The sequence below is a fragment of the Odocoileus virginianus genome, chromosome 19 (assembly GCF_023699985.2).
Source record: "Odocoileus virginianus isolate 20LAN1187 ecotype Illinois chromosome 19, Ovbor_1.2, whole genome shotgun sequence".
In the NCBI taxonomy this organism is placed as follows: domain Eukaryota; kingdom Metazoa; phylum Chordata; class Mammalia; order Artiodactyla; family Cervidae; genus Odocoileus; species Odocoileus virginianus.
The window spans coordinates 11,620,724-11,742,619 of NC_069692.1; the positions used below are offsets into that span (position 1 = coordinate 11,620,724).

At 39.0% G+C, this 121,896-nt stretch overlaps 1 protein-coding gene across 9 annotated transcripts; it reads right to left on the bottom strand.

Moving 5' to 3' along the window:
* Positions 1-39,167: 39,167 nt before the first annotated feature.
* Positions 39,168-120,540, bottom strand: TRMT11 (tRNA methyltransferase 11 homolog). Of its 9 annotated transcripts, none has more exons than XM_020878863.2 (16): positions 120,031-120,540; positions 115,526-115,643; positions 112,048-112,117; positions 111,118-111,244; positions 89,198-89,263; positions 87,566-87,639; positions 82,841-82,922; positions 82,645-82,737; positions 82,216-82,350; positions 81,335-81,491; positions 72,428-72,508; positions 69,649-69,813; positions 67,552-67,624; positions 67,282-67,413; positions 60,080-60,185; positions 39,168-39,740 (listed from the first exon to the last, which is right to left on the bottom strand). In XM_020878863.2, exons 1-16 carry the CDS (start codon positions 120,229-120,231, stop codon positions 39,609-39,611), a joined length of 1,812 nt encoding a protein of 603 aa, XP_020734522.1. In that variant the 5' UTR covers positions 120,232-120,540; the 3' UTR covers positions 39,168-39,608. The 9 variants fall into 9 exon arrangements, with proteins under 9 accessions (XP_020734522.1, XP_020734521.1, XP_020734524.1 ...); XM_020878862.2 differs by having other exon boundaries at positions 60,065-60,185; positions 120,031-120,538; XM_020878865.2 differs by lacking the exon at positions 120,031-120,540 and adding an exon at positions 119,276-119,588 and having other exon boundaries at positions 60,065-60,185.
* Between the last annotated feature and the right edge of the window lie 1,356 nt (positions 120,541-121,896).

Genomic DNA, 121,896 nt, shown 5'->3' on the forward strand with positions numbered 1-121,896 from the left:
TCCAAGGTTGAAAACTACTGGTGTGACATAATGCCCTCTTTTAACACTGAAAACAAAAAAGAAACTCTTGTTATATACAGGGACCCTTGAAAATGGTCATTTTGATTTTGGTTTCCATTAATAATTTTGCAAGGGAAAAATAATGTCATGTCTTTTTTTTCTTTTTGTTTAATTCAATTTAATGGAAATCTTTACTAAGCGCTCACTATGTACACTGTACATTATGCTAATAACTGGCAGGAATATTTTTTTAAGTCAGTGATACTGTTCTTGGCAGAGGAAATAATCTGGTTAAGGAGACAACATTCACACACAAAAGCATAATTGGTGATAGCTACAAAACAATAATATGAATAATTGAATAGTCTAATTTTAGAGCTCTCATTAAGGTCAGGAGAAATGACCAAAGTGACTGAATTTCTAAGGAACATTTGAAAGACACTGGGGGAAACAGACAGATCTTTAAAAGATAAGATTTGTAAAAGCAGAGAGAAAAGAAAGAAGTTCAGCATTTCTTTTGGGGGATGTATGTGGGGAAGAATCCAGTTTTCAAGGCATCTTTCTAGATGGGCTTATTTATCATCATCTAGTTTAGAGGCATACCTAGTATGCCCTAGGCCTCCTATGAGGCTCTCCTTTCTTCATAAGTCGGTGACTGTTGTAAGACATGAACAAACACACACCATGATAAAATGACAGTCATGGCCTCTTTCTGAAAAGAAAAGGTCTCTGAATTCAGGTTATGGGGAAAAACAAAACTAAAAACAACAGGACAACCATGTAGATATAAAGACATTTTCAACACTCGAGTTTATTTCATTTTCACGCCAGAGTCGGTTTCCTAACACTTTAGTTTCTTGGCCAGTGTTCTTTGGTTTGCTATTTGTCTGCAGTCTACAGTCTTGGTCCCTGGATTTGCTTGTGTCTCTCTTTAAAATGCTGGCAGTATTTAAAGTAGGTTTTAATACTGGTTAAAGATTTTTCTTCTTTAATTTGCAATTTGTGGTTGGGAAATGATCTGTTTAATGTTTTCCAATATAATATTTCTTCTTGCACGCCAGTAGGTTCATTTGCAAAACATTTAATGTCATTTGTGTCTTTGAAGAACAGTATATTCACTTAGAACAAAAGCGAGTTCTTACACTGAGCTTGTGATGGTTTGCAATTGGAAAACTACTAACTTAACTAGGTTTGTGAACTAATAAAAGAATGGGGAACTTTTGGATGTACACTCTATTCCTTTTACTCATTGATTTATTTATTCAACAAATGTTTACTGAGACACCCTCTCCGCATCAGGCACCAGGCTCAGCACAAATAAGGCTTAGCTCCTGCCTCCAGATAAGTTGTGATTCTTTCAGAGAGAGAGGCTCAAATACAGTGGAAACAATGACATGACAAAGGCAAGCACAGGGAGCTATGGGAAACCCAGAGGGAAGGTAACCCCATCCCTAAAAACAAAGTGTCTCAGCTACACAAACAAGAGAGAAAAGTCACTTCAGGCAGAAGAAGCAGTTTGCACAAAGGCCTAAATGTCATAAGAGATCACGAAGCTCCAAGTATGGAAGAAATAACCTACGATAAAACTGAAGAGATGAACAAGAACCAAGTTCGGAACATGGTGCCACAAACCATGAACTTAACTCTATAGACAATGACAAGTCACGGAAGAACTTTTAAGTAGGGAGATGCACAGTCCAGCTTGATATGGCTCCAATTTGCAGGACAAGGAGAACAGATGGAGCAGATACAGTGATCTGAGTAAGAAATAAAGAAACTGTGAACCACAAGACTAGAAATTCATATGTATAAAAACGGATGAATTTGAGAGGCAGCTCGAACTGGCAGAGTACACAGAATGATTAGATGAGGATAGATATGGGAATGGAAAAAAGGCAGTCAGTGATGATGTCTAGGTTCTAGCTTGAGCAACTGCCTACAGTGATACCACTAACTAAACATTCCTCTCTCACATTCCCTGTGGCTTAAGTAAATTTTGCCCAGAACTAAAGTAAACACATGTGTTTGAGTAATAACGGAAATTTAAGTAATTCATTCACGAGTCAATGAATAAAATGGGAAAATTTTCATTTGTGGTTCTGTCTGGATGATACCTGTGTTGAGTATCTCTTACGGCTTCATGGGTCTGATGACATCCAGTTCAGGATGGGAAGTTCAAGCCACCTGTTCACTTGGTGACCTGTGGCTGAATATTTGGTCTTTACACAGCACAGTAGCAAATCAGAAGCTGTTTCAAAAGGATAATTACTTGCACAGGAAGGCACAGATCTGCTTCAAAAGGAGCGATCTCCTTGCCCGAAGCTCCATACTGCATCCCTGTTTGCTATGCGGGCATTGCCGCTGGATCACTAGGCCCAGGTGGTGGAGCAGCAGGCTCTGAAGCTGCAGTTGCTGCAGAACCTTCTCTTGCTCTGGTTTGTGTTCAGAACTGGCAGCATTATGGGGTATACCCTTCGCAGAGCTAGGAGCATATACAAGTGAGGTATAGGTGACCTCAAATTTTATTTTTTTTAATTTTAATTTTTTTTCAAATTTTTTTTAAAAACCACACACTGAGCATTGTACCTCTTTCTTCATGGCAGACGGTGCAAGATGCAGCAACTTATCTTTCACCTTTCTCCAGACTGCAGAACCCCCAGAAATCTCACCGAGGTGGTGGGCCACTGAATTTTTGTGGGATTTATGTCCCACTCTTGTTTACACAATTTTTTTTGTACCGAGGCATCTGATTTCCACTATCTGCTCCTTAGACACAATCAACATCATATTATGTAGATCACCAGTGTCATGTTTTTTTCAGTGTCATGACAATCAATGGCTCTGCAGACTACCTTATAGCAGAGAGCAGAATTAATATAACTCCTACTCAGGAGTGTGAAGGTCCACTGTTGACTGCGCCAGATAAAAGCAAACTGCCTCTGGTGGTTCTTGCAAAATAGTTTATAGAGGGAAAGGTATGATTCAGGTCAGTAGTTGTATTCCAAGCTCCAGGGCCAGTGTTTCTTTGTTTGAGTCATTATTTAGAGACTAGAGAGTAACTGGAGTTAGTACCTGTTTAAGTTTATGATTCACAGTCATTCTCCAAGATTCAGTCAATGTCTGCACAGGCTGAACAGGTGAGTTCAATGGGCATATGAACAGGCCCCCTGCACCTTTCAAGTCTTTGATAGTGGCACTAATCTCAGCAGTTTCCCCCAGGGATGTGGGTTTGCTTTTAATTTACTATAGTTGTAGGAATGGGAAATCCCAGGGGCTTCTACTTTGCCTGCCCCCCATTATAATGACCCTTTCTCCATGGGTCAAAGAGCCTAAGGAAGAATTCTGAGTGCTTCCAATTACATATCCCAATTACTACAATTATATATTCAGCAGAAATAATCATAAAATTGATCACTTGAAAAACTGAGCTCATCGTGAGTTAAACTTGGGCTCAGATTGCATCGGTCTCTTGACCACTGAAAACCCCCATTTTAACTGGTGGACTACAGTGGGTATTTAGGTCATAGAAATTAACATAATTAAGAGCCAGTATCTAGTAATTCCTGAAAGACCTGTGTATTTCCTTTTGCTTTTCCACAAGGCATGGTCATTCTATCAAATGGCTGCAGGTCCCTTTAGGAAAAGACTTGCAGGAAATCTATGGTATTCACTTGAAGCAATAATGAAGGGCCCTCCCTCCAGGGGGCCTGGCTTTCAATCAAGAAGCTCTGAATCTGTGAACTGGATTTGGTCAGAAAACTTGGTGAGTGACCTTTATTTTCCATGTGGCAACTCAAGTCAGGTTTTGGCCAGCCGAAACTTGTGGTTTTCTTTTATACAGATCAAGCAATACTTGATACAAGTAAACTGCTCATCTATTTCATTCCTAGGGATACCATGATCAATTAGCCATCACCAAAGATCTCTGCAGCCCAACGCATTCTGATGATTGTGATGTCCCCGATGTCTACAACTGCAGTAGAAAGAAACTCCCTATCATGGGTAGGAAGAAAAACAGCATCTTACCAATCTCATCCTGGGATTTTCACAGTAAAAATGATTCTTTGGCTACCTCATGTGGGTCTGAGGTTCTGATTTATTCTACATTTATGGTCCAGGAACTCCCCAGCTGAAAAACTAACAAGCAATAACCCCTTTCTTGAGTCATAGTTCACTCATCTGAAAGATGTAAATAATATTTACCTCCCACAAAGGGTAGTTCTAAAGGTTAGATGCAATAATGTATAAAAGTACACAGCATAACACAGAGTACATATAAAATTTTTGAAAAATATTAGCTGTTATCATTATTTTATAAGAGAAGACTATCACACATCGATTCTACACAAAATGTACACCTCAGCTACTACACACTGTCCAGAGTAGCAGGACAAGAAACTTCCCAGTGTCCCCAGGTCAGCTTTTGCCACTTGTCTTGTCTGAAGCAGCTGTTGTCCCTCAAGCTGACTGAAGTTGTATACCTCTGGCTCCTCTAGCGGGACTACGTGCATGCCCCTCGGCGCTGGCTGAGTTTGTCCTCAAAGCAGCGTGACTCGCTAACCTTAAGTAAACTCAGCGATTCAGGGCCTATGACAAATGCACTGTACAGACGACATTACAACAGAAGAGTTGCTTGATTTATTGTGTCTTATGAAATAAAAACCTCCTCACATCATGGGAATTAGTGATGGAATTTTTAAAAGAATAACAAAATGAAATCATGAACGGAAGAAAAAAATACCCTGATCCAACAAAAAAAAAACCTTTCTAATAAAAAATGCAAACCAGATGCAGTTAGAGATGACTGATAATTAAGGATGATAAATGACTAATGTTTTCTATTGAATTATCCAGTGCACACTATTGTTTCTACATAAGGGAATGATTTACATATGGCTGCTGGGCTATCTTTTTACCTAAATTTGATTTCACAGACAATTCTCCCAATCCCAAAGTGCCCACTCCATCACTGAGTTCTATACTTCCCTCAGGAAAGTGACTACCTTACCTTTCAAATATTCCTTTTATAAGAATAAGAAAGAATAAGATATATTATAGCTAAATATTTTCTCCAATGAATATAAAATGTATTTCAGCAAAGCCACAATAAATAGGATACAAATGCTGTTTCCTCAGCAATGGAAATGACGCATTAGCATGAGATTTCCCATATTCCCAAATGAGTCTATCTTGTGACAAAGGGTGTATATTTTTCAGGCACACATAGTGGGTGAGGTGCATGGTCTGTAATTAAACCTTTCTTAAATCCCTGGAACAATCCTCCACTCTCACTATCAATATATCATTGACAGGCCACAGCCTGTTTTTTGAGCTCCTGAAGTTTCAGTCTATAACACACCACATAGTTTTAGCTATATGCTGCCTTTTGCTAGGAACCACTTCCCAGGTGGCACTAGTGATAAAGAACCTGTCTGCCAATGCAGGAGATGCAAGAGGTATGGGCTTGATCCCTGGGTCAGGAAGATCCCCTGGAGGAGGAAATGGCAACCCACTCCAGGATTCTTGCCTGGAAAATCCTATGGACAGAGAAGCCTGGCAGGCTACAGTCCATGGGGTCACAAAGAGTCAGACACAACTGAGCAACTAACACTACATACTACTGCTTAATCTATGCTAGTTTTATCTCAGCAACTACATTATGAGCAGACTTGAGATACTGCCCCCATCTACTTAGTACCATGTGACCATGAAGAGGATCCTCAACAAATACTTGGAGGATGTGTTCTCCATCTCATACATCCATATACATGCTAATACTCAACTGAGACAATTAGCTTCAACCCAGACTTGGCTTATGTAACTTCAGGATTTTGTAGACATGAGCTGATTATGTTAACCACATAATAAGCAGACTCCTGAAGAACAAGCTAATAGTCTAGTGATCCACACTCTCTCTATCCCTAGAGAATCCTGTGCTGGTGGCCAAGCTGCTGTGGTGTCCAACTCTTTGTGACCTCATGGACTGTAGCCTGCCGGGCTCCTCTGCCCATGGGATTCTCTAGGCAAGAGTACTGGAGTGGGTTGCCGTGCCCTCCTTAGAGAGTCCTACTTAAAGCTTAGTATTAGCCTTTCCTAGTCAAAGAAGCCAGACATCAATTATTCTCATTTGAAATTGTCAATTGAATTGTTAAATCTCCACTCTCACATAGGGAAGGAAATAATGTTTAGTTTAGATATGTTGAGGGGCTTCCCAGGTGGCACAGTGGTAAAGAATCTGTCTGTCAGTGCAGGAGATGCAGGAGATCCACATTCCATTCCTGGGTCGGGAAGATCCCCTGGAGTAGGAAATGGCAACCCACTCTAGTACCATCTGGAAAATTCCATGGACATGGAAGCCTGGCATGCTACAGTCCATGAGGTCGCAAAGAGTAGGACATAACTGAGCACATGCACATACATGCTAAAGGAAAAACAGTCCTGATTTGGGAAAAAAGGAGAGGTCTTCTAACAGTGGTCCCCAACCTTTTTAGCACCAGGGACTGGTTTCATGAAAGGCAATCTTTCCACAGTCCAGGGTAGGAGGGATGGTTTCAGGGTGATCAAGTGCATTACATTTATTGTGCACTTTCTATTACCTCAGCTCCACCTCAGACCATCAGATCCCAGAGGCTGAAAATCCCTGCTCTAAAAGGAAACTTGATCCCTCCCCACCCCCCACCACGCTTCCAGAGCCAGTAACACTGTCTACCCAGTCGGTAAGAGGATTTTGGTTTAATTAACCTTAATACCTGAGGACAATCTATGGGGAGGGATTTAAGGGAATTTTCATGTGGATTGTTATTCAATTCATTTAACTATCTTGGACAACAGAACTTTCTCTACTTTTGCTGCCTGGCTTGTGAAAGAGGAGGAATTCTGTTTTCTAGGTAGGGGTTTCCAGCAAACCTTAACAGAATCAGATGAAAGAAACTACATAAGAAAGGAAAGTGGTCTGTCAGAGCCTCTTGTCTCATTTTGTATGTCCACATGTCTTGTCTGATTTCCTAGTCACACTCTTCAAAGCCCAGATGTCGCACATCTGGGGCAGAGCAGGTTGGACCCTGTGGTGATGACAATGTTAAAAGAAAGTCACTCTATGGTTACACGTCAGACAGCCAAATTGCTCTGTTAGTTTTAAATTTAAAAACTGGCTCCAGGTGCTTCAACTTCTTTTGGCTCCTGACTGAGAACACTAAATAAAGACAAATAATTAATCAGCCTATTGGAAAGAAAGTAAGCAAATGTCATGTGATTTAGAGACTGGGGTTACAATAGTTTGGGTCACCAGAAAATTAGAGCATATCTTCTTTCAGACTTTTCAGCAGAAGTGTTGGGTTAAATAGGACAACTGGGCCAAATTCCCTGACACATTCTGCAAAGCTTCGTTTCGGCTGTGAGATCTATAGTTCCGCATTGCCATGGCCAGAGAAAACCTCACTCAGATTTATTTCAGATATCTGCCAAACAGTCTCATTTTGGTAGAGGTGATGGGGATGGAGGAGATTGTCTCCCTTAATATTCTTGAAGCTGATTTAAATATTTGACTTGTCCAAGTGGAAATTATTAACTGGCAGAAGTGAATCCATTTTGACTCACATAGTAATCAGCCAGTTAGTAATTATAAAACTACTAGCAGTTAAACTAGGATTAGAAAAAAATCATATATAGGACAATTTGTTACTCTCCATTTATATGATATCTAAATTACAAAAGCAATTCTGTGATGTAAATATATGGGTTATAACTATTAGTTACTTTAGGCAACAGCTAGTTGTTTGGGTTTAAAGACAAAGAAGAACAAGGGTGCAATTTTGGAGTTTGCAGAGTGATAACTACTAGCTTTTTTTAGTTATGACTTACAGAAACCAAACTCATCCTAGCTCAAACTAAAGGAATACATGGCTTACATAGCTGGTAAAGTCAAGGCAAGAACTGGCGTCTTCCAGGGGTTCTATCAATATCATCCAAATTCTCTTTTCTCTTGCTCTACAGTCTCTTTGTTTGACCTCTTTTTGAGCAGATACATCCACTGATGGTATTGTGCTGGCACACCTACTGGCATTATAGACATAGTGAGCCCTAAAATCTAGGGAGACTGAAAGAAGGGCCCCTTCTGTCTCATACTGTCTGCTTGTCCAGCTCCAGACAGAAAGGTCAAGCCAGAACTATATGAATCAAAACTGGGAAAGAGCTGGTTCTCATTAGGAAACAGGAGTTCTACTACCAGAGGAGACAATAATATCTACAACCTATGTCCTCTTCTCCCCGTCCCCTACTCCTAACCCATCAATTCTCATAGTACATTTACCAGGCAGATAAGGGGATGAGTGAAATCCATCCCCTTATCTAAGGGGATGCTAAGGATATTATGGATGAAGCAGTTAATGTTTACCAAGCATCCACATCCTCACATGCATGTCTCAGCCTCCCCTGCAGTTATCCAGAGTACTGCCACTAGATCCTGCCAAACAGACTCTGAACCACGGTGACATGTGTCACTTTTAGGCCAGCACAACTAAGATTCACATGAGTGACCTTGGAGACTCTGTGGTCCAGGTAGGATGACTACTGGATGTAGAAGGATTCACCTACCCACATGGATTCCATGTGAGCAAAATGCAAACTTTATTATACTATTACTGAGGTTTGGAGATTTGTATGTTGCAGCAGCACCTAGCATTAATTATCTAACTAATATTTTTCGGCAATAGAGAAATGAGAGGCACCATTTAAATAAAACTTTACTTATAGACCTCGCATAGTCATGTACTCTGTGACTTCTTAAAAATGGAAATTTTAAAGTTTCCTTTATTTTAAAAAACTTTTAACTTTGTAGTGGGGTATAGTCAATTAACAATGTTGTGATAGTCTCAGATGAATAGTGAAGGGACTCAGCCATACATATACATGCATCCATTCTCTCCCAGATCCCCTCCCATCCAGGCTGCCACATAACACTGAGCAAAGTTTCATGTGCTATACAATGGTCCTTGCTGGTTATTCATTTTTAATATAGCAGTGTGTGCATGTCCATCCCGAACTCCCTAACTATCCCTTCCCCTCAAAATCAGATGGACACTTTTAATTACTCACTTTAAACGCATGACTGACAAAAGAAATACGAAAAAATGAAACAGAAAAATTCCACTTGAGACCATAAGTTTGTTCTTTAAGTCTGTGACTCTCTGAAAGTTTCCTTTAACAAGAGAGTGAAAAACGGTTGTTCTAAGGTATCCTGCATGTGTCTCCACTATTATTTTATTGACAGTATTTTCTTTATACAAAACATTTAATTGGAATTTATGAATTAACTTAGGAAACTTGATTCCCTAAATATCATGTTAGTTTACATTTAAATGATCTTTTGACTTTTTATTGAGAATCTTTCGAAAATGTATTATTCTCATTATCAGCCATTATTTTCAAAAACTAAGAAAATTTTGATGATGTAACATCACTATGAAAATTGATTATCTTTCTATACTGCAATAAATGATGAAATGGATTAAATGAGTGCTGACCTTCAGACTTTTTTCTGGCAGGGCATCCTGAAAATAAATTATTTAATTTCTTGCTCTTTGTATTGTATTTTTGCCTAAAGTCTGGTACAGGTAGGATCCAGTTAAATAGGGATTCTGGCTAATTAACTTCCTATTTATCTAGATTCACTGAAATAAGAAATTAAGAAGTTGTCATGTTGGATGCAGTGTAGAAAACAGTGTAGAAAAAAGACAATGTCCCAGGGATCCAACAGCAAAAAAAAAAAAAAGGAAAAAAAGACAATGTCCCAGGGATCCAACAGCAAAAAAAAGAAAAAAAGAAAAAAAAAAAGAGTGATTAATTCCTAGGCTCTAATGTCTTTTCTCTCCCTGAAGGTGGCAGATTGGTACCACACTGGTACCAATTGGTAATGGCGCTTTAGATCATTTATTTTAGCTATAGGTACTATTCAATTAATTTACCTTATGTATACTTATCCCTAATCCAAGAAATCCATTTTGCTGAGAAAAACCTTCATATCATTTATTCATTCAACAAGTAGTATGCTCCTATAATAAGAAGCCTGTGCCCTGGACTTAAAGAGCTCACAGTCCAATGGGGCACAGGATAAGGAGAAATTATGGTGCAAGAAATGCTAAATGCTGTGTAAGCCATATGCATACGAATACATGCAGCAAGAGTGTAGACAAGACTTCCTGGCAGAAGAGATCCCTCAGCTTGTCCTTAGGGATGAGCCTCGTTAAAATGCAAATTTAGGATATTTCAGGCAAAGAGCACAGGTGTAGAGGAAAAGCGAGTAAGAAGGACCAGCTTGCTTTACTTATTAATGTAATCAGCCTTGGAATATTCAGGAGTCCATTTGCAACCATGGGCATCTTTTCAAAAGACATAATTCTATGACCAAGTAAGTTGTGCCTTATCTCTTGGAAGGACAATTTACAGGGTGTTGTGTGAACTCTTGGTTTGAAAATGCATTGCCCACAAATTGATCCCAGGAAGCTGAGATATGGCAGTTACCCCTGCAAGGCCTGTCAGGAACCCCAAGAGAGTCAGCCAGAGGGCAAGCGGTGATCTGTAGGCTAAGCTGATTGGCTCCACAGGTTAGCATGCACCTAAGATGAACAAAACTGGGGCTCAACATGGTGTGGATCAATGAGCTTCCTACTGGTCCCCAACTGTGGGACCCCCAACTGTGGAGCGAAACTTTGTCCCAGCTGTGTTAAAACCTCAGTGTGGTACCAATCTGCCACCTTCATGAAAATACCACATATAGACTATGTTTTCTTGAGGACAGGTTGGCAATTTATTTTGATAAGAAGGGTGGCCTATTCTTATATGAAGGGTATATACTCTATTCATTTCTCCATCACAAACACCATTGCTGAGGGAAACTACAGGGGATTTCAATGTACTTTTCACCTTTCATGTGATCAGGATTATTCCTTATCAATCTCTATCTAGTCACCAGATACTAGTTTATTTTTTTAAGTGTGATTAATTCATATGTATCCTTTCTTATTCTGAAAGGATTCTAGGTAGTTTAAAAGAAATATAAACAAAGAAGGATAGCATACATTAAGAGTAAGTGATGAGAGACATGCTGTTTACAGGAAAAAAAAAAAGTGGCTTATAACACAGTTACATACTAATATGCCAATTTATTGAAACAGAAAGATGTACCTGTGCATAGAAAAAGACTATAAAATATTCTGGGCTTTTTGCTTTTGCTTTTCTGTTTTCCAGTTAGTCTAAAATAAACATGAACAATTTTATTATAGTCTTTTTTATAAAGTAGATAACAAAAGAATAGGAAACACACACACACACACACACACAAAGGCAAAAGCCCATATCCTATACATTAGCTAATTAGTCACAAATAGGGTCCAAGCTGTCTAACAGCTACTGTGAGCGTGAAAACTCAGTAACAATTTCACATTGTTTGAAAGAAACCAGCAGTTCAGGAAAAACACTGATATTTATATCCAAGAAAAAAAACTCCCTAAGACACTAAAAAAAGAATGGAATAATATACTCATAATAAAGTATTTGTTTATTACCTAACCAGTCAACTTTTGATGCTCATTTTCCTGTATACAGGAAAATAAAAGAGGAACTATTTCATATTCATGTCATGTGAATTTTTTGAGTACTAGGCAAGAAACTATTTCCAAAGTGGGTTTATGTTGTAACTTTGTCACTCACGTACCCATTTAAGAATGGATAACAAGAGTGGATTGTTGTGTTCAGTCACGTCTGATTCTTCGTGACCCGCGGACTGTAGCCCACCATACTCCTCTGTCCACGGCAGTTCCTCTGCAACAGCACTGGAATGGGTTGCCATTTCCTCCTCCAGGGGATCTTCCCAACCCAGGGATTGAACTACATCTCCTTGCATGGGCAAGCAAATTCTTTATCACTGAGCCACCTGGGAAGCCAACATCATTAGACAACTCGCTTATTAACTAGAGAAATGACCTTGCCCTGACAATTAAAAATAGAAAATGGAATTATCCACATGTGCCTAGTGTGATAAGTCCAGTGATCCAGACTGTATTTTATAAGTGGTTTCAGTAACCACTGGCTGAGTCTTCATGAGTAAAGACTCAGGAAGAGTGCTCATTCTTCTGAGTTCAGAGTGGGGAAATCTCCTTATGTGTGGAACTCAACTGGGGCTCACTGAATTTCTACTACAATATAAGTCTGTATTTTTATGTTCATAATCCAACCACCAGTGATGGCTACAAGGGAAAAGCCTCCCAAAGAGACATAGAGCCAGAAGGTTACTCCTAGAAATCCTGGCAAGGGTAACATGAATACTCCTCAAATAAGATCCTCTATGATCCGAGCCCCAAATGCTCAGTCATTACCTTCAACTTTTAAAAAACTGAGGAAAACAGATAATTTCTCGCAATTATGTATAAATTCTAATTCATATATGAAGGGTGCAAAATTTGTATTATTTCTATCTACTCAAAGACTATAATCTTACAGAACTGGCAACCAAGTTTAAATTTAAAATTCAATGTTTCAGCTCAACAAGCATCTATCGAACACCTACTAAACTTAAGACACTGTCTCAGGTGCTGTGACATACACGAAGACAAGAACCCAAGTATGTGCCTTTCAGAAATAACTGTTTTCTTTTCAGAATGTCAGTGCTGAAAGTAATTATCAGGCTTTATTCATTATGTTCAACATTTCTGCCTGAACTTATACTGAAGAACATCATTAGTTCATTCTCAGAAATCCCCAAGAACAGTGAGATAAATATTTTTATCAGCTGGGATCCCAGCAGGTGCTATTAGATATATCAAGTCATTCTTTTTTTTTCTTTAATGTGATTTTATTTTTAAATATTTTTTATGTGAACCATTTTTAAAATCTTTTATTTTAAAATTAATTTTTTTTTCTGAAGGATAATTGCTTTACAGAATTTTTTCTGTCAAACCTCAACATGAATCAGCCATGGGTATACATATATCCCCCCTCCCTTTTGAACCTCCCTCCCATCTCCCTCTCCATCCCACCCCTGTTTGAGTTTCCTGAGCCATACAGCAAATTCCCACTGGCTATCTATTTTATATATGACACAGTCATTCTTAAAGTGATTCCTAAACCTGCAGTGGACTAGAAGCAAGTGATTCAACAAAAAAGACACAGATCACCAAGAAGTGTTCAGATCACAAAGCTGGATGGCATGGAGCTGGGACCATAAATTAGACACTCGAAATTTGGTACCTGCCCCCACCAGCATCAGGATCAACTGAGAACAAGACAGCCATGCAAATCTCAGGCCCCATCAAAGACCTACTGAGTCAGAACTGGCCTGGATCCGGCAATCTGCACTGTAACAAACCCTCCAGATGATTCTGATACATGTTGCAGTTTGAGAACCACTGATATGCCAGGACACGAAGAAAACCTGAGCTGAGACTTGATTTTTCCAGCTGTGGCCATGATGTTCTGAGCTAGATCTGATGTTACATCTTTAACACTAAAAGCCAACTGTAGTGTGACTTCTAATCCCATCTTCCTTTCCCCAACTATTAGAACAGTTCATTTTAGCTTCTGAGAAAAAAGAAAAATCTCCCTCACTGATCACTATGCCAGGTTTTATTCTTAGAACCAGGCCTGCACTGAATTATCTGCAAAGATTTCAAAGATATTTAATATCCCACCAACATATGGGAAAATAAACCACTGACAATGTGTCAATGCTTTCTTTTGCTTTGCTTTTCTGTGATTGAGTTACTGAAGACAATGCAATTACTTTTGCAATCCTGAGCTCTGTGGACTTACAGAGGATCTACTAAAAATGTCATAAATTCAAAGCAATTTGGTAAAGGAAAACAAGAATTCAAGCTATCACACGAATGGCAATGGCTCAACTGGCTTATGATTAAAACATGACATCTACTTTTCATGATTTTTACAGCTAATTAGAAAGATTTATCAGTATCTTTGAGAAGCCCCCAAAGAGACAGAGTTGTATGCAGTGATTAATGATAACCAGTTTTTCTTTCAAGGGCAAACTACTACATTCCAAACACTCACGACTGGCAATGAGAATGACAATTGGTTCTGAAGGGAAAGAACTGATCAGAACTGATGGCATAATAAGGCCATAAATGACATTCACTTCCCCCACACATTCTTCACTAACTCATGCCCCATCAACTCCACAAAGATTGACTCACTGGCACTTTCTTTCTTTCTGTTTCTCACCAAATTAGCCAGTAAGGCACAGTGTAGGCTTCCCTGGTGGCTCAGCAGTAAAGAATTCGCCTGCAATGCAGGAGACATGGGTTCAGTCTCCGGGTCAGGAAGATCCCCTGGAGAAGGAAATGGCAACCCACTCCAGTATTCTTGCCTGGGAGATCCCATGGACAGATGGGCCTGGCGGGCTGTAGTCCATGGGGTTGCAAAAAGCATTGGATAGGACTTAGCTTCTTAAGAAGTTAGCTTCTTTCAAGAAAAAGAAACTATGCAGAAATTGGAGAAACCCAAATGATGTTTGCTTCAGGGATGTTTTCAGAATTCTCCCACAAACAGTAAAGGCGCAGTCACTAACAATTTGGCATTTTAGTGGTTGCTCACACTTTGTCTCTTTGACATCACAGACAACACATCTGCTCAAAGGAATCCCCTATCTCTGAAACAATCTACCAAACCACGGGTTTACCGCTGCTTTAGCTTGCTGCCTAACACTTGTAGCCTAGCTGCCTAGTCCTGCCATGTGTTCATTCAAGCACAACCTCACAGGTAGTTGGGTCAAATGAAGAGAACAGAGGAAAGGCAACTCATTTACCAAACATCGTCTGTGACTTGGCAGTGTTTTATGCTTATGGATCACTTTTTCAATTATCAAGGAATCAGAATGATTGGATTTCACCAGCTTTCAAGCCCATACCTTCAATACCTTAACTTACAGGGACTCCACGTTCTCCCTCTCCAAACCAGCAGACTATTCCTTTCCTGTGATCCCCTGCTCATGTGTCCAAGAATCCCCAGGTAGGCTGACTCATCTCCTAAGTGAGTCCTGTCTCTTTCCATTGGTCAGGAACTCCAGTGGCTCACGATTCTGGATAACTCCACAGCTTCTGGTCTGTAAGTTGGTTCCTACAGAAATCAGTGCTAGACCGCAGTCTCAACCAACATATTAACAGCTGTAGTGCCTGGAATATTGTCACTTACAAAGTGAGAGGAAACAATTTTTAGGGGATACACTTTGTAAAAATGGGGGGGGAATGAAGAAAGTCTTCCAGTCAAAATTCTAATACACACTTTAGTGGGATGTGACAAGATGATTTTTAAATTGATAAGAAAATACAAAAAGGCAAAAGCCACTACAATACTGTAAAGTAATTAGCCTCCAATTAAAATAAATATATTAATTTACCCCCCAAAAAGAGAAATAGTCAAAATGCTCCTTTGAATAAAATCAAAAAAGGAAAGAGACAATGATTTGGCTATTCTGGATATCAAACATCAAATCATATTCTAGACTTACAGAGATTAAAACAAGGAGGTATTGGCCCAAACATGTACAACCCTATCAATGGAGCATTTAATAGAAAAAACCCTAAACAGATCTGTGCATAAATGGATACTTGATTTATGTCAAATGTTGCTCTGCAGAGCAGTGGGGAATAGATGATGCTTTGAATAAACAGTGCTAGAAAACTGGCATTTTAACAGAATAAAAATAAAATTTTCTCCTTAACTCACATCATACACTAAAGTTATATCTGAGTGAATCATAGATTTAAAGGTGAAAGGCAAAACAGCAGGTTTTCTAGAAGATAATATAGAAGACTAAGTATGACTTAGGAAATTCAGCATTTCTTAAACAGAACACATAAAGTCGTCACCATAAACAAAAATTTGTTGGATTTATATGCAATAAAATTGAAAATATGTTTATGAGACAGCAATATTAAACAAGTAAAAAGCCACAAATTGAAGAAGGGTTTAGACACAGAATATTTTAAGAACTCCAGTGGAACAATTGAAAAAAAAAGGTGGGCAATCCCCTCAAATGAGGCAGAGACCTAGACCCATCACAGCTGAAATCCAAATGACCTATACACATGTGAAGAAGTGCTCATCTACAGTACTAGAAATCAGGAAAATAAAAATTACAAACAAGTGATGTTTACACAATTCTGTGAATATTCTAAAAAACCACTGGATTGTTCATTCAAGAAACGAGTAAATTATGTGCCATGTGAATTCTATCTCAGGAAAATTATTATGAAAAGTAATCCATAGCACAATTAGTACATACTTACCAAAATGACTAATATTAAAAGGATTGTACTGGTGAGGATGCAGAACAATTAAGCTGTCAATCACTTCTAGTGGGAAAGTGAATTTATATAACCACTTGGGAAAATAATCTGACATAATCTGTTAAAGTTGAAAACATGCATACAGTGTAACTAGCACATTAACTCCAAAGTACATGTGCATTCTAAGTCACTTCAGTCATGTCTGACTCTGTGCGACCATATGGACTATAGCCCGCCAGGCCTCTCTGTCCATGGAATTCTCCAGGCAAGAATACTGGTGTGAGTTGCTACGCCCTCCTCCAGGGGATCCTCCCAACCCAGGGATCAAACCCATGCTTCTTATATCTCCTGCATTTGCAGGAGGATTGGGAAGCCCAAGCTCCAAGGCAGCAGTTCAGTTCAGTCACTCAGTCATGTTCGACTTTTTGTGACCCCCATGGACTGCAGCACACCAGGCCTCCCTGTCCATCACCAACTCCTGGAGTTTACTCAAACTCATGTCCATTGAGTCAGCGACGCCATCCAGCCATCTCATCCTCTGTTGTCCCGTTCTCCTCTAGCCTTCAATCTTTCCCAGCATCATGATCATTTGAAGACTCAGTTCTTTCCATCAGGTGGCCAAAGTATTGGAGTTGCAGCTTCAGCATCAGTCCTTCCAATGAATATTCAGGACTGATTTCCTTTAGGATGGACTGGTTGGATCTCCTTGCAGTCTAAGGGACTCTAAAGAGCCTTCTCCAACACCACAGTTCAAAAGCATCAATTCTTTGGCACTCAGCTTTCTTTATAGTCCAACTCTCAAATCCATACTTGACTACTGGAAAAACCATAGCTTTGACTAGACAGAACTTTGTTGGCAAAGTAACACCTCTGCTTTTTAAAATGTTGTCTAGGTTGGTCATAACTTTTCTTCCAAGGACTAAGCATCTTTTAATTTCATGGCTGAAATCACCATCTGCAGTGATTTTGGAGCCCCCTAAAATAGTCTCTCACTGTTTCCCCATCTACTTGACATGAAGTGATGGGACCAGATGCCATGATCTTAGTTTCCTGAATGTTGAGCTTTAAGCCAATTTTTTCACTCTCCTCCTTCACTTTCATCAAGAGGCTCTTCAGTTCTTTGCTTTCTGCCATAAGGGTGGTGTTATCTGCGTATCTGAGGTTATTGATATTTCTCCCGGATATCTTGATTACAGTTTGTGCTTCCTCCAACCCAGCATTTCTCATGATGTACTCTGCATATAAGTTAAATGAGAAGGGTGACAATATACAGCCTTGACGTACTCCTGTACCAAATTGGAACCAGTCTGTTGTTCCATGTCCAGTTCTAACTGTTGCTTCTTGTCCTGCATACAGATTTCTCAAGAGGCAGGTCAGGTGGTCTGGTATTCCCATCTCTTTCAGAATTTTCCAGAGTTTGTTGTGGTCCACACAGTCAAAGGCTTTGGCATAGTCCATAAAGCAGAAGTAGATGTTTTTCTGGAACTCTCTTGCTTTTTTGATGATCCAGTGGATGTTGGAAATTTGATCTCTGGTTCCTCTGCCTTTTTTAAATTCAGCCTGAACATCTGGAAGTTCACAGTTCACATACTATTGAAGCCTGGCTTGGAGAATTTTGAGTATCACTTTACTAGCGTGTGAGATGAGTGCAAGTGTGTGGTAGTTTGAGCATTGTTTGGTATTGCCTTTCTTCAGGATTGGAATGAAAACTGATTTTTTCCAGTCCTGTGGCCACTGCTGAGTTTTCCAGATTTGCTGGCATATTGAGTGCAACACTTTCACAGCATCATCTTCTGGATTTGAAATAGCTCAACTGGAATCCCATCACCTCCACTAGCTTTGTTTATAGTGATGCTTCCTAAGGCCCACTTGACTTTGCATTCCAGGATATCTGGCTCTAAGTTGGTGATCATACCATTGTGATTATCTGGGTAGTGAAGATCTTTTTTGTATAGTTCTTCTCTGTATTCTTGCCACCTCTTCTTAATATCTTCTGCTTCTGTTAGGTCCATACCATTTCAACCAGATACATGTATGTGTTTACCAGGAGACATATAAATGTGTCTCCTGGTACACACACCATATTTTGGCAGCAGCATTATCCATGAATGCCAGAATCTGTAAATAACCCAAATGTCCGTTATTGCTAGAACTGATAAATACTGTAAACTATAATATATTCACACAGCAAAGAACAAACTTTGAACAAACTTCACGAACATGAATAAACTTCAGCTAGATATAACAATATATATTTTACACGAATCTTACAAAAGTGTCGAACAAAAAAAGCTACTAAACTATGATGTCTGAAGATGAACTCTTATGTGGTAAAACTCTAAGGTAAGCAATAAAGTGCTTATCTGAAAGTCAGGATTCCGTTTAGCAGACACCAGAGTGGCTGTGTTGAGAAAGTAACACACAGATGCCTTCCTGTTTGGGCAATATTCTCTTTCTTGATTTAAGTGATGGTTACATGAGTCACAAGTGTTAATGATAATTTACTGAGCAATATATTTATGTTTTACGTATCTTACTATATTTGATATATTTTACAAAACAGCATTTATTTTAAAAATTAAGTTTTTCTCCTGTTTTTCCTGTTTTAACATTTCTGGCCACACCCTGTGGCATGTGGGATCTTAGTTCCCCAACCAGGGATTGAACTCACACCCCCTGAATTAGAAGGCGGGGTCTTAACTACTGGACTGCCAAGAAAGTCTAAAAAATAAAACTTTGAATGGAGTTGCTCAGGCCTCTCAACATTCTACATCACCTCATCCTTCACTCCTACTCCTAGACCTCTGATCTCAGTTCCACTATGATGAAACCTTCCAGTCCCAGACCCAGAAGGCCCAGATCCTCCCAGCCTCCTGCTCTGGACTGCAAAAGCTTTTGCTCAGTGATTCTTTATTTTTCCTTGGCTTGGAGTGATTTCCAACATCATTAAGAATAACAACTTTGGGGAATTCCCTGGTGGTCCAGTGGTTAGGATCCCACATTTACATTGCCCAGGGCACAGGTTCAAGCCCTGGTCAGGGAACTAAGACCCCCACAAGCTGGATGGTGGGGCCAAAAAAAAAAAAAAAAAAAGAATGGCCTTTGGTCTAGAGAGTCATGCCACTTGAAGCACGGCCCACGCACAGACTGCCAACATTGGACTGCACCTGGACTCAAGATGGAAAATACAGAATCGCTGGCCTCACCACAGGCCATCTGCATTTTCACAAGATCCCCAGGGGATTCACATTAGCATTTGAGACGCTGCGGTCTAGAAAATAGAAATGTCTGTTCTAACACAAATTTATATCCTTTTTTTATCCTCAATAGCAGGATGTTGTTGCAAAATCTGAACAGTTGCAGAAATATTTTAAGCTCTACTGAATTTATTTAACTAAAAATAAAAGTAACCTAAGATTTTCCCCACATTCTCAGGGAAATTTAGTATTTTTATATAATTCCTATATAGTTCAAGGTTTAGTCTAGATATCTAATCCTTGTCATATTTCCCTATATTAATTTACACACAAAGTCCACTGAGTCTCTAATTTATTTTTAACTAAAAATAACCTTTCCAATGTTCATGCTATAAAAGCAAAACATGTCTGTGTAGAAAAATCTGAAAATACACCTAATTGAAGAAACATAAAAGAAATCAATAAAATAATAAAATAAAACTACTCAGAGATAACCACTGTAAGACACTCTTATGACAAATAATAGATTATATAAAATGCAATCACAAAGTATATACCCTTTTATCATTTCTCTATTATGAACACAAGTCCAATAAATATTAATCTAAAATATTTTTCAATGGCTGGAGTATAGATGATTTATTAAGGACATTAAATTAACAAATGTTTCACCAGGATCTGTTTCCATTTTTTCCTAAAGGCGTTCAAAAAATAGGTAACTGCATGTTAGTTATCCTCTAGACTTGAGTCAATTGATTTTTTTATAAACCAGTTTCATTTATTCAATTGATTCATCTATATCACCTTCAGTTCTCTGTATTCACTAATAAAATTTAGAAATATATTTGTACCCCCCCCAATGTTCACTGCAGCACTATTCACAATAGCCAAGACATGGAAGCAGTCTAAATGTCCACTGACAGAGGATAAACAAGATATGGTGTATATACACAATGAAATAATACTCTACAATTAAAAAGAATGAAATCGTGCCATTTGCAGCAACATGGATTGACCTAGAGATTGTCATGCTGAGTGAAGTCAGTCAGACAGAGAAATACCATATGATATCACTTACATACAGTATCTACAAAGAAACTGTATAAATGAAATTGCTTACAAAATAGAAATATTCACAGTCTTAGAAAACAAACATGGTTACTAGGGGAGGGGGGCGGGAGGGATAATTAGGGAGTTTGGGACTGACAGGTACACACTGCTATATTTAAAATGGATACCAAACAAGGACCTACTGTATAGCACAGGGAACTTTGCTCCATATTATCAAGTTCAGTTCAGTTTAGTCACTCAGTCGTGTTCAACTCCTCATGACCCCATGGACTGCAGCACGCCAGGCTTCCCTGTCCATCACCAACTCCCAGAGTCTGCTCAAACTCATGTCCATTGAGTCAGTGATGCCATCCAACCATCTCATCCTCTGTCGTCCCATTCTCCTCTCGCCTTCAATCTTTCCCAGCATCAGGGTCTTTTCAAATGAGTCAGTTTGCATCAAGTGGCCAAAGTATTGGAGTTTCAGCTTCAGCATCACTCCTTCCAAAGAATATTCAGGACTGATTTCATTTAAGATGGACTGGTTGGATCTCCTTGCAGTCCAAGGGACTCTAAAGAGCCTTCACCAACACCACAGTTCAAAAGCATCAATTCTTTGGCACTCAGTTTTCTTTACAGTCCAACTCTCATATCTATATAGGACTACTGGAAAAGCCACAGCTTTGACTAGATGGACCTTTGTTGGCAAAATAATGTCTCTGCTTTTTAAGATGGTGTCTAGGTTGGTCCTAACTTTTCTTCCAAAGAGTAAGCGTCTTCTAATTTCATGGCTGAAATCACCACCTGCAGTGATTTTGGAGCCCCCTAAAATAAAGTCTGCCTCTGTTTCCCCATCTATTTGACATGAAGTGATGAGGCCAGAGACTATGATCTTAGTTTTTTGAATGTTGAGCTTTAAGCCAACTTTTTCACTCTCCTCTTTCACTTTTATCAAGAGGCTCTTTATTTCTTCTTCACTTTCTGCCATAAGGGTGGTGTCATCTGCGTATCAGAGGTTATTGATATTTCCCCCGGACACTGAGTCCACCTTATGCTTCATCCAGCCCAGCATTTCTCATGATGTACTCTGCATATAAATTAAATGAGAAGGGTGACAATATACAGCCTTGACGTACTCCTGTACCAAATTGGAACCAGTCTGTTGTTCCATGTCCAGTTCTAACTGTTGCTTCTTGTCCTGCATACAGATTTCTCAAGACGCAGGTCAGGTGGTCTGGTATTCTCATCTCTTTCAGAATTTTCCAGTTTGTTGTGGTCCACACAGTCAAAGGCTTTGGCATAGTCCATAAAGCAGAAGTAGATGTTTGTCTGGAACTCTCTTGCTTTTTTGATGATCCAGTGGATGCTGGCAACTTGTTGTCTTGTTTCTCTGCCTTTTGTAAATCCAGCTTGAACATTTAGAATATCATGGTTCACATACTATTGAAACCTGGCTAGGAGAATCTTCAGCATTACTTTACTAGCGTGTGAGATGAGTGCAAGTGTGTGGTAGTTTGAGCATTGTTTGGTATTGCCTTTCTTAGGGATTGGAATGAAAACTGATTTTTTCCAGTCCTGTGGCCACTGCAGAGTTTTCCAGATTTGCTGGCATATTGAGTGCAATACTTTCACAGCATCATCTTTAAGGATTTGAAATAGCTCAACTGGAATCCCATCACCTCCACTAGCTTTGTTCATAGTGATGCTTCCTAAGGCCCACTTGACTTTGCATTCCAGGACGTCTGGCTCTCAATATTATGTAACAATTCAAATGGGAAAAGAATTTGAAGAACAGATGCATGTATATGTATAGCTGAACCCCTTTACATTATACCTGGAACTATCACAACATTGTTAGTCAATTTTATTCCTTTTTAAAAAAGGAATACATTTGTGGGGGAAATGTGTGAATTTTTATGCAGCTCTATGAATAGATAAAACCGAAATGTGTCCACTAATTTACATCCTTTGAATGGTCATTAAGTGGATGGGTCTGTACTAATATTAGTTTCTATACAATAGATTAATAAGTTAAACATGTGTTCTTTCTTTTCCTGGGGTTATTTTTAACTCACTTAGGATGTACTAAGGGCACCTGAAGACCAAAGATATAAGAGCTGGGAGGGAGGTTCAAAAGGGAGGGGATATATGTATACCTATGGCTGATTCATGCTGAGGTTTGAAATTCTGTAAAGCAATTATCCTTCAATAAAATATAAATTTTTTAAAAGTCTGAAAACTAAAAACCACATTGCACTTAAGGTTGAAGTCACCACAAATGTATCAAGTAGCTGTATCCTAGTGATTATTTATCAGTATTAGACTTTGCAAAGACATACTAGTATATAATAAACTACAACACAGCACAGGATAAAAGTTATAAATAACATTTTAACAACCTTAAAATCTTTTACATCTGGCTAGAGAACACAATCCAGTCAATGAAACAAAGTGGAAAGTTGTGATTCATAAGAGCCTTCCCTTCTTATTAAAAATGAAATTAAGTTTTTCACAATGTGAACCATATTTAGACGCCTTTGCTCAGCCAGTGTTATTTGACTTGAGTCAACAGAAAGGAACTCTGGTTATCCTGGGCAAATAAAAATGGACTGTATTGTAAGAGCATGAAATAGCAACAGGATAGAAAGTCAAACAGCCAGCCTCAGACAGGATGGTAATTCTGAAGTCCCAGAATGTAGACAGTAATGGTCCTTTCAGCTGTTAGAATAAATGAGCTTCAGCCTCACAATCAGAGGGTGTCTGATTGGTTCCTTCAGTCACCTGCCAACCCACTGGGCCGCTGGGGAGAGGGGAGGGGACCTTGTTTGACAGCCCCACCCACCTAGAGGCCTCTGATGAGAAGATGCTATTATGAAATTAAGGGAAAATGGGCACCTGGGCAGGCAAGACCAACAGCTGTTCATACAGTTGTTCACTGTAATCTTCTCACAGTATGATGGCTATACACTGGCTATTGGTGGCAAAGAAGGACACCAACAAATTCAAACATCACAGTGAACTGGTTACAAGCATCAGTGACTGAAAGAACTGACTGACCCTTGGTTCATTGTGAGGATTGTGAAGCATGTGGGTGGAAAAAAAAAAAAGGCGGCTGTGATTTACTGGTGTACAATGAATGGTTTTGGAGACAGTCAACCATTTTAGTTTAAAGAAACAAACAATTAACCTTCATAACAAAAGTTTAAGAACTATGTGAATGACTTTAGTCATTTTTCTTCTCTGCTTTTAGATGACAGTTGTAACTTATGTGATATTACTGGAACTTGTTTTGAGTTTAAAAAGTACTTATCCAACTTTACTGTCCATATAAATCACTTGGAGATATTGTTAAGATGCAGATTCTGGTTCGGCAAGTCTGACTTGGGGCCTGACTTTCTAACAAGCTCTGGCAGGATAACTGCAAAGTACCAGAGAGCTGAGCCTCTCCTGCGGCCATGATTCTCCTCTCACATCCCATAGTCCCTCATGCAGGGGCTGTATGATTCACCAGCACTTTCAGATCATAAGAGACTACTTACCTTCTGGCAACTTTTAAAAAGATATGGTGGGGAAGGAGACTGAAACTACCCATGAACATAAGACTTATGGATTTTATTTACACAAGTGCAATGGGCTGAATGTGTCCCTCCCAAATTCATTCATTGAAATCCTAGCCCCCCAAAGAGATAGTATTAGGAGGTGGGGCCTTTGGGAGGTGCTTAGGTCATGAGGATGGAGCCTCACAAATGGAATTAGCACCCTTACAAAAGAGAGACCCCAGAGAGTTCCCTTGCCCCTTCTGCCATGTGAGTTCACAGTGAGAATATCACAACTCAAGAACCAAGAAGCAGGCTCTCACCAGACACCGAATCTGCCAGAACTTTGATCTTGGACTCCCCATCCTCCTGAACTGTGAGAAATCAATTTCTGTTGTTTATAAGCTCCCTAGTTGATGGTATTCTGTTACAGAAACCCAAACAGACTAAGACACCAAATAACCCTCTTTATATGAGCACAGAAACTGCACAGGGCTTTTGTCCTCTGATCCAAAAGCAGATCACAAGTGGTTTATGTTGCATTCTCACAATGCTGCTCGACCCAGAAATCTAACATACTGACTTACCACCAGCCCTTAAAATGGGGGCATTGTCTGTCAACAGAGTTGGGGGATTCATTTCGCCATCAAAAGACAGAAAGGGCAACTTTGAAATGAATCTCTTGTGTGCCTACTGGACAGAGCCCAGGCCCTGTCCTCACCTCTGGCAGTGACTGGCCACATCCTGTGAGCAGGGCCAGCCCAGACCCTCTGGATGCAGTGAGGGGCTTTTATCTGCACCTTGTCACAGACCCACTGAGTGACAGAACAAGGACTGAATAGCCCATTCTCTCTGTCGAGACAGAGTCAACAGTGTTCTTGTAGCACACTTGGCCTTCCCTGCCTGAAGGAGACTGAGGGCCCCGCACACACCCCTTCTGGCAGCTCACTTCCCTCGGTGGACAGCCTGAGCTGGAGAGCCGGAGATAAGATAAAAGTAGAACAGAATGAGCAGATGTCAGGTTCAGAGGCGAGGCATTATTTTTAGAGCTTGTAGGTAACAGAGTGGAGACAATTCCTTAATTTTTAAATTTGAGTTCTTGACATAAGGTCCTGAATTTAAGAAATATAATAATTTTTAAAAAAAAATCATGCAACCCAGTCTAGGTTGGTTCTAAAGCATGAAGACAGGAAATTAAAAACAGAACCTGCTCACAAAGAGTAAAAGTGACAATATACTTAAATCCACAGAGTTTATATAATCTTTCTCTGGGTCTTGATGGTCTTTGTCCATTCATTTTACTAGAATGCTGGTGAGCAAAGGGCTTGTGAAAACATCATGGCCAACAGGAGCAGTTCTCACCCACATTTCCATTGACCATGACTTTTTTCCTTCCTTTCCTCCAGATGGATTTTCTGAATATCTTTCCAGAGATGTCTTTGGACATGGCAATGTGCAGTTTTGTCAATGAAGGCCTTACATTTCCTTGAGAAAAAGATACAATTCTGTATAACCACACTAGGATTAGGATTTCTGAATAGAAATCCAAGAGAAATGGGCCAGAGGCCCTATCCTGGAGAAACCTACGGTCTATAGGAGACGCGCTACTGGTAGACTGCAATGGTCAAAAGTACAGACCTCATCAGTCAGATGCAGGTTCAAATCCCATCTCTAACATCATTTACCATTAAACCACCCACTTCATTTAGTCTGTGAATTTCAGTTTCCTCATCCATAAAATAGATATAATTCCAACGGCACAGAATGACCATGAAGATGAAATATTCCATAAAAAGCACTTATCACAATGACCACCTATTTAATTTTTGGTATATACTTGTAATTAATCATCAGTACTGCAGCTCACTGAATTTCCTGATGCCGATCCTCTGCCTTCTACGCATTGTTTTTCCTACTACTCATGTTTTGGGTCTGTTTACAAGACCTCGTTTTAGCCACATGATCTTTGGTCCAAAATACATTGAGAGAATAGGGATGAACATCCTGAATGGTGTGATATACAATTAGCTTGGATTAATACCACCTCTGGGATCGTTCTGGATCCAGAATCTTAGAAGTGAAGAGAAACTTAGAAATCTAGTAACTAAGCCAACTTATAGAGGAGCTTTACCTGCCACGTCTTTGGCCATCAACAATGAGATACAGTGGGGCTGATAGAGACTGGAGGTACAAGGACCCAGTACCTCCAGAGGTACATGAAGGAATAATCTCAAGACCCAACATAGGCTTCTATATCCGTCTTAGGTGCCAATGACAAAAATCTATCCAGCTCGATCATCTGTATTGACCTTATCCTTTTGAAATACTATTGGGGAGATGGAGCTGCGCTGCTAAGCCTCTCAGTCCCCACCTGTCTTTTAGCAAAGATGCTCTAGTACAGACTTTGAAGACAACCAGAGCCACAAGGGGGTAATCTCTTAGGCCACTAGGGCTTGACCTATGTGTCTTGAGTTCCACTGCTGTCAAAAAGCTAAAATCATCTCAGATACAGATGGTGGGCTTGACTGACTGAAGACAATGGTGTAAATGACACATTGTCTGTGTTTTTCCTGAAGACCAATTGCTGCCTGGATAGAAGCATTTTAACTATTCTAATTATCATCAAACCCATTACAAAGCTCCTTTAAGCAACTTGCTTAACCAAGCCTATTTGTTTCTTTGGTGGCTATGACTTCTCCTAGAATTACAATGCTCAGAGTTCTGATTCAACACTGACCACCAAACCCTTCCAGTTAGTAGGGACTCTAAACTTCTCCAGGGATCCCCTAATAGAGTAGGAATAGAAAGGGTCTCCAGCCAGACATATAATTTACAGTAACTTCAAAGAAAACAATGTTTAAGACTTCAACTCCCAGCATCAGAAAATCAAGACACAGGCCATTGAGACCACCAGACAGTTGCCTGTGGAGTACCATTTATTTCCCACCACAGAGGAATGGAGAGGAGGAAGAAGGAGCGAGGAGGCAGTAAAGGCTTGCAACCTCAGACACCCTCCCAGGCAACCTTGGCTTTGTTTAGGCTGCTTCCTAATGGAAAATGAGTGTTCAAAACAAGTTTATCATCTATTGAGTCTGTAATAGTCTCTTAAAAAAAGAAGTAGTAGTCTAGGAAGGGCGTAAGATGAGGGTTCCTCTGATAATACTGCGCCAGAGTTCACTGACCAGAGGACATGGGTCTTGTGCGCTTAACCAAGGGCTCTCTCTTTGTCACCACACAAGACTCAGTGGACCGCCGACCAGAGCCGCTATCTGCCCTAGACACGGCCTTTCTGGGGTCAGGTGCAGGCATACACATGTCAAAGCTCACTTTATCTCCCTCCCCGCTTCCTATCTCCTGTCGATAAACAAGGGCTCCAGCCCTCAGTTATCAGGCCAGGTCCTCTTCACACATGCATATTCAACTGCACAGAGTCCTCATTCCTTCCCAAAGTACAACTTCCTCCCCAGTGCAGTACATGGCATGCTTTGCCTCAGGGAGGATGGTGATGTCCATCCTGAAGACACAGCCCTCCAGCAGTCTGTCTTATTTCCCAGACTCACATGGTTTTCCAGGTAACCTTGACTAGATCTTTTCTTTATTGGAAACCACATGACAAGTCAGAAAGGAATCAAGCAGCTCAGGAAATAAGACTCAGCTGACCCCAAAGGCGGCCAATCAGGCAGCTACAAATTCATGTTGATGTATGACAGAAATAAAACCAATATTGTAATGCAATCACCAATCAATTAAAAATAAATAAGTATAACTGTAAAAAAAAAAAGGAGTTGCATTCTTTGCTTAGTCACGCACCCATGATAGGACGCTGCCTCCATTAGGTCACAGGAGGACTCAAGAAAGGATCTGAAAATGGACAGGAAATAAATCCATCCTTTATCTTCCCCTACTGAGCCCAAAAACCCCTCTAAGTTCTTCATTGCAAGTTTTGAAATCACGTGAAAACTTTCTTGGACGATAGCCTGGAGGATTCGACCCTTTCTTGTGACAAACACGCCTGATGGGTTTAGCGTTAGGCTCTGGGTTTTCTCTTCCTTAGGAAACAACCTTTCAAAACGCATTCATACATATCATATCAATATACCTTCATTCCAAGGGAGATAGAGAAGTAAACGTTATTATTTTTAGGTTAACAGTGAGAGAAACAGACACAGATGAAGTCAGAGCTGTCCCGACAGGGCTGGGACAGACCAGATAACTTCGGGTCCTTTTGTTACCAGCAAAGCCCAATAAACATATAATCTGGGTAATAAAGCCTAACCTTTCGTTTTTCCTTTTCCTTTGTGCTTCGTCTAGTTTCACTTGGTCGCAAGATGCTGCAGGCAGAGGCCTTGCCCTGGTGTTCCTGGTGAAACTCTGCTGGGCCAACACGCCAGCTCTGAAGGAGGGCAGAATTCAAGATGGTGGCAGACTGGTGGAATTCAAGATGGCGGCGGGCTGCGTGCAGAGACCACGCCCATCCCACGCCCCGCCGGGATCTAGAGCCCCGGCAACCTGGCTGCACCTGCTCGCATGCCCACCGGTGAGAACTTTGCTCCCGCTCTCCCCTATGAAGACCCTAGAAAGCAGCTGGGAGCATAACCTGTCAGGGACCCACAGAGTGTGAACTCTCACCTCTCCATTCTCTGATCAAAGACTAAAACTGTCCTCGGTTTTAGGAAATCGATCTCATTATATAGGCCCAAACAACACCCAGCTGGTAGAGCCTTCCTGGAGCCTGAGCAGAAAGCGTCAGTCACACTGGGCCCTCGCCATTCATTGTTCCACCTGTGTGATGCAATGATGGCCTCACATTTAAACTCTCCTAGCTTGTCTGATGTTCTTGCCTGGAGAATCCCAGGGACGGGGGAGCCTGGTGGGCTGCCGACCATGGGCTTGCACAGAGTCGGACACTACTGAAGCGACGCAGCAGCAGCAGCAGCTTGTCTGAGGGCTTCCCTGGTGGCTCAGAGGGTAAAGCATCTGCCCGTGATGGGGGAGACCCAGGTTCGATCCTTGGGTCAGGAAGATCCCCTGGAGAAGGAAATGGCAATCTACTCCAGTTCTCTTGCCTGGAGAATCCCATGGACAGAGGAGCCTAGTGGGCTACATACGTGGGGGGTCGCAAAGAGTCGGACACGACTGAGCGACTTCACTTCACTAGCTTGTTTGACAGGGACTTCCCAGGTGGCGCTGGTGGTAAAGAACCCGGCTGCCAATGAAGGATACACAAGAGACATGGGTTCCACCCCTTGGTTGGGAGGATCCCATCAAAAAGGGTAGGGAACCCCCTCCAGTATTCTTCTTGCCTGAGGAATTCCAGGGACAGAGGAGCCTGGCAGGTAATATTTTTGCTTGTTTTTTTACATACCAGACTTTGAAACTCAGAATATGATTTTTAATAGTTTAACAAAAATCACCTGAACCAAAGACTATGTATATACTTCTTAGCCTGAGAAACACACTTTTTATCATCTTACCCCAAGGTGGTTGGTATACATTGTGTATGCAGTAAATGCAGAAGGACAAGCAAGAAGGAAATGATGGAGGGGACTGGAGAGGAAAGAAGGATGATAAACAAGGGCTATGAGGATTTCATCCTGCCTTCCTTCTCATCCTCATTATTTATGGGCTTTTAAAGAGTCATCAGAACATGATGACTGAAAAAAAACCAAACCAAAAAAACACAAAAAACTGGATGTTCTTGGTAGCCTACTTCAAGGAGAAGTGCTCAGGGTCCTGAGATGTAAGAACAATGAATCCCAAGGCAAATCTCTGAAACAAGCAACAGTGTTTGAATCACAAACTGTTTTTTATTTATGACAGCTTTCTTGAGGTTGATCAGTAAAATATCCTTTTGAAATCTATTTGCTAGGATTTCAAAATCATGACACTTCAACAGCTCATTTGTCTTGGAGTAGAGATGCAGCTCCTGGAGACAGGGTTTGTGTTTGTCCTTGGAAATAAGGACAAACACGAGCTGGCAACTCAGAGTCTTTATTTTCGTCAGCTTGCTCTTCTGCAAGCTTACACCGTCAGCACTGTGTGAAGAGTGAAACCAATAAAAATCGTCTCCCTCAACGCAGGAGGCCAACTCAAGACTGTTTCTTGGCTCTGGAGCAAGTATCTGTCAGCCAAGGTCAGGGAGGTTTCTGCTGCATTCAGCCAGAAAATCTCTCACACGGTGTGAGTGGGAGCCTGAGAAGGAGCCTAAACGGAAGAAACGGAGGCTCCCAGGTTATAATGCTTCGCTTCGGTGAGGCTTGCCCTGCTCAGAGGTCATTAACTGAGATCCAGAACCAAGAACAGAACAGGCCCTAGAGCAGTGGCAAAGTCACAAAACTCCATCACATGGGACGTTTGTCAAGAAGTCAAGAATCTCAGCCACAGGGAGCCATTTTGCAAGAAGCTACAACTTCCTGAAGAGCCTTGACAATGGCATTAAGGGAACGATCTTCATGGGGAGGGAGCTTCTCCCAGTTCAAGCCTCAAGCCTAGACTTTGTCGCAAGGCTTGGAAGTCCTTCATGATCTGGCCTTCATTTCCTCTCCAGCTTCATTTCTTCTATTCATCCAACACTTGTAGTGGCTCCAAGTATCCAAGCTACTTGAACTGCTATCCAAGTGTGCTTTTCCAGATGCCTGGAATCCCCCGCCTGCCCTCACACAACCTGACGTCAGCTGGCAAGTTCCACAGCTTCTTCTTCAGGAGTCTACTTAAATGTCAGTCTCTCTAAAAAGTCCTGCTGGACCCAAACCTCTCCCACTGTTTGTGTCTGAAAATGAAGATTTCCTGATTATTCAGGTTTGCTGAGACCAACAGGTCAGAATACCATTGCCAATGAAAAGATTGTTCCTCAAAGTTCCCAAAAGAGGGTGTAGGCCTTGCCAAGCCGGTGCACACAGATTAGTCAAGAGGCAAGAGGGGAGGTAGGGGGAAATGTGGGTAAGAGCCTTTATGGGGGTTCCCACAGGAACAAAGAGAGAAGCAGGGTGGAGGCTTGGGATTGGCTAGTCTGAGGTTTCCGTGGGCTCTGGCGTGTCAGGTCTGACCCTATTGTCTGTGCCTGGCCTTTAAGTCATCATGAGGTGGGAACAGGGGCCCAGAGTATGAGAGCCTGAGAGAGGAGGTAGGGGTTTACAGGCTCTGAGCTGCTCCATGTACATATGAGAGGCGAGTCCTTTACTGCCCCTCAGAATTGGCTGGCCCTGGAAGGAGCAGACTCTCCAAGGTGAGCAAGACCTCGCATGTCATGTCAAAGGATCAGAAACACATGATTAAGACTATACACTGTTCAAAGTGGTTAACTGCTCCTCTTATACTCACCATGGACTTACCCTCTGGAAAAACTGACTACTTAGCTCTTTATTTTCTACCCCTTGTAGCCCCTGGACTTGAAGCTCATTGAGGATGGGGGCTGTATATTTTTCAATGCCAAGAATGACAACAAAGTATACAGAGATCAACTTGATTGGCTTTGAGATCTAACCCTTGGTCTGGTGCTCTAGGTGACCAGTGCAGAATCGAATCTCATGGAGGGTTGATCCCCTGCTGCAGGATCGAATCTCATGGACCACTCACAGCTCATGGAAACATGTCATGTCTTCCACAGCACTATGTTGCCCTTTTCTCCTTAGGAACCCAGTTAGCATCATGCAAGACCTCTCTTTGGGTTCAGAAAGCCAAACTGAAGGCGAAAACAAAGTTCTGTTGTTTCCAGATTCTTGATCTGTTTTTCCAAAACGAAGAAAACAAGCTAACAAAGGCAAAAATCAAAAAATAAAATTTTACTCATCTATTTTGCTCCAAAAGATAAGACTGTTTGTAGAATTAAATGTCAAGGGATTTTATGACATTTCTTGGCAGAATTTCTGTGTGAAGCTTTCAAATCAGTCAGTTTAATCCAAATTAGTAGGAGCTTCAGAAAAGGCCTTTGGCCCATCACTAACTGGGAAGAGGTTTTGTCATGGACTCTGCCAAAGGCATAAGTATATATAAAAAAAAGAGATAGATGGGAAATTGGGATTTTGGCCCAATATTTTTTAATAATGAGCAAACAAAACCATCAACTTAATTAAAAATTTCCCCACATTCTGGCCTACCCTGTGATTTTTATGTTGCTACCCAAAAGCTATTAATCAGTTGCTTAAAAAAAAAGAAAGGGGAAGTATTTTTAAAGGATAAAGAGAAGAGGAAAAAATTCAAGGTTTCCTTTTTCTACATCCAGAGTTCAAACCATGGTGGCCTGTTTCTTTAGCAGGTTTGTTTTCGAGGCAACTAACAACAGCTTGTCAGTTTTTAAAGTGATATGATGAGGTTCATGAACATATACAATAAATGGGGTGCATGCATTCATCCAGTTTGGACAGGGGCTCATCACCCCAAAGCCAGGCATATTGCTCTCTGCAGTTTCTAACAGGGCAATGCAGCAATTTCATCTCACTAGATGAATTTCATCTTACTATATCTAACTATATTTGTAATTAAAATATAAATTTCTCATAATTTTGGAATTACCTCATTCAGTCTGACAGGTGTTGGGTCATGCCAATTCTCTTTGCTAAATATACACATCATGCAAGGGGACAATGCAACAGAATGAACCGGTATGGGGTATCTTCACTCAGTGGCTGTTTGTCTCAGGCAAGGATCTTCTGCTCCTCAAATTTGCAACCACCATCCAGATTTCTCTTGAATACTCAACAGTCTGTTGTGCAGTTTTCTGTGCCTGTTCCATAGGCTTCTCACATTCAGGATGTCTGTCCATCCAAACATTAACACATGGTCTTTTCTATTTTCTATTCCATTGGTGTCATGCCATCCACCCAGTCACCCAACTGGAACTCTGGACATCATCCATTACTCAGCTCTGTGTGCAATCAGCAGGACCTGCTCATTTCATCTTCTAAATATTCTCCATTCAATCTTTACTATTGCTGCTCTCTAGTTGAGATCCTCACATCTCTCAGCTGCATGGATGACTGCGGCAACCTTCTGACCAGCATTCCAGCTTCTAATCTATCTCCCTTCATTCCAAACCACTACCACCAGTGATGGTGATAGACCGAGCCTGACAATATCACCCACAAAAATCCCAAGGTAGCTTCCCTTCTGCTCCCAGGAGGTGAGGTAGAAAGCCCTCCTGCCATAATTTCTAGCCTTATTCTGTTGCTCCCTCCAGTGATTCCAAACCACATGCAGCTCCCCTACACACCTTGGTCTTTTTATGCCTTTTATCAACCAATCAGCAGCAAGCAAGCCTTAGAACATGTGTAACATGAAAAGCAGGGAGCTTCCCTGGTGATCTGATGGTTAAGAATCCACCTTGCAATGCGAGGGATACCGGTTTGATCCCTGGTCCAGAAAGATCCCACATTCTGCAGAGAAACTAAGCCTGTTCTCCACAACAAGAGAAGCCACCGCAAACAGAAGCCCACGTACCACAAAGCAGAGAAGCCCCACTCTCTGCAACTAGAGAGAGCCTGTATGCAGCAACGAGGATCCACCACAGCTGACGAATAAAATGAGTCCTTAAAATAAAAAAAGGACAAGTAGAGTAGCACACGTAACTGGTACATGGCAAAGCAGTTATTAAAATAGAAAAGAATGTTTTTATGTATTTTGGGCTCTAGAAGAAAATATAAAGAGAAGAAAATTAAAGATAATAAATCAGCTGAAATATTGATTTTCCAGCTTCAACATCAAAAATAAAGCATACCACGTAGAGGGCTCCTTTTGGACCAGATTGTCACAGCTCCCTCTCTGGGTCTGGTTCTGGAAACCTTCTCAGTCTGAGGCTCAAGCTGTTAATCAACAATTGTCTCTGAGCTGAAACCCAACAATTAAAAGACTTAGGTGTCTGACAAAGGACGAAACACTGTACTATTCAGAGCTAACTCTAGAGCAATGTATTACTAAGCCTTTCTGAGAAGGGTTGGTAAATGACTGCCAGAGAAAACATAGAACAATGCAGAGAAAATTTCCAAAGCTCAAAAACTGCAGATGCCTGTGGATGGTAGGGAGCATGGAAAGTCTATCAAATACCTTGACTATCAGCCCATGGTTGAGTGGCTTTTGCAATAAAAGGTATAATACCATTGTCATACCAATGGTTCAGAAAGCCAAACACGTGACACCACTTAGTTTCAAAGGCCAAAGTGATGTGGCTGGAGTCAACTGATCACACTGGAACAGCAACGCTGTAACCAAAGAAAGTGCCAATAGCAGGGACACACAACCAACAGCTCTGAGCGTGGGGGCAAAGATCCGAAACAATCAATCTGCCAGGAGCAGGCTGGACAACACTCCATGCAACGTGGCCTCCTTCACCGCAAGGCAATCAGGTCTGCTTTCCAGCAGGAGTCATAAGTCTGGCACCAAACAGTAGCTTTGTGTCAGAAACACAGTCCATTACTTGGTGTCCTGTCTACATATGGGCGGGTGTGTAGTCACATGTGGGACAACGATGGATCCAGGCCACTATGATGGCAATCTGGGTGGTGTTGGCCCAACCAACAGCTTTCTTTTAGCTGGCTTCATCAGAGAATGACCCAGATAGCTCTGCCAGCAGCCAGTCTGTTTCCACTGTTGGTAGCCCCCAAGGAAGGGTATCTTTAGTCAACCAATCTGTAGTTTTCCAAGTGATGGAACAAACCATAGGTCATCAGCAACAGCCTAAAAGTCAGTAAGAATATAACAAGTCTCAGCAAGGAGGGTACTGGCTGGAGCTATACCAGCTTTGAGATTTGCCCATGGACCAGGTCAACCACATCCATTTTCGGGTCTGAGTACCTGGCGCTGAAAGGGAGCGGCCATGGCAGCCCATTGAACTCCCGGGTTTCAGTCCGGCCAACCCATCAGTGAAAGAGGCAGAAGGCATTTAGAGGAATCTCCTAACTGTAACGTAAAAGTATTTTTAACCCCCCATAAATGTAACCTTTAAGAATCGAGGAGACCATTGAGCCACTCCCTTTTATTTCAGGCAATGTGGAATGGGGGATAAAATTTTCCCCAAACGGATAGCTGCCACCTTTTCATCTAAATCCAAGATGCAACTGGGGCTATGCCAGCTGCATTCTTGAGTATAGCAATTCCATCTGACAAATGAGGTTTGCTGGGCCCTTCTCATCTCGTTGAGTTTGTTTGATTCACTCCACATTGGAAGTAGCAGGTTGGCTGGCTCAGATATTCAGTTTTGACAAGAGCCCAGTAGTTTGCTGTTTTTTAGAAGGGGGAGCAGGCAGGATGAGACACTATATCTCTATCTTTCAAGGGTGCTCACATATCTACCAAAAGAGTCTAGAATGTAGGGAGTCATTGCCTCCTTACTAAGATATATAGAAATGCAAGACATCTATGAAGAATTGTCTCCCAACAGGTAAAAACTGTAGAAAAAATGCAAAAAAAAAAAAAAATAGTTTTGCTGTTTGTGCTGGAAGCACTCAGACTTGTGAGATACTCCAGTCCATGATTTATAAACAAACCAATATCAAAGTAGACTTCACTTACTCTAGGGATACAATCCTTCTAAGAGAAAAAGATTCTTACAAGTGTTTAAAGAGGTTTTACAGATTTTTAAAGGTTCACCAATACCAGCTCTGACCATCCTGATTCACTTCACAAATGTACAACATATTAGATACAATACTTAGGCAGACCATCGAAGCCCAACACAAGTACCATTTCACTTCCAATTTTAATTTTCTCCTCAGCCATTTTTAAAATTTGACTAACTTCACACATAAGCCCAGCTAATCTCCACTGCTGGATGTTAGACAAAATAGAGTTCTTCTGATAAGCCCTCAGGAGAGAGATGGGAAGGCTTGATTAAAGGAGAGATTTTAAAGTCATAGAGGTCAAAGCAGATTCCTTTTTGGGTGATTCAGTTTGGCATCACTGTGATATAATTATCTTAGAAAGAACATTCAAATGCTAGAACAAAAATATACTAAGAACATCCTAATATTCCAAGAAATAGGGCTAGCAGTTACATAAAGTGAAGTGGGCTTAACATTCATCTCTTAAGCCTATTTTGCTGTGACCCAGGCTTCTTAGGAAACTGCCATGAGAATTTAGCCTCCATCCCCCTAAAAGCCTGTCTACAATGGCTTATGAAGGAAGGGATAAGAGCCAAATTCCAGGTTGGCCTTGGTTATGCCTAAATGTCAACTTGCTTATCCCACACAGTGAAACATATGAACATCCTGAGGCAGACCTCTATTGAGGGAAGAGGGTCAGGTTCCTTAGTGAGCTTTGCTAGGAATGTGCTGTCTCTATGATTCTATGGCTAGATAGAATCACAGATGTTTATCATTCCATTACAATTCTTTACACTCTAGACCTTATGTTCTCAAACCACTCTGTTTTACAGACGCTCTCAATGTTTTAGTAAAGTACAAACATCATCAGTCTAGTATTATTGTGTCCATGTGTATGTTCTGGATTAAGGCACTTTTTTTTTGTTTGTTTGGATTATAAACCACATCACTTGATAAATATCTGAGAAAAATGGGAGTGAGCGAGTTGGAAATAAAAGTAGGTTTTGCTTATTCTATGAATACAATTCTTCTAAGAAAAAAAGATCCTTACATGTGTTTAGTTTTCTAAATAACTTCATAATGGAGAAAAACCATGCTCTTGTAAGAGGTTGTCAAAGTCCTTATTCTGGTATAATTTACTCCCTTTGGTCAAACAGAAAAATCAACAATAAGATCATCAAGGTTCTTAGCCACAATTACCTCCCATTTCTATCCCTATGCTCCATATTAATTAATTAATTTATGCCCTGCTTTATCTACAATGGATTTTCCCCCCTATTAGAACTATTAACATCACCTTAGTTCCATGGTGCTTTTACAAGGGAGATTAGAATGGGGTAGAAAGATCATCTTCCCCAAAACATGTCACCTTCACTCTTTAAAACATAAACATTATGCCTTACTACATATCTCCTGGGATTAGCAATACCTGATAATACTTCCAGCATGGGTTATTTCTTTTTATCCAAAATGACTAAGGCCTTTGATTCAAGTGTTAGATTTGCTTATACTGGTATCTAAATAACCACCTTAACATCTAATTTCCTGATGTTAAAAAAAGTCATCCCTGATTATAAGAGTATAATAAAACATATTACCTAAACAGTTGTTTCTGTCCCAAACTTTTAAAGCACCTCTTTCATTTGATAACATAAACACATTCACTATAATCCGTCCGTTTTAACTCATACTCTACCTTTCCCTACCAAATTTGAAATAAATTTCTTTAGTTGTAATCATCATTCTCCTTAAATGTGTAAGCAATATCAAATTTTAAGTGAATTTTCACCATAAGGAAATAGTTGTAACACTGACTTACCTTCCAGAGTTTAAACAGCTTGAAAATGTGTTATTGCTCTCTGTATTTAAAGAATTAGTCATAAAGAAGTTAGCGGTGAACAGGCCTAAACCTGGGTTACCCTGGGCAGGAGGCGGCTAGAAATTTATAGGAGATTTGAAACTTTTTTTTTTAATCTGCTGGCCACTTTGTCTAAATACCCCAAAGACCACCCACTCCACTATTCCCTCCCAGCTATCACAGAAAAAAAGAAAGAAAAAATCCACCAGAATGGATGGGAAAGAGGTTACTTATGATGAAACACCACCAAGGTAACCATCTGGCTTTTATAGATGTTTTAATATATGCCAGAAGCAAAATTATAGAGTCTGTCATATTATGAACATTAACTAGGCCAGTCCACAGACCACCTAAGGTTCACTCACAGATTATACTGTAAATTCATACTACAGGACTACCTAACATGCAGGCATTATGCTAGGTGATATTCTTGCTAGTAAAGTGCATGAGGAATATACATAAAACTCAAGCAATCCTGGAAATGATCTTCTCCAACTTATCAGGAAGTAGTTAAGATCCTGATGCCAGAAAATAAAGTTGTTCTTTCTAGAATATGAGGGCTTGTGACCTCGAAAATCGAAATCGGTTGAGAGTAATCAGCTTTCTTTTTCACTTTTGGGTACCAATCTTACAATCTCACAACAATGAACAATTAAAGAGTAGAAGACCTCCACCAGAGGTAATAAGAAATAATTTGAATTTTTTAAAAATGTAGCGTCATTTTTTTTTAGAACAAAGTGATTAAAATTAACATTGCAACTTTTCCAGATCTAATTTGGACTAATTTTTGTGAAAACCAAAAAACGGGGCAAGGCTAAAATTTTATATTCCAAATTTAGTCAGCTACAAACTTTCAAACTCACTCCCCATACAACCTCAAAAAATTTTAAATAAGACGGTTTACAACAGAAATACTGAAAATAAATCATCCTTGAATACTTTTAGATTTTCCCCAGTGTACCACAAATCACATCCAGAAACCCAAACAAAGTAATCACTGAACTGTTTGAGATCTGCTGAAATTCAGAGCTGCAGAAAAAGAGGGAAAATGCAGCAGACGGCCTGCTCCCTTTCTGCTTGGGCAGGACCAGTCTTCTGGAGGTCTTACGCTATGCACATTCAAATTGTGAGTGCATAAAAGCCAGCAGTAACACTAAAATAATAATAACAGCATAAATAAAAATAGGCTCTGGTTAGAGAGAAAGGATTCATTTACTGCCGCCCTGCTGAGGTACTTTGGCCACCGAAAGCAGGAAAGCTATTAGCATCCTGAATTAATGGGTATAGTGGTTTCCAAACAAGATATTTTCATGATGGACACAATGTGGACTCAGCAAAGTTTCTCCTTCAAGAAAAATATAGCTTCTATTTCAAAGGGCTCTGATTAGACTTAATACCATTAGGGAACCATCAAGGATTCGTGTTGTTGTTACTGCTTTAACTATCAGTTACTTTCTAAACCAAAAATTGTGGGTAGTTAACTTGACCGACAGTCAAGGTTTAGGAATGCAGGAGCAAATCCAAGGTACAGACGAACTTCAGATGGGAACAGGGCTCAAGGAGTTTGGAATCTTTTTAGGTTGTCAGGTCCTAGCCTTTCTCATTATCACCATGATCACTGTTACTACTTATTTGTCTGGGATTTATAAAGTTTGTAAAGTTCATTTTCATCATCACATCCCCCTCTGTATACTACATGATTTTAGAAATCCTCAGTAAGCTTTATTAGTGACAATGACAATGTAAAACAATTACAATCAAAAACAAAATAAACAAGTCTACCTAATGAATAAATTCTCAACCACTATTAATTGCCTATAACATATCCAGCAGATTATCTGTTTAAAAAGTCAACATGATTAGTTCCCTTTATAAATTAATTACCAAAAATATAACTGTTTTCAATTTCCATAATACTTGAAAGTACAAATATAAATTAAAGTTCAAAAGACCACATACAACAAAATAAGTCTATAAAACAAAACTAAAGTTAAAAGAATTGTACTGACTTTGTACCATTTATTTTATTATATAAAGCTATTTAAAACAGTCCATTTTCTGTATTATACATGAAAATTCATATCCAGATGTCTTTTCTATCAAATCCTTATTCTTTCTCCGTTGTCAAAAATCTTAACTTTTCATTCCTGGCCAGACTTTTCTTCCTTGGCAATTCTTTTTGTTACCCCACTGAAATATTTCTCACGGAAGGAATTATGACCTTGGTACAGCAGAAAGTGATCGCTCAGCAGATGTGAATACTGGTCCCGGTTCTGGTTGGTTAGAAAATACAAAAAATAAAGATGTTTGAGTTACTTCTTTTGTTAGCCTGCAAGCAAAGCAGTTACTTTAAACAAAATCTCACTCTCGGGTACACAGTTGTTTTCCTTTATTACATCTGAATTGGAAATATACCACCATTTTATATCTGGGTCATGCTTGTGTATCCAAAGGACTTTCACCTACTTCACCTCACCCGATCCACACAACGGTCCTCTGCACAAAGAGGACAAATACTCTTACTGGGGAAGTAGGGAAAGCAGGGAGAACCATCTCCCGCAACTCTAGTCTGGACGGCCACCAGCGTCTTCCAATTCCTCGCTCAGCACAAACTGAAGCTGTCTTTGACCGTGAGAATTATAGAGGAACAAGCTTCTATTCCAACAAATTACTTCATCTGTATGATGTCATACAGGTCTGTAAAACTGTCTGGGGATACGTCCACGTTCGGTTAATGACATCAACTACTCCTGGCAACTTTAACCTCAGGAGATGAAGATACAGGCTAAACATGTGGTCTTCACACTCTGAGACTTCAAAGACAGGTGAGGACTAGTGCTCAGACAGATCTTTAGGAAACTAGAAATACGAAACTGGGATAGACTGTCATGCTTCAGTTTAGAAAACCAAGGGATAAGAAGGCTGCCAGAGAACACTGAAACATCAGCTTCTTGGTCAATTCCACTAGTCACCTCAAAATGGGAAAAAAACTGAATTAGAAATAAAACCTCATATCCCATGCCCTTCTGCAAGTTCATATTCAACTGCACAAGGATTAATGTGATTTGGAGAACAGACATGGAGACACAATTAGAAAATATGAAGCCTAATTTATTACCCTGGTTTCAGTATCAAAACAATATCTACAAATATATCTAGAATATAACAATCCTCAAAATATTCTTGTATTTTTCCTCATTCCTGTATGAGATGAACATCTTCATTCTTTCCTTCATCTCTAATATTAATAATAGACCAGGTTTAGCCAAAATAAAGTTATTTTGGCTGATTTGTTTATTCAAAACTATTTTGCCCCAGAATGCTTTTTTTAAAATCACACACAAAAACAAATTATTAAACATGCTGAGATTTCTGATTCATTTTATTAAAAAAAAAAAGTGGCTACTTAAATTCTATGGCACTAGGAATACTATACTTCTAAATTCTTGCAAGCACATGAAAACATGATGGTGGTTACTAACTTCAGGCTATATAAATGTCAAAAGTTTTTAAAAATAAATTTTACCTATCTACAGTTAAAAAATTAAAGAATACCAAATGAAAGATAGTATTTATGTAGTATTTATTATGGGCCAAAAAGACAACCCACTCCAGTATTCTTGCCTGGGAAATCCCATGGAGAGAGGAGCCTGGTGGGCTACAGACCAAGAAGTCGCACAGTCAGACACACATAAACACACACACCACCCTAAATGCTTCATAGAAGTGGAAATATTAGTTGCTTAGTCACGTCCAACTCTTTGCAACCCCATGGACTGTAGCCCCGCCAGGCTCCTCTGTCCACTGGATTCTCCAGGCAAGAATACTGGAGTGGGTTGCCATGCCCTCCTCAGGGGATCTTCTCAACGCAGGGATGGAACCTGGGTGCCTTGCATTGCAGGTGGATTCTTTACCATTTGAGCCACCACAGAAGCTCAAATGCTTCATGAGCACTATCTAATATAAACTCATCAGCTCTAAGATAAGTACACTACTATCACATCTAGAGATGAATTACTTAAGAGTACAGGCCCAAGACAATACAGCTAGTAAGTGACACAGGATTTGAACACAGGTCTATCAGACCCAGGGACTACACTCTTTAAATGTAAAATAATAAGGCTTTTTTTTTGGTCCTCTAAAGAGCTAACTTTTTCCTCAACTTGAGAAGCAGGAGTATCTCCAGGAACAAAGCATGTGATGAACAAAGGCATCCCAGAAAGGAAGAGAACTGGATCAGAAATGCTATTAACTTAGTTCTAGTACCTAAAAGAATTACTTCAATGACACAGAATTTCCCTACTAGGAGATGTAAGGAGCCACAGATGCCCTAACCCTAGGAGGACAGTTGACTTGAAGGGAGGACTCAAGATGCACATCTCAGAACTGGACGAGGGAGAGCACAGTCCAGAACGATGGTCCAGCATTGAGCCTCTGCGCGTGCCAACTCTGATCAAACGTCTGCCTGAGGAGTCACAAGAAAGGACAGGACATGCCTTCATCTAGTCCTCCAGGTGTTCTGCATTCTGTCCATACATCAAATAGGATCATTAGGAAACTTGTCTACTTGCTGAACTGCATGAGCTTAATCCTGGCAGAAATACCTTTACTTGGTTACAAATAAAGCTATGTCCAGAAGTGACATCTCTCCTGCTATTACTTCTCACAACTCTTTGTGTCATTCTTCACCTAGTCATCAAAATCAGAAACTTGGATCAAACTGCTCTCTCTTTCTTTCTCATGTTAAGTCAGTCCTAAAACCTTAGGTTCTGCATCCTAAATATTTCGCATCCACAATATTTCGCATCCACTCCTCCTCTTCATCTATAACTCCAGTACTACAATTTAAGCCTTCCTCATCCCTCCTTACTTTTTTCCTGAAAAGCCAGTTGCCCTGGCTTTGTGGTCCCTCTCTAGTCTATTTTCTACAGTGGGATCAAATACAACTTACTAAAATGAAAATCTACTACGCCAGCATTCTGGTTGAATCCAAAGAAGTCCAAACTCTCCCCAATGCTGAGGCTTTTCCTTTAATGTTTGGGAGTGACATTCAATTTCACATCGGTTTGCTGAATGTCCTCTCACTTTCCCCTTCTGCACAAGAGGGATCAGAACACGGTCAGGCAGTGAGATCCTTCAGGTCTGCCTTCTGTCCATTCTTCTCCCTGTGACTCCTCTAAGCCATGCAAGATCACCTCTACACCAAAATGCACTGCAGACTAGTTCAGCAAATGTTCCAGGGCTGCAGGGGTATACAGGACAGACAAGTGTGATCCGAGTGTGCAAGCTTAAAAGGCAGAGGTGTGGTAAGACAGCTGAAGACCAGGATAGGCCAGGAACTAACTGAGGCTCAGCTGCTCATGCGTCTAACCTACCTTAACTGCCAACTACACAGCTCACAAGGGGAAGCAGGAGAGAAAGTCAGAGCACAGTGGAAGACAGGTGCCCTCAGAAGACAAACTGAGAGCTTAGCAAGACAGCTTGCCTTTGATTTCAAGGATATACACAGGGCAAACTGATGATAATAAAAAGACTATAAAGATCAGAGGCAGAGACTAGGAATAAACAGCAGAAGCCTGGAAAACTCAAAGTAGTGATTATAACCTATACCAATGAATGATTACCAAGAAAACATGTACTAGCTATGGCATTCTTTATCTTACTAGTTTAGACCTCAAGATTACTCAAAATACAGTAAAAGCAAAATAAGCCTCTTAACAGATCGTACGCTCAGTGCTATAGCGACCCAGTAACAGAGGAATACATGGTGCTAGAAAAGTGGGGAAAGACTACTATTAGAAATGCAACCTCTTCAGGGGGGGAGAGGGGAGAGGCGGCAGTGAAGTGAGTCACTCAGTTGTGTCCAACTCTTTGTGACCCAATGGAATAGTCCATGGAATTCTCCAGGCCAGAATACTGGAGTGGGTAGCCGTTCCCTTCTCCAGGGGATCTTCCCAACCCAGGGATTGAACCCAGGTCTCCCACATTGCAGGCGGATTCTTTACCAGCTGAGCCACCAGGGAAGCCTTGGGTGGAGAGGGGTCCTATTCATCTCCCAGGGAGTAGAGAAGAATTAATGTGAGTCCTATACTGGAATGCCTCCTTCTACAAGGACTGATTGCCCCCTGACTGAAAATTCAGACATTCATAACAAAAACTCCTGGAGAACCCAAAAGCTCCAAATCCCCTGTTTCAGGGACCTGGCAAGCGCTGTTCCATTACTAGCAGCTTAAGTCAGCTTCAGGGAAAGCCAGATACTCCAGGACTTTGACTACCACTTTCCCCTAAGTGGAAAAGACACGGTTCACAAAATGTTTCACATAAAAGATTCAGTACGTTTATGGTCCACATATATATGTAAATATCACACCTATGAATACTACACTCTGGTCCTTATGAAAAATACCATTTGCAGCATTCAGAACTTATGTTCCCTTGACGCTGAATAAAATAGCAAAGTCTATGTTTTTCTTCTCATTTCTCTCTCTCTTTCAACCTATCTTTAGTTCAGTTTACCAGGGATCACACTTGAGATGATGATATTCAACTCCTCATATTTTTCATCACCTTTTGATAACTCTTCTCTATTCACATTCCCTGCCCATCTCAACCAAGAATATCTGCAGATTTTTTTTTTTCAACTCAGTATCTCAAAGGCCAAGAGTTTACTTAAAAGGGAGAAGAGTATCCTCAAGCAACACAACCCTTGAAGTCCTTCACTAACTCCAGCTTGCCCCAGTGTTTGATTTCTGGTTTCTCTGACACTTCCAAATCTGTCTATCACTATCAGTCATGATATCATCTACGTATCATAAAACCTGAGTTTGCCAATTTTTAGTAAGCAAGATATACTTCATGGAAAATAAACATACACAAAGAATCAGGAAATGCCAAGAAAAAAAACTATGGCAATGTAAGATTACAGACCACCTTTCCCAAATATCAGGACTACTGGTTAAATTTTGGCACATGTAAGACTGTTGATTATACGATCTACTGTTTATCATTTTTATAACCAGAAATCAAGAATTTCTGTAGGAAAATTCTGGCTACATAATGGAAATACACAGCTTTTAGATCTATCACTTAACTTTGTAAGACAAACAGCAAATATGACAAGAAACATACAAATTCTGATTTAAGAAAGCAACTGATACATATTTATAGCTATGTGTTTGACAGAAGTGAATTATTTAATTTTCTGCATCTTTTCACAGCAGATTATTATCTAAATTTTCCACATACAGAGACTTCAAGAGTTTAAATAATCTGCACAAGTCACACAGCTAGTATGTAATGCCCGAACTGTAGACTAGATCAGGCTTTAAAGCTCATACTTTTTCTGTCACACATTTTTTTTTTTCAGTAGACATTACATCAAAACAAAGGTTAAAGAGTTAACTTCCTGCATGGTAGATTAGTGGGTTGTTCAAAATGGAGTGTGACATTTAGAGGCCGTTTTTCACCGAACAGCAACATCATGGTAGCACATATTTCGGCTCTAAACTTTTAGACAGAACCCCTTTAACCACTGTCCCACCCAGCCAATTTCCGGTCCTATCACAACTACTAATTCTACATAAACTCCTCGAGGAATTTTAACACAGTTGCCAATGGAACAAAAAAAAAAATCAAAGGGAGCTTTACAATTGGCCGTGTACTTTTATGTGTACAGTGCCCCCTGCTGGCTGGAGCAGATAAATTCTTCTTTACAGTATTTCCTGATGTGGGTAAAGAGCATCTGAAGCCCAGCTGACCACGATGCATCGGACAGTCAGGAGCACTCCACTTCCCTCACTGTCTGAGTCCTGACTGCTGTAAACATCTAGAGGCATAGAGCAGCAACAGGACAGTCGTTTTCCTTCAGAGAGCACTGGCATTTATTCACATCATTTCATTTTTAGAAGAATGATGTGGAAATATACCAATACGTATTTACCTTAGTGATTCTAAAGTGTCTTATCACTGTCATTTATGTCCAATCTAGAATTGCAAATTATTCTCTAGAGAAATAAATAAAAAGTACACAAACCAGGCCTTATTCAAGTTAACCTTTATTTTTACAACTAACTCTACATCAGCCCTGGGTGTTCACTGGAAGGACTGATGCTGAAGCTCAAACTCCAGTACTTTGGCCACCTCATGCGAAGAGCTGACTCATTGGAGAAAGCCCTGATGCTGGGAGGGATTGGGAGCAGGAGGAGAAGGGGACGACAGAGGATGAGATGGTTGGATGGCATCACCAACTCGATGGACATGGGTTTAAGTTAACTCCGGGAGTTCGTGATGGACAGGGAGGCCTGGCGTGCTGCGATTCATGGGGTCTCAGAGTCGGACACGACTGAACTGAACTGAACTACATTAAAAGTTGTTCAGTTGTTCAGTTGTGTCCAACTCCTTTGCAACCCCACGGACTTCAGCCTGCCAGGCTCCTCTGTCCGTGAGATTTCCCAGGCAAGAATACTGGAGTGGGTTGCCATTTCCTCCTCCAGGGGATCTTCCCTACCCAGGGACTGAACCTGCGACTTCTGCATTGGCAGGCAGATTCTTTACCACTGAGCCATCTGGGAAAAACGTAGAGCATCAAAAAGAACAAAAGGGACTTTCTTTGGCTACTTATAATTTAATAAATGTTAACTTTTTAAAGGGGAACAAATTCTCAAGAAAATAAACAAACTATGTTTTATAGTAACATCTGAAGCTGCCACTTTAAGTGGAACTAATGACACTCTGGATTAATCTGGGACAATACATATATGCAAGAATGTCCTCAAACTGAATGTCATAAAACTGCTCACTTTAAAGAAAATAAAGCTGAGAACTGCACTTACGTAAAACTATCCTTCTAACCACTGTCTTCTCCCAGAGATCTGCCATTCTTTGTTATTTCCGCCTTAATTAGAAAGGTGTTCTGATTTCCACAGTATAGCGATCCACCTGTTTTTTTGTTTTCTTCTCGTAAGAATAAGGCCTAGGATCATAGGATTAAACTATTTCTAAATCACTGACTTTTCAGGAGTGACAATAGGGTAATGACAAAATTCAGTGTATTTTCAAACAGAAAATAGCTCTAACTAACTGTTCTTACTCTTCCTTCAAATGAATGATTTAAACAGTTGAATTTGATTGTTTTTATTCTAGAGGGGCCCCAAACAATCACCGAACAGTTACTATTTATTTCATAAATATTTGCTGAGTAGTGAGCAGAACAGTCAAACTCCATTAATTCACAGAGTTACAGACATTAAACAATATACACCCTAACATATACTTACAAACTGTGATGAAATACTGGGAAGAAAAGGGTACCATAAAAATATAAGGAGATACCTAGTTAGATGGGAGAGAAGAAAATGAACAAGAAAGGCTTCCCAAAGGAAGTGACATTTACCTGAGACCCAAAAGGTGAATCAAATTTACTTGTAAAAAGAGACAGGAAGAAAGCATTCTAGGAGCACAATGAGGGAGGAAACACAATGTGAAAAGATTCAGACTAGAAAGAGCTAAGCACATCCTGGGGACTGAGCGCAGGCCAGTGTGGCTCAGGCTTGAAGAACGAAAGGAAAGGTGGCTGAAAATCAAAGGGGAGAGAACGGCTGGAAGTAGTCCAGGCTGGCCCTGAAGGTTACGTGAAGGCTTCTGAATTTTAGTCTACATTTCACAGCAAGCTACTGATGAATTTTAAGCAGGGGAGTTTCTTCCATTCTGAAAGATACCCCGGCTACTGCACACGCTATGTGACGGGAGGAGAAGCTTCAGGAGCACGAGAGCCAGCAGGATACTGCAGCAGCCCAGGGGGGCAGCACTGCGACCTGTCCTCTCGGACGGGGGGCGAGGGTAACAACGCCTGCACCTACTCAGTCGCCCCAAGCCAGATTTCCAAGTTAGCCTTCAACTTGTCTCCCTTCCCCAATTATTCAATCAGTCTTCAGGTCCCGCCACATCCACCTACCCAGAAACTCTCGATGTCACTGTCTCCCACAATCTCTATGTTCTTCTTTCTTAGCTGACAGCCTCACTGTCTTCACAAGATCATGCCAGAAGCCTCCAGGCTGGTGTCACAAACATCTTTCCACAACAAAAACTTGCCTGCATATTAAGGTCTAGGTGACCTTCCTAAACAAGAACCTCTGTTACTCTCCTAACTCACATCCCTCAGGATTCGCCATCACCAATAGGATAAACTTGAAACTCTTCGGTAGGTCAAGACCTTCAACACTTGGCAGGTCTCTGGTTTTCCACTTTATCTCCAACCACCTCTCCCCAAACACTCAGTATCTCAGTCATGCTTCAAAGTCTAGAATTTCCTGAATGCACCCTCTCAGTCTCTGTACCTTTGCTGAGAATGTGGGCCTCTTGACTAGCACCATCTCCTCGGGTAGGCGCCTGCCGGTACTCACACAGCAACATGCACAGACCACTACAGAACCAAAGCCTCTCTCACATCAACAAGGACTATGTTTCATTAGTCTGTTCTATCTCAGCATATGCCAGAAGTGGTTCTATAAACACAAGCTGCGTGAAGAAAGCCATGGCTTTCCCCTCAGGGAGCACACAATCAAGTCAGAAAAGAAAACACAACAAAAATACCTGAATGTAAAAATCTGTAAAAGACAGTTTTCTTTCTCATTTCGCACAGTACTTTTTCCATTCGCTCTCAACAAAAACTTACATCCGTCTTTATGGAGAAAAAAGAGGAGTCAGCAGGTTTGAATTTCCTCAACTTCCTTGCCTGCAGCCCACCCTCTACTACAAATTGGATCCCCTTGCGTAATTCTACAGTCTCATCTCTCACACCACTTCCTACCCACATTCTAACTGAAGCCAAAATTCTCTCACAGCAACCCTTTTCTGCCAAAAGTGACTCTTAAAGAATCCCCCAATAATATATCTAAGGATAATCATCAATTTATAATTAATTTACTGTTTTAAAACAAGAGCTTTCCCCTAGAAAGGTATCACTTTGGGGATGAAGTTGAAAACCATTTATAAGAAAACCAAATGCCTTCTATTTTAATTATAGGTCAGGTTTAAGTTGTCCTTTTACTTACTTAACTGACAATTCCTGATAATAAGATAACGATTTTTTCTACCTCACTAGTATTAACCTAAAGTCATTTATATTCTCAAAGTGGCAGCAGTTTATATAACATAGCAGTTTCACTGCAAACACTTGAATACAAATGGCTTATGAAACTTATTCTATGATAAGTGGAAACCAATGATGCTGTCATGGTAATAAAAGCCAAACTGGTGATGCTCACCTAATTTTGTCAAGACCAACTTCTGGATTCGGGCAACAGATTAAAGGTATAATATACATTCTTTAATAAGGTGACAGGAAGAAGGCAAAGAGATGGAAGAGGAAAAGAGTCAATAGATTTTCCTTCTTATAATTAGCAGAGAGTGAAATGAAAAAGTAAATGATAGTGCTGGATATAATGGAACTCAGTTCAGCTTCAGGGTAATTACCCATGTCCGGCTTTTGTTTAAAAATCCTTGCTCCCCTTATCAAAGCTTCCCACTGTTCTACATCTGGTACTGGACAGTAGCTATAGAAACCACTTGTGCTAAAGTTATACAACTATAAACAGCACTAGGCCATTTCCAAACCAAGGACAAGCAGGTCAAAAGTCTGGCATCCAATACTATTAAGGGAAACTCTTAGCATTACTCTTAATGGGAATAAGGTAAGGGTTGGAAATCTTCCTCCCTAAATTAGGTATTCACATACAATCTATACTTGTAAAAAAAATTACTCTGTAAGGCATTAAGTTACCTAAAATCTAGTAAAATATTTTAATATATTAAAAAATCTTTATAGCTAGTGTTCTGAAAATGAGTGACATTCAGTGACTGAACTTTGACATCTGGCACTCAACACATAATGTCTAACTGTAAAAAACAAACAAACAAAAAAAACAAAAAAACCCATCATGGATATCTGTGCTATCATGATGATATAAAACTATCAGTATATTCCACATGCTCACCACTAAAATCTATAACTTCATAAAATTCAAAACTTAACCCTAAACATTAAAATACAGGCCAACACACAGCTTAAAAATGTAATGACAACTTATTAGTTACCCTATCTAATAGTTAATTACAGTTAAGAAGGATCTTTACGTACCCTAAGCAGCAAAGGATGAGTCATAGACCAAAGCATGCACAGACAGGCACATACAAACTCTCCTGTTTTAATGTGGAGACACTTCATCTCCTAGGTGACTTTTTAAAACCATCACAACCCATTAAAAGGAAAATTAATAAAAATACACATGCATTTATATATATATAAATATCAAAAACAAAGAATTATTTTGCTTAGCAATGAACTTGCTAGTGATAATATTACAAAGGAAAGCAAGGAAGTGATTACCACAAGAGTCAGATTAGTGCTTATACCTGCAGGAGAAGGAGTTTATAATCAAAAAGAGCCACAGAAGTGGGGTGCTCCAATACTCCATAATTTTGACCTTGGTGGTCACTACAGAAATGTTTACTTTATAATTATTCATTAAACTGTACCCTTAGGATTTGGGCAAAAAAATACATATTAAATTTCAGGGTTGGGTTCTAGGTGGGTCATACGGTAAGAAGACAAGTTTGTGTTTCAATTTGAAAAATACTAAAAAGACAATTCTAAATTAAATAACCATATGATAAACAAAAATACAAAAAATAGAAAATGTGTCATTTGAGAATTATAATAACCATACAATAAATAAAAATACAAAAAATAGAAAACGTGTCATTTGAGATTTATTAAAAAAAAAAAAGCTCCAGAGGATTATGCTGACTCTGAACATATACTTCTCATTTCCCTAAATCATTCATGCCTTGGACTCCCAGATCACACTTTATATTTTGCAAATGACCTCTGCCTAAGATTCTGTAAGAGCAATACATTAAAGACTGTTTTACTGTCATGGTTTGAAAATATGAACATTAGAACTGGAACATTAAGATGAATGCTCCCTCTGCCGTCAGAGAACTGCTTTTTCCTACAAATAAGAGAGTTATATCCAAGCAGCATCATAAATAGAAAGACCCAAGTATCTTAAATGATTCCTTCTTGGAGCTAGTAGGGGACAGAGTTTTGTTTTTACCTGGTTTACCAGAAACAGTAGCTTCAAAATATTGTGATAGCATTAATTTAACAAAAAATCCAGTCTGGCGAAGTCATTTAGTTGCAGAAATATAAAAGAAAAAGTCAAATGATGACTCTCTAAAATTTAAATTCAAGGGAAAGTACCATTAATAGCAAAAGTAATTCACTTGGTAAATAGATGGCATGATCCTTAAAACTTGAATTAATACAATATGATATATAGCATCATCAGGCTTCTATCTGTGGTTATAAGCCTTTTATAAACACCTCAAGTTGAAATATAATTGAAAAATAATGCAAATAGCTTCCTTTTGATTTCTAATGCAAAATAATTTAGAAGATTCTCTCTCCATCTCTGTTCCTTGACGTCTCTCTCTCTCACACACACACACACATTTTGATGTTAATGAATACTGTACTGTACTAAGACACAGACTGAGTTCATATCCAACTATCACGTTCTTAGTGTCACTTTGTCTTATTTTTGTCACTGATAAATGAACTAGCATCTATTGGCTAAAGATCGAAATACTTCATACCTAATTTTTAATCTTTCCTCTCTGATTGAAAGGAAAATACCCATTCACCCTGGCAAGGGATAGGCATAAAACAAAGTATTTCAGAAAGAAAGGTCAACAGGAAGAGACAACCTTTAATTCAAATGGCTGCCAAAGGAAAAACAGCTAACAACGCTGATCCTGGGAAAGGGTAATGCATAATGGAAGTAGGCACAAGCATGAAGTCAGCAGAACACCAGCGTTTATGATCAGCAACACTACTATCATTCTCATATGTCAACTACTCAGATGAAGTCAAATTTCCTCCACTTCAAGCCATCCATCCATAAGACATTTTCTCAAACAAGTGACCTCAAGTTTCTCTTCTCTCTCTTCCTCATTTGAAACACTGTTGTTGCTAGTGGTATGTTAATGGCTCTTTTCTCCCTCCACAACTTTAAAATCTTTCAGTCCTTTAGTCAAGTCTTTCGGTCTTGGCCACCTTCCATTATGATTAATGAAGCATTCATAGGCTTCATGTTACGGGACTCTTTCATTTGGTCCAAAATAAAAAATTACATTAACTTTCATCACCTGCCACTATGACCTCCCAATATTCTCTGTTTTAAGTCATGTGAACTATACTGCCTAGCTACTAAAAAAAATAATGACAAAGGACTCATACTATAACTTTAGTCTAAATTAATGTCCTTGATACCTAAAATTAATTTACCCACACTTCGGTACTTCTCGAATCACCAGCAGAGTAACTAGGCAGGAGTCAAGTAAATAAGCCACAAAGAAATAGGGCACATGATGGCCTATTTAGTGCAATGGCAATTTAAGATAAGTTTTCTTATATTTAACCAAGTACTTTTATAGCATATAAAAGTTGTATGAATGTTTTAAAAAAAAATTTCAAGGAGATCTTGAAAATGGCTGCCTTGGGTATACATTCCTCTGTCCAAGTATACTGGTATAGAACACAGAGTATTATTTTGGGTAATTTTCACTGAAGACAAACTACTGCACTCGTATTCTTCTGGATAACTCTAGAGATCAGCATTTTTCTCCTATGAATTTTATATGAGAAAAATGTTTTATATGAGTAAGCACTGTGACCACAACTACATATGGCAGCATTGACTACACATTATATTAGCAGGAAAAATAAGTTCTAGTACAACAAATCCCATTCTACCATGGCTTCGTGAGGCACAAGAAAAGACCATCTTAAAAAGAAACTTGGGGAGGGGGGACCGGGATGGGGAATACATGTAAATCCATGGCTAATTCATTTCAATGTACGACAAAAACTACTGTAATGATGTAAAGTAATTAGCCTCCAACTAATAAAAATAAATGGAAAAAAAAAAAAGTAAACTCCCTAGAGTTAAAAAAAAAAAAAATTACAATAACTATAATTTAAAATGGCCATACTAAAAATAATCACAACTTAGAATCACCAGCATATAATTACTCTTAGCTAAAATTCAGTTGTCCATGTATACAATTAAAAAAAAATACTGTCACAGTTTTGTGTGTTTTACCTAGACATGTGATACATAATGCAAAATTCAAAAATTCTAAATCTAACTTTTGGTGATATATTGCTAGAAAATTTTAAATTCATTAATAAATTCCAGGTAAATAGTAGATTGTCAGCACATACTATTAACTTTAACATAATCTAATACACCAGAAAAAAAAAGAAAGAAACTTGTAACATGCCACTCAAGAATGTCTGCCTTTTAATCTCGGCATATTCTAAAGGATTGTGTTTTGGTAAAGAGGCAACACGATGTTGAAAAAAGGATATAGAATTTCAGGTACAAAGAGGAGTTTTGGTCTCAAACTGGCCACTTCCTACTTAAGCGGGCTGGGCTAGCCCTTGGGCACTTCCTCATCTCTAAACATATGCACAATAATAAGGTCAAACTGATGTAAAACTTCTGCAAAAAATAAAGCCTTATAAAGGGCTATTTGTCATTCATTTAGCTTTCAGATTATATCAACAGGGAATAAGGACAAAAAACTGGCTTTTCTTAGCGTGCATTTTCACATTTTAACACAGTCAGCAAAAATTTTCTTCCTTACTACCAGTGTTCAGTAAGTCTAAAAACCATAGCCAATAAAGATACAAAATTTTATGAACTATCCATACACTTTAGATATTTTTTACATTTATAACTTATGTTTACATTTTAAAAGGGGGGAGAGGGAGAACACTTTATAACAACGTATCAGCTGGGCCAAAAGTTATACTGAAGTTAATCCTAACAAGTGACAAATCAAAAATGAAGAGACACAGTATACAAAAGTGTAAAAATCTAAAATTAATAGTCTTCCACTGCCAACGTCAACAACACTGAACAAGGTCAAGAATAATTTGTTAGATGTACATGAGAACTGTTTGACAATTTTATGTCATCACTTTCATTATAAAGGACTGGGATCTTGCTGCAATTATATACACTCCTCTCCATACAAACAGAAGGTAGAAATGAAGCAATTAATTAAAAGCCAAACATGACTAATTCAACATGACAAAGTAATTTCAGTTATAATAAACTCCATGCAAATTAAAACTCACTGAGTAAATTTGATCTTATAAAGCAAAGGCCATTTCAAAAAATTACTCGAGCAACAGCATTTCCTTACTTTATAAGTTAATTTGAGAGGACAAAAGTAAAATATTCAATATTAAGCATATCTTAGAGGAGAGTGCCTTTATTTTTAGATAGCAGAAATATTCTCGGAAGCATCCTTAGATCATCCTCTATTTCCTCTTCTGTGTATTAAATTTGCTTGGGAAAATATAAATCTATCAAAAAAATACCAGACTTTCTTAAACAAATCAAACTCGGAGGAGAGCAAACGTTAAATGGTCCACAATGGGTCTTAATTCTGTCATTAAAACAGAAATGACTGGTTAATCATGGGGATCCAGTAATTATTAAAGCCTTTTCTCTAGACTGTTATCCTTCCAATTCTTTAGAATAGTGCTTCAAGCCTTCATAAACACCATATGGTGCACTTTTTATGGGGGCCACAAAGTAACAACTGCTGATGTCATTCACTGTACTTTCTAATATCAAGACTTAAAACTGAAAAATCTGTTGGTAATATTAATTTTTCAAATGTATTAAAATAAGCATTAAATAAACAACCTAACTTTATACCTCAACAAACTAGAAAAAGAAGAACAAAGCCCAGAGTAGAAGGAAATATAGGTCAGAGCAGAAATAAATGAAATAGAGACTTAAAAGATAATAGAAAAGATAAATGACACTAAGAGCTGGTTCCTTGAAAAGATAAAACTGGTAAGCCTTTAGCCAGACTCATTAAGTATAAAAAAGGCTCAAATAAGTAAAATCAGAATTGAAAGAAGAGACTTTGACACTACAGGGGAAAAAGAAAGGACAAGAGACCACTGTTAACATTTACATGCCAACAAATTATACAATCTAGAAGAAATGGGATAAATTCCTAGAAAGACTTCTAAAGAATTCTAATAAATTCCTAGAAATTCCTTCTAAGACTGAGTCATGAGGACACAAAAAATCTGAACAGACCAATTACTAACAGAGCCTGAAAAAGTGACAGTGAAAGTGTTCACCGCTCAGTCCTGCCTGACTCTGCAACCCCATGAACTGCAGACACCAGGCTCCTCCGTCTATGGAACTCTCCAGGTGAGAATGCTGGACCGGGGAGCCATTCCCTGGGCTCCCCTGGTGGTTCAGACAGTGAAGAGTCCACCTGCAATGTGAGAGACCTGGGTTCGATCACTGGGTTGCGATGTTCCCCTGGAGGAGGGCACTGCACCCCCACTCCAATATTCTTGCCTGGAGAATCCCCATGGACAGAGGAGCCTGGTGGGCTATAAACCATGGGGTTGCAAAGAGTCAGACACAACTGAGCGACTAACCATAGAACAGCACAGCCATCCCCTTCTCCAGGGGATCTTCCTTACCCAGGGATGAAACCCCGGTCTTCTGTACTACAGGAGGATTCTTTACCATCTGAGCCAGCAGGGAAATCAGTAGAGGCTGCATTAGTAATCAGAAGCTTCTAACCATACAAAAGCAGAGGACCAGAGAGCTTCATTCAGTGATTTCTACCAAGCATTCGAAGAAGAATTAATACCAACTTTTTCAAACAATTCAAAATATAGAAGACAAGGGAACAATTCCAAACTCGTTCTATAAGCCCAGCTGTACCCAAAACCAGACAAGGATACCACAACAAAAGAAATTACAGGCTAATATCCTTGATGAATACAGATATACAACTCCTAAACAAATTATTACTGAACCAAACTCAACAATACATTAAAAGAATTATAAACCATGATCAAGTGGGATTGATGCAACAGTTCCAGGGAGGCAACAGTTTAATACTCACAGATCAATCAACATGATAAACCACATTAACAAAAGGAAGAATAAAAATCATATGATCATCTCAATAGATACAGAAAAAGCACCTGACAAAATTCAACATCCATTTATGATTAAAAAAAAAAAACCTGTCAACAAAGCAGGTATATAAGGAATGTACCTCAACATAATAAAGGCCACATATGGTAAGTCTATAGATAACATACTCAACAGTGAAAAAGCTTAAAACTTTTCTTCTAAGATCAAGACAAGATGCCCACTCTTGACAATTTTATTCAATACAGCATTGAAAGTGCTAACCAAAGCAATTAGGCAAGAACAAGAAATAAAACGCATCCAAGATGGACAGGAAAAGGTAAAACTGTCACTATTTGCAGATGATGTGATAATATATATATAGAAAACCCTAAAGACTTCACTAAAAACTGTTAGAAATAATAAACTGTGAAGTTTCAGATGCAGTAAAGCTGCAGAATACAAAAATCAATATACAGAAATAAGTTGTATTTCTATAAACTAACAAATTATCAGAAACAGAAATTAAGAAAACAATCCCATTTATAATTACATCAAAAAGAAGAAAACACCTAGGAATAAATTTAACCAAGGAGGTAAAAGATCTGAAAACTATGACACTGATGAAAGAAACTAAAGACAACACAAATAAATAGAAAGGTATTCCATACTCAGGGACTGGAAAATTTAATATTGTTATAATGTCCATACTACAGGTTTGATGCAATCCGTATCAAAATTCCAATGGTATTTTTCAAAGAAATGGAACAATTCTAAAATTTGTATGGAATTGCCAAAAAACAGAAACAAAAACCCAAACAGCTGAAAGACACACACAGACAATGCATACCTGAAAAGATGAGCAACATGACTAATCAGGGAAATGTAAACCAAAGCCACAATCAGTTAACACCTCACACCTGTTAGAACAGCCATTCTCCAAAGGAAATAACAAGTGTTGGTGAGGATACAAACGGAAAGGAACCTCTGTGCTTTGTTGGAAGGAAGGTAAATCTGTGCAGCCACAATGGAAAACAGTATGCTGCTGCTGCTGCTAAGTCGTTTCAGTCGTGTCCGACTCTGTGCAACCCCATAGACGGCAGCCCACCAGGCTCCTCTGTCCCTGGGATTCTCTAGGCAAGAATACTGGAGTGGGTTGCCAGTTCCTTCTCCAATGCATGCATGCATGCTAAGTCACTTCAGTCATGTCTGACTCTGTGCAACCCCATGGACAGCAGCCCACTAGGCTCCTCTGTCCACTGGATTCTGTAGGCAAGAGTTCTGGAGTGGGTTGCCATTTCCTTCTCCAATGGAAAACAGTATGAAGATCCTGCAAATTAAAAACAGAACAACCATGTGAACCAGCAATTCCACTTCTGGGAATTAATCTTAAGAAAATGAAAACACTAATCTGAAACACTATATACAACCCCACATTCAAGGCAGTATTATTTACAATAGCCAACATATAGAAGTAACCTATCACTGATGGATGAATAGATAAAGATGTAATACATACATGCAAAGATGGGGTCAATAAAGCACAGAAATGGCAAAGACCTAACAGAAACAGAAGATACTAAGAAGTGGCAAGAATTCACAGAATTATACAAAAAAAAGATCTTCATGAAACAGATAATCACATTGGTGTGATCACTAACCTAGAGCCAGACATCATGGAATGTGAAGTCAAATGGGCCTTAGGAAGCATCACTACAAAGTTAGTGGAGGTGATGGAATTCCAGTTGAGCTATTTCAAATCCTGAAAGATGACTGTGAAAGTGCTGCACTCAATATGTCAGCAAATTTGGAAAACTCAGCAGTGACCATAGGACTGGAAAAGGTCCGTTTTCATTCCAATCCCAAAGAAAAGCAATGCCAAAGAATGTTCAAACTACCACACAATTGCACTCATCTCACACGCTCGTAAAGTAATGCTTAAAATTCTCCCAAGTCAGGCTTCAGCAGTATGTGAACCTGTGAACTTCCAGATGTTCAAGCTGGATTTAGAGAAGGCAGAGGAACCAGAGATCAAATTGCCAACATCTGCTGTATCATCGAAAAAGCAAGAGAGTTCCAGAAAAACATCTACTTCTGCTTTATTGACTATGCCAAAGCCTTTGACTGTGTGGACCACAACAAACTCTGGAAAATTCTGAAAGAGATGGGAATACCAGACCACCTGACCTGCCTCTTGAGAAACCTGTATGCAGGTCAGGAAGCAACAGTTAGAACTGGACATGGAACAGACTGCTTCCAAATCGGGAAAGGAGTAAGTCAAGGCTGTATATTGTCACCCTTCTCATTTAACTTATATGCAGAGTACATCATGAGAAATGCTGGGCTGGAAGAAGCACAAGCTGGAATCAAGTTTGCCGGGAGAAATACCAATAACCTCAGAAATGCAGATGACACCACCCTTATGACAGAAAGCAAAGAAGAAATGAAAAGCCTCTTGATGAAAGTGAAAGAGGACAGGAAAAAAGTTGGCTTAAAGCTCAACATTCTGAAAACTAAGATCATGGCCTCTGGTGCCATCACTTCATGGCAAATTGATGGGGAGACAGTGGAAACAGTGACAGACTTTATTTCTGGGGGCTCCAAAATTACTGCAGATGGTGACTGCAGCCATGAAATAAAAAGATGCTTGTTCCTTGGAAGAAAAGTTATGACCAACCTAGACAGCATATTAAAAAGCAGAGATGTTACTTTGCCAACAAAAGTCCGTCTAGTCAAAGCTATGGTTTTTCCAGTGGTCATGTATGGATGTGAGAGTTGGACTATAAAGAAAGCTGAGCACCGAAGAATTGATGCTTTTGAACTGTGGTGTTAGAGTAGACTCTTGAGAGTCCCTTGGACTTCAAGTAGATCCAACCAGTCCATCCTAAAGGAAATCAATCCTGCATATTCATTGGAAGAACTGATGCTGAAGGCTGACACTCCAATCCTTTGGCCACCTGATGCGAAGAGCTGACTCATTTGAAAAGACTCTCATGCTGGAAAAGATTGAAGGCGGGAAGAGAAGGGGATGACAGAGGATGAGATGGTTAGATAGCATCACTGACTCAATGGACATGAGTTTGAGCAAACTCCAGGAGCTGGTGATGGACAGGGAGGCCTGGCATGCTGCAGTCCATGGGGTCACAAGGAGTTGGACACGATTGAGCAAGTGAACTGAACTGAACTGATACACATATATATATGTGTGTATATACACACATCTTAGCTTTCAGAAATGCCCTGCTACTAAAGCCCAATTATTGAGAAACATGTCATACTGAAGATTCTGAACCTTACTCTGTAATAAAAATGAGTCACTAAAATTCTTGCATAAAGAATTGACCTAACCAACGCAGTGTATTAGGAAGATTTATTTAACATATAGGGCTTCACAGGTGGCACTGGTGGTAAAGAAGCTGCCTATCAATGCAGGAGATTTAAGAGACGCAGGTTCAATACCTAGGTTGGGAAGACTCCCCTGGAGGAGGGCATGGCAACCCACTCCAGTATTCTTGCCTGGAGAATCCCATGGACAGAAGAGGCCTGGCAGGCCACAGTCCATGGGGTCGCAGAGTCGGACACAACTGAAGAGTCTTAGCACGCACGGACATTTAACATATAAGAACTAGAGGTATGAAAAGTAGGAGGAGAGGTTAATTTAGGAGCTTATCAGCATAAACCAGGTATATGCTAACAAGGGCCTGTATTAGCGACAGATAGGAAAAAGAAATTAAAAGGAAAAAAAACAAGAACTATGTAGAATAACATATGCAAAAGGCACTGTACAAATATTAGTCTTTTTTACTGTGAAAGAATCCATAAGCTGTGAAGCACATGAAAAGAATGAAATGCAGAGTTAAGGACGAGTAAGACAAAATCCTCAGGCAGTAACACTCTATTCTTCTCTGCTTGCCCTCCAGATTCAAAGCACTCATGGGGCTTACCCAAGTGAATATGGAAGTGCTTTGGTTGTTAATCAAGATCTGTACAGACCAAGATGAATTCTGCAGATTTAATTAAACTCCATGAGGAGGCATTATTCATATCAATTCTGATCTTGGTATGAAATAACACGTTTTGTTCTTTCTTTTCAACCTGAAATGAATTGTGTGTGGGAGAGAAAGCACGAAAGAGGGGTAACACATGTTGGACCCTAACAGATGGGTCCTTCTCCTTTATATAAAGTGACATTTTCTCTTCAGTAAAGTCTGCAGTCAAGCAGGTTCTGCTTTTGAAGAAAAAGGGTAACTAGTACATTGCTAATTACACCTTGGTTGTTTAATTAACAGTGCTCTGTTCTATAACTAAGTAAGCCCAAGGATAACAAACACAGCCCAAAAAATAAAGGTCAACCATTCTTTGTATTCTTCAGTTTCTATGTTCTATTCCTACCCCACCAAATGCCACAAACCTGTTCAACTTTTGCCTCCTTCTGAATTCATTAAAAACTTAAAAAAACCTAGGACTAACATTAACCAAACTTCATTAGAGGAAATTAGAAAAATCTATGTCTAATTCTTCTGGAATTTATCTGAAAAAAAAAACAAAAAAAAACTTGGATAATTCACCTCAAACTCCTTCACCTTTTCCATTGTTATCAAGCGCCTTGATGTGTGACTGGAAAGCTTCTGCTCACAGTTGCTGATGAGCCTCAAGCAGGGGTGCCAGGGTACCATCTCCTCAGTGTATCTGCAGAGAGAAGAGCTGGCAGTTACAAAGCCTCACAGGTGTATCCCGCACAAGGCCATCAAGGGGGTTGATCCAGTGTGGAATGGGACCGCCTCCCCCTACAGGCTGCACCATTTCATTTCACATATGCTAACTGTCCACATAATCCATAAACCATCTGCATTTTTAAAAAGCAGCAGTTTAATTTTTTACCTGTATAATATGAGAATACCGATACGATTTTATTGAAGAATGCCAAGCATTTAAACCACAAAAATACAAGATGACAATTCGACCCTAAAGGATCCTGCAAGAACACAAATACAGTACACAACAACTCTCTGACATTCCTGACAGACTGATTCAGCTAGGGATTTTTATAAATTCCCCAAATATAAAGTCCACTACACCATATGTTTTCCCCTTTAAAATGAAATGTCCATGCAAAATTTTAATGACATCTTGAGACCTCTAATAACTTTTTTATGTAAAGATAATTGAGACAAACTACCGCCAGAACACGACAGAGGACATCAATCCTCTGCCACAAAATAGAACCCGTCACGATGAAGAGCGGTGGTCCCCGCTGCCGTGCCGCACATGTACTGTACTTGGTGAGTGAAGAGGACACCAAAAAGCACAGCAGTCCGGCTGCAGGAGTTCACAACCTGACGTCGAACAGGCTTTTGGCATCAATCTAGGTAGAAGCAGCAGGTAACAAATGTGGGGGGAATAGTTATGGAGCAGAATTCAGAAGAACAGTAGGAAAGAGGGCTCCCTAGGTATGCGCACCTTTAAGAACACCGGGATTGCCAGTTTTTGTTTTCTTTTTAAATCTTCATACCTTTCTAGATACACAGTTTCTGCAAACATTTCTTATATGGGAAATTTTAAAGCTTTGATCCCCTTTATCCCCCTCTGATCCCTTAAAGACTGTCTCCCCCACCCCTCTAACTGATTTGTATAGGTCCCCGTGACCTTCAACAAGCTCTCCCTCACCACCTTGACCACTTGCTCAGAACCTTCACCACCCACTTACCAAACGACATTCATAATGCACCTCACTTCATTATCAGTGGAAAGAATTCTCTTGAAGTCATTCTCTGCCTCCTTCCCCAGGGCTTTCCAACAAGTAATGACCATTTTGGATTTCATCTCACCCCACAATCCTCTAATGCTAACTACACAATCAGAAATGTGCTCTTATAACATCAGCTGAGTCAAATTTGGAGACTTCATACAAGGCATTTATGATATGAAAGAATACATTCTATATCATAGTTGACAGACTAAAATAATGATAACAGAAAGAAAATATAGTTCTGATCTTAGGCTTGCAAGCAGCAGGGCTTCTAGATGTCTGGAACTGTCAAATTTAGTAATGCACCCTTTTTAAAGGAAAGAATCTTATTTTCTGGCAAAGTGACAAGGTATTATTGTTAAAATGCTATTTAAATGTATACAAATATAAATTCCTCATGCTTATATAATCTGTATAATTATAAAACCCAAGATAAATCTATAAATCAAAGGACAAAACCCACACATTTATGACATGAATAAAATATGCTGGGAGGGATTGGGGGCAGGTGGAGAAGGGGGTGACAGAAGATGAGATGCCTGGATGGCATCACCAACTCAATGGACATGAGTTTGAGTAAACTCCGGGAGTTGGTGATGGACAGGGAGGCCTGGAGTGCTGTGATTCATGGGGTCGCAAAGAGTCAGACATGACTGAGCGACTGAACTGAACTGAACTGAATATTAAACTGGTAAAACTAAGTGACTGGCATTTGGCTTAACAGCAGAAAAACATATTTACATATTCTAGATTACTTTTTTACTTGATCTTTGAGTTTGAGCAGGAAAGGACATCATTTAGGTTATCATTATCATTAACAAACTTGTTTTTAACTTACTAGTCTTGAATGAGCCAATAAATTTAATCACGTACTTCCAAAATGTACTAAAAAAGTTTAAAAACAGCATTTAAAATCATCTACTATATATTTATTAATATACTTCATACCAATGGATTGTTTGCAATCTGTTAAGTAGGAGCTATAAATCTGTACTATGCCCAGATTATGATGATGGAATGGTAACTTATCTTAATTCTGTTTTTACTACTATCCCCCTATGATATAAGCAACTATTTAAAAATCCACATAGTTAATAGTCAGCTAGAATAGGTAAATCCACAGAGACAGATAAATGGTTGGAAAGGAAATCAGCAGGAGAGACTGTTTGTGTGAATGGAGTTTCTTTAGGGGATGATAAAAACATTGTGGCATTAGATAGCAGCTATGGTTAAATAACCTTGTGGCTATGCTAAAAACTGTGGGGTTCCACACTTAAAACCTGTGATTTTTCTGGGCTGACAAGGCAGTCCAATAGTTAAGACTTTGCTTCCCAATGTTAGGGGTGTGGGTTCGATCCCTGGTTGGGGGAGCTATGATTCCACATGCCTCGTGGCCAAAAAAACCAAAATATGAAGAACAATATTATAACAAATTCAACCTTATTTAAAAATAAAATAAAATTGTGATTTTCATGGATACAAATTAAATATCAACTTTTTTTAAAAAAGAAAAAAAAAACCCTATATTTATACACAGCTTTTCTCCATCAATCAGTTCTGACAGTCATTTATCTTCCTGTGAATCTTCACGCCTCAGACTATTTCCAAATGTCATTAGAGTTGCACTTCCCATTTGAGACACAGATTTTGTGATTGGAGCACTTACTGAAAACAACTTAAAGAATCATTTTTTTCTGTTTCCCAGATGAAAAATGAAAAATATGTCTGTTCACTGCTCTGAGCCACCACAAAATTCATTTCTATCATAATTAAAATTTGCCCCCAAATCCTACTCTGGAGTCCTTTATCAGACTTCTTCACTTTGTCATCATTTTTATCACAAGCTTAGCAGTTGGATTTCTATGAAAGGACATCTTTCACAAAGAAACACAGTTCCTAATCATTTCATACAGTTATGTGGAACCTGGACAAGAAGCTACAGTCACTCAACAGGTGAGCAACTTCTATAACATCAAACACACAAGTTGAATGTATGCCCTGACCAAATGAATGTTACACAGATCTTCAGGGTCATTTGTAAACAGTTGAAATTGTGAATAAACTCACAAATACCAAGAGTCAACAGTAACTTTATATGATAAGTTTCTATGAGTAATAGGAGTAAACTACTAGAAGAACACAGATGCTAGACTGATGTATTCTGCTGGGAAGCGTTGGGAAAGTGTCAGAGGTCATAACAATTAAGCCTGGTCTTAAAAGATTACCAGAATTTTACAGCTGAGGAAAGAAGAAAGAGTATATCAAGCAAAAGGGACAAAATAAAAAAGGTGAAAGGATATAAAGAGTACAGAGTGTCTTGATGCAGGCCCCAAATCCAATATACTAGAGCAGGAAGAATCTGGTCTGGACGAAGCAGAATTTGTTGAGCAGCAGTTTCTTCACCACAATTTAAATTGTCAAACAGTGAAAAAATCCTTTTTCAATCATCAGTTTTGATAATTCTTCACAAATAACTAAGCTGTGATGTTTTTATTATGCCTTACAACTTTCAAAATGTCCCAGGTTTAAAAAACATAAAAGTGTTCTGGGTTTAATGAATAATACCTTAACTTGATTATAATGTGCAATTCTTATTTTTAAACTTCAATCATATTAACAGGATTTGGTTGAGTAAATGAATTCAACAGTAGGACTAAAAGCCAACAGCACTATACCAAAAATATAAAAGTTTTCCAATTAAGCTGTGCCAAGGCACAGTTTTAAAATGAATTCTTTATTCCCAGTCTAATAAAAAACATAACCAAACTAATTCTACATTGTTTAACTCAAAAGCAAGAATAATATTTCAAACTTTCGCAGATGACTTTAGTTTTAAGTTCATCTAACAGAAACAGTAAAGATTTTGGGTTATGTTTGCTGCAAAGGTGAAAACAGTTCATTCACTAATATAAACTCATGACAAATTAAGTTCATTAATAAGATCACTTCAGGTTAAGACACAGTGGAAGGAGGAGGAGAAGGCACAATGGAAGTCTAGTAACGAACATTGGAAGATCTGGAAATAACTCTCTCAGACAAGTCAGTCAGGGAAGTAAATGCCACAGAAGTCTTCCTATTTGTCTCCTAGCCTGGATGAAATTTGCCCTTTGAAAAAACATCTAAAGCTTAAAAAAAAAAAGAAGTGATAAAAACCTGCCTCCTTTTTACTTCTAAAAAATCCCTTTGGTGATATGAACTTGGAAATTTCCCCTTGTCAAAAACTATTAAAAGAGAAGTCCCTGAAGAAATACCCTAGCCATTTTTTAAGATCTTCAGAAATAGTAAAATAGTTTTAAGTGCCTCCAATTTGACTTTTCATAACAACATAAAAAGAATTATAAAACATACTCATAACCATACTTAATTTCAATTATAATTAAATAATAAACTACAAAACAGTGGAAAGTCAAAAAATGCCAGAAAATAAGAAACACGAAAACTAATGAGGATATTTCAAAAGGACAGAGCAGCCACCTCAAAGGGACTCCCATAGTTTCAAATCTAGGACGATTTGAGTAACAAAATCATGATAGAATTAAATTATAACCCAATGAATAATACTGGAATCTCTGACTCCATACCAATATAAATCAACAAATTAATGGGAAGGAAGGGGAAATTAATCCTTATAGAATGCCAACTTACAAATGCAGAAGGAATGATGGAATAGCAAACCCATCATTATGGTGCTTGTCAACAATAAAACAAGATATTGGTGTATCCTGGGTTACCATCCCCTGGAACATACTAGTTGAAAAGAAAATGGTAAATCACTTTCTTTATCAGAGTTCTGATATTTCTTTATCAGAAATGATTAAGTTTCTCCACTTGATGGAACAACATGACCAGATAATTAAGATCTCCAGGAGGGGCTGCCTCTGTGTGACCCATAATGCAATGCACTAAGAACACGGTTATCATTTTTGTGGTATTCCTCCCAAGAGCATTACCAGAGTCTGGTCACGGAAGGAACATCGGATGGACCTGGTTAAAGGTCAACCTTCAAAAAATAAGCCATGTACTGTACAACTCTTAAGGACACAAAAGATAAGGAAAAGACTGAGAAAGTATTCCAGACTGGAGGAGAATGACATGATGGATCAATGCAGTACATTTTCCTGGAGAGACTATAATCAGTAAAATCTGAAGGGGTCCAAGATGGGACAGAAGCACTATCAATGCTGTTTCCAGACTTTGGGGCTTGATGGTGATTTCACAAGAATGCTCTTGCTACTGAGAAATGCAATGAAATACGTAGGGGTGATGGGAAATCATATCTGCAACTTCTCAAACAGTTCCAAAAAAGATTAATGACAATGGGCATTAATGTAACATGTGAGAAAACAAGGGTAGAGGAGGTTATGTGAACAGTTGGAAAATGTAGATGAGGGGAGGAATTAGAGCTTTTTGTGCTGTATTTGAAACTTTTCTATAAATTTTAAGTTTATTTCAAAATAAATTATTAAAAAATTCAGTCCTGAAACTTGAATTAAAACAAAAAGACAAGGAAGCTTGCTGCTGGAATTTAGCTTGTCTAAGGCAGAAGACCCTGATGCTGGGAGGGATTGGGGGCAGGAGGAGAAGGGGACGACAGAGGATGAGATGGCTGGACGGCATCACCGACTCAATGGACATGAGTTTGAGTAAACTCCAGGAGTTGGTGATAGACAGGGAGACCTGGCATGCTGTGATTCATGGGGTGGCACAGAGTTGGACACGACTGAGTGACTGAACTGAACTGAAGGCAGAAACCACTTTTGCATAGAAATAAGCAAACATGCTCTTTTCTGAAAATATTAATAAAACCTCATCTATCATTTCACATACCAAGATCTCAGGTACCCGAGATCTTGGCAGGATGTTGAATTAAGTGAACACAGCACAAGGAATAATGAAACCAATGAACTAGTCAGCTTTTAACTTTAGACAAGTCATTTCACTCCTTAGAATTAACTTCTCACATTTCTAAAATTAAGAAACGATTAATTTCTTAACAGAACATAAGCCCAGTGTTAAGGGGTTCAGATATAAATGTGCACAGTCTTATTAGCCAATAAACAAAATACAAGACTAAAGTTAGCGCATGTAGCTCCCAATGTGACAATTATAAAAAAACAAAAAAGCATAGCTTCCAACTGCTGAAAGACCATCCACCATTACAAAAACACAAACAAGATAAAACTGTTCTAAAATGCTCTTTGAATAATTATATATAGGAAATATAGACATTAAAATAATTTTTAAGAAAGGGTTTCTATAGCAGATTGAATAGCCAAATCTTGAGCTTGATACTGCTTTTCAACTCTAAAGATTCTATTTTGTTCAACACATCTTGTCTTTCATTGTTGGTGTACATAACTCTGTTTGAAATTAATAATTACTGAATAATAAAACCCAAACCACTAATGTTGAACATAATCAGGGCTTTAAATATATGCAAAGCTCTTATTTTGGTCTTAGTTTTTTAAGATGATCACAAGAGCCAACATATATTAAAGCTAACAGGCAGTAAATAGATTAATTACTCAGCTAAGTTGTTAAAAATTACCCAGGTTTGTGGCCTGGCAAAAGAGCTAATGAACAGCTGACACATAGACCCTGAACTAAGAGTGATAAACAACAAGGGCAAACTTTTGCACTTACAGTAGGTCAGACAGTAAATATTTTAGCCTTATAGACCACGTGTGCTTCTTACACATATTCTTTTTCATTGCCTTTTTCCCCTTTAACAGCCCTTGAAAAAGGTAAAAACCAGTCTTAACTCAACTGCCTTACAAAAACAGGCTAAAGATCATATCACGCTCACAGGCTATAATTTGCCAACCCCTGATGTAAAATAAAAAGTTCAAAGCAATTCAATCAATAAGAGGAAGGGGCCTGTTTTATACAACGTGTTGTTAAATAAAGACTATTGTACACATTAAACACAAAGATATTCACTCTGAATATGATTAGAGACAGGGAAAAAAAGCATGTTATATACACAAACACCATAATAAAAATGAAATTAAAAGTAAAATTATTATTATTACATACTCTGGTGTGTATACTGGTAACCAATAGACCAGTCTTCCACCTAATACGAGGGTCTCTGCTGAGAAGTTTAACAGGTCAAAAAACATATCACTCAGATGATAATTCAAGGAAACAGGAACATGGCTTTCTGGACTAGACAAAACAAAATTTCAGAATCAGTGAAAAACTTAAAAACCAGTGAAAAACTAACACTATTAAACTCAGTTAATTGAAAAGAAGCAATATGCTTCTTCCCAAGGTGGTAATATATCATATTTAATATTCACTTACCATTTTTCTATTCCCTTTGGTATTTCCTTCTGGGAACCTGTTCTTCTTGTAGATTCTCTAATACCATATGGAGCTAGAGAGAAAGTGCAAGAAACACGGACAGTCAAAAGTCACCCCATCACCACTGCCAAGCAGGTGGACACCACGTGCCTCCAGACGTGACATCCAGGAAGAACACAGCACCTGTGCAACATTCCAGCGGAGAACGCAAATGAGAGGGACGCTCTCGCTGACACTGGGAGGGCAGGCAGGCAGGTGACTGTGTTCTTCAAAATGTCAACGTCATGAAAGACAGAGGAAGGCTGTGGAAATGCTACAAATTAAAGGAGGCCTTAAAGATATGACTACTAAAAGCAATGCCTGATATTAGAGTGGATGCTGTACTTCAGGGAAAAACACGCTATAAAGGAGTATTACTGGGTCAACTGACAAAACTGGATGAGAAACTACAGGTTAAAGCACTGCACTGACTCACTGGAATTGATAACTGTACTCTAGCTATCTAGGGCTTTCCAGGCTCAGTGGTAGAATCCGCCTGCCAATGCAGGAACACAGGTTCGATCTGTGGGTTGAGAAGGTCCCCTAGAGGAGGAAATGGTGACCTGCGCCAGTTATTCTCACTAGGATAATCCCGTGGACAGAGAAGTATGGCGGGCTGCAGTCCATGGGATTGCAAAGAGTTGGACAGGACTGAGCATGCATGCTCTCTGGCTATCTGAGAGCCTACCCCTATTCTTAGGAAATACACACTGGAGTGTAGGAAGGTAAAGGGCCAGGATGGACACAACTTACTCTCAACTGATCAGGAACAAAACTACATATTTTTATAAATACATGTAGAGTGACAGCAAGTAATACCGTAGGTTATAAATAAAAAGCCACCCAATTTCCGGGACTTCCCTGGTGGTCTAGTGGCTAAGACTCTGCACTCCCAGTGTGGGGGGCCCGGGTTCAATCCCCGGTCAGGGAACTAGATCCCATATGCTACAACTAAGAGTTCCCACAACTAAGACCTGCATAGCCAAAAAAAAAAAAAAAAAGCCACCCAATTTCCCTAAGTATATTCATAGTGACTTTACAACGTGCCCAACTCTTTGAGAACTCATGGACTGTATGTAGTCCATAGAATTTTCCAGGCCAGAATACTAGAGGGGATAGATTTTCCCTTCTCTAGGGGATCTTCCCAATCCAGGGATCAAACCCAGATCTCCTGCATTGTGGGCAGATTCTTTACCAGCTGAGCCACAAGGGAAGCCCAAGAATGCTGGAGTTGGTAGCCTATCCCTTCTCCAGTGGATCTTCCCGACCCAGAAATCAAACCAGGGTCTCCTGCATTGCAAGCGGATTCTTTACCAACTGAGCTATCATTGTAATGCCTTGATAATTTTCCTTTTGGTGGATCTGAAACCACCTAAGTTACCAAAGAACTGAAGAGGTCTGAGATGGAAGGGGTGAGATACAGCTTGCCACTATGTACAGATTTACAGTCAGAGACTACAGAAAAGGCAGATCTATTCTTAGACAGGATGCCTGAAAAGCCCAACAACTCAGAAGGCAAGAGAAAACAAGTTCCCGTGCACACTCCTGCAGCTCAGTGGGTTCACAATCCCAGTGGTTCACAGAACTCCAGATTTCTTATAGCTCTAGGAAGAAGATGCCAGTTACAATGGGCATAACAACAACAACAAACACAAAAAGTCAGACACAGAAAGTCTGAGATACCTGAAACTTTCTTCTCCAAAATCTGATCCCATAATTGCAAATGATATTTTGGCTCTAGTTGGTATAGTAACAACCAACTACAGTTAAACATAAAACAAATATAAAAACAAATTTATGTCTTGAAAATAAGTTGAAGAGAAAAAAGGGGTGACAAGTTAATATACATAGTTTAGAAAAACAAAACCATGTAGTTAAATTGGTGTCCTGCCCTACATTTATCATTTTTTCCTTCTCACAATGTGAAGAAGTCAGGAGTAGGGGGAATGCTAGTACAAGTTGGCTCTTTTTTTGTTGTACTTATACATTTTGTACATTAAATGTAAAAGACCTTAGGAACGCAATGCTACTCTTACTTTGGTATAAAAACATACTTACGATCAGTGATGATTGCATCAAAATATGTGCCCTTCCTCCATGAAGGTTTAGATGCATCTGAAACCAGGACATCAAGGTAATACTTCTCTAAACCATACTGACGAAGATTTGCCCTAATGTTTTCATCCGGTCCTCTCCATTTCTGGTTTTTCCTACTTGCCTTTCCTAAAGGGAAAGAAAAAGGAAAACAGAACAAACAAACAACATTCTTAACTCTTGTCACTTAGCTAAAAGCAATGCTTAGCTCATCCAAACCTACATTAACTCAAACAGAACCTGCTTTTGTTTAAAATTTTAACTTTATTTATAAAAATGAACAATTATTTTTATTTTAACTTATTATAAAAAATATTCTGAACAGTAAATTGTAGTGTTGTCTAATTATCCTTTCATGTAAAACGGTCTTGAAACACTCACTCAATAATTAATGCATTCAAAGCACACTAATAAAGATACAGGGCTGGTTTGGCAGAAACCAACACAATACTGTAACGCAACTATCCTTCAATTAAAAATAAATAAATGAAAAAAACAGACATAGGGCTGAATAGAACATGGTCCTTTTCCTCTAGCAATGAAGAAATACTGATGAACCAGGTAAATGGAGCAGAAATGAAGAGAGCTAACTTCGGAAATGCAGTAGCAGTGACCATGGAGAGAGGAAGTAAAAGGGAGACACGAGATATGAAAGGTTAAAGTGGGGGCTCAAGGGAAGTTCAAAAGTTTTAGTTTAGGAGACAAGAGGCGATGATGACATCATCAATTAAGATCTGAGAAAACAAGAAGAAAAACAAGCCTAGGAAAAAAGATGAAATTCATTTGAGATACATCAATCTCGATATACCGTGAGGTACTATAGAAGATTCAGAAAGAGATATTCAGCAGGGAGCTAGAGGCCAGAATATATATACACGCTGGGAGGTATCAGTAAATAAACTTAAGCCAAACGTATAAGAATGAATGATATTTTTTATTAATGTAAGTGGCAGTTATATATTTGTTCTATAATTTCTCTATTTTTATAAGCTCTTCTGTATTACGATCTACTTCACAATAAAAACAAAACCTAAAAATTAAAAGAAGATGAACGGCATGACTCTGCACAGTATGTAATGTGATAGAAGGGGCCAACAAAGATGCCTGGAGAAAAGCAACATGTAAATAGACACTGAAGAAAACCACAGGGCCTTCAGGAAACTGAGAAAGAAACAGACAAAGAAATCAAAGTACCACCCAATGAAGTCACTGTCTAGGAAACCAAGGGAGGCATTGTGAAGGTCAACACTGCCAAATACTGTAGACCTGTGGCCTGAGTTTTCAGTAAGCACGGAAGCTGGAAAAGAACAGGCAGAAGACAGTTAGGAGATGAAAAAGAGGAAATAACAAGTAAATACTAGTCTTTTTAAGAAGCACTTTGGCAAACAGAAGAGGAAAACAAAGTAGTAGCTAGGAGGAGGGCCTCTATAGGGCTGATAGAAAAAGTTTTGCATTTTTAAAATAGAAGAAATTTGGAAGAAATTTTGAGAGTATAGTAAGAGATGAGAAGCACAGGAAACAGGGCAAATCTAACAGCACCTTGGATAAGCTCTGAGGAAATTCTACCTCAATCAGAATTCTACCCAAGCAGACTGAGAGGTTATCACATAACTTTTAAATATAACTCATTAGAGCTATAAAAATAAAATTTAAAATGAAGCACAGAGGACAATATTCTTAAAGCAAACATACTGTTTGTACTAAGAGCAAACAGAACAATTCTTGGCACTCTATGCTAAAATACTACAAACAGAGACTATCTTTTTCTAGTTAGTCCATTTAGGTGAACTTTATAAAATGTTATTCATTCTCATTATAGTACTAAATTCCTTACAGTCAAGGTAGGAAAAAAGGCAGTTCATCAAATACAATATATCAAATTACTTCAAGAAAAGGAAATTCTCACCTACAGAGTAATTTACACTGGGTGAGAAAAATAAAAAGCATGTTTTACAGGCTGATTTTAGCTACAACGATGAAACAATAACATAAATATAATTTCAAAATCAAAGAAACTTTACATTTTTAACACTATTCAGGTATAAAGAAATATTTTTAGATTGATTCAATTTCATGCAATCACACTTCATTAGCGTAGCTTCCAGATTTTAAAAATATTTTCCAAAATTGCCTCAAAAGCAAGCCGATGCGTATTTCACGTTACTCTCAGTCTAATGCAGACCTTTAAAGTTATCGTCACCTTAACTGCTTTGAAGATGTTTTGGTCAATTATGAAATCAAAAACATATACGGTACTCAAGGACTAGAGTACTTAATCAAGTATACACGTAATAGACTGCTAAACAAAAGAACGGTGATAATTTTCAAGTAGAAACTATGTTTTACTAAGGTGAATACACTAATTACAAAAGGCTTAGTTAGTCCCTCTCCTACTTCTTTCCCAGCCCTAAAGTTTTACAACCTTATTGATTGCCTACTTTTTAAAAATCTAAGACCAAAAATAGCTCTGAGAGAAGGACTTTTTGTTATTAATCTTTGGTTCCCCTGGGAGGTCATTTTGCTCACTGGATAACTTCATGAAAAGCAGATACCCAATGAAATGTCTTACTGTTGTAAAAATAAAATTATATCGCAACTCTATATTTTAACATTAAAAACAGATGTATAACGCCATACATAATTATTTAAGTATTTTAAAGGCACATTTGGTACAAGAGCAAAGACTCATTTGCTCATTTGTTATAGAGGAAAGACTATAACACTGTCTAGAACCACTACTCACCCAAGCCATGAACAGTATTGTAGTCTATATCTGTCCCATATACGTATGCACCAAAATGAGCAGAAGCTATCAGAAGGCCACCTGAAAAAAATCACACAATTGTGATTTGTTAACCAGAAAGTCCCAGATTCTTATTTCTTCCTCTATTTAATCTGATCCAGATTCTTACAAACTAGCTGTAGGCAGAGTACCCTGGAATGACCTTGGTTCAGGATGAAAAAACAAACTCCTAACCTGTGCTCATCACCCTGGTTAGAAAGCAAGGAATTAATATATGTCCTGGCATTACTACTTGAAAATTCCCAGCACTACTTTGGGGAAATTATTCATTTTTTTGGTGAAAATAAGGTGTTTAGACATTTTCCTTTTATTTTTGAGAAGTCTATATAAAAGCATCTTGCTCCCTTCTTACAAATAAACTTATAAGGCTGCTACACAAAGAGCTGGCAATAAGTAAGTTCTGACAATTGAGCTTAATTCTCACTGAAGTCAGAGTTTCAGATAAAACTTAAAGAGGGCATAATTAATATATAAGAGATTAACTGTTACAAAAATTAAAATATGAGGACAAGTAACAGTTACTCCTATAATCAGTGAGGGAATTATCTCATTTTAAACTGTAAATACAAATTTCTGAATAACTATTATCAGACATAAATAAAAATAGTTAATACAACAAATCTTTTTACCTAGTGCTATAAACAAAGAAAAAACAAATGGCCTAATCCAATCTAAGAAGACTAAGTAACTTGGTAGGTATGACCAGTTTATACGGAAAAAAATCCTAATAGAAATTAAAAATTAATGAAACCCTTAATGAAAAATGAAAGGTAATAATATTTTTAAATTGTTTAAGAACAAAAATTCACAAAGTTAATACCTGTTCTTTTCAGTGAACTTCACTTTTTAAATTACCCGAACTAAAAATGTTCTTAGTGGTTGGGTAAATCCTAATAGCTTTACTGCAGAAAGATCTGCCAGTCAATATGAAATCAGAAATAAACAGAAACATATACTTAGATGATGGACGAACTTGGATATGAGGAAATAACTAGGGCTCTTCCCATTCTATCCTTTTGAAATGCAATCTCTAAAATTAAGATGGGTAGTGCCTCCAGAAGGTCAAGATCTATAAATCTTGTTTTAAGATTTATGGATAGATATAGACCTATGTATCTATATAGATATAGATCTATAAATCGTGATCCTTCCATAGTCATTTAAAACATAATTTGGTAACATGTACTTAAAAATACTTTGCTCAATGAAAAATAACTGACTACTTCCTAGTGGAGCCGTGAGCAAGAGAGATGGAAGACTAACAGCACAGCAGAAATCAAAACCTAGGTTCCCCCATACGAACTACAAGAAGCATTTGTTTGAGGAGGTAAAGTAAGACCCCCTAATCCTTAGCCTATATATGGAACAGTCAGAATTTAGGAAAGATACTATACGTAATGACTTGAAATACTGATTAAAAAAAAAAATCACTTCATCCAAATTATGAGGCATTACTACAATTCTGCCAATTAAGGCAGATACTCACCTAGAAGAACTAGTTGTCAAGGGGAACAGAAAAGCTTTCCTGTGCTTCCTTAAACAGAACCTTATCCATTTGGTTAGAGTGAGCTTTGAGAAGACCCAATTTAGAGTACACTGCTGAAAGGAGATGAATAATCTGTTAGACTACATCTGTTAGTTAACTTTGTACTCTTTAAATTTTTTCAAGTTTTAAAAAAAATCACTATAAGTTAGCTTCTCTGGTCACTGGGTAATCATTGTTAATCATCTCATTTTATTTCAATTAAATTGAAGCATTTTTGCATTTAGCTATACCTCAGATGGAGTTTCCTTGGAAGCTTTTTGGTGGAAGAAGGGGTAATAAAAAAGGAGGGGTGAAGTGTTGAGGGGGCAGATAATGCAATTCACCCAATTTCTCATTATGGTATCAAGTGTAAAAATACCACAGTGTGATCCAGACTAGTAAACCAGTGTTTTAATTTCTTATTACTTAAACAGTAACCAGTTTAAGGTTCGGGCAGTATCTTACAGGCAAACGGACACATAACTGAACTTTATCATGGAGAAACTAATTTATGATTTTCACCCGTAGAGATTTAAGTGGAAAGCTATACAAAATGTGAAAATCAGAACTGGGCTTTGGTTTTGCTGAAAGAAAAGGAGGAAAAATTGTGATACTACTTCACCTATGTTACCCTAAAAGAAGAAAACAAAATACATAGAACTCTAATAAACTGGCAGCTTGTGCAAAAGGATAATGCCAGAAAACAGAAATTCTACCAAAAATGGGACTACAGAGTGGTCAATCAAATGGGAAGCAGAAACTATTGAAAGACCTACAGAGATCCATTGTCTCTGTCCTAACTTCCTCTTCTCTACACAGAGCTAGGACAGTGGGTATCTCAACACCTTACTCTCACATCTATCATTGTGCAATGATAGAATTTTAAAATTTTACTCTTTTCCTGACACCTATGGGCCACCTGAAGGCAGAAGCAGCCAAGGAATACACAACCAGCCTCTGCACTACAGGAGCTGATTCATTTGAGAAAGGAGAAAGGGAAAGGAGTCTGAGCTATGTCTGCACAGCGATGTCACTGCACCTGCAGACACGGGCAGACACCTAGCCAATTATTTTCATCATAAACAAGGAAACAGAAGTTTACAACTTTAACCCTCAATTACGTTTTTTGCTGCCATAATTTGCTAATAGTTGCAAATTATGAATATCTTGGAAATCAGTCAAAGAAGGAACTAGGAAATGAACTCATAGCCAAATTATTCATTGTAACAATTCAATATTGGCTGTATCTAACATCTTTCACCAAAAAGGATCTCAGTGCTTAACAAAATAATTAAAAAATGATAAACAGTACAGTTCACTGTCTACCATGCATCACACAATTTCCTAAGAAGTTCATATACATATATTACCTCATTTACCCTCACAATATATTACTTACTACAGTTTTACAAATGATGAAATTGAGGCCCAGACCAGTTAAGAATTTTACTCAAAGTCACATAGTAACTGATAAGAGTAAGGACTTAAAGCTCACTCTCTCTGCTGTTACGGTGGTCTATAAGCAGACCACCTCCTCTAGGATCAGCAGCAACTGAAGTAAATATTTATTAGGCTGCTACTTAGATACACGAAAGTAAAAATTTGTTATTAAATTAGATTAAGTAAGGCTACACACTCAGTTAAGAGTTATATACCATTCACAAGTCTTATATCACCTCACAGGTCAGCCTGTGACATTATAGGTATTCAACTGATGCATCCTCATCATTCCTTTAGTGATGTTCATATTAGAATAGCAGTACTTTCTAATTACTGAGAGCTGATCCAAGATATGTATCTTCTCCCTTGGAAAAATGGAGATGCAAAACTTAAAAAAAAAAAAAAAAAAACCCTTACTACAATGAGAATCTATATATTTGCTAAAATAGAAATGAACAGTGTGCTTCTGCAGCTTATAATGTCATGCTAGACAAGACAGCAGACTGTCTAAATGAAAAAGGAAAAGGTATTTAGGTAGGAAAAGATTACATCTCTCCTTTCAACTTCCCAGAAGTTCTCTAATCTACTCTACAACTTTGAAAATATCCCAAGTCATAAGTAGTCTGTGGGGAGAGCATTTAGGAAACTAATAAATATCAATTTTATATCTTTAAAACAGAAAAGGGATTGCACACACTTAAATTTAAAGACAAACAAAAACTAAAAAGGAAAAAGGACAAAAATAGCCAACAGTGTGTGAAAAACTATGACCATGGAGGAAAGCACCGGGCTGCTTATTTCTCCAATCCTTCAGAAGGTACTACCCATCAAAGAGAGAAAAGGCCCAGGAAAGAGGACAAACTGCTTAAATACTCTTGCCTGTCCACAATTACTGGCCATTATCCGTTTTAAAGGTGGAGCCAGTGGTAAAAAAAAGATCCACTTGCCAAAGCAGGAGATGTGAGTTTGACCCCTGGGTGAGGAAGATTCCCTGGAGAAGGAAATGGCAACCCACTCCAGTATTCTTGCCTGGAAAATTCCATGGACAGAGGAGCCTGGTGGGCTACAGTTCATGGGGTTGCAAATAGTAGGATTAACTGAGCACCAGTTTTAAAACAAAAGCACTAAAAGCTAAAGTCTTAAAGCAACACTCAAACAAAAACCACAAATTATGAAATGTATTTTAGCAACATCTTTGCAAAGATACTCCTGCAATTTTTCATTAACTGTCCTGCATAGTGCAATTAATTCCCCATTAATTGTCCTTATGTTGTCATTGTTCAGTTGCCACATCGTGCTCGACTCTTCGAGACCCCACAGACTGCAGCACACCAGGCTTCCCTGTCCCCTGTCCCTCACCATTTCCCAGAGTTTGCGCAAGTTCATGTCCATTGAATCGGTGATGCCATCCAACCATCTTATCCTCTGTAACTGTCCTGTACAAACACTCAAGTGACCAAGATATGCCCCTCACTCTAAAGAGCTGCCCTAAAGCAAATTAGGGACAGATCTCTCACCCCTTACCACACTAAAGGTAGTCAACATCTTGACTGCTATGGAAGTTAGCATTTCATAATATGCCCAGCCTCATCCATGTCAAGGGAAGAAAATTTTACCCATACTAGTACTCTTTTTAAACTTTATGGTAGTGCCTATGTATGTGTGTGCACATGCATATTAAACACATACATGTATGTATCTCAAAAAAAAAAAAAATTTTAAAAACCACTCCCCGGAAAAAGGTTTTAGAAATCCAAGAACAAGATAATTGAGGGTTAGTATTTGGAAAAAGACAAATTAGATTTATTCTTCACAGCAAACAAGAAAATAAACTCCAAATGCATCAGAAATCTAAAAGGAAAAAAATCAAAACTACTGAAGAAAACATAGCTGAATTCCTCTATAACTTGGATGTAGGGAAAGCTATTGCCTGGTTTAAAAAAAATTTTTTTTAAAAGACAGTTATATGCAAAGTCAAAAGGAAAATGGCAAACTGAGATAAAATATTTTATATTATTTATATACATTAAAACAGGAAAATAAAGAGGGGGACTAAAATACAAAGTATTTTTAAAAATAAGGGGGGAAACCACAATATCTACAGAATAGGGAAATGACTTTAAGAAAATTCAAAAAAAGTTTCACAGCTAGTCCTTAAAATAGAAAGTTATTAGACTTCACTCATAACAAGAAAAATATAAATTAAGATTACACTGAGATAACATTTTCACCCCATGGACTGGCAAATTTCAAAAGCCTGATAATACACTCTGCTGGTGAGGCTGTGGGGGAACAGGGACTCCTATACATTGCTGGCAAGCAAGCAAAATGCCATAATAGAGAGTAACCTCACCATGTGTGTGTAACAAAATTACACACACATACACTCTTCAACTTGATTTCCTAATTCTAGGAATTTACCCTAGAGCTATATTTCCAACACTATAAAAGTAAATATATAAAGATTATTCATTGTAAGCATTATTTATAACTGTGGATATGGGAAACTACCTATTTCCAAACTTAGGAGATTGTCTGAATAAATTACAGTATGTAAGAATCTGCCTGCAATGCAGGAGACTGGGTTCAATCCCTAGGTTGGGAAGATCCCCTGGAGAAGGGAACGCCTACCCAGTATTCTGGCCTGGAGAATTCCATGGACTGTATAGTCCATGGGGTCACAAAGAATCAGGCACAACTAAGCGACTTTAATTTCATTTCAAACCCATGGAGTACACTATAAAACACATGAAAACAATCTCTATGAACTAAAGGAAGTGATTTCTAGGAAATATTGTTAAGTGAAAAAAGAAACCTATAAGGTTAGAGTAGAATTTGTAGTATCTGTGAGAACTCACAAGTTCTAAACTATGCATATATGTTTAGTTATGTATACATACAATATGTATGCATGAATATGCTATTTGCATACGCATTTATATACATATTATATATATATATATATATATGTATATATATATATCAGAGAAGGCAATGGCACCCCACTCCAGTACTCTTGCCTGGAGAATCCCATGGATGGAGGAGCCTGGTAGGCTGCAGTCCATGGGGTCGCGAAGAGTCGGACATGACTGAGAGACTTCACTTTCACTTCTATGCATTGGAGAAGGAAAAGGCAACCCACTCCAGTGTTCTTGCCTGGAGAATCCCAGGGATGGGGTCGCACAGAGTCGGACACAACTGAGGTGACTTAGCAGTAGCAGTATATATATACACACATGCATTTCCAAGTTGTCTGCTGAAAGGGTGTAGAAGCAAAAATACCTAGTACCTAGATCTTGGTTTCTAATACCATTCCCCACTAAAAGAAATAAAAATTTCTAAGAGAAATGACTGATTCCAGGGCCTGGGGAGGTAGGAAATGAGCCAGAAAGAAGAAGGAGGTGCTAAAAAAAAAAAAAGACTACAGGAACATATCACAAAGACAGATCCAATATGAAAGGGCTCGCACATGGCAAATCTGGGACAATTTGAGCAATAAAATAGTTAAGAAAAAAATGAAAAAGACCACTTAGGGAAAGGAGGGGAAATCCACTAATTCTTATTAACAATAGATAAATGAATACAAAGAAAAAGAAAGAGCTTTTGCTTATAATAAGATAGATGTCCACTGGAGGGAGTGCTGAAGATAGAAAATCATCCCTTTCTAGCCAAAGTCAAGACTGGTGTGGGCGAGAACTGTCAATCAGTGCTAAACCTGACAACCAGAGGGGTGGGGGTGATTCAGATGTGTAGAATAGAACCTTTACAAGATCTTGGTGTGTCTCCATAGAGACTGCCTATTAACTGCAAGGAAGAAAAACAGTAACCAGTGTGTGTGTGTGTGTGTGTGTGTGTTGGGGGGGCGGGGGGGGGGCTGAATCAAACACCATCTTAACCAGTTGATCAGAATTATCATTACCAATGGGGAGAGACGGGTACTGTGTGGATGCCCCGAAATGGACACAAAACCACTAATGCAGTGGTCGAGCCAGTAAAGTGTGACCCCTCAATCTAACCATACGGAAACATCAAATTACCCAAAATAAGGAATATTCTGGATAAAAAATAAAGAGAGGAGGGATAATATTCCAAGTTTCATAAAGGAAAAAACTTTGGATATATTCCATATCAAGGGATCAAAGAAACGCTGACAACAAAATACAGTACCTGATGCTAGAATGAAAAAGAAAAAAAGATGGTATAAAGGACATTCATGAGTCAACCAACAAAATGGAACACTAAATACCAACACTAAAGTGCTATATGAAAAGTATGTTTAGTAACAGTAAAAACTATACTGTGATTATGTAAGAGAATATACTTATCATCAAGAAACATATATTAAAGTGTTTGAGAGATAAAGGAGTATAATGGATGCAACTTACTTTTAAATGGTACAGAAAGAAAAATACTGTGTATATAAAACATATTAAGAAAGTAAGTGATAAAGCAAATAATGCCAAATTTTAACAGCAGTCCACTCTGGGTCAAGGATATGTAGGTTTTCTTTCTCTTATTTTTATTCTTGTAACATTTCCATAAGTTTGGCATTATTTCCTGTCAAGTTCAAAGAGTTGGGGAGGCACTTAGGATGATTAGGGTAGCAAAGAAAGGAATGGGTACTGTGTTGGGGGTAGGATATAGACAGACAACGGAGGAGTGGAGCAGAGAGGCACCAAGACTGATCTAACAACTCAGGAAATTATTCCACCATTCAGAAACCTCTTGACCATGATTCTATTTGCTCCTCATGTGCTGTATTCCTCACGTTAGTTTATAGTACAGTAGCTGGCTGGCAGACCCTAATGCTGAGAGAGTCAGTGCTATGACAGAAAGGGCACTGAGCTCTGGAGTCAGTCTGCTTGAGTTTGAAACCCATGAGATTTGTACAACGCACAACTCTGGGCAAGTCATTTACTCTCTCTCTGTGCCATAATCTCAGGAAGGTTTTGTAGAGTATCTCAATTTCAGCAGCCGTGAAGAGTTAAATCAGACAGTAACCTTAGAGTGCACAGCTAGTACCTGACATGCTTCCTAGTCAACAAATGGGAGCTCCTGCATCATCACAGCTTACAGTTTCTGATGAGTTTCTGACAGGGAAAGACCACTACAGTGAGAAAGTCCAACCACACATAATTTATTCCTACAGAATCTGAACACAGTGAATTTAGTCAGGTGAACCTAACTGTGAGTATTCCATAAACATAGGCAAGATGGAAGAAAAATGGGTTGAAGCAGGAAAATGTCCTCAGACTGAGATGAAACAACCTTGGACTTCCACACAAAGTTAACTACAAAGACACCCAATCAAGTGCGTACAAAACCCAGGTAATGGCCTCAGCAGTCATGGTCTAGGCCACTGACACGCAGTCACTTTTCTTATTTTCAAACTCCAGACGTGAACCTCCACAAGCCAAAGATAAGGCACATTAACCACTTTTTATGTAAGTATATGATTGCCAATTTTAAAAGATGAATATTTTTTAAAATCATGTTACTCAAGTCTTTCTTCCTCAAGTTTTCCTGATTTTTTAATCAAGTACAATAAGAAATTTCCTATATAAAGAACCTGTAAAGCTTTACAACATTTCTATAATGAATGGTATGCTCCTCTTAGTGGTTTACTTAGGGAGAAAAACCCCACAAAATTCTAAAAAATTTAATAAAAATAAAAACAGAGCCCAAAGAATTCTTTCAGCATTATCTTTGGAAGTAGCAAAAATGTCAAATACTAGCTATTATACAAATATGTAGTTGTCTCTTATTTAGTGATAAATAAAAAATTATTGTATTTAATCTTTTAGCAAAAATAATACTATGCCCTTGACTAATATAAACAAGTAACATTACTACATTAGTTAAAAACAATTAAACAAAAATACCTGTTCCAACAAATGGATCAAATACAATATCATTTTTTTTCACTTTTCCATGGTTGGCCATGATGAATGATAAACCAGCATCCATGCTTGTATTTCCAATAAAGTGCCTCTTTTTGACACTGTATGACTCAATAAGCTCTCTCTGCCCATCTGCAATCTAGATCAGAGATATTTTTCAATAAGAATAAATCTACAAGACAGATTTAAAATAATTATTCACATTAAACCCACAGTATCTTGATGACAATAACTTCTTTCCACTTAATCACTGCTTCATGTAAAAATGTGACTGAGGCAGTTACAGACATACACTTTTTCTTTCTTAGTGTGTTCCCATTTACTTCTGCTTTTCAAAGTAAATTTGAATTGAATTTGAATGCAATTATTCCTGGAGCTGGTAGGGAGCTCTAGCCACCTCTGTTATTCTCCTAAATAGCAATATCTTGTGGCATAAACCACAGATTCCATTTGCCCACTCAGTGCCTTAGGGAAGTGAGCAGAACTGTTCTGCAGTAATTTCATTTAAGAATGGAAACCTCAATCACAGAGCTCCACAAGTGAGGAGCCTGCTGTCACAGCACTCTGCCTTTTCTCTGCTTTTATTTAAAAGTAGTTCACGCTTTCTGACAAGTTTTGGGTTAAGGTTTCCAGGTACGTAACCTCCTACCTAGGCCCCACATCTTATAATAATCCTCTTGCATTTCATCAGAATCTCTGGAAAAAACAAAACACACAACCACATATTTTCCACTGATTTTAATTCACACAGTAGTTCTGACTCTTCAGCCCCTTTCAAGTTTTACACATAAAGAGTCCAATTCAAAGGACTAACATTTAAGTTTTAAAGAAAAATAAAACAGGTAAAAAGAACACTTGCTTACCCATCTACCAAAATAAATATTATGTGGATTTTCAGGGATGTGGTTTGGGTCCAAACCATAATCCTCCAAAATAGAAAATACATGTTGTGGCTTCTTTAAATTTACTTTCCCTTCAAATGGCAGAAATTCAAGTGCCTAAAAAATAAAAGTAACTCTAAATAATATAAATATCTAAAAGGAAAAATAGTGCTTGTATAATAATTCCTATCTTGTAAGTCTGGTATCAGCATTAAATAAGACAAAACATGAAAAGTGCTTAGCATATAATGTGGTACAAAAGTACTTAGTAGACATTGGGGATTCTTACACATCAACAGTGGCTATTTTACATTAATCTCATTGGTCCTTTCAGCTTTGCTTTTGGGTGTGTGCTCAGCCGTGCCCAGCTCTTTGCAACCACAGGTTTTGGTTTTTGCTAAATTCACTTACATCTATCCGTTTGACTTTTTCTTCTTGTGTCAATGTTTTATTAAATGTGTGAATCTTTATTTTATATGTAGAACCTGAATGCAGAAATGGAACCTAAAATAAGAGCAGATAAATTCTTTAAGTTTTGTACATAGTACACATGCAGATAGTACAGTATCTACAGATAAGCTTACATAAAACCACATCTGCTACGCACCATTTTCTCTACAGGGTAGTTTTTAAGAGAACTGTACAGCTCCTCCGGACACTTTCCATGACCCCACAGTTCAAATATAGACCTAGGAAATAAATGATTGGCACTAACTTCAGTAAAAAAAATTAGTTCATACAGTAATATGTAATAATTATTTCATTGGTTCTTCACGCTCGCTCCACCAAAACAATTACTGCCTATGTTTCTAAGCTATTAAATGAGAAATACGTATCCTAAAAACAAATATAGCTCGAGTCTACATTACAAACACAAGTTGAACTTTACACAGAAGAATTTATAAAAGTGCAAGAAATTCAATCTTTCCCAATGTCTTCTACATAAAAGGAAAAATGACAGGATAAAAATGTTACCATTGATATCTAGCCATATTTGATAACACTTTGTTACTTTTAAGTACGAAATTCTTACTATGAAAAACATCTCAAGCTTATATCTATTTTAAGGAATAAAAAAAATTAAGCAAAATTTTATTGCAATCAACAAAACCATTTTTAGAATCAGTTGTAATGAAACGATCTATATATTACAGTTTTGTGCATCTAAAATCAACTACTTTATGATTAGAAAAAAATGCTGCTCTCAGGACTGCAAATATTATCCTTTGAAAAGTAATTCCTCCTTTCCCTTGTACTGAATTTATAGAAATAGGGCCTCTACAATTACACTGCTCTTACTTAGCTAAGTTAGAGCTAACACTTAATATAACTCAAAGTACCAGGGAGTCTTTTAAGGCCATTTAATATTAATTCAGGCATTCCTCATAGGAATCCTGAGGTAGCTGCCAGTATCATCATCCACTTAACCAGTGAGGAAACTGAGGCACAAAAAGATTACATGACTCTCTCAAGTTATACAACAATTTGCAAGGCAGGATTCAAACCCCAATCCATCTGACTCCAGAATCCATACACCACTTCTCTATGCAAAAAGATAAGAACTCCAGGCCATTCAGGAAAGGCAGAGACAATGCCACAATTCATAATTATCCCTAATGAACTATTAAACAGTAATAATAAAGGAACTACTGCCTGGAGTGATAACCCAAATTCAGTAAAAATAATACTCCATATCCTCTTTCAGAAAGAATTTATATAAAATAAATTTATATGTAAATGGAAAAATAAAAATATTCAATATGTAACATCATAAGCTTCCATTATAACTGGCACACTGGAGTAACACCTTTTATGATTTAGATTTTCAGAGTAAACTGTTTCCATATATATGAATGCACTATCATGATTCCTATTTTAGAGATTAGAAAACTTACATGGATTGCTACATTTCCCATGGGTGCTATATAAATAAGTATGGGTGTCAACTTATTAATATCAGTATGATCAAAAATATTTCACTGATTATAGCAATAATAATGAAACCTTTCTGACAAATAATGCTTTAAGAAACTATCCTTCAAAGGAAGGAGGGTTAGAACTGGGAAATGTACACAGGCAGCACCAATCATTTCTGTAACGGTTTTTTTTTTAATTGTGGCAAATTACCCCAAAATGTTGAGATTTAACAAGGTAGGTACCTAGGTATTTGTTATATTTTTCACTCTGTAAAATGCTAAAAAAATGGTGCATGTTAAAAATAAGTCAAACAAAACCAACTTTCAATCCCTATTCTACCACAAAAAAATCTGAATTTGTTAGTTTTGAATACACACTCCTAATGTCCATTATTCAAGAATATAATTAATGCTACAATTAGAATTGTGAATTTTATCCTCTGAAAATGAATTCCCCTTTATCTATTACTTATATAGAGAAGGCCTCCACAGTGATACTACTTTTACTGAGTTATCACTGAAGATATAACCTCAGCTATGCAAAATATACACAGACTAAAAAAAGCAAAATCAAGTGGGCCTTAGGAAGCATCACTATGATGAACAAAGCTAGTGGAGGTGATAGAATTCCAGCTGAGCTATTTCAAATTCTAAAAGATAATGCTGTGAAAGTGCTGCACTCACTATACCAGCAAATTTGGAAAACTCAACACTGACCAAAGGACTGAAAAAGGTCAGTTTTCATTTCAATCCCAAAGAAAGGCAATGCCAAAGAATGTTCAAAGTACCACACAATTGCACTCATCTCACACGCTAGCAAAGTAATGCTCAAAATTCTCCAAGCTAGGCTTCAACAGTATGTGAACTGAGAACTTCCAGATATTCAAGCTGGATTTAGAAAAGGCAGAGGAACCAAAGATCAAACTGCCAACATTCACTGGAGCAACAAAATAGCAAGAGAATTCCAGAAAAACATCTACTTCTGCTTCATTGACTATGCTAAAGCCTTTGACTGTGTGGATCACAACCGTGGAAAATTCTTCAAGAGATAGGAATTCCAGACCACCTTACCTGCCTCCTGAGAAATCTGTATGCAGGTGAAGAAGGAACAGTTAGAACCAGACATGTAACAATACTGGTTCAAAATTGGGAAAGGAGTATGTCAAGGCTGTATACTGTCACCTTGCTTACTTAACTTATACGCAGAGTACATCATGAGAAATACCAGGCTGGATGAAGCAGAGCTGGAATCAAGACTGCTGGGAGAAATATCAGTAACCTCAGATATGGTGACGACACCACCCTTATGGCAGAAAGAGAAGAGGAACTGAAAAGCCCCTTGATGAAAGTGAAAGAGGAGAGTGAAAAAGCTGGCTTAAAACTCAAAAAACTAAGATCATGGTATCTAGTCCCATCACTTCATGGCAAATAGATGAGAAACAATGGAAACAGTGAGAGTCTTTCTTTTCTTGGCTTCATTATCACTGTAGATGGTGACTGCAGCCATGAAATTAAAAGATGCTTACTCCTTGGAAGAAAAGCTATGACCAGCCTAGACAGCATACTGAAAAGCAAAGACATTACTTTGCCAACAAAGGTCCATATAGTCAAAGCTACAGTTTTTACAGTAGTCAAGTATGGATGTGAGAGTTGGACCATAAAGAAAGCTAAGCACCAAAGTATTGATGCTTTTGAACTGTGGTGTTGGAGAAGACTCTTGAGAGTCCCTTGGACTGCAAGGAGATCCAACCAGTCCATCCTGAAGGAAATCAGTCCTGAATATTCATTGGAAGGACTGATGCTAAAGCTGAAGCTCCAATATTTTGGCCACCTGATGCGAAGAACTGACTCTCTAGAAAAGACCCTGATGCTGGGAAAGACTGAAGGCAGGAGGAGAAGGGGATGACAGAGGATGAGATGGTTGGATGGCATCACTGACTCAGTGCACATGAGTCTGAGTAACCTCCGAGAGTTGGTGATGGACAGGGAAGGCTGGCAAGCTGCAGTCCATGGGGTCACAGTCAGACACGACTGAGCAACTGAACTGAACTGAAAAAGTGGCCAGGGATATTATTTCATAATGTTACACAAGTATTACACAACTATTTATTACCATTACTCAAATGCATTCATCAAAGATATGAGCTTTGAAGGAAGCATATAAATCTGGTTCTCAATAAGCTACTTTAAGCCTATAAGATTTATCTTTCGAATTCAAACATCTCTCAGAGCCATAAACTTTAATATGCTAACATACAGTGATAATTATTCAAATGACATGTTTTTTAGTTTTGTTTCCATTTTCTGGTCATTTTTGTTGACTAAGTAAAACTCATTAACAAGCTTTAATTTATGAGATTAGATTTAGCAATGCAGCTAGTTTTCAACTGTTGTTGTTAAGTCACCAAGTTGTGTCCTACTCTTGGGAACCGATGGACTGCAGCACGCCAGGCTTTCCTGTCCATCTCTGGGAGTTTGCTCAAACTCATGTCCATTGACTTGGTGATGCCATCCAACCAGCTCATCCTCTGTTGCCCCCTTCTCCTCCTGCCCTCAATTATATGGAGGTTATAATCTACTCCATAATAAAGCATTGCTAACCATATTAACAAAACTAGATATATGTAAAATTTTACTTGCACTGCCACATTAAATATAATTTCCAAGCAAAAAGAAGGAAGTTCTCAGAAATCTGTCAAAATGTTCGGGGGGCTGGAGGGGAGTGTTAAAAAAAAATAAAGCAAGGATAGCATAAGTTTTTCAATTTTAAAATGCTAGTTGAAATGCAGTTTAATTTCCAAACCCAAAGACAGATTTTTCCAACAATGAAAAAAGAAGAAAGGAAAAAAGAATAAATACTAATGATGAAAACCAGAAAACACTCATGCAGGATAAACAAGAATGACATCATTATATTAATTCACATCAAGATATTATAATCAGAATTATACTAGCAAATAAAACAGTAAAACATATTTTATGGAAGGCTTCATTTTTTGTCATCTTACATTTCACCAATCTGTTCATCTAATTAAAAACCATCTATAAGTAAAACTAAAAAAATTTTAGGCTTTCAATACTTTCGTTATAATTAAATGTGGCATTTTTCCTATGTAGTAACACAGCATTTACATCTTAAACCATATGCTTGCTTAATATAGAAGTTTAAAAAAATTATTCTAAAGCACGTGTTTCTGCATTTCATCGTTGAGATTCTCTCACCCACAGTTTGAGTAGGTAACTCTCCTCTGTTCTCTCGTCACCATCCAGTGGCAAATACACGTAACTACAAGCTAAACTGAGCTCCCTGCAACAATCAACCCCTTCTACTTTCTGCCAATGCAGCAAAAAGAAGGACAGAGTGGTTATGAGGCCAGCTTACACTCATGCAGGAGAACATAGTAAGTTGTTCTTACTTGGCACACACTGTCCGTTTCATTAAGTTTCTGGCAATATCCTCAGAGGGAATGCTAAGAATCCAAAAAGGAGACTGAAAGAAAATAATAATATACAACTTACTTTTAAGTGGTTTTATGACCTTATTTAAGAAATCAATAGAAGAAATTCCTATTTGCTACTTTAATCTGAGAATATATAATCTGACACTAACCAAAATAAAAAACTACTCCAATAGTGGAAAAAAATTAATTAACAGATAACCTGTTAGGATAATACAGTACAAAATCAGAATACTTTTAAAAATGACCATATTAATGAAAACATTTTGTACTGCAAACTTAAGGTTATTTAAACTTAAGGTTAACTTCATGTATTACGACCAAGAATTAATGCACATTTTACCCTTAAGTATAATCTCAAAATTTTTTATTTTTGCTAATATTTTCTTATAATACAGCTATTTTGTTTTGAATTACTAAGTAATATATGTCTGAATCATCCCCTTTTTTTTTTCTAGCTAGCTTTGGCCACCTAAGAGGGTGGGGTCTCTGCAATAACTATGATGAAAAATTATATGGAGTATATTATTCAATTATCATTTATTATTTTATCCAAAGAAAAAAGTTCAAGTGCATCCCGGGGGTTTTAATACCCAAGATTATAGGCATCTTTGTGCTCCACCCAGATAACCTCTCGCCAGCATGCAGCAATGTGTAGTAGGACCCCAACCTCAGTTCACTGTCCTCAGCCAATTATATCCACATGCTCTCTCTTTTCCTCCTCCGTCAACAACTGAAGTTCCCTCAGGAGTAAAAGTCCAACACCAGGGGACTTTCAATTTAATTAGTTCTCTCGCTTTTTATGAGAAGTCCTCCCTGCCAGACCCAGTCTTGATTCCAATTTTTATACTATCCTACAAAAAAATTCAAAATAACCCAAATAGGGGAAAAGACAGTAACCTTAGTATTATTTTTATTAGGAAAAATTTAAAAGCCTGCTGAATGAAGTGAAATCATTAGATAAATTATGATTGAGTTAATTGATGGAAAATATACAGCCCTGTTAGTAGCGAATGCTAAGCAGAGGTATGTGACTGTATTAACTCTATCAAATGAAAAAGAGATACAGAAGTTCACTGCTAGTATTACAACTAAGGGGGAAAAACATATAACAAAAGACCAGAAGGCAGTATTGCCAAATTATAAGTCACGTCAAAGAAGAATTGTGAATGCTTTTTTTTCTATTTTTTAAACTTCCCCAATACACTGATAAAACTGTCAAACACAAAATACATGGCTCATAAACTCACAATTTCACACATGCATAATTAATTTCAAATTATAAAATGAGTATCAAAAGTAAGTCTGAAATCCAGCCAAATTCTAATTATACCTCATCAACAGAAGACAGACCTCTTTTCAATAAAGGGACAGATACAAATTATGGTAAACTACTGAAGTAAAATTTAAAAACTAATAAAGTGAATGTTGGAGATAAATCTAACTTTCCAAAACAAAAAAATTCCCAAAATATCCTTTTTATTCAACTGCCCTTAAAAACAGACACAAGTAGCTATAAAGATATAAATTTAAGATTTCTAAGGATACTATATATATATAGGTCTAATAAAAAATATAAATTCAACTTACCTTTCCATAAGTTTCCTGACTACTGGTGAACTGACCTCCAAAAAGTGAAAGCAAAGACTTTATCTCCTATATTGAAAATATTAGAGAATACATTTTTAACACATGGAACTTAGAAGTATAATAAAATACAGTTATTAACATAATTTAAAAAAAAAGAGAGAGGGGGTTTATTATCTACCTAAGGGCTTAAATGTCAATACCAGACAAATTATAACTCTGGGTTCTGAAAATATTTAACAGTCACAACCATGGGAAGCAATTTCTGAGAAATTCTAGAAAAAAAAAAAAGTTGTCAAAAGATTTTGAGAAAATGCCCTGATTTCTGAAAAGGAAAAAGCAGACTGCAAAAATGATATCTGACAATGGATCAATAAAAATAAAACCATTAGATGATTTGAGGATGTTCAGAAAGGAAATAACATGTTTGTAATAAGGTTTAGGGCTCTTACTTCTTCCCTTTAAATATTAATTTCATAAACATTTTTCTCCTTGGCTTAGGATTACAAATTTTCAGTAGGAAACAATATACTTTATGTTGAACACCTAGGTGGTTTAAAATTTTATCAGTTTAAAACAAGGCTAAATATTCATTTTCATAAATATCTGGCTTTTTCCAAATTTTAGATTGTTTCTTTAAGATAGAGATACAATAAACAATGATATTATACCCAGAGATGTGGAAAATTGTATGGCTTCTTAAAGTACATATGGTCAAAATACTTTCTTAAAGAATTGTTCTAAGTTATAAGGTGAGAGTATCAATTTGCCTTCACTACTGTTCAACTGGATGCTGTACTGTTTTTAATTAATTAAATATATGAAAAATAGCACTTCTGTTGTTTTAATTTTTTGATTACTTGGGTAGAAAATTATTTTAATGTATATTTTAAAGCTGTATTTTGAACCATTCTTTCTCTAGAAAATAAAATCATTAGTTATATATTAACTTATGATTAACGAAGACCAATAATAGAATTTTACTAAATGTCAGAAGAGAATCCTTTACAGATTAAGTTTGCTGTCTTGTCCAGTTAATTAGATGAATAAATATGTGCTGAATTAAAAAAAGAAAAGTGATTGGGGAGCATAACTATGGATTAATTGAATAAGTACAAGTTATGGTAAGTTAACCTCCTTTCTGGATAAAATTACAGAACTAGAAAGAAAATACAACAGCTACTTTAAAAATACCAAGTATGCAAAGTTGAAATCCGTCAGACAGTTCACACAGCCTATGAAGCAAATACTCTGTACTGGTAAACGCGAGATGAGGATACAAACCTTGTAATTTATACTGCTAACAAATTTTATCTCCTCAAATAACGTAAAGCAGGTAGACTCCCACTCTGCTGGGTGGGTCTTACACAGGATGAAACCTACTGAGAGGGTGCCTACGATCCCCTTTCCCCTCAGGCAGGAGAAGGAACAATTAACATCAAGCCCACCGCCAGCCCTGGTCACCAAGGGAGAAAGTCCACCCAGACTATGAAAGCCCTCCACCTCAAAACCAAGGAGAACGGCAGGTTTGTGCAACTAGCGCCTTATCTGTTTTTCCTTTTGTCTGTGCGACAAATCTTTTTTTTAATCCCAGGTACTAGAAGGTGCTGCATTCACTTGAATCATATGGACAGACCAAGAACTAGCAGAGACTATCAGGAAATCACTGAAGGTAGTCCAACAGCTGAAGGCGATGGCAACCCACTCCGGTACTCTTGCCTGGAAAATCCCATGGACGGAGGAGCCTGGTAGGCTGCAGTCCATGGGGTCGTGAAGAGTCGGGCACGACTGAGCGACTTCACTTTCACTTTTCACTTTTATGCATTGGAGAAGGAAATGGCAACCCACTCCAGTGTTCTTGCCTGGAGAATGCCAGGGACGGGGCAGCCTGATGGGCTGCCGTCTACGGGGTCGCACAGAGCCGGACTCGAGGGAAGTGACTTGCAGCAGCAGTCCAATATTTATTTTGCAACACAGGTGACACAGATTTAAACAGGAGGTGGCATTCAACCTTGGAGGCAGGCCACAATTTGGTGGCCAGTTCTTCCAAACAGCAGCTGTGTGATTGTATGCAAGAATCTTAACTCCCTCAACTCCCAGTTTCCTCATCAATAAAACAGGACTCAGCTACCTCAAAAGGTTAAGGAGATCTATAACAAAAAGAGCACAGAACCTAGGCTGTAACTGAAGGAATCAGATAGTGATCACCACAACACTGTCCCTGAAGTTCAGTGAGTCAAGAGAGCAAATAAGACAATTATACTTCTTAAAAGAAAAAATGAAGTTATAGATTAAGTTTCTTGGCCAAGAATGATTATTGTTCACTCCTTATTAAAGCATATTATGAATTCATAACATGAATTTATACATTCATATTTTCAAAATAAGAAAGTTTGCTGCTCTTGGAATACAGTTAGGAATGAGCAACAGGTTAAAGCATAAAGGTTCCAAGCATTAAAAAAAAAAAAAGTGAGGATTATTCGAAATTTTATGGCATAGGATTAGCACTATTACCCAAAATCTAAGAAATGACTCAAAAGTCAAGAGTAAATGTGATAATCCATGTTTCAAACTGAAAAGCAAAACATGTATTAAAACCACCACATCAACCTACTTGGAAAAAGCAAAGCAAAAATTTTATTCATCACATGGCAAATTTACTTTTCAGTTGAGAATCTTTTTACATCAGGAACAAAGAATTTAGACACTGGATACAAAAATATGGCATGATCTGGTACATACCTGATGCATTAATTCACACGAGCTTTGCAGTTCTTTTAGCCACTCACTTTTTCATCCATTTAGTTCACTTCAGAACCAGCAGTAAAATCCAGGTGTCTGAACTTTACTTTTAGTACAATAAGGCGGCTGCCAACTAAAACTGGCCCTGATTAACTGCACAGAGGTAAAACCAAAACCATATTTGCACTCTTAATCTTTCACTTTAAATCACATAGGCAGCTACTCATTACAGCTTTCCTGTCTGGCAGTTCTAATAACGTGTGTGTGTGTGTGCACGCGTGTGCGCACACACGCACGCATGCACACTCAGTCAAATCCAACTCTTTGCCACCCCATGGACTGTAGCCTGCCAGGCTCCTCTGTCCATAGAATTCTTCAGGCAAGAATACTTGAATGGGTAGCCACTGCCTTCTCCAGGGGATCTTTGCCATCCAGGGATCAAACTCTTATCTCCTGTGCCTCCTGCATTGGTAGGCAGGTTCTTTACCAAGGTGCCATCTGGGAAGCCCTCTAACATACTAGATGGGTCCAACAGCGTCCTTTTGATTGCCTTCCCCAAACAGATCCTATTTCACTCAATTCAATATTTATTAAATGACTAATATATGCAAGGCATTGATCTGTGTAATGATACAGTTACCCTGAGGGAGCTAGGGTCTAGTAGAACTAACATTTACCCTAGTAACTGAAATGTGAGGTGTACACAGTGAATGCCCTTTAAGAAGCAAATAATAATAATAATAATAATATACTAGAGTACAAAGGAAGAAAAGATTGCTTCAGTCTTAGAAAAGTTTCAATGGAAACTCACTTTAAGCCCTGAAACACAGGGAGAATCTATACCGAAAGAGAACTTTCACTTTCAGTGATGGCAATTCAATTCAAATCTAATTCAGGTAATTCAGGTTAAGCCTCCTGTTGAGAAGAATTAAAAAAAAAAAAAATGACCTCTACTTGAAGGCATGAGAGATGACAAGAATTACCAAATCAAGATCCAGGACAGGGCAGAAATCTCAAGGTAAAGTCACTCTCTCCCTGGGAAATACGTCGAATCCAAGAGTAGCGGTGAGGGTGGACAGCTTAATGGAGCCAGAAGAACAAAAAAGAGCACAGGGCCAACAATGCGAAGGAAAGAAAGTTTGATAAAACCACTCAGTTTAGACTGGAATCCCCCAAAACTATGCACATTATCAAGTGTGTTCAAATCAGAGCAGAAATAGACTCAAGGCCTAAAAACAGGTTCGAGCGATCCTGGAGTCTTAATGCTCCTATTGTCAAGAGCATTCACATCATCCCAGCCTTCATGTATTTTTAAAAATAAATTTAAATAAAACTATATTAAACTTTATTAAATAAACTTAAATAAAACTATATCTGGCATATATTTTAAAAACACCCAGCACACATATGAAAAAGAAGAGAAACAATACATGAAAGAAACTGACCCACAGGACCCCTTTTATCAATTATATGCTTTAACATAACAGTGCTTTCTGTATTGAAGAGGATAAAAGACAAAATTAAAAATCTGGGCAGAGGACTGAAAAAAAAAAAAAAGAAATTGTGTATCTGAAAAAGAAACCAAGGAAAAAAATCATAAACCTAAAATAAACAAGTGTGTGAGCAAATCTAAATGAACACTGACTATACAAAGTCAATAGACTGGACAGTGGCAGAGGAAAGACCCAAACATGACGGTGAGAATGACAGGGAAGGGTATCTGGCTGCACCGTTTGTGGCGGGAGGTCTGGGAGGGCGCAGAGGAGAAAATCATGCAATGGCAGGCTTTAGATGCCAGACTCGAGTTTCAGCCTAAGGACAATGGAGACAGAAGGGAGGACCGAGTTCTGGGGAGATGAAACTGGCACGAGGGAAATACACTAAGAAGAATTTAAGAAAGAAGAAACGGGTAAAAAAGCAGCAAATACTAGGGATGCTATTTTCAAGACCGCAGCCTAACCACTCCATTCTCCCTGCACTACCTGACTACAGGCGCTACCCTCCTTGGCTTCTCTCTAGTTCCACCCTGGTGGATTAGAATCCTAGAGGATTCTCAGTGGTATCCCTTCTCTGGTACTCCAGAATTATCTTTTTAACACGCAAATGATTGCGAGTCACTTCATGATTTAAAAAGGAAAAATGTTTGCTACCTCTTGGCTTAAAAAGGGAGGAGGGGGGAAGCCAGTGGTTCTCCATAAACTAAAATACAATCCAAATTACTTCCAACAGTTTCAAAATGCTCCAGAATCTGGATCCTAGCCACCTCTCCAGCCTCACTATCTGTTACTTCATCCTCCTTCCCCAAACAACCCACACCCAAACCACCATAAACAACCACCCCTCTGGGCCTCTACACTTGGTTTTCTCTCTCAGTGAAGTGGGCTCTCGAGTCCTCTTCATCCCCAGAGTACCTTCCTTATCAATTAAGATCTAACTAAAATGTTACTTCCTCCATGAGACTCTATGCCCGTGCACCTCCTCAGCAACACATTAGTCTTGAATCAATGCAGCAGTCTTCCTCGGAAACTCGTAAGGCCGGTGAACTGAACACAACTGAAGAGAATCACACAATCTTGGCACAATTACAAATACGTGCTCTTCACCCCAGCTGAGTTTTCAGCATCACTCTAACACCTGAGTTCTTCTCTACTCAATTGCTTAGCTCATCAGCTCCCCCTTTGCTCTCAATGACTATTTCAAATTTTTCTCAATTTCTCCATTCAACTGCTTGGTCCTCTATCTTTCAAGTAAGTACCTTGACTCGTTCATTACCTAGAAAATAGCCCTTCAGGCAACTACCCACACCCGCCCTAAGTCCCCTCTGCCCAAGCTCCCATCTATGGAAAGGCCAACACCTCCCACTGTGTCCTTATACCCACTTTCCCCTTCCCTCCAGCCTACAAACACACCAATTTCTCCAACAGGGAAAGGGATTCTCCCTCGACTCTAGGTCTCCCGCAAACTGTTAACCAATCTCTTATTTTCCCTTCTTTTGTTAAGAGCAGTCTCTCTCTGCTTTCTCATTTTCTAGTGATCACTAAACCAAATAATCTCTTTCCCCCCTAAAACTATACAACCACTCTAGAAAAATCCTAAAGCTTTACCCACTTGATTTCTTTGGTCTCATATTAAAAAACAGAGACATCAATTCGCCGACAAAGGCCCATACAGACAAAGCTGTGGTTTTTCCAGTAGTCATTTATGGAGGTGAGAGTTGGACCACCAAGTCTAAGCACTGAAGAACTGATGCCTTCGAACTGTGGTGCTGGAGAAGACCCTTGAGAGTCCCTTGGACAGCAAGGAGAGCAAACCAGTCAATCCTAAAGGAGATCCGTCCTGAATATTCACTGGAAGGACTGATGCTGAAGCTCCAATACTTTGGCCACCTGATACGAAGAGTCAACTCAATGGAAAAGACCCTGATGCCGCAAAAATTGAAGGAACGAAGAGAAAAGAGGTGACAAGAGGATGAGATGGTTAGAGGGCATCGCTGGCTCAATGGATATGAGTCTGAGCAAATTCCGGGAAATAGTGACGGACAGAGAAGCCTAGTGTGCTGCAGTTAATGGGGTCGCAAAGAGTCGGACACAACTTGGCAACTGAACAACAACAAGAACAACTCTCTTCCTGTTCTGACGTTTGCCTATCTTCCTCCTGACCTTCTTTTCCCACTTCCCCTTAATATCAATGCTTCCAATGCTGTATTTGGCCCACTACTCTTTTTGATGCTATGCTTTCTCTGAATAATTTTGTTCTCTCTCCTAGAGTTCATATACAAAAGACTTCTAAATATTAGTTACCAGCCCAGGCAGCTCTATTAAGATCTGTGCATACTCATATTCACTGCCTCCTCGTCATCTCTGTTTGATGTGACACAAGCATATCAAATTCAGCATAACCAAAATTTAAATCTTACTTCTGCCTGTGCTATTTTAAACAGAAACACCTTGATAACCACCCCAGGAGTCATCCTTGATTGATCCCTCTCCCCCCACCTTCAACCAATCATCTAACCTTCAATCCCCATCATCAAGCCCTGAAGATTTTACCACCGAAACATTGTCCCAATGTATATAGCCATCCTATTCCTTGCCCTAATTCAGGCTTTCTTAATTTATTAACAAGACTATTCCAACAGACTCAACTCCTAGCTCCTGATTACCCTCAAATCCACCCTCTGTACTGCTTCCAAAGTGATTTTTTAAAAATCTGATTTTGTCACTTCTTTACTTAAAATTCTTCAATAAAATCTCATTCTAAGTTCCAGAGTACTTAAGGCTTTGCATTTTACGAACCCTACCCTTCTCTCCAATATTTTGGCCGCCTGATGTGAAGAACTGACTCATTGGAAAAGACCCTGATACTGGTAACGACTGAAGGCAGGAGAAGGGGATGACAGAGGATGAGATGATTGGAGGCATCACTGATGCAATGGACAGGAGTTTGAGCAAGCTCCAGGAGTTTGTGATGGAGAGGGAAGTCTGGTGTGCTGCAGTCCATAGGGTAGCAAAGAGTTGGACAGTACTGAGTGACTGAACTGAACTGACCCTTCTCTCCCAGGCTTCGCTGGTGGCTCAGTGGTAAAGAATTCGCCTGCCAATGCAGGAGACACGGGTTCAATCCCTGGGTTGGGAAGATTCCATGGAGAAGGAAATGGCTACCCACTCCAATATTCTTGCCTGGGAAATCCCATGGACAGAGAAGCCTGGTGGGCTATAGTCCGTGGGGTTGCTAAAGAGTTGGACACAACTTAAGACACTACAACAACAGTCCTTGTCTCCCGCTCTCTTGTCATTCTTTGCTCCATATTTAGTAATTCAGTAATAATGAATAGCTTGTAATTCTAATTTGCTTGTGTCTCTCCCTGGCCTGGCAAGCTTCTACTCATCTTTTATAAGTTACAGTTCAAGTGTCATACCCTCCTGAAAGCCATTTCAATGGGAACATCCCCCAACCCTCAGATTTCCCTTCCATATGCCGGTATTTCACTGCGTGTCTATCACTGCGCTTACCAAAATTATTTCATAATACTCTGTTTATGCATCTGGTCACCCTTTAGCCTAAACGGTAAACTCCGTGAAGACAGAAACTCTGTCATCGCTATATCCCCAGCGTCCAGCACATTCTATTACATGTATTCTGAAAATCTTTCTTGAATAAATAAAAATTTCCCCAACTTTTCATCATTCAACCCTAGCACCCACATTCACCACGACTACTCCAACCCCCATGAAATTTGAGCCGCATATTCGATACTTAAAATACTACCCTAAGCATTTCTGTCCGCTGTCTCTATTTTCCCATAGACGAAAAGCTTCAGCAGGAAGAGGACGGGTCATATTCACCTACCTGCTGCTATTGCTAAGTCGCTTCAGTCGTGTCCGACTCTGTGCGACCCCATGGACGGCAGCCCACCAGGCTCCTCTGTCCCTGGGATTCTCCAGGCAAGAATACTGGAGTAGGTTGCCATTTCCTTCTCCAATGCATGCATGCATGCTAAGCGCTTCAGTCGTGTCCGACTCTGTGCGGCCCTATGGACAGCAGCCCACCAGGCTCCTCTGTCCACGGGATTCTCTAGGGCAAGAATACTCGAGTGCGTTGCCATTTCACCTACCTAACTCTGGTTAACTGGCACAAGGACAGAAGAATGAATAAATATGCTTAGCGAAGCTGAGAAGCTGTTTCGGACTTCTCTCACATTCCCCCGGAGCTCAGAGCTGTCCCAGGGGCCGAAGGACTGGGGGGGACGAGTGATCTCCCCGACAAGCACAGACCCCCCAATCCCAGCTCGCTCCGAATGCGCGGGTCGCCTCCACCCGCACGTCAACCCCCACCGCGCCGGCCTCTCCCGCCAGAAGCAGTGGACGGCCCTGCGGGCTCACCGGAAGGCGGAACTCCAGGTGCTCCTGTGCCATGAGCAGAAGATACCTGTTCAAGATACCCGGCGGCGCCATCGCAGCAGCCCACGACACGCCTGCGCGGTCCAAGAGTGTCTCACCTTTTTCTTCCCCCACAGACCACTTCCGCTGGGGCGGAGTCTGAGCCGGAAGCGGAAGTAGGGCGAGCCGGGCTCTGACCAGAGTTTCCCAGCTGTTGAAATTTGAACCCTGCGGCTCCCGGGGACGCTTCCTCCGGTGCTAGATGCGTGCTGGTTGAGGCCACTTTGTACCAGGAGCTTGTGTGAGATGCTGCGTTGTGTTCCAGAGCAGGTTGCGATGAGACAGTGTAGTTCCCAGTGATCCTCCACCTGAAATGTACTTATAACTTTCCCTGCTACTGCTAAGTCACTTCAGTCGTGTCCGACTCTGTGCGACCCCATAGACGGCAGCCCACCTGGCTCCCCCGTCCATGGGATTTTTCCAGGCAAGAGTACTGGAGTGGGGTGCCATTGCCTTCTCCAATGCATGAAAGTGGAAAATGAAAGTGAAGTCGTTCAGTCGTGTCCGACTCTTAGCGACCCCATGGACTGCAGCCTACCAGGCTCCTCCGTGCATGGGATTTTCCAGGCAAGAGTACTGGAGTGGGGTGCCATTAACTTTCCCTACAACTCTTCAAATCCGAGTTATTCAAACTGAACTGAAATTTCACTTATTTCCGTGCAGACTTATCCAACCACTTTAGGCTTGGGGACTTACTTAGCTGGACCACAGACTCAAGATTTAGTATGCTTTTTATATTTTCAGTAACTTTCAAAGATACATGCCTTGTAAGCCAATTAGAGTCAGCTCTTGAGGAAGGAGGTCATCTCTTAAAGATCCATTCTGTACCTCACAGAAAACAATGTCCTCCTCAAAGTAAGTACAGTTGATCTTTGAACAAGATGGATTTGTACTGCTTGGGGTCCAGTTATATGTGGTTGTTGTTGCTTTTCCACTGAGTACTACTAAAGTACTACAAGATTAGAGGTTGAAAGGCCAACTATAAATTTTTACACAGATTTTCAACTTTGCAGGGATTGGATACCCCTAATCCTTCCCCAAGACCCCACCCACCCCATCTTGTTCAAAGGTCAACTGTACTTGAGTTGTGTTATTACTCACGTGACAAGTCCACAGCCAATTGTATATTAAAACAGTGATGTTTCAGTTCAGTCGCTCAATCGTGTCCAACTGTTTGCGACCCCGTGAACCTGCAGTGCGGCCAGGCCTCCCTGTCCATCACCAACTCCTGGACTCCACCCAAACCCATGTCCATCAAGTCGGTGATGCCATCCAACCATCTCATCCTCTGTCATCCCCTTCTCATCCTGCCCTCAATCTTTCCCAGCATCAGGGTCTTTTCAAATGAGTCAGCTCTTTGCACCAGGTGGCCCAAGTATTGCAGTTTCAGCTTCAATATCAGTCCTTCCAATGAACACCCAGGACTGATCTCCTTTAGGATGGACTGGTTGGATCTCCTTGCAGTCCAAGGGACTCTCAAAAGTCTTCTCCAACACCACAGTTCAAAAGCATCAATTCTTCGATGCTCAGCTTTCTTTATAGTCCAACTCTCAAATCCATACTTGACTACTGGAAAAACCATAGCTTTGACTAGACAGACCTTTGTTGACAAAGTAATGTCTCTGCTTTTTAATATGCTATCTAGATTGATCATAACTTTCCTCCCAAGGAGTAAGCATCTTAATTTCATGGCTGCAATCGCCATCTGCAGTGATTTTGGAGTCCAGAAAAATAAAGTCAGCCACTGTTTCCCCGTCTATTTGCCATGAAGTGATGGGACCGGATGCCATGATCTTAATTTTCTGAATGTTGAGCTTTAAGCCAATGATGTAAGTTGCTTCTAACTATTCACACTGGCACAGATGTGATAGCAGATAGTTCGTAAGTTCTAATAATTTATATATTCTATGTATATGTTGTTGCTTTTGAGGATACTGAGTCTATCATGCTTTTGAGACCTGTTTTACATTCTACATAATATTGTGCAAAGTACAAAAGGGTTGGTATTCTGCATATCCCCACCATCAAGTGACAAGATCATAGTTGATGCTTAGTGGAAGCTATTAAGAGCATCGGCTGTTGTCAGTCTTAGGGTCAAACTTAAGTTCCACTATTTACCATCTATATGCTCTTAAGCAAATTTCTTTGCCTCTTTACGTTCAGTTTTATCAGAAATGGAATAATACTGCCTCCCTTAAGGGATTGTTCTGATTGAGATAATGTACACAAAGAGTTTAATAAATTGTATGGGGCAAAGGGGCTTCCCAGGTGGTGCTAGTGGTAAAGAACCCACCTGCCAATACAGGAGATGTATGAGAAGTGTGTTTGATATCTGGGTTGGGGAGAGGGCATAGCAAACCACTCCAGTATTCTTGCCTGAAAAATCCCATGGACAGAGAAGCCTGGTGGGCTACCATCCATAGGGTTGCAAAGAATTGGACATGACTGAAGCGACTTAGTATGTGTAGGGCAAAAAAAAATTTAATGAGGATGTTTTTCTTCTCGTAAAAAAAAAAAACTGTATGAGAATTCCTCTTAACAAACCAATCTACTTTTTTTAGGTAAAATGTCTTGATAAGCCTACTTGAAGTAAGTGAGCCTCTGAATGTCTCTTGGCCAAGGCTTCAGAGAAGGATAAAACTACTAGATGTGAAAAGGGAGTTGTTGACTCTTTTGAGAAAAGAGGCCAAGGTAGGCACAGAACTGATGAAATGTTAGGGCAAGGATGTGCAGTGCTTGATAAATCCCCATCCCTCAAGTTTCTCAGAATGATTAAATACTATACATGAGATTTTGATGGAACAGCTTTTTAAGTTTTAAAGAAATGCTGATTTTCACAGCTGGGTTGATTTGGTGCTGTCACCAAGTGAGAATACTGGCCTTAAGAGAACCCAGATGAATTCAAGTTTCCCAGATTTTTCACATTGAGATCCTTTGAGCTAAGGTTAATAACTAAATCACCACTAATTCTTCAGTCCAGAAATGAGCAGGAGAGCATCTGCATCATGAATCTCAAAGCATTGGCTACATGGTCTGGGGAGATAGAAATTAACCCTGCATCGGCCATTAGGGTTAGTGTGGAACTACTCTGAGATCAGTTAAACTGCCTTTGGAGGAATCACAGCTAGGACTCTTCAACATTTTTGGGCTTTCTAGAGTAGTTAAGGAGTAGCAGAAAGGTATGGACTTGGGAATTTGGTGTTCAAACTAGCATCTAGAGACTTGCAATTAAAAAAAAATCATTTTGTTGAAGTAAGTTCATTTATAGTATTGTGTTAGTTTCTTGTGTACAGCAAAGTGATTCAGTTATACATATATATATTCTTTTTCATATCCTTTTCCATGGTTTATTATCAGATATTGAATATAGTTCCCTGTGCTATTCAGTAGGACCTTGCTGTTTATGCATTCTATATATCATAGTCTGCATCTGCAACTTAAAAAAAAAAAAAAAAAAGAGTACTGGAAGGAGTTAAGAGGTTCAAATTCTGTCTTCTGGGAGCTGATCCAAAGCTCTGTTTTTGTTTCATCTATCCAGGCAGATCTTTTAGAGACCTGGCTCCTCTTGTGAGATTGGAACCTCTGGGATAGGCTGCTCATATTAAAAACCCAGAGGTATTCCTGGGAAGTGAGGAGAGGAGATTTCGAGTTCAGGTCATAATAGGTCACTACAGTGTTGAGACTAGTAGGACATAGTGAAGTTAGGAGATGAGAGGTAACAGGCCCAGCAGCAGAAGTGGGACCATACAGCTAACTGAACATCTAACACTTGAAAAGTGTTTGGTGTCACAAAGAACCACAGGGATTTGCGAATCAATGAGAAGGAGAAAAGTATGTATTAAGACTAGATTTTTGCAACAAATTAAAAGCAAGGGGATTCTGAGCAGTTCAAAGAGTACAGATTTGTTGTAACAAGTCATAGAAGAACTATGAAAATGTCACTTTAGTGAAGCAATCCTGAGGGAGTTCTGTTTCACAGGATTTCAAAAGAATACTCAGCATCTTCAGTCTTAATGAAGATAATTCAGGAAGAAAAGGAAAAAAAAACCTGGCTGCTTTCAGGAAACAAAACTGAACAAAGTGGGACTCTTAGTTCAAACTTGGCTCCTGGAGGTTAAATTTCCAACAAGCAAGATCTCCAGATGAGGGTAAAAGTAGATCCCATCTTCCGGTCGAAAGACTCCCCAGAACAAACCGGAAGTCCCAGCTGCAAACTAGACCAACTAATTTGCTTCCTGTGAAGCACAATCTGTGCATAGAGAAAAGTGTGAAGGGAAACAGGCTGGAGATTCAGCCTTCTCTCTTGGTCATCCTGCCGCTTTCAAATAATCAAGGGCCATACACTTCCAAGCAGGTGTAAGATGGCAGCATGATTGAGTTAGGCTCAAAACCAACTCTCCCCAACTGAGCAACTGCATGAAATCTAAACAATTTTTCCAAAAGGAGCCTAACCTAGGGCCTGCTGCCAAAATTAAGGATGCCTTTCCTCTTTGGGCCTGTCCTTAATTTCTTTTGTTTGCAATGAGATCGAGATTGCAAGATACCAAAAAATGGTTTCAGTCTTTTACTCCACTTCAAATACAAGGCCATGCACGACCTAGGTATCATCTACACTGCTCCAGGCTTCAGCTTTGTAGCTTAGGTGGCTCTGTACATCTTTGAACAAATGCCATTTATCACTTCTCTTGGGCAGAACTTGTGTACTAGGCCTAAGTTCACAGTGCATTTGCTTTATCTGAGCCAGATCTTTTGTCTTTCTTTTTTTTCCTTCTCATTTTCCTTCTCTCGCTTCCTTCTTTGCTTCCTAAAATACAAGAAGCAAAATATGACATCTAAATAAAGGCTTTTGACAAGTGTACATGCTAAGTTGCTTCAGTCGTGTCTGACTCTTTGCAACCCTCTGGACTGTAGCCCACCAGGCTCCTTTGTCCATGGGATTCTCTAGGCAAGAATACCGGAGGGGGTTGCCATGTCCTGCTTCAGAGGATCTTTCCAACTCAGGATCAAACTCTTGTCTCTTCTCCTGCATTGAGAGGCAGGTTCCTTACCACTAGGGCCAACATTTGTTTGCAGATATTAAGTAGGTGTGCAGCTTTCCCAGGGGAAAAAAAAACACAGAGATTCTTATTTAGGCACAACTCCCAGTAATCACCATCTCTTGATCCTAGTTGCTTCCCATGAGTAGGAAAATAATCATATATAGTGTAGTTAGCTTCAGGTCCTTGAGAAAGATTTTCTTGAACATCTACTGTAACAGGGCCCAGAGAAGTTTTATTCAATCCCATAGGACACAGGTTCAAAATTTAACTGCACACTGGAATTACCTGAAGACTTTTTAAAACTACAAGGCCTGGAATCTATCTCCAGAGACTCTAATTTGTCTGGCATGTGGCCTGAACACAGTTATTTTTTAAAAACTCCTCAGCTTTTATTTACTGTGCAGCCACCAGCATATCACCTGGGAACCACTCAGAAATGCAAAATCCTGCCCCACCCTACATCAGACACTCCAGTGTAGGGCCCAGTAGTCTGTTTTCAGTGAGCCCACGAGGTGGTTCGAATGCACACTGGGGTTTGAGAATCACTGCTGAGGAGAGAGTGGCATGGATGATGGATGGGCTTTGGGCCCCAGGTACCAGAGATAATAGCACGTTTTGCCTTCTTCACACCCACCTTTGGGAAAAGAATGTATGTGATAAATTTGCAAAACACTGCAAATATTTTCTCAGAAGATATAACAAGAAAATATTCCTCTCTTACTAGCCAGAATGAGAATCAAAAACAAATCTCCTTAGCTGAGAAAGTACCTAGTATAGCCTCCTGTGCTAAGTCACTTCAGTCGTGTCCGACTCTTTGTGACCCTATAGACTGTGGTCCACCAGGCTCCTCTGGCCATGGTGATTTTCCAGTATAACCTCCTAAAGTAGGTGATGTCTTGTGGCCCAGGCATGGTGATTAGAACTGAGGCTTCAGAGCAAGTTTTAAAATTCCAGAGTGAAAGTGAGATAAATGTGTCCCCAAGGCAAGGAGAGAAGAAGTAAAGTGAGTCAAGATGGCAGGAGCTAGATAACACTTTCCCCTTGCCCTGCAAATGTTTGGTTGTTAGCTGCATGAAATGCTTGGTGGGGGTGGATTCTTTGGAATCACAGTTTTCACACCTGAGTTATATTGGTCATGGACACTGCCATAATGCCAGGAAGGTCCTGACATCTAGGTTGTACTCTTGATTTTTGAATTGAAAACTGCCTGAAATCATTATCATGGTGCTTGACCAAAGTTTGATTTGTTATGGTAACGTTTTAAGAGATGCAGAAATTAAAATATGGTATTTCCTGACTGGTATTATGCATCAGTCACTGGGTTAAGGCAGTGGGAATACAAGGTTAAAAAATCATCCAACTAAGAGTTTTAAATCCAATGGCAAGAAATACACCATATTTCCTGGCTAGACTGTGTAAGGTCTATGCTAGGAAAATAAAATGTCATGGACTACAGCTGATGGTACATTTAATGATGCTGTGGTTGAGGATGGGAAGTATCACACATGACTCCCCTAAGGAGGTAACATTTTAACCTGGGCTTTAAAAGTGAACAGATTTTCAAAGGTGTGCTCAGTTTAGTTGAAATAGTAAAAAAACGTCTGGCATGTGGACTGTGAGTACAGGAGATAAAGCTGAAAAGGTTGAATAATCATCTTGAGAGTAAATAGGACGTTTTCATAAGAAAGAAACTTGCATAATCAGGTCAGTAATTTAGAATGAACTCTGATGGAGGCTGTGTTAGAGAAGAACCAACAATGGAGGCAGAAAGCCCAGTCAACAGATTCTAGTAACATTCAAGGCAAGACAGGATGAGTGTCTGGAAAGGCAGAGACTCTGGACACTTACAGGAATGAACTGATTTTTATTTCAGGGTCCTTCAAAATACACAGTCTGTATGATACCATAATGATACATGTCATTAGGGAGTGTCTGTGTGTGCTCAGTCGTGTCTGACTCTGCAACCCTAGTGGACTGCAGCCCACCAGGCGACAATACTGGTCTGGGTTGCTATGCCCTCCAGGGGATCTTCCTGACCCAGGGATTGAACCGGTCTCTTGCATTGCAGGCAGATTCTTTACCCACTGAACCACCTGGGAAGCTCCTACATGTCATTCATTATATATTTGCCCAAACCCATAGAATGCACAACACCAAGAGTAAACTTGTTTTTAAGATAAACTATGAACTTTGGATGGTGACTGCAACCATGAAATAAAAAGATGCTTACTCCTTGGAAGGAAAGTTATGACCAACCTAGACAGCATATTAAAAAGCAGAGATATTACTTTGCCAACAACGGTCCGTCTAGTCAAGGCTATGGTTTTTCCAGTAGTCATGTACGGATGTGAGAGTTGGACTATAAAGGAAGCTGAGCACCGAAGAATTGATGCTTTTGAGCTGTGGTGTTGGAGAAGACTCTTGAGAGTCCCTTGGACTGCAAGGAAATCCAAGCAGTCCATCCTAAAGGAGATCAGTCCTGGGTGTTCATTGGAAGGACTAATGTTGAAGCTGAAACTTCAATACTTTGACCACCTGATGTGAAGAGCTGACTATCTGAAAAGACCCTGATGCTGGGAAAGATTGAAGGCAGGAGGAGAAGGCTACGACAGAAGATGAGATGGCTGGATGGCATCACCGACTCAATGGACATGAGTTTGAGTAAACTCCAGGAGTTGGTGATGGACAGGGAGGCCTGGCGTGCTGCAGTCCATGGGGTTGAAAAGAGTCAGACACGACTGAGCGACTGAACTGAACTGATGAACTTTGGGGCGATTTTGATGTGTCAATGAAAGCTAATCAGTTGTATTAATAACAAATGCACCACTCTGTGGAGAACCTTGATAATGGGAGAGGCCTTGCATGTGTGGGGCAGAAAGTATAAGAAATCTATGTACCTTTCTCCCAGTCCCACTATCAACCTAAAACAACTCTTAAAAAGTAAAGTCTTTTAAAAACAATTTTTTAAAAAAGTCCAGAGAGACAAAATTTCACACAGTATTTTTCTGTATTTATTTAGCAGAAATTTAGCTAAGTAAACAGTTTGAAATAGTTCATTATTAATAATGAACATTCTGCAGTTGCCAAAAATAGTATCACTACATGCATAAATAATGCTCTTGATACTACTTTAAACATTTTTAAGACAGGTTATGAATTAGCATTTTTACTGAGCTAATGTTATAACTTTAGTAGCTAGAGTTACCAAATATTAATAATTAAATAAATAAACATAATTAAACTATATTCTTAAATAAACATAATAATTAAACTACAGCAAAAGCTGAGTGAATTTCAATTGTCATAATTTGATTATTAATCTTGACAGGAAAAGTGCCACTAAAAATTTAAGGCTCCAGGGGTTTTCCAGAAAAGGAGAAAAGCTTACTATGAGAAGGTATAATCCCATATAAATTAAATCAAATGGCTAATCAGTATTTTTTAAGAAGCCATACGGCGTCTGAGAATTCTGAGAACTCCTTAGATACCTTACATGTTATTATCATAATACTGTCCATTATGTCACTACAAGGTCACACAGTACAACACATTGCACATGTTGAAAACTCCTCTCCTGAAGAAGCTGCTCACGGCTGAACTGATTTACAGGAACATGTAACTGCGAATCTGTGCAGGTGCTCAGCAAGCTACTTAATACAGTAGTGCTGAAAAACTTGGAAATATGATTTTGAGAGCCCATAACCCCTCTCTCCACCTCCAGTGAACACAATGGAATCTGGATATTCCACTGTAAAGTCAGTAATAACGGAGGCAAAACCCAAGGGAAGTACACGTTGGTCTCTGGGCCTTCACTTCCGCTCTCTACCTGCCTAACACTGAGCCACAAGCGCTCAGCTCTGCTGCTGCCCGTCTCCAGCTCCCCTCTTCACAGACTCTGCTATGGACATTTTGATACTTAACACACACACTTGTACTCACTGGTTTTGTCTGATCCTTGTATTGGCAGTTAAAGGCAGATGGTCCTTTCTCACTTCTATATTTCCTGATCCTGGATACAAGTTAAATGCTCAGCAAATGTTTATTGAATGAATAAATGAACTAGACAACGTTGATTCTAGAGAGTGTAACTAAACATTGTAATTGTAGTAAGTATTTCATTACTTAAAACTATGTTTAATATAATGCCCCCCAAAAAGGGAGGAAAAAAAAAAAACTAGTCTTCTCAGATTATTTCTAAGATCAATACTTTAATATACTTTAAACCTTATGTTCATTTATATTCATGTACATGGTACAATTATACACTGGCACAACGTAAGATTAGCTTTCAGTGCTTATTTTTCATTCACATTCACTGCTATTAGTGTAGATTAGCACCAAAAGACAATTCTTAAAGAAATATGTCTCATGAAATGATTTATTAATAACATTAATATATTTTTAAAGTAAATTTTCTTATCCAAGCCTATCCATCTCTACTTTCAAGTCAGGGCTTGTTCATGATAAAAGACAGGTCTAATCACTTTTTACTTCTAATTTTCCTTTGGTATAGTAAACAAGCTATCAAGCAGCAGGTTCCTCCAGTTTTTAATATTTTAATAAACCCACTTAATGTTTCTTCCCCATTTATATACTTACAGGTAAAATTCTATTAAAATGAATTCTCTTGGATAGCCAAATTGACTTGTTGTAGCAAATTCACTGTTAGAGAAAAATTATTTTATATATACTATATAGCTTTCAGTATCAATTTATTACAAAGATGCTAGGTTTCAGGAAGTGAAAACCAGCATCTGAAATCTGTAAGTGACAACATATACCATTCTTTCCATCAAGATCAGAGATAACTGTGTGGTATGGTACTCTTTATTTTGAAATTAATTACAGAACAATCAATAAGTAATTTCTTTCTCTCCTTAACAAAGGTTCCAACAAGGTACTTTTATACCAGTTTATTCTTCATAAATAAATCACTATTATAACTGACTACTTACTGAGAAATAAAAATATTTGAATTTCTTAAAAAAATACAGAGCCCTTCTTGATTAACAGAATTTCTTTTACCGGGATTTTATCTATAGTATCTTATACCTTAGACAAGGAACCATTAAAACAAAGTCAATGACAAAGAATTTATATGACTATATCACACATTTCAGGAAACAAACATGAAGAAACAATTTAAGGCTACCCAGTAATAGCTTCTCATAAAACCCAGTGATCCTTACAATTGTAATTAGACTTCAAAGAGACCAAAATATTAGTCTATGTTAAGCCAAGATTAGGAAATCTTCCACTGTTGACATTTTCATGTTCTTAGTTTTTCAATCAAATAATCAGCCTGTAATTAGAAAAATAACATATCTTTATCCTAATTATCATAGCCTATATGAAATAATTTTACTGGCACTCCTATTATAATAAGCCACACAGAAGAGCTGGATACTACATATTCTTTTCCTAAAAATCTTACAAAAAACTCTCAATTGTTTTTAAACTATAGTAAAGGTGTTTATTTAATATTTTGTATATAAATAGGCAGATTTGTATCCACATTGCCTATTTGTCAGAAAGTTTCAAAAAGAAAAAGATATATAACACTAAAGTTTTATAAGGTAAACTAGGGGGGCTTTCCTAGTGGGATCCGCCTGCGGGTGCAGGGGACAAGGGTTCAATCCCTGGCCAGGGAGGATGCCACAGGCTGTACAGCGACTGAGTCTATATACCACAACCACTGAGCCTGCTTTCCAGCGCCCAGGAGCTGCAACTCCCAAGCCCACGTGCCACAACTGCTGAAGCCCGTGCACCCCGGTGCCTGTGCTCCACAAAGAGAAACCACCGCAAGGAGCAAGAGAGTGGCTCCCACCCGCCACGTCCAGAGAAAAGCCCGTGCAGCAACCAAGACCCAGCACAGCCAAAGCTCAGTAAGAATTATTTTTTTAAAGATCAAGAAGTAAACTATATATGGAGGAACTTGAAACACATTTTACTAAGTGGAAGAAGTGAAAAGGCTATACAATTACAATACAATTCTAACTATATGACGTTCTGGAAAAGGCAAAACTGGAGACTTAAAAAAAAAAAAAAAATCAGTGGTTACCAGAGGTTAAGCGGCAGGGAGAAATGAATGATCAGAGCACAGAGGATTTTTAGGGCACTTTAACTATTCGAATGGTACTACATGGATATATGGATACATATATTGATATATGTCATGATACATTTGTCCAAAGCCACAGTATATAGGACACAAAGAATGAACCCTAATAAAAACTATGGACTTTGAGTGATAATGATGTATCAATGTAGTTTCACAGATTATAACAAATTTATCACTGTGGTGTAGGATGCTGATAGTGGGAGAGATTGTGAGTATGTGGGGACACAGGATATATGGGAACTCTCTGAACTTTCCATTCAATTTTGCTGTGAACCTAAAATCCTTTTTAAAAAATCTATTTAAAAAAGAATTAAAACTAAGGTCTTTTAGTTATATGATTTCAGATATTTTACTCAATCATCTTATATATCTGGAATACTATATAAGATTTCAGAATAAATGTTAATATCTTTATTTTGATTTTTTCAAAGTCTCATAATATATACTTAATATATATATTTAAGAAGGGTTCGGATTCCCAGGATGAGCCATTAACAGATATCATAATTTTGTTCATTCATTTTTTTCCCAACTAAAAAATCTTATAAGGAATACAGTTTAGAAGTTATAAAAAATGTATTTAAATTATTTTTATTATAAAACATAGTATAGAAAATTAGAAATACAGATTTTTTAAAATACCTATTTTTTTATCACACCAATCTTTTAAAGAGACCACATCAGCTTCCTACAAAATGTCCCATTTTTTAATCTGAAGTACACATACATCTTGGCTTCCCAGGTGGCACTAGTGGTAAGGAACTCATCTGCCAGTGTAGGAGATATAACAGACGGGTGTTGGATTCCTAGGTCAGGAAGATCCACTGGAGGAGGGCATGGCAATCCACTCCAGTATTCCTGCCTGGAAAATTCCATGGACAGAGGAGACTGGCAGGTTACAGTCCATGGGGTCACACAGAGTCGGACATGACTAAAGCAACTCAGCATGCACGCACGTACATCTTAAATATATTTTTAATTAAATAAAATAATCTGGACAAGCTGAAGAAAGAGAGAGTAAGTCTGAAATGTGAATTTTCTAAAAAGCAAATGTTTTTTCATTTCTCCTGTAATATGACTATAATAATAATATATATTAACTAAAGCTAATTACTTAATTTGTAATTTGATGGTTTTTCAGATATAGCTGCTACAGGTCACCTTATCATCATGGACATATAAGAAACCAGTAAATTACTAGTCAAGTGGCCCTGGAAAGACAGAGTCATTTAATAACAAAGCTTGACTGTCAGATTACAAGCTTATAATCAGTAGAATTCTATCATACTGTTGCTCTAGCAAAGCAGAATTCTCCAATTTTCGAGACTCACAGCTTCAACTTCAGGTTTAGTAGCTGATGCTACTTGCCTCTGTTTCTACAAAGAGGCTAATGATGATAGAGGCTGCCTTTACTGAGCCCTTACAATCTGCAAGGTACAGTTCTAAGCACTTTGTGCACATGTGTGTGTGTGCTCAGTCGCTCAGTGGTGTCCAACTCTTTGCAATCCCATGGACTATATATAGCCCACCTAGCTCCTCTGTCAACCGAATTTTCCAGGCAAGAATACTGGAGCGTCTTGCCATTTCCTCTTCCACAGGATCTTCCTGACCCAGGGATTGAACCTGTGGCTCCTGCACCTCCTGCATTGGCAGGTGGACTCCTTACCACTGCACCATGTTAATTAAATCATCAATCCTCTTCTGAACCCTGGAGGCAAGCATGATTACCCGTAAGTCAATAGTAGACAAAAAACTTGGGCCTTAAAAAGTTTAAGTAACTTGCACATGGTCACCTGAATAACTAATGGAGCCAGAATTCAAAACTGTTAATGCCACGAACTTCTATATCATCTCCTCTGCTTACAATTCAGAGACTACCACGGTGCCTCTTCCTACAGATTTGATGACCTGAAAAGTCCCCCAAATTAAAAGGATTATTTTGGATATGTGCAAATAGTATGTTAAAACAGATGACCAAATCTAACAGGTGTAAGTGTCTACTGTTGCCAAGAAAAGAAAAACTACAACCAAAAGGACGAATGTCTTTGTATGCTGCTAGCATAACGTAACATTAACACTCACTGTGATAAACCAATAGGAATTCACTCTATAAACCAATCTTGACATGAAGCTCAGCTGATCAGCTGGTGCCAGAACATGAAGGTGCAAGTGGGAAATGGAACAGAAGGGGGACACATGGAAACCCATTCTGAAACACAAAAGTACGAGATAACTGACAGATTAGTTCTACCATGGTTTACAACTATATTTTCAGGTTAAAATACATAAATATTAAAGACGCCCAAAACAGGTTACCTAAGGCAGACAGATTACCACTCAAACGACTCTTCCACTGTTTTTCTACATGAACTTCAGAGTATTCACCCAGCTCTTTCTCATGTTGAAGTTAACAGTAAGATAAATTCTTCATCAAGAAGAGCTTTCACAGAATATTATGGCACTATGTAACTCATGATTTCTGAGCTGGCATTATGTCTTACTTCAGTTCTTATCATATCTTTAATTCTCCTAAAAACTGCTGAGTCACTGGACACTGATTAAAGTAGGGGGTCCTTAGTTCTAAGACATGACCAGTAGATGGCATGCTTTCTCCTGAATAACGTGGTCATTTCCTTACCATCACTAAAAAAGCTTTGTCATCACTTTAAGTTTCTTCAATACTAAAAGTTAGATTTTTTTTCCGTAAGGAAATTCAATTTATACATAATTTTATAGGAATGCACATACTAAACAAAGAAGACTAAGTAACAACTCTACCTGCCCACTGCTTGAATATACTTGTCTGTCCAAACTGTAATTGGTGATTATTACACGATGTTGAGATGTGAAACCAAGTTTTGTTTATTAAATTAATCAATAAACAATATGTTCACTTTCAGGAAAACTGCATTTAAACCATGAACTCTGCATCTGTACTTTCATTCTCCCGAGGAAATAACATTTGAGAAAAACCAACTGTATGTATTGGTTTCCATCTGGAAGTATACATACCTTGTATTTTCAAAGTCAGTGAAATTATTCCTTTCTAGAATGGCTTTTCCAGCAGTTACCATGTTCTCAACTGTAAAACAGCAAAGAAACAACATTATGCTATAGGAGACGTTAAGTTCATTACCTAGTTATTAACCCGAACTTTTAGATCCTAGTAAAAAGTCATATCAAATGGATACACATTTAAAGACTTCTTCAACAGCTCTAAGTTACTGAGACATTTGCTGATCAACACTTGAATGAAGGTTCAACCTATCACAAACTATCACACCTGAGCTGACTCTAAACAGCTCTTGAGGGATATTATCAAGTGATACTATTTAGGACATCTGATCCTACTGTGGTCTAATTCTAATCATAAGGAAACCAAGTATCTACACAAAAACTGTCTGAGTTAAGAAGACAAGAAAACTTTGAGCTTGTCTTTGAACTCAAATTAGGGATGTGACACCCCTTTATACTAGCCCAGCTGTGCCTAAAGAGTTTGGCTTCCAAACTCTCATCTGCCTTAGCATCTTAGTCTCAGTGTTTCAGGGTCTTCAGATGGGATGCGCTTCCCCATTAAAACATTTTTGGCAACCTAGTATCTTCAGAGCACAATGCCAAACTTTAGATCCCTTCTGTTTCTGAACAGTGTAATCAAGCATTTAAAAAGGGAAGGAGTGAGAGAATCTGCAGAGGATAGTTGTTACAATGAGGCTTATAAAATCATCGCTATCAATTTGCTTCTCTTAAGTCGGGCTTGAGTGGGAAGGCTTCCATGACAAGGTCAGTACCACTCTGTAAAAAAAAAAAAAAAAAGCTCAAGCCAGACTGTATCTTGTTTTCTTTCAAAAGACTCCCAAAATTCGAGGGTGTGGGGTAAGGTTAAATTAGAAGGCTGGGATGAACATACATATACTACTATACGTAAAAGAGATAACCAACAGAGACCTACTGTATTAACACAGGGAACTATTCTCAGGATTCTGTTATAACCTCTAAGGAAAAAAAATTTGAAAAAGAATATATATACATACATGTATAACTGAATCGCTATGCTGTATTCCTGAAACTAACACAATATTGAAAATCAACTATACTTAAATGAAAAAAATTTAAAATAAGAGAGAGATGGTAGAAGCATGCTACAGTCCATATAACAAGATAGAGAAGGACTTTCCGCACCATAAATCTAGTCCCGAGATTTTAACTGGATGACAAATTAAACTGAAAATATTCAGAAGAGTGTTGCCTAGTTCCTGGTTCAATATGGAGACCTGTGTGATTATTCAACTTGCCTTTGCTTTCAACATAAAACCATTCTTGAAAGTATAATTTGAGAAAAAAAAAATACCCCCAAGATGCCAAACATTTGAGTAAATAAAAGACTGTTTTTTTCTTTTAGTTTCTTTAAAGGACACATGACTACTATATTTTAACAGTCAGGAGGCATTATAAAGTATATAGATGAAATATAAATGACAACAATAACACAACAAAGTGTTGCAAAGTGTCTCATATTTTGAACTGATACAATGCTAACTCTAAGTAGGCTGTTATAATTGCAGGATGTGTATTTTAATTTCTCTATAGCAACTACTTTAAAAAAATACAAAGAAAAATGGCTAAAATGACAGGAGATAAATTAAAGTGGAATATTAAAAGTATGTTTTAAAAAAAAAGTGTTTGATAAACCACAGAAAGGCAGGAAAGAAACAGGGCAACAAAAAGCAAGTGGGACAAATAGAAAACAAATGGCAAGATGGTGGACCTAAATCCAACTATGTCAATAGTTATATTAAATGTTTCTGAACTAAATGCTCCAATTAAAAGACAGAGATTTCCACATTACATTGTTTTTTTTAAATGCCAGATGCAATAACATTGCTATCTTCATGTCTTTAAATATACATATTCAATTTATTGTAAGTGAAGGATAGAAGGGGCTTCCCTGGCGGCTCAGTGGTAAAGAATCCGCCTGCCAATGCAAGGGACACAGCTTCCATCCTTGGGTCAGAAAGCTCCCGTAGAGAAGAAAATGGCAACCCACTCCAGTATTCTTGCCCAGGAAACCCCACGAACAGAGAAGCCTGACAGGCTACAGTCCCTGGGGTCTCAAAAGAGTTGGATACAACTTAATGACTCAACAACAACAACACAAGGATAGAAAAATATACCCACGGCAAACAGTAAGTAAGAAAGTTGGGAGTATCTAAATCAGTATCATACAAAATAGACACAAGAAGTATTTCCAGAGATTAAAAAGGAACATTTTATAATGATAAAAATAGATCGTTGAGAAGACAATGCAATCATGTCATACATTTACTTAAAATCAGATCCAAACTACATTAAGCAAAACCAATTGTCTCTTTCCTATTTCATTGGTATCTACTCTATTATTTCCTTCTTTATACTTATTTTGATCTGATTTTGCTTGCCTCTTCCTAGTGTCCTAAACTGAAAACAGGTCATTGGTTTTATACCTCCCTTTCTAACATAAACACTTAAAGCTATAAATTTTACTCTATGCACTTTAGCTACATTCTATAACCCTTTGATATATATTTTTATTACTAATCAATTCAAAATATTGTCCTTTTTGAACTATTTAGAAGTTACTTAAAAGTGTGTTAATTTAAAAATATTCAGTACTATTCTAGATTTTACTATTTCTTCAATTTAATTCCATTGTCATCAGACAACATATAAGATTTTGATCATTTGAAAATGTATTGAGACTTATTGTCCAGAATATATCTTGGTGAACATGTGCTCATAACAAAATATGTATTCTATACTTAGGTGAAGTTCTATTAATGTTAATTATAGTCACAGGGCTTGACACTACTACTAAGCTCCTCCATATGCTTATTATTTTCCCAACTTTAAAGGCTAAAAAAAATTAATTGCAAGGACTTTTAAAGGTTTATTATGAAGATATTCAAATATACACAAGATCAATGAAAACCGTATTATGTATTACGTAATGAAATCCCAAACATCTACTCTGCTGCTACAAAATTAGTAACATTTGATTTGCAACAGTTATAAAAGCTTTTAAGAAGAAAAGAAATATTAGAAAAAGAAAAGCAAGCATAAACACATTTCTCCCTCTTAAAAAAAATAATAGTAAATACTTAAGGGGCTCCCCTGATGGCTCAGCAGTAAAGAGTCTGCCTGCCAGTGCAGGAGAAATAGGTTCAATCCATGATCTGGGAAGATCCCCCGTGCCACAGAGCAGCGAGGCCCGTGTGCCACAACTACTGAGCCTGGCCACGAGTTAATAAATGCTGCGGTTGGATGATAAGTACATGAAGATTACACTAAATATTTTCTTTAATTTTGCATATATTGGAAATTTTTCATAATGAAAGTTTAAAAAGCCACAGTGCTCCTTTATCACAATACCTGGCTAAACTATTTCAATTGTCACTGCCATCATTGATGCCCGTTCAAGATGATATGACCGTGAAGAATATCACCATCCACTTACTGAGTTCTATTTGATCTTTCTTTAGATATTTGCAGTTTTCAAAATGCTTCTTTGGCACCACAAGATAATGATGAGGTGCTGCAGGCTTGATATCTTTGAAGCAAACTAGGTCTTCATTCTAAAGGAAAAAAATGTGTCATTTGTTAGTGAGTTTTTAAAAAGAATTTCCTAATGTGGTTGAGGCATATGCTAAACATCATAAATCTCAGTCTGATATGGAAATGGTACTTATGTTACAACTAATGTCCATTGGGCAATTTTGTGATTATGCAGTACGTCCATAAAGACAAGCTTTAGCTTCCTTCATGAGACACTCATTTATCCCAGAGAAGAAAAAGGCTTATATAAAGTCAATTTCAAGGAAGCAATTATGAATGAAGCTATTAAATTCCTTACTATAATCCCAGAATTTTTAAAATTTCATTATATATTTCTCCATCTCTACCCTAAGGTTTTTCTCCTCCTAGTATGTACTTTCAAAGGTTTGACTACAGAATCATAGCAAGTTTGATAAATTCTTTTTAAATTTAGTTTTTTCCAAAGTCACGTTTTCTTCAATTATAGCATCATCTAGCAACTACATGGGATTACATTTTAAAACTTTTTCTACAAAAAAATTTTTTTATTTGCCACTTTATAGCATTAAAAAAGACTCAAAATATTGAAAACAAACTCCAGTATATTGTGCTAAGATATGTATGGCATCAGTTTTCTGTTTTATAAACTCTACACAGTAATGTAAGGAAAAAAGGAAACAAAACAGTGAGTCTTTCAACCTATTAACATTTGAGTTTCAGGCTTTTCCAAGAAAAAAATCTATATTCCCTAAATAAGCTTATTCAATTTCTTATACCTAAAAAGTAAGTAAAAACTAAACAAAATCAGTATCAATAATCATAGTTTCCCTCAGAAACACTGACAGAATGCACTGTTGCTCATTAGTTCTCCACTCCAAGAACTAAAATTCAACTGGGACAAGAGCCTCATATGCATCCTAATAATCTTGATTTCAACAAGAATGATGATGAAAGGCAATACAGGCATCATGAACTTCTTTATCAGTGTCCATCAGTTCAGTTCAGTTCAGCCACTCAGTTGTGTCCGACTCTTTGCGACCCCACGGACTGCAGCACGCCAGGCCTCCCTGTCCATCACCAACTCCTGGAGTTTACCCAGCTCATGTCCACCGAGTTGGTGATGCCATCCAACTATTGCATCCTCTGTCGTCCCCTTTTCCTCCCGCCTTCAATCTTTCCCAGCATCAGGGTCTTTTCAAATGAGTCAGCTCCTTGCATCAGATGGCCAAAGTACTGGAGTTTCAGCTTCAGCGTCAGTCCTCCCAATGAACATTCAGGACTGATCTCCTTTAGGATGGATTGGTTGGATCTCCTTGCAGTCCAAGGGACTCTTAAGAGTCTTCTCGAACACCACAGTTCAAAAGCATCAATTCTTTGACACTCAGCTTTCTTTATAGTCCAACTCTCACATCCATACATGACCACTGGAAAAACCATAGCTTTGACTAGACAGACCTTTGTTGGCAAAGTAATGTCTCTGCTTTTCAATATGCTGTCTAGGTTGGTCATAACTTTCCTTCCAAGGAGTAAGTGTCTTTTAATTTCATGGCTGCAGTCACCATCTGCAGTGATTTTGGAGTCCCCAAAAATGAAGTCTGTCACTGTTTCCACTGTTTCCCCGTCTATTTGCCATGAAATGATCAGTATCCATACTGCTCATCTAAGCTTTAGGTGACTGACAAACTGGTCTCCAGTGACACCACATGATACTTTAATATCATAAATATACTGTGTATCTGTCACATTCTATATGACATTGCTGTACTTTATAAAGAATAAACCATATACTTTGCTCATTCTCCTTCTTCAGAGCTTTATTCAAATTACACCTTTTTTTTTTTAATTTTTAAAATTGATTTGGCTGCATCAGACCTCAGCCGTGGCACACAGGATCCCGGCTGTGTTCTATGGAATCTCCCGTTGTGGCATGCAGACATGGGCTCCAGCTCAGTAGTTGTGGAGCACGGGCCCGGTTGTTCCAGGGCATGGAGATCTTAGTTCCCGACCAGGGATCAAACCTGTGTCCCCTGCATTGGCAGGAGGATTCTTAACCACTGGACTACCAGGGAAGTCCTCAAATGCCACCTTCTTAGTGAAGCATTTCCTTACTAAAAGTTTAAAACTGCATCCCTTTTCTCTTTTGTTGTTCCCCATCTAAGAAACTATACATTTTATTATGTTGCTTATTGTCTATTTCCTGTGAGTAGAATGTAAGCACCACGAGGATGGGGGTTTTTGCTCCTTTTATTTGTTTCTGTATCCCAATGCCTCCAGCAGTGTCTGGCACAAAGAAGGCACTCATGTAAATACTGAGTAATGGACAGGTGACTGAGTTTCCTCTTTCCCAGGGACAAAGCTCTACCTCTTGGAGCCAGTTTAAACCTCTGTCCATTGGCACCTGCCCATCAACATTTAAGCACACCAAAGACTTCCTTGTTTCAAAAAACTTTCTCTTAACTCCACCTCCTCCCGTAGTTACCACTCTCTCTCCCTTCTCCCCAAAACTGCCAAACTTCCTTCAGAAGTTGTCTGTATTTGCTGTCTTCAATGTTTTAGACTGACTCTGGGGGTTTTTATCAACCATCTGCCCTCTGCCCCATCACTGCACTGCAGTTGTTCTCCTGAAGGTCAGTGGTCAGCACCCTGGGGACAAAACCAGGGTGCATGCATACACTCTCTGCATGCATACAGGAGAGTCATCCAACCCAGATATGAGGATGAGGGAAGGTGGATATTGCTACCAATCCCTATCTTCTCAACACATTCCTTTCTCTTCGCTTTCCTAGTTTCCCCTCTGTTTCTCTGTCCCCTTTCCAGGTCTTCATCCTCCACCTCTCTTACTGTGGTAGGGTTCTTTAGAGTTCTGTGCAGGGATCCCTTCCCTACTCTACAAATATGTCCTAGGTGATCTTGTTAATTTCCCTCTTTTCAATTTCCACCTATAAGCTGGCAGTTCCTATCATCTGGGTTAGAGATGCAGACCTCAGCATTGTCAGACTCCTAATTATTCCTAAATTGATCTGCTTTTCTTCATCTCCATTACTACATCTTATGTCAGGCCATCATCAGGCTGGATTACCTCAACAGCTTCATAACCAATCTCCATGCCTCCAGCCTGGTCCTCTCCAAATCATTCTCCCCCAGGGTACCAGATGATCTTTCAAAGATCAAACGTTTTCATGGAATTCCTCAACCCCTTTCTTCCAACCCAGCATGAACAGTAGCAATAAACGGTGGAGTTTCCTTCCCTTCACTCTGCAAATAAAGCCCAAACTGCTTAACATGAAGTACAACAGCCTTGATAACTTGGCCCTCGCTTACCTCTCCACCCTCATCTTTTACCACTCACCCCTTCAAACTCCATGCTCCAGTTAGATTGAATTTCTATTCGTCTGTGGCAGAGACCAAACCGCGGAAGGTTCTCTCGACCGAAGGCATTCTTCTCTCCTCCTCCTCACCTGACCATACTTATTTTTTCACGTCTCACTTCCTCTGGAAGGTCTTCCCTAACCCTCCAGATCTGGTCAGGTGCCCCTCCCACGGGCCTTGCAAAATACTGCAGGTGGTAAAATCATCTCACGTAGCACGGCTACTATCAGCTGCCTCTTCTGTCGGTACTGACTCCACCCTTTAGATTATAAAATGTAAACAGGGACTACTAGCCTTTATTTACCTTGTTCACCACTGAATCTCCAACAGTGCTGAGAAGGAATTCAATTTACTTTTAACAAATGAATCATTACTACAAAACAAAAACACCGCCCAGAATCTTTGGAGCTGACTCTTTCAAATGACTGTTTCTCTAAAGGCGAGTCAAGCTGGTAGACGAAAGTGCCTACCCGATATCTGTTTTAAAATATCTGAGCAAAGTCTAAATGCTCTGAAAATTTCCACATATCCCAACTGATAATAACACTTCTAAGGAACTGGACCCTTTAGTGGAAATCGGAATCTATTAACTAACAGCGTGACCACGGACCAGTTCTGCCAACCTATTTTCAGTCGATCTAACAAATGGGCTTTTCACAATCACCATTATCTATTTTCTACTAGTTTGTTTTCAGTATCAGTATTTGCAGAATGTAAAGGCAGTGTCTAGAAAGTGGGGTGGGGGCGGGGCAGGGAGAGGTTTCTTTAATAAAATCAGAGGTCACTGTTGTCTACCGACCACCTCGGCTGCGGAGAGAGGTTTTCCCTCTGCCCTTTCTCCCCTTAGAACAGTAAACGAGGCTGGTGGCACTCCGGGCGCCTAGAGAAACAAACCTGTCTGTATCACTAAGACACCCAGCCTCCCCCAGCTCCATTTACGCAGGACCGTCCCCACCCGATCCACGCCGGCGAGGCCCCTCTAAGCGGAGGCCCCCCGCAAGCGGAGCCCCCCGGAGCGCTCCGGATCCCACCCACGCCCGGGCGCGCGTCGCAGCCCACCTCACAGTGTAGGAGTTCGGTGCCGGGTTCCTGGTGCGCCGCGATCCGGCAGAACACGCACTTGCTACTGTAGTTCGCGAGCTCCGGGGACTCTGCGGCCACCGCGGGGGTCTCCCCTGGGGACCCCGCGGGTTGGGCAGCCGCCGCTGCCTCAGAGCGGGCACACGACTTCCCTAAATCGCATTCCTGCTCCTCCATCATCGCACCCGCTCTTCTGCGCCGCTGAGAGGCTTCTCCGGGACGACAGGGCCTCTTGGAGTTAGCCTCCTGCACCTCCTAGATTTTACCTCGAGATGTCGCCCCTTGTCTGGCGCTGGGCCGGGCAGGGAGCTGGGCACAGCGCGGATCCAGGGCGACCGGAGCCGCAGGGCGACTCGCCGCGGAGCCGCAAAAGCCAGAGGCTGGCCTTCACGCTGACTGCCACGCGGGGGCGCGCAAGGACACGACACGGAAGAGCAGCCGGCGGCGGCGGCAGTCGTCCATCCCCGTGCGTCTCGGTGGTAACGACGCAGGACTTCCGCCACAAGGCCGGCTCGCGCCCCACTTCGCGATGACATCACGTTCGCGCTCTCCCCGGGAGGCCGAATGAATTTGTTGACAGTTCTGAACGTCTTCTCCCTGAAGCCAGTAACATAAAGTGCCTCGAGTGTATAATGATGTCTTAAAAAAAAAAAAAATTCGTAGGTTTTACGAGAAGGAACATTTCTAGAGCTGTTTTCTACACAGACTATATTTGATGCTTTGGGTATGCATTTTCAACCATGATCATTTTAGGCGATAAGGCTCAAAATATCAAACAGAACTTCACACCTGTTTTTACCTTTTGTTATTATTGACAGCATCAGCTAGATCAAAATAGTGGGCTTTATCTCATTCTTCATACACAGGTAAATGCGGAATCCTGTAGTTTATAGTCTGACATTCCAGAACTTCATAGAAATTCACGAGGAATTGACCTAGAAACTTCAAGAAATGACAAGAAATTCAGGCAGGACTTTCTTGGGAGTTGTGCTTCGGGAAAGAGTGAAAAATGAGTAACACATTCCCTTCCTGGCTCCCTGGGTTGGAAGGGGTGCACAGGTTGGTCCCTTGGATGATGGTCGGGGCAGATCTGTGGGTCTATCTGGAAAGGTGGCTTAGGAGGCCTGCCCACCCATCCCCACACTCTTGAGGGTGCTGTGTGCAGGGATCATGAGTAATACCCTCTTATTGCTCAGGACATGGCAGAAGTGGCAGTTGGGTTTTGGGGGTTTTGTACCTTGTTGTTTATAATTTGCCCAGGCTGTACTTCAATTCAGTTCAGTCCCTGAGTCCTGTCCAACTCTTTGTGACCCCATGGACTGAAGCATGCCAGGCTTCCTGGTCCATCACCAACTCTCTGGAGCTTGCTCAAAATCTGCAGGCAGTTACTTTTAGTCCTTTAGTTTCTTTATATTCTGTTGCTCAAGGAGACATTTGTCCACATGCAAACACTGTAGCAACGGGTCCCAAGTCCCCATTCTGCCTCATTGCCCTGCTGTGAGCTTTTGCACCCCTTATTTTTAAGGGTTAAGGGGCTGAAGTTTTCCTCTTCTGAAGCATCTTCCTGCTGGACAGGGGCCTCAGACCCTAGCTTACACTAGAGGTATAGAATGGATTGAAACCCTTGAGCCATAATGAGCCTTACTTGAAACTGCTGGAGCCTAGAAGATACAAAGTTAACCAAAAGGTTAACCAGACAAAGGCCAAAAAGAGCAATAATAGCTACTAAGGGGCCTAGAAATGGAAGGAACCAAGTTAACTTTGGGAGTAGGGCTCCTGTAAGTGTTGACCAGACAGTGAGATTGTGTTGCTCTTGCCAAAGTTGTGAAGCCTTTCTGCATGGGT

Bases quoted from the DNA above. Each gene is read 5' to 3' on its own strand.
- TRMT11 (XM_020878862.2), bottom strand. From the start codon at position 120,231: ATGATGGAGGAGCAGGAATGCGATTTAGGGAAGTCGTGTGCCCGCTCT. The intron at 60,186-67,281 runs GTATGTAATAAT...TTCTCTCTGCAG, and splicing joins TTACCAGTATACACACCAGA to ATACACTGAGGAGATGGTAC. The intron at 39,741-60,064 runs GTGAATTATCCA...CTAACCAACCAG, and splicing joins AAAAGGTGAAGGAGTTTGAG to AACCGGGACCAGTATTCACA.